This window comes from Arctopsyche grandis, chromosome 12 (assembly GCF_051622035.1).
Source record: "Arctopsyche grandis isolate Sample6627 chromosome 12, ASM5162203v2, whole genome shotgun sequence".
Classification (NCBI taxonomy): Eukaryota; Metazoa; Arthropoda; class Insecta; order Trichoptera; family Hydropsychidae; genus Arctopsyche; species Arctopsyche grandis.
In genome coordinates this window covers 802,557-924,452 of record NC_135366.1, presented here as the reverse complement: position 1 = coordinate 924,452, position 121,896 = coordinate 802,557, and the positions used below count along the sequence as shown (strand labels likewise).

General features: G+C 34.7%; 8 protein-coding genes and 1 long non-coding RNA gene across 14 annotated transcripts; 5 read left to right on the top strand and 4 right to left on the bottom strand.

Moving 5' to 3' along the window:
- Positions 1–3,157: 3,157 nt before the first annotated feature.
- Myo61F (unconventional myosin 61F) lies at positions 3,158–40,415 on the bottom strand. Of its 5 annotated transcripts, none has more exons than XM_077443528.1 (17): positions 40,210–40,415; positions 30,858–30,909; positions 11,761–11,902; positions 11,210–11,325; positions 9,690–9,760; positions 9,211–9,602; positions 8,742–8,954; positions 6,768–7,027; positions 6,527–6,696; positions 6,240–6,394; positions 5,884–6,166; positions 5,576–5,807; positions 4,985–5,496; positions 3,803–4,140; positions 3,638–3,738; positions 3,450–3,552; positions 3,158–3,371 (listed from the first exon to the last, which is right to left on the bottom strand). In XM_077443528.1, exons 2-17 carry the CDS (start codon positions 30,881–30,883, stop codon positions 3,354–3,356), a joined length of 3,132 nt encoding a protein of 1,043 aa, XP_077299654.1. In that variant the 5' UTR covers positions 30,884–30,909; positions 40,210–40,415; the 3' UTR covers positions 3,158–3,353. The 5 variants fall into 5 exon arrangements, with proteins under 5 accessions (XP_077299654.1, XP_077299657.1, XP_077299655.1 ...); XM_077443531.1 differs by having other exon boundaries at positions 30,858–30,906; XM_077443529.1 differs by lacking the exon at positions 40,210–40,415 and adding an exon at positions 37,393–37,472.
- Positions 12,313–16,260, top strand: LOC143920605 (uncharacterized). Its single transcript, XR_013261360.1, has 3 exons — positions 12,313–12,592; positions 12,646–12,846; positions 13,133–16,260. It is a non-coding gene; the product is annotated as an uncharacterized LOC143920605 (long non-coding RNA).
- An 11,503-nt stretch (positions 40,416–51,918) lies between the features above and the next one.
- LOC143920592 (kinesin-like protein KIF12) lies at positions 51,919–81,819 on the top strand. The gene is made up of 11 exons (XM_077443535.1): positions 51,919–53,252; positions 73,713–73,817; positions 78,088–78,367; positions 78,726–78,866; positions 80,056–80,197; positions 80,273–80,509; positions 80,579–80,697; positions 80,765–80,869; positions 80,942–81,077; positions 81,153–81,375; positions 81,572–81,819. The coding sequence occupies exons 1-11, from the start codon at positions 52,843–52,845 to the stop codon at positions 81,732–81,734; spliced, it is 2,061 nt and encodes a 686-aa protein (XP_077299661.1). The 5' UTR covers positions 51,919–52,842; the 3' UTR covers positions 81,735–81,819.
- On the bottom strand, positions 81,820–82,761 carry Phf5a (PHD finger protein 5a). The gene is made up of 3 exons (XM_077443545.1): positions 82,639–82,761; positions 82,195–82,385; positions 81,820–82,124 (listed from the first exon to the last, which is right to left on the bottom strand). The coding sequence occupies exons 1-3, from the start codon at positions 82,739–82,741 to the stop codon at positions 82,032–82,034; spliced, it is 387 nt and encodes a 128-aa protein (XP_077299671.1). The 5' UTR covers positions 82,742–82,761; the 3' UTR covers positions 81,820–82,031.
- A 1,507-nt stretch (positions 82,762–84,268) lies between these two features.
- On the top strand, positions 84,269–86,431 carry pths (probable ATP-dependent RNA helicase DDX47). The gene is made up of 7 exons (XM_077443520.1): positions 84,269–84,445; positions 84,513–84,771; positions 84,848–85,251; positions 85,323–85,546; positions 85,626–85,758; positions 85,832–85,960; positions 86,034–86,431. The coding sequence occupies exons 1-7, from the start codon at positions 84,341–84,343 to the stop codon at positions 86,193–86,195; spliced, it is 1,416 nt and encodes a 471-aa protein (XP_077299646.1). The 5' UTR covers positions 84,269–84,340; the 3' UTR covers positions 86,196–86,431.
- Positions 86,432–86,444: 13 nt separating this feature from the next.
- Not3 (CCR4-associated factor Not3) lies at positions 86,445–97,081 on the bottom strand. 2 transcript variants are annotated; one of them, XM_077443518.1, is made up of 11 exons: positions 96,916–97,081; positions 95,392–95,624; positions 95,154–95,309; positions 94,819–95,034; positions 93,874–94,072; positions 93,682–93,785; positions 93,303–93,582; positions 89,301–89,398; positions 87,887–88,339; positions 87,155–87,364; positions 86,445–87,079 (listed from the first exon to the last, which is right to left on the bottom strand). In XM_077443518.1, exons 1-11 carry the CDS (start codon positions 96,938–96,940, stop codon positions 86,981–86,983), a joined length of 2,073 nt encoding a protein of 690 aa, XP_077299644.1. In that variant the 5' UTR covers positions 96,941–97,081; the 3' UTR covers positions 86,445–86,980. The 2 variants fall into 2 exon arrangements, with proteins under 2 accessions (XP_077299644.1, XP_077299645.1); XM_077443519.1 differs by having other exon boundaries at positions 86,446–87,079; positions 94,855–95,034.
- Positions 97,082–100,830: 3,749 nt separating this feature from the next.
- Positions 100,831–111,005, bottom strand: Uba1 (ubiquitin-like activating enzyme 1). Its single transcript, XM_077443517.1, has 7 exons — positions 110,332–111,005; positions 108,078–110,235; positions 104,606–105,263; positions 102,839–103,236; positions 102,507–102,761; positions 102,076–102,381; positions 100,831–101,690 (listed from the first exon to the last, which is right to left on the bottom strand). Exons 2-7 carry the CDS (start codon positions 108,858–108,860, stop codon positions 100,917–100,919), a joined length of 3,174 nt encoding a protein of 1,057 aa, XP_077299643.1. The 5' UTR covers positions 108,861–110,235; positions 110,332–111,005; the 3' UTR covers positions 100,831–100,916.
- Positions 111,006–114,345: 3,340 nt separating this feature from the next.
- Positions 114,346–116,952, top strand: LOC143920580 (uncharacterized). The gene is made up of 2 exons (XM_077443516.1): positions 114,346–115,142; positions 116,155–116,952. Exons 1-2 carry the CDS (start codon positions 114,865–114,867, stop codon positions 116,711–116,713), a joined length of 837 nt encoding a protein of 278 aa, XP_077299642.1. The 5' UTR covers positions 114,346–114,864; the 3' UTR covers positions 116,714–116,952.
- A 1,263-nt stretch (positions 116,953–118,215) lies between these two features.
- On the top strand, positions 118,216–119,298 carry LOC143920150 (uncharacterized). The gene has a single exon (XM_077442868.1). It carries the CDS (start codon positions 118,303–118,305, stop codon positions 119,296–119,298), a length of 996 nt encoding a protein of 331 aa, XP_077298994.1. The 5' UTR covers positions 118,216–118,302.
- The last annotated feature ends 2,598 nt before the right edge of the window (positions 119,299–121,896 follow it).

Here is a 121,896-nt window from a genome sequence, read left to right as displayed (position 1 = left end):
TTCCACGAAGAACAAGGAACATGTGTCGTAATAATAAAATACGACGACGAGATTCGAGACTGACTAAGCCTGTCATTCCCCAAATATATTTTCTTGGATATAACCAAGTATTCATACATTTTATAATAGAGAAACCGTTAGAATTTTTTATGAACTTTTTCCAATAAACTAATATAATTTATTTTTTTTAGGTGACCAAATTATGCAGTTAAACTCCAAAATGGACCTCACAAAAGAATTGTAAAGACAAAAATTGAAATTAGACAACATATAAGATTGTCAGGCTACAAATGTTAATAATTAGTTAGACTTATTGACAACAAATGTCAAAAAGTACACCAAGATCACGAATCATATAAACTCGATTTAGAACAATCTCCTCCATTGAATATTGAAAACATGATAAGTTTCGCGATCTAGTGAAAGTGATTGTTCTGCATTTGCTTAAGGAAAAGGATATACTGTTGTTTGCTATTGTGATTTAAACCAACGTATACTGGTATACATACTATATTGCGAATCAATTAATAATGAACTAGAACACTATCGAGGGTACAAAAAGTTATCAGTAATCTAATGGTGCGTACGCACCAAGCCAACGAACGGCCCACAGGCCAACTTTTAAAACCAGTAGCGTACAAAATATCGAAATAAAAATTAAATTTAAAAATTGAAATTAAATATCAAAATTAAAACTATTATTATTATATTAAAATTAAATTCAAGTATCAAAATAAAATTATAATCATTATATTAAAATTAAAATTAAATATTGAAAGTTAAAACAGAACATGCACAATTTAAACAAATTTTCGAGATTGACCTAAAATTAGATCATCAACAATCACATACAGGTAATCCTCGACTTAAGATGTTTTGACTTACGAAGATACGCACTAAGATCGAAAAAAAATCAAAGAATTATTATTTTTACTTCCCCGTAAAGCACAGTTACTGAGAATATATCATGTATTAGTATGGGTGATCCAACGATTTTTGCTTACCCGGGGTGTTGTGGGTCACATCAAACGGATTTTTTTATTCTTCAATTGTTTCTCTCGTCGAAATAAATCAAGTAATTAAATCATTTCAGAGGTAAAATTTATCGGATAATGTGTGATTATTAATTTTATTTCGACGAAAGAAAAAAACCCTTTGGCAAATCGCCGACATCCGACACCGCGTTTTTTTATGAATTGTTTTTTTTTATCGATTATCGACGGTCGAAATATAGTAACATATCGTGACGACTTTTAAGAAATAATAACAAGATGAAATTATAATATTTCTCTGGTTTTAAATGCGTATCGTCGTAATTCAAAACATTGTTGTAATTCAAAACATCAACGATGATCTAATTTTAGCTCAATCTCGCTCTTTAGCTTAATTTTGATATTTAATTTCAATTTTTTAATTTAATTTTTATTTCAATATTTTGTACGCTACTGGTTTTATCCTGCTGGTTAAAAAGTTGGCCCAAAATCGTCGTTGGTTTAGTCCGTAAGCACCATAACAGGTATCTTATTGTTCATTGTTGTTAATAAAAAATTAAATATAATTTTATTTAGTTGACGAATGTAGGTATAGAATACAATTTTATATCCGGAAACGCAACGTACTTATACAACGTATTTATACAATGTACCCGAATCCTGCAAGTATCTTGCAAGTACGGACAGTATTCTTTAGTACATTCTATATGGACGCGCATGAATGCGTAAATGCGCATGCGCGAATGGAGTATGAATACGTCCATATAATGTACCTAAGAATACTATCCGCACTTGCAGGACACCTGCAGGATACGGGTCGTGCTGGATAGGTATGAACAGACCTTACAACGTATAGAATAAAAGTTATAAAAATTGTTTGAATAAACATTACCTTCCTCCACAGAAGACTTGAGAGACACCCATCGCTTCAATTCTGGATTCCAAACTTTTCCGATCTTTGTTAAATAACGACGCGCCGTTGTGCTGCCGATGCTGAAAATATCCGCTATATTTTCAGACGACAAATGTGGTTCGGTTTCTAACAATTCGCTCAAACGACGGAAATCGAATAATTTTAGTGTTTTTGTAGATGTTGTGATTGATAATTCGAAATTACCCGATCGAAATTTAATAAACCATTCTTTACACGTAAAATATGACACGGAATGTTTCCCATACAAGCAATTAACAAATTTAAACGCGAAGTAAGCAGTTCTATTATATTTAAATAAAAACAGTAAACAGCGACGAATGTTATAGTTTCTAGGCAAACACATTTTGGAGGACACACCAAGACATAAATGACACTCTCGATTAGTCGAAATTCTCACGAAATACTGAAAACTATAGCGTTCGGTAAGTAAATAAACACATTTACCGATGGATTTACAAACATTACAAATTGCAACAATACGAGATGAGAAAGTGAGCTTCAAAAATAATACATACATAAATCATATTATATAAATGTATTCTAAGTACATCCCACAAGCAGGGAATTAATTTCAGCTTTTTCTAAGGAGGGGGGGTGGGGGCGAAAGATGGGCAGTTTATGGTCATTTTTTAAAAAACTTTTTTTAGAAGAAGCTTCTGATTGACAAACTTAAACTTCACAATTTCTTCTGGTCCCAAAACTCCTAACTTTTAGTGAAGAGTAATTGATTTTATTAAGATTCATGACAGATTCAAGATTCATGACATGCATGTTTTTGGCGGTAAACAGACTATTTCGCACATTTTGAGTTCTCGTTAGTATGATAGTTCATGCGATTAACTCTCGATGGATGGCATTTTCGGTTGCCAAATGTTCCGTGATTGAGATTTTAGTGACGTGTGCGAGATCGCTTTGTGCGGAATAATCACTGAACCGTTTTTGGCCTGGTCAAATTGAGGGGGAGAAAAAAATCACCCCTCCCCAAATAATGACCCAGCACAAAACAGATTAGCTGAAGGCTGAAGCATATAAAGTAATACAAGACCCCGGATCATTTATCACTCAAAAATAGAAAATGGCAACTTAAAGATAAAGATCCATGATAATATTTTAAGATTTAAGCACAATAACAAAAAAAGTCTTAATTAAAAAGACATATTTTTCAAATTTCAGCAGATCTGGATGATGGATTAAAATTTTTTAAATGTTTATTAAATAATGACAAACATTTGTACTCAAGTCAATTGTTTATTTTTTTAATATAATAAATTATTAAGTATATTACATTTAAAAGTATAGTAAAAATGGAAGCATTTAACAAAAAAAAAAAGAATAATAACAATATAATAAAAATATATTAAAAGAAGTAATTTTTAAGTTAGCCTAATATGGCATTCATAGGATTTATTTTTTTCAATATGAAATCTTCAAGGCGTTGCTGCGACCTATAAATACAAAATTAATTATTGAATTAATTAGTATTAATATATAAATTGTTAATTTTACATTTAATATAAATTTACCACAAGCAAATGTCCATTTTTTGCTCGAGCTATGCTCGCAGGGTTTCCTGTTTTAACTTCAATCAAACCCACCTGTTTTCCATTGACTAGGCTATGGGTAATTCTAAAAATAAAAATAAAAAAAAAACATTTAGAATTAAAATTTTTCTAGTGTTCCCAATATAAATGAACAAAAGTATATTGCTTACGATCCAGTGTCGACGATAGACAAAGAACTAGTTTTCTTAGTGATGTCTAAGATTTTTATCACAGCTTCGATTAAATGCGGCACCGACAAAATCAAATCACCCTGTAAAATATTTATGAATACATTTCTACAGTATTAGTATTTATATTAAAGAATGTCAAATTACTTTGTCTTTTTTCAACGCTGGTGGAATTTTGACCATCAAAAGTCCGTCAGTCTCGTTCGTGACGACGTGTTCTAATACATCCAAAGGTAGTCTGTGCTTAAGCTTAAACTCTTTCTTTCCGTCTAAGAGGTACATGGCTTTGTTGGTGACCAGCAATACTCTATCTCTCGGCTTGTACTGTTTACGGTCGTACTTGATGACTTCAGTCGAGTATTGCAATGTTTCGTCTTTCGGCATAGAGCTGCCGGTGAATCCTTGAATGAGAGGCAGCTGTATCGATGACACTCTTTCGTTTTGGAACCAAGGTCCAAGGCTCTTTTGATAGCTCTTCTTTTTACCTGAATATAGTAAAAAAAATATTTATAATAAATACATATGTAAGAAATTGACTTATTTGTTATCATTAATCAATAGGCTTATTTTTCTTAGTTATTATATGGTTGGATTGAAGATCACGATGACATTGTAGGAATCTAGCACGACTTGTGCTATTACGAATCAAAACCAGTGATCTCATCATCGATCCTGTACAAACCTGCATAACTCAAGGGCAACGTCCCCTTCGACCATTCCAGAAGAAAGAGTTCATCGCTCGATCGTAAAACGAACGAAACCCAACAGTGATGTCATCAGGCAACCGTAACACATGTCTGAAAAGTCATTTACGCGTGGCACATGCCCGCATTCTCAAACGAACGACGTCCTGGCGCTGACCCCACAGCTATAAACCACACGTGTACCGAACACACGTGCCTCGAAAACAGGTCAACACGTGTCCCTAACACACGTATCATGTAAAAGAAGACAAAGCATCTGCACGCGGCACGCTTCAAGCCAGAACGTATATAAAGCGACGCACCAGCTCCCAACACCAGAGTGAACCTCTGGAGTTCAACCAGCTCACTTCTCCGAAGCTCAACCTCTTCGTATATACAATTACCATTGTAACAATTGAACAAAAATAAACGATCCTCTTACAAACTACACAACATGTGTTGGGCCGGGATACTGTCAACATACCTTCCCTGCCTTACAACATCAAATCAAAAAAGTAAATATTGGGAGTAAAAGTAGTCATATAGATATATTAGCCGATCGGTACTATCCGACCAAATAATACTTTCAAATAATAATAAATAATACGACCAAATAATAATAATATTACGTATATATTTCCTTTACCTTTGAATAGTGATTCGGCCATGACTTTCATTTCAAGTTGTTTCTTCTTCTTCGGATCTAAAGCTAGACGGTATTTGCGTGCTATATGATTGCAATGCATCCGATGCAAATGCTCGGAAGCCTCTTTACAAGCAAACGGACATGGCGGCCAAGATTTGTCAAGGACATGCTTAGGCAAGCTCGTAGCCAACTTTTTGAGCCAGTGGGATTTTGCAATTTCGATGAAGTTCTTGTTGTCTTCGTTTGGTGGACCATTGCGAGTGATGAAGCCTTTGATGAATCTCCTTATCGTTTCGGCGGCCTTTTTTCTCCTTTCTCGCTCGCGTTGAGCTAAAAAGCGTCTCACCCACTTTTGGATCACGATTGCTGATCGACGCATGATCAAAAATCGTCGTCGCTGCATCAATCCTTTCCAATGTGATTGAATGATAGCAGCAAGGTCGTTCTTCTTCGCTTGGAAAGCATCTTCGGTATTGAATAGGGTTTTAGGGAAACGAATGAATAATTTAGTACTGAAAAAAAGCAATGTTTAAATCTTTTAACTGCTCTTATTGACTGAAATCCAATGGATTTAAAGGGAAAAGCACATACTTTCCCATTCTATATTCATCTTCTCCATATTTGAGTGCCTTTATAAGTTCATTTACACCGTCTTTAGGCGATCCTCTGTAATTTGGCCACGTAGCCTTCGACAAACACTTGTATCGTTGCAGAAATAGTTCATAAGGTCTTCTGTACGCAAATCCAGCTCGTCTTACCCTCAAATTTTCCATTAAGCCCAAATATTTAACCTGATGTGTTACAACCTTATCGTCGAATTGACCTAAAATTAGCAATGTATTAAAATTCATGTAATCATTACGCTAAGGCTGTGTGCTAAATATATATTTCTAAATTACCTCCAACTTGTAAATTATTCGGTTTGATACATCTGACATAGGAAGGCTCTTTTCCCATCAAAATTTTCACTAAGTCGTTGAGCGAGTTCTTGAATTGAGTAACCGCAGTGTCAGGTCGCTTTTTATTCTGCCATTCCGTGTTCGAGAAGCATTTTGCTACAATGGAATTAGTGCTTTGAGACATCACCTCTCTCAAGTCTCTGAATAACAAGTCGTTGTTCTTCTCCAAGAAGCCCGTCACGTTGTAGGTCACGTCTCCGGCATAATGAACCAAGCAAAATTCCTATAAAATACGTTCAAATTTATTTATTTAAAAGAAGCTTTATGTTAAAATGTGTATAAAGAACAATGCATACATCTCTTCCCATGCTTTTTTGAGTTTTAAGATCGGCCTTCATGTGACCGATGAAATGATCGTGCGAAGCTAGATGTTTGTTCATTTTGGCAAGAAAACTTAAGTCAGTCGGAACTCCCGGACGCAAACATTCTTCATCCATGAAGGCTATGATTCCTGATATGACAATAATAATAATACAATAACATTTAATAAAAGCGTTAAAAGAATTGAAATTAATAAAAATTTATGTTTGTATACATTTTTTTGTCAAACAATTTGACAAAAAAAGTTTTTATTACATTTTACCTTTATGTTTTTCTTCTATTAAATCGCAAATAATCTGATTGTTGAAAAACTTAATTGGTTCCCAAACTATTCCTTCTCTCAAGTATTCCTCCTGCTCCGACTTGAGTGTCAGATGAATGAAAAGTTGTTGAAGCTTTTCGTTGCAAAAGTTAATGCAAAATTGTTCAAAACTAAAAACAATAATCATAAAATACACCATGTACAACATCTAAATCAAAAAATATTAATTAAAAATACAAACCTATTCTTCTTGAAGACTTCAAAACCGTAAATATCTAAAATTCCAATCACAGGATTGATATTTCTCTCAGTAGGTTGTAGAGAAGAGTTCAGCTTAGACACCAACCACGTGAATAAACGGTCGTAAATGGCTTTAGCGAGAGCGTTCCGGGCAAACTGAGCCAACTCCCCGCTTAGCGGGCTGGTGACAACATCTCCACGAGCATCGATAGTCCGATGCGTCAACGCATCCCGCAGTTGATTAAGATTACATCCCAACAGCTGTAAGATTGCAATGAAAATTATCATTATATACAAATATTAACAGATAAATAAGTATAAAGAAAAGTAGAAAAATAAGATTTTTAAAACAATAAAAAATCACAATCAATAGAAAAAACATCTGACTATTGATTCCAATACTCACTTTGAGCACAACAATACTAGATTTTGAGTTAAAGACCACAAAAGCCAAAAAAGTTGAATTTTTCGTGTTTTGGTGTTATCATAGCCCGCTATTTCGCTATCAAAGTTTATTTCATTCACTAATTTATATTCTATTGTTAATATGCTTAAATTTGATGATCGGTCTTGACCGCTGGTCAATTTTAAATAATTTTTGACAATTTACATACGTTGCTACGGCACTCTATTCATTCATGAAAATATAGTGTTTTTACCCCCAATCCCACATCTAGGACATTGTTCTTTCGATGACCAACCAATATTCAGCATCATTGAAGAAATACATCTGGCAGTCGCAAAGATAATAGAACATAAAAGACCTAGCTCTATGCGGACCGAAGCTATACCTGCTATCCCGTTATTTCCCCGAATTATGTATATTCAGGTGTGTTTGAAGTTGTAATTTGCAACAGCAATCCACAAGTATTTTTTAAGGAATATAATTTTTTCGACTCTCGTTTCATTCGGCCGCCTTTATATTTCGACCGCCTGTGTGCGTTGCACATATTTGTACATATGGTAGGCTTGGGCCTGTCTACGGCTTACAAAACATTTATATTGACTGTTGTAAGTGCAATGCTCCGTATCTCGGTTAAGAGTGTCAAATCATTCCTACTTCCGCCTGCCAGGGAAAATTTCTGACAGAGTTCTCTATAATATTCGATTAAGAAATCATCTGCTGACATGACGCCCGCCAGCTCTGACCGAAGACCATATTGCACCACATGACCCGACACAAACTGCAGAGAGGAAGCTACAACCTGATAATCGGTAGCTCTTTAGGGCAGAGCATCGTAACCTGTGCACCGCGGTAATATGTGTTCTCCGAACAGCACTTCGGCCTAATGCGTGCGAGTGAGATCGCGTGTGAGGGAGAAAACCGATGTTTTGTCCCTATGCATATACGAAATAACTAGCGACTGCCGATGAAGTACATATGTATGCACGTAGTTGACAAACTCGACGAGTCATAAACAATGTGTGCCGCGAATATCCAAAGGTTACGATGCTCTGCTTTAGGGAATGGAACGAATGAGACGACTGGCTTGTTAATGCACGTGTGTTTATCAGTAGCGGCTCGTGAAAATTCATAGTGGTGGGGCTGCAGAGATAAATCAGGCTGTAGTAGCTCGTTAACCAAACTGGCGATCGAATGAAAACAAAGATAGCATGCATATGTACTATACTGGGAGGTCTGCAGTCCGCAGCCTATGTAAACGACAAAAATAGCATGCATTTGTACTGTACTGGGGGGACTGCAGCCCATATGGACGAGCCGCCACTGGTGTTTATTCTGGCAACCGAAGAGGAAGTGATGGTAGCAACTCTGAACGCGGCCGAGTTGGTCCCAACTCGCAGGATGGTAACCGAAACTCGACCATGTCGTAGAGCCGCTACAGCTATTAAAAGGTCAGTCTACCTCCATTTATATGTATTACAATATTATTATTATTAAAATGGATCAAAATAGAAGCTGATTTTTGATGCCTAAGCAATGATCCACACAGTGTTTAAGCGTTAATTTATTTACCTTGGCAATATTTTCAGTATTAGCGTCATGGTTCAAAACTTCAGCGTTGCCATTTTCGTTGATCACAAACTTGATGTTGCCGATGTGAAGAATACTGGCGATTATATCAAATATTTCATCTTGATCTTTCTTGCCGATCTCAATCGTGTCCATGGCTTTTAAGACTGCTTTGAATTGAGTTCCATCTTTGGACTTTAATGTGTCATTCTTTCCCTGAAAATTCACAATTACAAACCTTTAATTCATTGAAATTAATATTATTTAAACTAAAAAACATCACATCGCCCACAGAAACGGATAGGTATGTTTTCTGAAATATTAAAATAAATACACTGATGCAATATCATAACCTTTCGACATATTTTAAATAAAAATAATCATAGTGAGGTACTCTTTGATATAATCAGACATCGAATACATGTTCTAAATTTATTTTTAAAGACTAGATATTATATAAATATATACTTACACAGTCTTTAGTATAATTGTACATTTCCGGATTGTTTTCAAGCTTCAAACGGTTTAAAGTGTTGGCATCACCACCAGCTAGCAGTTGATAGAATATGTGGAAGTTTCTCTCTCCCTGGACCTGACTGACAACCCTGGATTTCTCCAGGAGATAATTGATAATATTCCCTCCAACTGGACCTCCCTCGTAGTTGAATTGGATGTCCATATATTTTCCGAAACGACTGGAGTTTTCATTCTTGTTGGTCTTGGCGTTTCCGAAAGATTCCAATACTGGATTGCTCTGCAACAGTTTCTCTTTGACCACGTGCACGTTTCTTAAATGTTCTGTTCTGGCTGCGATGTATTCGATGATCTTCTTCGATGATTCGGTCTTACCAGAACCTGACTCACCTGTGAAGTCAAAATTTTATAAAATAACATGCATCATATATGTATGTACCTTCTGAAGTTTTACTTTGTTACAATATTAACAATTACCTGAAATCAATATACATTGCTCTCTATGTTCATCTTTCAATGAAAGGTAAGCATTATCAGCAATGGCATATCTAAAAATAAAAAAAAAACTAATAAAAACCTTGTAAATAAGAGGCTAGTAAAAATAAATATTTTCGAAATTGCTCATTAATAAAATCTGGGAATTTTATAGAAAATTTTGAATCCAAAGCTCAATATTCCGTCAACGATATAAATTTATGGTTGAAATGTTTCCATATTATTACATATGTTTGATTAATTTTTATATACACATACATATGTATACATATTAGAACGACATATCGATGGCTAGGTGCACAGATATTGTATGTCCATTTTTGAATTTGTATCGATTTTTTTAGTTTTTAGAAGGCTCTCTTTTGAATTTGTATCGAATTCCATGAAAGGAAAAATCTGAATTATTCCAGCATCTACAAACTTAAAATTCGATAAAATTCAACAATGGACATACAATATCTGTGCACCAAGTCATCGATATGTACATATGTATGTTTTTATCATATGTATGTTGTACATATGTATGTTTAATAATATCTGAAAAAAATCGTATAAATCTCATATTTAATTATTGTTTAAAATAAATCATTCGATCGTGTAAAAAAATCATAATAAAATAATATCAAATATAGAAAATTTTAACTGGTCTAAGATTAAAAGATTATTTGGCTTTCGAATATGTAAAAATATAGTATTTTTATGTACATACATAATACGTTATTATCAAATATTTAATTATAATTTAATAAATATAAAACGGAAATAAAATACAGTTCGCTTTCGCAACATTTAATCGAATTGTGCAATAAGTGCATTAAAGTACAGTTCGAGTCCCGTTTGTTGGACCGATCAGACGTTATCGCGATTTATTAAAATTTGCGGATTTGTTTACAATCGGTTCGCGTAAATAAAATCATTATTTTTTATCACAATGAGTGTGCACAGTTTAAATAAAAAAAAAAAAAATGTAAATTAAAATATTTAAATGAGCTTGTGTGTTCAATTGCAAATTAAGATGCCGGAATTAATTTGTCGAATCTTGGATCTACTGGCGATTTCCGGTATATACATTTTATTATAATTGCTATGTTGCGAAATAATTTATTGTCACAATCATTAAAAGTCAATCGGATATGTCAGTACATATACATATGTACATACATATCGTCGTTTTACGTAGTTGAATTTATAATTGATTTAATTAAAAGCTTAAATTCAAAGTAAAGATGAATTAAAGTATTTAGAACTATGAAATTGATCACAATTAACAATATCATTTGTAAATTCGTATTTTTTTTTCAAACGTATTGACCTCTTTATTTTTACTTTGCCTTTTTAAGTTTTATTATGAAATATTATATGTATTGATGAATGATCTATTTTTCAAAAATGAACTCGGATGGATGACGGAATATCATTTAGGCTCAGAAATCAAAGATAATTTCGGCTTCTATAATATAATAATAAAAATCTTAAAATAATAAAATAAATGAAATGTTTACATATGTGGGGGAGCTTCAAAGAAATGGCTTCTTGAATATTCTTTGACTTCCGCTGGTCCATATATTGGTAGGTTTTTGTAAGGATTTACAGCAACTAATACTTGTCCAATGTATGTCTATAATTACATTAAAAAATTACATTGATGTATATACATACATATGTATTCATAATTTATCTCAAAACAATTTTTTCTATTTTTATTTTAACATTTTAGCCCCACCCCAGTCGTTTTACTTTGCTTCCTCCATAAAATTGGCAAGATAATTAGTAATTGCAATAATATTCATAATACGTAATAAAGTAATTTAGTTTCGTAAGGATACGTGTAGACCTTGAAATGCTCAAAATTTGCGACTTTTTATTGTACAATATATTATATACGTAATAAAGTTCAATTAATGGTAAATTTACTTGAATTTTTAAAGGAAATGCATTAAAACTGCAAATGGTGTGATTCAGCATATCGTTTTTCGATTATTACATTGTTATTAAAAGCTGATATAAAAAATATTTAAATTTTCTTTATCTAATGGTGTAAAATCATACTTACGTATATTAAATTTTCTTTATATCGCCTCTTCAAATTGTCAACGAAAGCTTCTTCACTTTCGAAGTTTTCTAATAGGACGAAATCTTGCACGCCAACCACGTCACGATTGTGCAAGTTTTTCTCCATGGTGGGTTTTGGAACTCTGCAATAAAAATAAAAATAATTATTAATAAATATGTAATTGATTCGTTTCACATTAAAGTAATGTTGTAAGTGGTAGTGAATTCTCAATTAAAAACTATCAATTTAAATTAAAAATAAATATATTTAATTATAATAATTAGTTTTGGGTACTTAACGGTAGGTGCGATCTTCCGTCACCCATCCGAATAATATTAAAATATCAATTATTATTCATAAATATAACGTTATTACATAAACATTATGCAACTACGTATTTAAATTATCATAAATGTAACCAAATATTCTTAAAGTTTGATTAAAATTTATTTTCACATTTCAAAAATTTTATATATAATAACAACATTTTTATACTTCTATTATTATTTATCTGGTTATAAGCGTTTGGAAATTTTACTTTTTTCTTTTTTTATACGTTACATTGGAAGTGTATCTTCCAGTTGTAATATGTTTTGACTAGTTGTAATATATTGCATCTAACCTGGTACCAACTACCGTTATACTTGAAGTGTATTTTCAGTTGTAATATATTTAAGTAAGTGTATGTAAGTTAATTGGCGAATTACATTCCAACCGGAAAAAAATATATATTTCAACTGAAAATACAGTTCAACTGTAAGTTGATACCACATTAGATGGAGAGATTAGGTTTTTGTGAAAACGTCACTCTACTAGTAAATTTAATTGGAAAGTCACATTTTTGTTTTGAACTCATTACTCATTACTTTAATTCGTAATATCTAGCAAATATGAATGCATTATTGAATTCTAAGGCCTTCGTAAAAACATCAGAGCTTTCAAAACTCACCTGTTATATTCCAACTGGCGCACATTGTTGAAAGTCTATTTGCGCTTGAGATATAATTTACTAGTTGAATTGTATTCGAATATTAATGACCTAAACTGCCAGTTGGAATATATTACAACTGAAAATACACTTTGACTGTAACATATACACCCTCTATATACTATATATACCTACATATATATTTCACTACTGAAAATATATTTTCACTAATTCAAGCAGTGAAAATGTATCAAACAATGAATTTACAACGTTTAAAACTCTATAAATTTTACCCTAACAACCCAATCTTAAATGAATATAGCCAACCCTTACCTAACCTAACCTATCTTAACCCTTAAATAATACCAACCCTAACAATCTAATCTAAAATGAATAAAACCAACCCTGAAAATGTAACTGGTTATGATTTCACTGAAACGTCAGTGAAAATATATTTTCACTTGAAATATAATTTCACTGTGACATATACATATGTACATGTTTAATTTTTTAAAGTAGACCTTTTTGATAATTTTACGTGTATGTATCCACTATACATATGTACATATATCATCACTCGCACTTAATGCACTCTCTTAACCTCAACTAATACAGCAAATCGCACCACCTTTATTATTAGAAAAATTTCACACCTTTAATTTAGTATTAGAAATATTTTGTAAACGAAACTTTTCTTCAAAAATTTGACCGTTACTTAAACACTCCCTGAATTAAAAAAAAAATCAAAAGTTCCATCAAAGCCTTGCCCTTGTCCCAGTTATAGGCACAATGGGCAAGGGCGCAAAAGCTTTCAAGTCGATTATTTTATTTATACAAGTGATTGTAAAACGTACCTTTACTAATCGCGCTAAACGAAGCGTTACATCACCATCGCGAAAGTTCCATTTAGTCAATGCGGAAAGAAGTCATTGTTCTCAATGAAACGGCCAGTTCGTGTCGACCACGATTTCCAGATTAATATTCATTACGTTTAACCCTAGATCGACCTGATTATCTCAGGAGCGAAAACGAGACATCACATTCAAAGCTAGAAACCTGGTGCACGCATTCGTGCACTTGATATAAAGGGAACTTGATATAAAGTCGCATTCTTGCGACCGTTATAATTGGTTTTCGAGGATTATCTCCAGACTAAGTGCAAGTTGGCTAAACAATGGATGGACTTAGCGGTCAGTGACGGCACCTAGCCACTTCCCACTAGAATTCTTAAAACTGACAACGTGAAAGCGTGGGACTTCATATCCGGGTACGTGACTAAACAATGGGGAAGTAACCGGACGTCGAAGATGCAGGGAGTGACCTGTCTTTTATAAACGGGTATTTAGGCGATATCAAGACTTTCTGGACGGAGCATGGGATGTGCGTGGATCTCCTTAATCACCAATAAATGCTGTGAAGCGACTTTGGCCTTTTACTTGGATCCTCCACCCACCCCTACGCAACAGTATCAAGGGTTGGCATTAAACACATAATAAAATAATCAAATCGGTTCCTACAAACGCGTGACGATTAAGTGGTTAATACGATTTTTTTAAATTTGTTTAATTTTTTTTGCCATACCTGCATTCTCAGTATTTTTTGATCACACGTTTTGTGTAAGTACTGAAGTGAAAAAATTTAATTTGACGCTGTTTTTATGACTTATTCTTGTGCTAATGCTATTAATGTATTCCGCGTGAAGTCGTTTGTGTTATATATCTTGCGAACATTAAACTGTGGGACGTCGACCTTTCGAATTCTCCAGCGACAGAAAGACTCAACCAACTCAAGCACGGTAAGGGTATGTTAAAAGTTGAGAATAAAGCCACTCAAGTTGCCATGCAAGTCACTTCACTGATCTGATGTGTGTAATAAGACATGCACTTATAACTCGACAATGTAAGTTTTTTAATGCGATATTATCTTCATCTTAAACTTTCAAAACTACTTTCAGTGGCGGCTCGTGAGAATTCATAGGGGGGGGGGGGCAGAGATTAATCGGACTGTAGTAGCTCGTTGACCATACCGGTGATCAAATGCAGACAAAAATAGCATGCATATGTACTATATTGGGAGGTCTGCAGCCCTTATGGACGGCAAAAATAGCATGCATTTCTACTATACTGGGAGGGCTGTAGCCCCGCAGCCCATATAGACGAGCTTCCACTGACTACTTTACTGTGCTTGAATAGCAGCCTGTGTGGATTTATGTACGCATCTTACGTGAAATCTGGAAACACACCTTTACAATCAACTTTAAGTCAAAAAACAATTGCTACTTGCAACTTATATGAGCCCCTATATTTGAAAATGTCGAAAGTTCAATTTTCAGTTACAAAAACATCATTTCTGTTTGACTTAATTAAAAAATTGTTATAATTTCTTATAATTCCATATGTTCAGAATCTCTAAAGCAGAATCAACGTACATATAATGGGCCACCAGTATTTGACTAGTACATAGAGTTTGGATGTACACCAGTACATATCCAAACATATTGAAGCGTAGACGTGTAGAGGGGTTGAAAAATACAGTAGAGGTGGTTTATTGTTCTTGATCCGTCGACGAGCCAGCTCCGCATGAAGCACGGAAGAAAACCGCCGCTTATTTATACACAGCGTGTACTCTAAGCACAGAGAGGTCATTGGTCGATGGGTCGCGAGGCCTTATTGGCTGTTGTATACAACTTTTTCATTCGTCGAAGCCTTTTTGGCGCGAACGCGCAATCAGGCAATTAGTGATGGTAAAACAGCGGTCCACGAGCACCAATTACCCAATCTCTACGTTACATTATTGTAGCGTGAACGTGTAGATCGGAGTGAAATACGCAGTGGTAAAGGTAATTTATTGTACTTGATACGTCGGCCTACCAACTCTGAATGAAGCACGAACCAAAACCAACTCATCGGGTACTCTCTGCGCGAGAGATCATTGGTTGATGGGTCGCGAGACCTCATTGGTTGTTGTAAGATGGTCGTTTATACGCCGAGCTGAAACTGAATACATTTTTCGATTCCAGCTGGGATTTAAGCACAAGACCTTTCTACTGGTAACCAAATCTTATGCAGTGAGCTACACTCTTTTAACTTGGCATACAATCTAATTGCACCGAGTCCTTTAGATAAATATTAGATGAATGCCGCTTTTATTCATAACCGCCAATCTAGCGCATCTTCCTCTTGTTCCCCCCACGCCGCGCACAAGAGGAGATCGCAGTAAGTACGTAAGTGACCGATTTCACGGACGCACGTAAGGACGTGAATGGCGACCATTACATAATTGCGGTTGTATTTAGATAACGATGTGACGTTTTGTGTAAGAGGAGAGCCATATTATGCCACTCGTTAATTTGTCCGAGTAGGGTCACCACACGTCTATAAAAGCTCGCCATAATTCACCTCACGCACGGTCAATGTCAATCCTTGGGGTATTTCATTTTCGAACACGACTTTCAGTCGTGCCGTATATGGAAACAATGAACGACCGGATTCACCTCGTATTATATATATATGTATACGTATATATCCCACCCACATAAATATACTGCAATGTTTAAAAGCAAAACTAGTTTCTTCATCTTCGAACAAAAGGTATAAACGTCTACGACTCGGTGTCTAATTTCAGCTGCAGTTGGCTCTTTCCACTCTCGGTGAGCTAGTTTTTTAAGTGCATAGCGTCATCCAGGTTATACTTTCAAAAATTTAAATTTGAAATTAAGGTTGCAATGTATGGATTTCGAAAGAGACGGATTGGTCAAAGACATTTGTGATAGGTCAAATAATATTATTTTTTTAGATTCAAATAAATTTAATTAAAAAAACAAATGAAGATTTTTTTCATGGTTTTCATTTAATTTCCATTAACCGAGCGAAGCCGGGTAGCACCAGTAGTAATATATAAATTTTATTTTTTATTCTTAACCAATCATATTATTTAAAGTTTGAATCATAACTGAAACAACCGTCTGATCGCATTTATTACGATTTGGTTGGTCTGTGTTGCCAGTGAATTTATCAATTTGAAATTGCCACATTTAATACTGAAAATCAGAGAAATGTTATAATAATAGAAGTGGCTTTAGACGTTATATTATTGTCAAATGACGATTGTCCACAGACATTCCTAAATAATTTTAACATCAGTCGTATTTGATGCTTGATGGTCGACTTACAATGTCCGATAAAAACTTCTCTAGGCAAGGGTAATGGGCAAGTGCATCGTTAAAAATTGCACAATGCATTCAAAAACACACAATAAACAACATGGGATACATTTTTATAAGTAAATTAATGATTTAAGTAACATATTATTCAATTAATATCGCATATGAAAGTTTTATGAAAGGCGACAGCTAGCATACGCACACGCGTACAATATTGCGTAGTTATGGAAACGGTACGCGTGTATTGAAACAAGAAATGTATTCCAAAGGGTGCTTCTATTATTATAACAGTTCCCTACTGAGAATAAACAAATTCCAGACTACAATTCGCCATTTGCATCGATTTTTCACGTAATAATATGCCTGTATATGTACTTAATTTGCGACAAAATAGTTTCCAGTAATTACAGATGGCGAAATTTTGACGATTTACCGGTAAACCGGTATTAATATCCCTACCATATAGAATTTATCCAAGAATACTACTGTTTACGTGCAGTTTCCGGCCTGTGCTGTGCCAATATGAATAGACCTCTAGGTAGTTATTTTGCTTAATACATGCAATCGGCGATGGGTGAGTTTAATTAATGAATCAGGCAAAATTTTACGAAATTAGTGAATTCTGCAGAGTTCATGAATTATGCATGGTGTACGTACATTCATATATATATATACAGTGGCGGCTCGTGGATAAGATATCTGGGGGTGCTGCGGTTGATTAAAAATAAAAAAAATGTTTATTTGGATTATATTTTACTATTAACAACAAAATTATCAAAACTAAACATTATATGTATTTTATTTCATTAAAAAATTGATTCTTTTAACTTTTTTCCTTGAAAAAATATCACCTATAATAAAATATCACCTATAAAAATATCGCCTATCACCTTTTCGTTAAATTTTTCACTGTTCATAATCATTTTTTTTTTCAATTGACAGCATAGACAAAGTCGTCAATCTTTCTTGAACCATTGTGTTTCTTATATATGTATGTATATATTTATTCTATTTATTGATGATAAACACCGTTCTGGCTCAGAGGTAGTTTTTAACTTTTTAAGTTTTCTTTAATTGAAAATGCATCGATATTACTAGATTGCTGCTTCTCTTGATTTTGATACCATTTTAAATACTTAAAGTGACGTGTAGAAGGAAGTGAAGAAACGTAGAAAGTGTAAGAGGTGTAGAAGAAAAGACAAAAGGTGCAGAAGAAATGAAAAGTCAGGAGCGTGTCGAGCGCGCGGCGCGCACACGAACGCAAAAAGAAATGTGTACTGTTGGGAGTGCAGTACGGACCAAGCTTCTAGCTGCCCCCGCGCCCCTCCTTCGCCCACTCGGCATATTCCATCGAAAACCGTACTGCACAAAATCATAAATGATGCCTCACTTTCTGATATAAGTACCGCAATGTATGATCATTATTGGATGTATCGGTGTGCGGGCGAGCTTAATACACGCTTAAATAATATTGATATTTTCATATAATATACATACATTTATGTATATAATAATATTAAATTTTTCTCAATTTCCTTAGGGGTGCTGCAGTACCGCAGTGCGTATGGACGAGCCGCCACTGTATATATACCACTATTTAATTATTCAAATATAATCCTTAGCAACGTGTGACACATTATGATACATCTGACTTTAGTTTGTTTATTTACCGATACCATCTTAATGTATTGACCTGACCAGGACTCGTGATCGATCGAGGGGTTGGGGTGGGTGTTAGGAGGGGGTGGGGTCCTTGAAATTTGCACCACTCAAGCGTAATGAGATTTTTATATCATACATCACTTATTCGCGTATATTATAGATATGTGTGAGCTCACATATCGTTCGAGAAAAATCGATTGTGACCTAAAAATAGGACAGTGGGCGAGAACATGTCTCGATGCGCAATTTGTGTCTAAATTTCCGAATGTCGATAATGCCCATTATCTACTGTACATAATCAATTGTTTTGTAGAAGATGGAACGAGGTAGCGTACGCGACACGCCATTCGTGTGAAAATTTGAACGGGGATTACATGGAAGCATTGTAGAAAAGTGAACCGTTGACCTATTTTAGCACAAACGTTTTTGCATTAAGATTTTTGGGTCTTTTCAGTGAGAATCCTACTGATTGAAACCATATCTGCTGTTGGTTCTTGAAGTTTCTTTATTCTTGTCACTTGTGACCTTCTTTGCGTCCTTTTACAATCTCTTAAATACCATTCGAACACCAAATGTTATCGTCTAGTCTTCTAACCACAATGCAATTTCAATATCTGCACTCAATCCAATAAGTCAGCTACTTATGAATATATGTACATATATATTTCCCTTCCTGGCTTATCTCGTTATTTTTAATTAAACCCAATGCGCCTTCCTGGCTAATTACACTGTTCGACAAATGACGACTTTTTTTTGGTCCAGAGACGAGATATGACTTTTCTTATAGATCAATGCCCAGTAAACACGAATCTGGTAAAAAATGTTGATTGGCTCGAGATTCGGACATATACATATCTGTTTGTTAAATCGCGCGATTTTTCTATATCTTGGTGGGGTTTGGTGCAAACGATCGAAAAGCGCCAGACAGATTGAACCACAGATTAACTGGATGGCTGCTTTAAACGCAGTTCTCGACTTCACGAATGAAAAATTGCACATCAGATGACGAGTAATCTTTCGATGTGCACAGATGCAATTATTAAAATTGAGTTGGATCTTTCTGGCGAGTTTTTAATAAGGAAAAATTCGGAACTAAAGTATCAGAAGCACAGAACGTATACAGGGTAGGTATGTCGGGACTTCGGGTAGATTTCGCTTAGTTTAAGTGCGAGCAGTGCGCACGCATAAGGTACACGTACAGTTAATCTGTGGTTCAGTCTGTCTGGCGCTTGTCGATCGTTTGCACCGCATCGATCTTGGTGTTGTTCGGTCGATGTCTCAAAATCTGTCAATCTGTTCAATATCAATATTGGAATCTATAGTCGGGTATTTTATCTTTCATTTGTAGTACTTTTCAGCTTCCAAATCTCTCTAAGTAGTCGTCCAGTTCAAATCAAAAGTCAAAAGTACGTATTTTCCCTTGAGATTTTTATTATTACTATAGCAATCTCTTCACTTTCTCCACTATACCCACTTCCCTTTTCATACTTCATAGCCACATATTCCGACGCCTATTTCTCCTCGTTACGCTGAGAATCCAGCTTTCCATTCTTTTTTTAGTGCATTGGACTTTACAAAGGAATATACCAGTGGCATACCACGGAAATATCCCTGTTGTTATCTCGCAGCCTCACGTGTGTGTGAGCACGAAACTAGGGAACTATGTAGGTGACGTCATACCGAGTCCCCTTGTATCTTGCTCGCGCACATGTAAGTAAGACTGTGCGATTAAAACGGGGATATTTTTACGGCACGCAACTGTTATATAAATACATATTTAATAGAAAATATGAAACTTTAAACGAAGTGAATAAGGGTGGGAATTTATAGATAAATAATTAATTACTATCTACAGAGGTGTGTGCTTTTAATAGTAGCTCGTATGCTTCTGGCAAGTAGCTTGCATGTTTATGTGTACATTGCGGTAATACATACATACATACTTACACACATAAATATGTATGTAAGTATGTATATATCTACATAATTAAGATTTAAAATAATTTGATAACTGTTTGTAGTCAATCGACCATGGAAAAGTACTCGGCGTGCAATTTTATGTCACTTGGGTAGTTATTCTATTGAAATCTTTAATTATTATGATTTATGACTATCGAGGCGATAAAACTCCGGAGATTATATGAAAAAAAAAAATCAACGGTGAAATTACCCCACAGTTAATTCAACAATACACAATATAAAGTGGTTTTCTTTTGTGCGATCTGTGAACGTTTGTAAAAACACGATTAATTTTATTTCAAAGCATTGAATGCGTACGCTTTTTATTATGCGAATATAACGAGTACGTTGTACGCGAAATTTAATTGATTCGAGAGCGCCTCGTTACGTAAGCGAATTTGAATACGATTTAATTCAGCGAGTGTTTTCGCATTAGAAATGATTTATGAAATTTTCATACAATTAAAATCGAGTGGTGTAAAAACCTTCTTGAATCCTAACGAATGGGATTACACAATTTACACTGTATGGCAGCATATTTCCCGTTGAAAGTCAACACGTGGTTATAGAAAAAAGCTTAAATAACATGAATATTTTGGGTATTGCGAAGAAATTAACACAATCAACTTATGTACATATTTCAAGGGCTTTCCCATACAAACGCTGAGCTATGTACATATATAACGAGCTCGCTATCCGTACCTATGTATACATACATAGATACATACACCGTTAAGACTTTCGGACTTTTACTTGTCTTTTTACATATTATTCAAGAATGATATTCTAATTAAAAATTCAATTCTAAATGGGATAAATTGTTAAACTAGAGCACCGATATTCATAATAAAACCTTCTCGTAAACATATTGACAAATCAAATGCAAATTTTAATTCGAATATAGATGAATAGTCATAATCATGGACATAGAATATCCAACAAAGATAGAATTAAAAAAAAATCTGATTTCTTTTAGTGTTTTTAAATGATAATCAATTAGAATCGAAGCTTCTCGTTAAAAACACGTCAACTAACACAAGATTATCGATTCGCGAAAAAGTCGAAATTAATCATAAAATATTAAAATGCGTATCAGAAATTTACGTCAAATCAAAGTAATAAGTAATAGTATCACGTAATAGCCGATTTCAGTTGTATAACGACAATAATAATAATACAATATGTATAAAATGCAACAAAGGTAACAGTAGTCATGACATATGTAAATTAAAACATTACGTTATTATTTTATTAAAATAAAAAAATAGAAACATAATGAAAAATTCGCTTCCTATTACGAAAAATGTATATTTTATCAAAATTGCGAAATTGCAAACCGCAACCGATAACACACTTAATTTCTCAAGAATCTAAGAACGATAACTTGTCGCGAAATTAAACAAATACATATAATTGGAATTCTGAACTTTTAACTGTCGGAGATTTTATCTAAATTCTGAAACTGACATACATCAGAATTTATCCTTGTTATTCGACATTGTTCTACCGCACAAAATATTTTTTATGATACATACATACATATATCAGATGAATTATATGCTGTATCTGTTATATTATATTTATGATATGTTATCTATCTGTACCAGATATAAATATTCCCTGATAAATATAATCTTAATTATTTCATGACAATTGATCGACAGTAACGTAATGCATATTTTTGCAAATCGTATCATATGTACATACAATGTACATATGTTGAACCGTACATAATGACTGGCCCTTTAGCTTTTCTTGAGTGAATATGTGTATTTTGACTACGATGATGTCATAAGTGTGCCGTCATCTGGTGATGATTTATTTAAAGCTAACTGTAATTTTAAACGACAACGTTTTTTTTTTCAAATGTATTGGAAATTCACTTGATGTTCATAAAACGTGTAATCCTGAATAATGAAAAATGCAATAACTTTAAAATTAACTCGAATCATTGGAAAATATATTGATCTCCGTTCAATGACAGTTTTCCAACAAATTATAGTTTGAAAATTTGCCATGGAAAAAAATTGCTTTTTAATATAAATGGTATTCGATGGTGAACTTGATCCATATCTCACCCCTCATTCAGTGCGAAAGGGTTAACGTCATATTAATTAGGGGAAATTTCACGACAGTCATAACGTTGTCTATTAATATAATGTACATACATACGTATATGTACGTATGTAAGTATATGTGCATACATAATTTTTAATATTATTATATATCGTAGAGATTTAGTGATTGAGGCTCATCGACCACTGGTTTACTAACGCTGATCACCTGATCTTGACGTATGAAAAAGATGTATACTAGCCAATAAGGTCTCGCGACCTATCGACCAATGACCTCTCTGTGTTGAGAGTACCCGCTGAGTATAATTATTATCCATTCGGAGCTAGCAGGCCGACGGATCGAGATCAATAAAATAATCCGATCACGGAAAATCCTCTACATGTCGAAATGGGTTTAGCAATTTATTGTCATACTAAGTACTTAACTATGCGTATGACTAAGAATTGTAAATAGGTTTTTGAGCTCTTTTTCCTATTATACTGTACATTAACAATAGAATAATACATATATAATACTATGATTACTAACAAAATTAAATTAAAATTGTAAAATAGAAAATGATCAGTAGCTATTAAAATAGATATAAGATGTATTGTGAACATAATTTAGTAATAAAAAAAGCATTTAAAAATCAAAAATCAAAAAATGCGTATGACTAACTACACATGCATATGTATGTTATACTGGGCCTAATCATGAGTATTGCATAGTTTATATACATATGTGTGTACGTGTATATAAATTAAGTGTCATTTAAGTAGAATTTTTATTATTATTCCACAAGAATAGTCGAAATATGATTTTTCTAAGTGGAATTTTATTTGATTCTCATATAAAGACAATTTAATATATTATCCCTATTAATTCAATTAAGATTCGTGTAAATACGAGTAAATACTAGTACGAGCTTTTACCTTGCAATTTTAGCGATTTAAAGTTCAGCACACTTCCAATAAACCCTTTTAAACGAAAACAAAAAATAGTGTGGTCAGAATACTATCCCAATAAACATGTTTCAATAGAAAAAACCCAATATAAAATAGTATTAACAGTGGGAAAAAATTGTGAAATTGAAAATACGTACTTTTGTATATACTCAAGTGAAAATACATACATTTGACTTTTGATTTGAACTGGACGACTACTTAGAGAGATTTGAAAGCTGAAAAGTACTACAAATGAAAGATAAAATACCCGAATGTAGATTCCAATATTCATTTTGAACAGAAAATTAACAAATTTTGAGAAATCGACCGAACAACACCAAGATATAGAAAAATCGCAAGATTTAAAAAACACATATATCTCCGAATCTCGAGCCAATCAACACTTTTTACTACCAGATTCGTGTTTACTGGGCATAGATCTATAAGAAAAGTCATATCTCGTCTCTGAACCATTTTTCGACTTGTCGACTTGACGAATGGATAGAATTATGTAGTACATATATGTATATAGTAAAATGGTACCCAGAAAGATGTAGAAGAAAGCACATGTGTACGTGCGAATTTAATTAAGGAAAATTGAGCAAGTAGAACCGAAATGGAATTAGACTAGAATCAATTATAAGATTTGAAAGATTGATGAAGAGATATTTAAAGATGTTCGGCTTAATAATCAATTTTGCAGTATATCACTAGTGATAATTGAGCGACAATATTGAAGTGGATTTAAAAGAAAGGAAACACCACACTCAGATGAATTAAGTTTTATTGGGTAAGAACGGCAAACTTTTACAGTTGAAAGATTTATAATGATACTAAAAAATGCTTTTTCACAATCGATGTATAATTAATTTGCTTCGAAAAATCATACTTTGATTAAGTTGTCCAGTTAATGAATTCGTTCAAAGCAATCTATCTAATGGTAGCTAGAAAGATGTATGTAGAATAGCAATAAAACGAAATTTGAAACAGCTTTGATGATGAGCTTCTACAAAATCTTTTTGTTTCAATCACATTATGAATAGTCCGTTGTTGTAAGCAGTACCCAAAATGATGTAGAAGAAAGTAGCATCATTGAGTGAAGACAACTTAAGAAAGTTGAACAAGAAAGGAAGATTTATGATGCAATTAATATTATACCAGTTACATATAAGAATCTTATAGCAGAGATTTAGAATGAACTGTAAAGCCGGTGATTCAAAATACACTAAGAAAGATCAAATAGAATGTGTTAAAGGCATATTACAAATTTAAAGGAAAACAACAGATACATAGTCACATAGGATGTGGAAATGAAAGAGATGATGTATACAACTTAAGTAACTCTACAAGCATATATAGTAAGTACATACACGAGTCGTAAACCGAAGAAAGTTTTGGAACGAAAGAGGATAAGAGTTGAAAGGTCATTTGCCAAAATATGTAGGTAGGCAATATAAGTATACATTATATGAGAATATATGTAAATATGTATGAGTCATCGTCACGACCCAAAAATGAGCTCACCTCTAGAGGAGATATCCTTTTCAGTCAGGTGTGATGACCTAACCTATCCAGCCGGTCGACTTATCACCAATGACACATCACTGACAATATAATACCCATGGCAAAAAAAAACCCACACTTCGATATAACTTTTCATTTATCACACGCACGCACACATACACTGGCAAATTTATCACTCGAATCGATACCCATCGATAGATTGGGGAACCTCGTCTATCGCAGATTTCGATCCAAGGTATCGACAACTTCCTTAGTTGTTTCTGCTCGCTTCACAACGTCTGTGATTTATGTATGTAGGACTTTGGTCTTGGGAGAGTGAGACACGCCCGTTCGGCCCGACCGGTATCGTCAAATGAAGTTCCGTTCAAAAAAGTTGCCGGTTTGTTGGTGGGGGAGTTTCTCCAGACGGGTTTCAATGTCGGTGAAATTCCGAGCGATTTCGATGTCCTTTTGGGCTTGCGGAAAATATACATAATTGAATGCATGGCGCGCTGTGGGCGTATGTGTAAAATTGACGATCAAAAGTTTGATCGCACGCTGTAATTTGCCGCTTAGACATTAAAAATGCATAATACATGTGTAATTATTATTATTTTTAATTTATGGTATTTATGATTTTAAACCAGTGGCTCTCGATACATTTTTGGCACAGACCACTTTTGTAATTACGAGTTTTTTTTTTGGTTCAGAGACGAGATATGATTTTTCTTATAGATCTATGCCCAGTGAACACGAATCTGGTAATAAAAAATGTTGATTGGCTCGAGATTCGGAGATATATGTGTTTTGTAAATCGTGCGATTTTTCTATATCTTGGTGTTGTTCGGTCGATGTCTCAAAATATGTCAATTTTCTGTTCAAAATGAATATTGGAATCTATAGTCGGGTATTTTATCTTTCATTTGTAGTACTTTTCAGCTTTCAAATCTCTCTAAGTAGTCGTCCAGTTCAAATCAAAAGTCAAAAGTACGTATTTTCACTTGGGATTTTTTCCCAATGTTAATACTATTTTATATTGAGTATTTTCTATTGAAACATGTTTATTGGGATAATTTTCTGGCCACACTATTTTTTGTTTTCGTTTAAAAGGGTTAATTGGAAGTGTGCTGAATTTTAAATCGGTAAAATTGCGATCTAAAAGCTCGTACTATTGTTATTTTTTAATATTAAATTTTTTTTCTTATCTACATACATATATGCGAAAATTTTAAAATGGTTTATCTTTTAATAATTATATTTTATTATTATTTATAATATTTATAATACTGTAAATTTTCCAAAAATAAATAATCTATTATACATATCTCTACATAGCTTAAAAAAATCCCTTATCTATTATACATATCTCTACATAGCATAAAAAATATTTTTCTAGATTTCTTTAAATTGATCAATATATTACAATTGATATAAAAAAATACATATGTATGTACCGGTAGTCGTGGAGTCGTGGAGTCGTGGCTTTTTGGCTGGAGTCGAAGTCGACTCGACAATATCCAATGTATGTACATTTGAGACACAGTATTTATGTACTTGTTTTTATCAAATTTAGTAAGGGTCTGATATTTCACAAATTCGTTACGCTAAATGCATATATTTTATTATAAGTTTCATGTATGTATGTATTCATTAATAAAAAATCCAAAATATTGATTAAAAAACTTTCGTTAAATGTTAATGATTTATCTACGTCAGCTCACTATACGTACATACATATATAATCGCTTATTCTTTTTTAAAATTAAAATATTTACAATTGATTTTAAAGTTGGAGTTTGAATTGTATTGAGGAAAAATCTCGGGAATCGTTTTTCATTCATTTGCAATCATTTTTTAATGCAGTAAATTTTTATAATACGATTAAATTTTTTTACGATTAAATTAACGAAAAATTTTGATTTCTATCAGTGTTTTAATCAATTACATAAATATCTAAAAAAAATCATAAAATATTTTTGTTTCATTTTTAATATGATTGAAAAACACAAATATTTCATTTGTGCAATTGAACAATTACGACTTGCAAACAGTTAACAGCCTTTTGTATAGTAATACTTCAATTTACATAATTTCTACGAACGATTTGAGAAACAGTACCATAATTTGCCAAGTACATTTTGGCGTCGATTAGTAAATCGATGTAGAAATCAATAAGGAAAAGATTTTCGAACAAAATACAATAATAAAAAAATCTTACAAAACGATTAAAAATTCTCACGGTTTTTTACTCAATACGTGTTTGCACGTTGTTCAGTAAGATCGAAAGTAATGAATATTGTAATTTTATTGTGTTTGCACACTTACACACACTCGCACATCCACATCTTATGCAAATGGAGGTACAAGTCGAATTGAATCGCTATTAAATATAATATTACATTGAACAGATTCAAAATCGAAATTTAGCCTTGAGAACCGAATTCACATTTAAATAAATAAATAAATTCACTAATTCCCGATTTGAAAATCTACCCGTACCACTGTGCGTCGTGTTGATATTGTGTACCTTTATCTCTACACAAAAACGTATCAGTTGAGTCAATCCAGATAATGGCGTATGATCTATCAGATGATACCCAACATTAATTTATATTACATACATATATAATCTTATTTATATGTTCATTAAAACCTGTTTTATTGTTATATAACATATATCCATATATGTATGTACCTAAATATTAACACATGTCGCGCCTCTTAATTTTGCTATCCAGGTTTAGGATTTATAAATCCCCCGCATAGATAAAAAAAAATACAAACATATTGTAAGCTCGTTCTGTTTATCTCAATTTTTGCCGAAATAGAATTTTCATGGAGAATTTTGGTGTTTAAAAATTTCCAGGTGACTTACACTCGTTTCAAATCTAATGCCAGTCGACAATTCGTCACGGTGTAGTACTTGTTGTCGTCGTCGTACACAATTATAAATAAAAAAGGTAATAATTATGATTATGACCGCACTTACGACACATGCTTCGAAAGAGTCGTAATTATACACGGTGATTATTTATTTTGTCTATATCTTTAAAATGTCGACGAAATCTTTAAAATGAGTCAAATGTGTCAATGTTTTCTCTATGGAACTCACGATGAATATACATATGTATGTGTATATACATATATGTATATTTACAGTTTTGAATCAGTGGTTCTTAGTCTGTCAAAATACATGAATAACCTACGAGTGAAGTAAAAATATTTATGAGTGATAATGAGAACCTATAATGCAAATTTATATAAAAAAGATATACTGTGAAAAAGAAAAAGTTATAGGCGTTTAAACAATTAAAATCTGACAAAACGAGAGGGTCGCGGAAAGTCAAACATATAAGGTTACTGACCACTAAACGTCAATATGTCAAATTTAACTACCTATTTATCCAAACATAGCTGCGTACTTTACTACACGTGTATAAATGTATAAATTAATATTTTTGAAAAAAATCAAATGATTATACCGCACCCCGACAAAACCACGCACGACAGTGCGGCGCCAACAAAATCGCGCACGACAAAAAATTAAAACATACTTATAGACATTGGAGTCACGTAGGCGTAAAATTATCACACAAAAAGGTTTTTGCGAGAGCCTAAATAGGCTTCACCCTTTTTAAAAACATATAAAATAATTAGATAAATTAAATAACGTTTTGAAGAAAAATTCGGGATTTAATTTAATTTATTTTTTTATTTCAATTAATTTGGCAGATTGTTTAACAGATTAAGACTCGAGAAATTATATATTAAATACGTACATAACACTGTTCGACACGAAAAATGGTTCAGACGAGATATGACTTTTCTTATAGATCTATGCCCAGTAAACACGAATCTGGTAATTAAAAATGTTGATTGGCTCGAGATTCAGAGATATATGTGTTTTATAAATCGCGCGATTTTTCTATATCTTGGTGTTGTTCGGTCGATGTCTCAAAATCTTTCAATTTCCTGTTCAAAATGAATATTGGAATCTATAGTCGGGTATTTTATCTTCTATTTGTAGTACTTTTCAGCTTTCAAATCTCTCTAAGTAGTCGTCCAGTTCAAATCAAAAGTCAAAAGTACGCATTTTCACTTGGAATTTTTTCCCACTGTTAATACTATTTTATATTGAGTTTTTTCTATTGAAACATGTTTATTGAGATAGTGTTCTGACCACACTATTTTTTGTTTTCGTTTAAAAGGGTTAATTGGAAGTGTGCTGAACTTTAAATCGGTAAAATTGCGAGCAAAAAGCTCGTACTAGTGTTTACTCGTATTTACACGAATCTGAATTGAATTAATAGGGATAATATATTAAATTATCTTTATATGAGTATTAAATAAAATTCCACTTAGAAAAATCATATTTCGACTATTCTTGTAGATTAATAACAAAAATTCTATTGATAACTGGCTTAACTCGATAAAATAAACGTAGAATTTGACTATTTTTTGTAAGTTTTGAGTTCGTGTTTCATGTTTTGAAATATTTACATAAATAAAATTTTAATATAAAATACGTAAATTGTTGATATTATTAATTTATTTAAGGAATACGTATATATTTTATATTAGAGGAAATTTATATTTTTAGACGGTAAAAGTAATTGTCAACGTCATGTTATGGACAGCAAAACTTACATACAATAATATTATTAAAAACCTTGCACTTAATTATATTGTAATAATATTATATAGTTAAATAAGAAATAATTTAATTAAAATAAAGAAATAATTTCACGCCTTTACAATCTTACAACACATTGCACGAATGCGACAGCATGCTTGTCGGATGGACTCGTAAATTACTTAAATATGTATTTCCAAATGTAAGAATTTACGTTACAATCAACCGAATTACTGAATGTCTTGGATTGGACTTGGAATCAGAAATGAACCTACATAGAATATGAGGTTAAATTAAGACCAAAACCATTAAAAATATCATTGCGAATATACTTTTAACTAAATCAAGGTCATCATTTTCCAATCCGCCTATGGGCAATATAAATTCACATCGCTTTGGAAATTTATGCGAAAGTAAATAAACGGTACTTTTGCAGCATTAAATTAACGTATGATTAAAATTTTCCAGTACGTTAATTAGACCTAAAAATAAGTATGCGAATATTTTTTTCCACTCAAAAATTATATCATAGTAATTTTTTTTAAATCGATTTATCATTAAGATTAGAATCGTGACGTAAAACTGCAAATAATAATGAAATGAAACAGATGTAATTACATTTTACATTCTAAAAAAAATTGAATCAGCATAAAAAAGTGCTGTTTAACAAACTATCGCAGTTATGTCAGCACAATCTTAATTGAATGCTGTATTAATTAAATATATATATTGGGAAGCGTCATTATAAATACACACGTATATATTATTAAAATCATCGACGGCTCATTGCGATTGATGCGTGCTATAATAATTTGAAATTTCGCGTCTACAGAACAATCACTGCGCGAATTAATTACAAAGGTAATCCAATTATTTTTGTATTGTTTGCATTTTTATTACAAAATGAATTCTTACACATTCGTATCATTAATCGTCGTCATTATTTTCCCAGAAGTTTTAAAATCCGTCACACAAATTTTAGTATTAATTTATATTAATTGATTTATATTGGGTTGCGTTGCACAGATTATTGTGAAAACACTTTATCCAACGGTTAAAATTGATAAATGTGCCTAGATTGGGTTTTATCTTTGGAATTTATCGCACTAACTAATGACACTTAGATAATATTGTCATTGTTTACGTCAATGTATTTTTTTTTTTACATACCGACGTATATATGTCAGAGATGTGTTTATCTTATTTTGTAAGGAAAAAATAAATTAAAATTATATAAAATATACTCACGCCCTGTCCAATTGAAATTCCCCCATTTTGAAGGCTTTGAATCCACCTCCTTCTGAAAAAATATAAAAATAATAATTAATAAGCTAGTATAATATATTTAAATTCATAATAAAAGAGTTACTATGCGAATGGCTTTCGAATATACCGCATATGTATAAAGTTCGATGAAATTACATATAATTTGAAGTTTGTTTAAGTCAAATTTTAACACAAAATTCATATTAACCAGCAGAATAGATTAGTGGTTAGCATATCATGCGTTGAACAGAGTTGATTTCACTGGTTTCTGTTGGCCAGACCTTGGATTTATGATTCCAGGTCGATCGTTTCCCAGTGCCGGTTATAGTGGGGGGTAGGTCGGGCAGCGCCCAAGGGCGCCAAATAAGTTAGGGCGCCGAACGATGTGCCAAATGCGCTTTAAAATTTAAAATTAGAGCGCCAAAAGCCATTCAAAATTTTAGATTAGAGCGCCAAAGGCAAAAGTTCGTTCTATGGGTGTTTAGTAAAAAATGCTCGAGAGCACCATCAGGTGTAAAGCCAGCACTGTCGTTTCCTATCTAAGTTTGCCAATTTATCTGATTTTCATTAAAATGGTTCCAAAAAATTGGTAACCTAATCCAATATCTCGCAAAATCTCGAGTTTTCAGCAATCTCGAATTTCGCTGATTTATATAAAATGCTCTAAATTCACAAATTTGACCATAAATCGCTCTGTGGGTGTTAATTGATGTGTATTTATTGAATTTCGCTGAATTGTTTGACAAATTTGACCGTAGATGTCTCTGTGGATATTAATTGATATGTTTTTATGTACTTTGTATAAAACTAGTAATATGTATATTAAATGTACAATGTTTCTGACCAGGAAGGCGCATTGGGATTACCCGTTAGGCTTTCCTTGTACAAATTACACATAAAATAAAAATATAACTATAATTAAAACTATAAATGATGTTATAACATACAATTTTATATCTTTTTTTACATACCTCCTTTACGTTTCACTTATTTTAGAATCACTTTCTAAAGGACACGACTTTTTAAACGGACTAGTATCAGTAAACTGAATTGAAATTCAAAGAACTAATCGATCAAGCTATTGATCGTCTTATCTAGGATTTTAATCTTAAAATATTTTGCTTCTATCAGATAAATATTGATATGTAAAAAAATACCACATATTGCACATGATACCACATATACCACATATTCTGATAATCGCCCACTACACATATTTCTTAGTAGATATTCAATAATCAGGAATCTTAAAACTATAAAGTAATAAATATGCCACCAACGAACACTAAAATATTTTTACATATACATATGTAAAGCTATTCCAATGTACATATGGATATTAATGTCATTACTAGTCCTCGGACTTTGACCAGGGCAATGTCCTTTTGGGGCGGGGTAAGTTGCCAATGGGTCCGTATTGGTAAAACATTATAGAAATGAAATAATATCTAACAGCTAGCGGAAATATAAAAAACAACATTGTCTACTTTGGGAACGAAAACGAGAACAGGAACAAGAACGGGAACACAAAGGGAACGGGAACGGGAACAGGAATTGCATGTGTTATTGTGGCATTGCAACGCACGCCGGGTTCAGCTTGTTTGAAATAAAAAAGTTTTAGTTTGAAATGAAAAAGGGTCAATTTGGAATGAAAAATCTATATAAACAGCTTAAACATGGCTAATCTAATAATAAACATTTTATTAAATTTATTTGAATAGTTTTATTTTATTAAAATTTATTTGAATATTAATTTGTTTTTTTATTAAATTTAACGTCACGGATTCTACGAACCAAAGCTTACATACATACATACAAAGTCTCTTTCGAAATTACATATATATATTAAAGATAATAATTTAAATTTTATGAACTATAACAATTCCTTGAAAAATATAAAGCAATTGCCCAATTCAGCCTCTATAGTGATTTTTCATTAATGATTCGTGATCCAATATTGTCCTACAAAGCAAGAAAGAAAAAAAACAGTAGTAATTGGCAATAGTGAACCGTTTTTCAAATAACAATAGACCGCTCCATTAGTGTTCAAAGTAAGAGAATAAAAAAGTATGGTTTTACTTAAAAATTGACAATAGTGAACGATTTTTTGTGCGAACTTTTGTGAAACTCACAATAATCTTTCTTTTTTATATGTATAATAGTTGTTACTGATTTAAGTACTTCTATTCTAGTATATACATATGTATGTATGTAACACTAGAAACGCATATGTTACACCGAATCCGTGAAATTGTCTATTACACGCATTCGGCAAGAGAATTGCCGAATGCGTGAAAAATGCAAGCATGTTGCCCAGTTCACGGATTTGGCAAATTTTTTAGCGAATGCGTGTATTCGGCAAGAATTTGTCTGCTCAAAGCATGAAGTCGGCAAATAGACAGCAGCGCTCCGGTGTTGTTTTTTAGACCTGGACAGCGTGGACAAGTGTCAATGTGACAGCTGAATGAGGATGTTTAATTTAGTTTAATTTACATATTTTTATGTATAATATAACTAGAAACCTATATTTCGATCATCTCATATGACTTATACATAAATTAATGCCATTTTTATACATTTTGATCAATATTTTAACAGTGAAACATATGTATGTAGTCATATTATACATAATAATATGTAAATTAAACTAAATTAAACATCCTTATTCAGCTGTCACTTTGACACTTGGTTATAATATAACACGCTGTCCAGTTCACGCATTCGGCAAAGAATTTACGGAATCCGTGAACTGGGCAACGTGCTTGCATTTTTCACGCATTCGGCAATTCTCTTGCCGAATGCTTGTAATAGACAATTTCATGGATTCGGTGTAACACATATACAAAAATCATATGACCTTTATATAGTACATTGACATATTTATGTACATATACATACATACATAGATACATATGTAGTTCCGGTTCCGATTTTGTGTAGATATTTCATTTCAATGTTAGATTCTTTTAAAATCGTGTCACATCTTCATGAAGAAAATAAATAAGCGAAATGTCGCGTATTGCCGTTATTGAATGCAAATTTGTAAATATGTATGTATGTTTTGTATTACGGAAGAAATGTCGTCAAACCGGCAATCTTGTGCGGAAGTGAGACATGCCACATGAATGATGATGATTGTATTCAAATCATAATATTATAATAATATATGAACATAGTAACGTACATATAATATAATAGAATCCTAGATATGTCTAAAAATATATCAGATATTCAATTACACACATACATACATGCATATCTTCAGACTGATAATGTTAATACGATTATTTATATATTGACTTTTTTAATTCGACTCAAACTTGACATCGTTTGCATGCCACCACCCATAGTATATGTAAATATCATCACTTTTACTTACATATGTAATATATACATTTTTATGTATCTAACAAAGCGAATAAGCATGACGTTATCAAATAAAAATATCATATTTGTACTTGATGCATTTATCTTGCAATAAACTAAGCTTATAAATATCGATTGTTCGCGTTGATTGATAAGATAAGTGTGTGCATTAAAATTTTTTTTTTTTTTTTTTAATTAAATAAATTGTCATTCTGTTACATAAGTTATTGTATTATGCATACATATATTCAAAAAGAAAGCAGTTGCAATGGCTTATTATACCCGATCATAATTATATGTGCAAAAATGTTGATTTTGGATACGAGCCGAGATGCAAACACAGATGCAAAAAATAAATTACATATTATGTCTGTTTTCGAACACGGTAAATAAATGGATTTTTATCATCGTGTTTGCAGTCTTAACAGTCATCGAATCAATAACAGTGAAATTGTTATTATCGCTAGTGAATTTATAATTTCACTAATGATATTATAATTTCACTGACTCAAGCAGTGAGTCCGGATATAACAATAGAATAACAAATTCACTTCTCAATGTCAGTGAATTTGTAATTTGCATTACAACGTACTACGAGCCCTAACGACATAATCTGAAATAAATAAAACCAACCCTAACTTAACCTAACCTAACCTAACCTTAAATAAATAAGTGTTAGCTAATAATATATTATGATGTTTACTTCCACATCCAGTCCCACACATGCAGCATAAAAGAAAAACCAAAATTGAAACAGATATTGGACCATAAGGGCGAAAATACACAGCGATGCACGTGGCACGTGATTTTTTTTAAATACTTTTAAACATGCGAAAAAAATGGGTTGCACATATTCATGGAACGCCAGCACGCCCCGCCCCAAAATGAGTGTTTTCGGTAAAATTATATCCTTGCTTGACAATGATCGATAATGGTGTATCCCATATTTGAAGAAATGTAGGAGACCACCCGCAGCGGGGAGCCATGCACACGACGTGCCGTTCTTCCCTATGTGATTTCGCCCTAAGGAGAGTGGGGATGGAGAGGAGCGGAGTACGTGGGGTGGCGCGATTCGTATCGGCGACGCACTATCATCCATCTGTCAAAAATTATAATTTCACTAATAGGGGCCAGTGAAAATGTAATTAGATATGATTTCACTGAACTATACCCAATGAAAATGGAACTGGTTATGATTTCACTGCTGTTAGAATTTCACTGTGACATATACATATACATACAATATTGAGTATGACGCAACTATTACTTATATTATAAATTGAATGCTTGTTTCAATAAATATATTTCAATAACAATGTTACTTTTGCCTTAGCCTTATATGTGCGTATTTCAAAACTATATTATATAAAATCTATATTATCAATATAATGTCCCAATAAAATGTATTACATTCCATACAGATAAATCCAAGGATGAATCAAAATCTTTATCAAATTCACCGTACAAAGTATCAATTTTTATACAATTACAGATAACGTTCACTGAATTAAATTAAGACATTCACCTCCATGTTACATTATGAAAAGTTTCAGAAAGTAATTCTACATTAGTATACTATAGCCTTTAACTCAATTTCCCGTCTTAATAATATGCACTGAAATCGATATGAAATAAAAAAAAATTATTACAATTCACACTAAAACTAAATTATGTACAGTCCATTTTAATATTACACATACAATTGCAGGCTGCAATAATTTTTATAAGGATTTATTTATGTATCATAATGCTAATTAATCTTTTTACAACCTTACGATGTGTATTAGAAATCAATGTCGCATTCTAAATAACAGTCAATACATAAACCATATTGAATATATATTTTTATTGCCTATATTACAATATTGAACACGTATTTTATCCTACATTACATCAAATGACAATGTAATTAGGGTTTCTGGACTTGACCCGGCCGGGTAATGACTTAAAACCCGGATTTCAAATCATCAGGGTATTTAAAATTTCGAGTATCAATGTAAAAATTCAAAATGATTTTCAGTCGATACATTGAAAATATCCTAATATGTATGTGTTATTTATAGATTCATGTATGACCACATTTGTTCGAGAACTTGATCTTACGACTCGTGACTTCTGAGAAAACTGCGAACAATGGAACGGATTTTGCAAATATGTACTGAAAATAAATACCGAAAAAGATACGGCGTACTGATATTTGGCTAAATTTAGAATTTCACCCATATACAGTGTACATATTTTTAGAATTTTGCCATAGACTACTCAGTGAGCAAGACTTCAAAGTGTAAACATCGTTTCAACATTATCACCATCATCATCATACCTGATTTCGTTAACGGTAAGTACTTTATTTTAATTATTTATTGTAATTCTCTTAAAAAAACCAGTTTTATTCTTGACCGAATATACGTATAGTTTTCATTATATTTTTCGGAAAACTACAAAATTCTACAATAATAATGATAGTAATAAAGGGACACAAAATCACATATTTGCTAATGTGCTGATAATATTGTTTATATAAAATTGTTTTAAGAATATTAATATTGACCTGTATTTATTTGTTAATTAATTTTAAATTTAAGTTAATTAAAATATGTTATTAATTTTTATAACGTACAATATTTCATTCTGTTTTACTGCGATATTTCACATTACTTTACATAAAATGCATGTATTTAGTTATTGAAAAATGTCTCTCAATGCTGTAGTGTTTTTAAAGTATTATTCTGTTATAGTTCGGAAAACAAAATTTTAATTTATTGTTATTTTGCCTATTTATTTGCATTATGATATACTGTATTATATTTATATTTGTATTTGTTTATTATATGTTTTTTATCACTTTATATAACATTTTTCCAGAATTTTATAATGAAACAAAATAAAAAATAAATAAAATTTGAATTTAAAATCTGGAAGTTTTTGATTTTGATTTTGGACCCGGATCCATCGCGTTTTCAAAATATTGGACCCGGATCCGTCAGGTTTTGAAAACCGGGGTTTTCAGAAACCCTAAATGTAATCGATATTTTTTCGGCCAGTTTGCGCTGGATTACAGTCTACGTTGCAACCCATGTTACATCATATGTTACACTCGACTGCAACTAACTCAAAATACATAATTGTAATCAATATATTTGACACACACCTACACCTTTCTAGAATCAATCGGCAGAAACGATATCGTGTTCACGTTTGGCGCTCACAAATATAAAACAAACAATGCGTGCTATGTATATCAAGGTTTTGTGCATATTAATCGTTTACAATAGATTAGATAAAGTAAAAATCCATTTCCCAATACATGTACATACATATGTATGTACGTACGTACACCAAATAAATTCCTATTAGCATGACGTTATTAAAAAAAAACTGAAAATGCACTGAGAGGCCAACACTATAGGCGGCTTTTTGGGACTTCGCTCCGTCAAAATTATACATTCCACGTCTAATCAATGTCAAACGAATGACCGAATTTGAAAAGTTCGAACGCTAAATACGTGCCTGGTATTTGCAAAATGCTTACTCAAACATATACTATATGTATGTATAATAAATTAGCTTATGTCATATGTTTATCACTTAATTCAGCGCAAACGTAATGGTGTCAATATTATTATATATTTGCATTCGCCGTTCGTTTATTTATATATATGTACATATATTATTTTTTTGGTAAATATGGGACTCATCGTCGTGCTAGTTTTGATTATTATTATAGTTTGTTCAAATATCTTGGCTTATCGAAGTTTTATATGAATTTTCCGCACACTGCGTGGGTGAATTAATATCTATCGCGCAAACATCCGTTCGTTTCGCGTTAATTGACTATGTAAAAGGATATTTTTATACATAATTAGTCACACCTCTCCCGCGAGACTGCTTTTATTTAATGTTTAAATTAATAATATTTCATTTTAGTTTCTAAAAAACCATAACGGAAAACCTCTCGAGAGTATATATCCCTAGCATTGTTACAGTTAGCTCAGGTCAAGTATTAATTGTCCATTCTTATTTTGTTACACTGGATAACAAATACGCATCGACCGTAACTTTTTCAAATTGCAACTCGTGCCTTTATACGCTCGTCCGAGCAAATCGTGTAAGTGTATTACAAGCTAATTACATGTTGTAATTACACTCGTCAATGCACGATTTAAACGATAGGGTCGTAACGCAGAGGGTTAACTCTTTTTTGATCGAATGATTTGATTAGATTCTTTGATGCTTCTCAAATTTTCATAATATATAGCCTCAGTGCCGGCCTTACACCCAATGGCGCCTTCGGGCAATTTTTTTTAAACGCCCTTAGAAAAAACTTTCGCCTTTGGCGCTCTAATATAAAATTTTGTATGGCTTTTGGCGCTCTAATTTTAATTTTTAAAGCACCTTTGGCGCATCATACAGCGCCCTAACTTATTTGGCGCCCTTGGGCGCCGCCCGACCAACCCCCCCCCCCTAAAACTGGCACTGTATAGTCTATAGGTATATATGTACAAACATACCATATGTACCGGTCTCCGTGAAGAGCCAGAATGTTAAATTACAGAAAACACAAATATCGGAAGGCAAAGATCGAAAATCGAAAGATCTTAAGTCGAAAGATAAAAAAAGGGTGCATGGTAAACTTAAAAGCGCGAGCAGGATACAACAGGAACAAGAGGAACAGGCTTTTCCTCCCGTATTAATGTGCGCGTGCAGAATACGGGAGGAAAAGCCTGTTCCTCTTGTTCCTGTTGTACCCTGCTCGCGCAAATTAAATGAGTATGTATGTGAGTATGTACCGTTTACCATGCACCCCTTTTTTTTGATCTTTTGACTTAAGATCTTTCGATTTTCGATCTTTGCCTTCCGATATTTGTGTTTTCTGTAATTTAACATTCTGGCTCATCACGTAGACCCCAGTAGCATTTCAAATTGTTTGGCTAAAGGCAAAAAGCCTATATCAACCCCCTATATGTTTTAATAAATAAATAAATGCGCGGAAGATGACTTTTTTTTTCTAAAATTACAGAATTTCATCAATTTTCATTTTTTCATTATGAATAAATCAATACATACGAACTTAAATTGAGCTATATTTATAAATCTTTGATGGTTTTCAACCTTTTTTATTCGGGTCCAATTTTTGGGACACGAGCAGAAAAATTTCCAAGCAATTCAGATTGGGAATCATTTCTTATCTTAAATTCTAAATGCGCTGTAGATATTTTTTTATTATATTTAATAATATCTTATGGAAAATTAATAATTTCTTATACATATTTAATATAAAAGCTTATAAGAGTTCCTTAAATGGAACCAAAAATTGCCTCGGAAAAGTCATAAATAGCCTTGCAGATTGGTTACTACTGCTCTAAATAATTGTATATCTTCATATACATACATATATGAAAATCATTTAAAATTAATACGTGTTTGTATGTGTGTTTATTCATTATGCAAATCTCTTTTTTGAATTGTCAAATTTGGTATATAATGTTACAGTGGAATATTATTTCTATTTATTTGGTATATTTTTATACTTTAAATTTGACCTTACTCTAAATTTGGAAAATTGTTTTAAATAAGTTCTCCATTTAAATTAATTTTTCCAACTTTCAACTCTTTTTGACAAAAATAATTCAAATTTCTACTTAATTTTAATAAGTCATATAATTTGACAGCTCAAAATTCATTCAAAACAGCACATATGAACACACATTGAAACCAAAGCTTTTCATGAAAAATTCATTCAATTTAAATTTCACACTTTACAATCCACTAAACCAAACATCGCAGACATTTTCCCAATCTTCAGTTCAAACTTCCAAACGATTGAATACACCATAACATCCTCAAATCAATTAAACCAACACGACACTACTCTGAAAATAGCCGAGAGGGTACGAAAATAAAAAGTAAATCCGCGTTTACACCGGCCTTAACTAGACGAGATCCACATATAGATAGACATACGCACCGTTTAAAAGTTATTCATCGAATTCTGCGAGGAAACGACAGATCACAGATAAGTGCGTGAACATACTACGGTAATATTATTTTAGTAATATTTATTTTCAGCAATAAACAATTTTCACTGAGGTGTTCGAGTCAGATGAACACGAGAAGATATCGCAAGCGAGCAAGAGTCGCGTTTTCACTTTCACACAGTTGTTTTCACACTGCATCGAGAGAGGCACATGGTTATGTGTGTGTTTTTCCACGCGTTGGCAAAACGGTGGCTCGCGAGTGAGGGGGCACGCACCTGTCCCTCGATTTGCACGGTGTTTCGGTTTGCACAGGCTTGTTTGAGCGCGGTCAATAGCTAGTCGAGTTGCTTGTGAATTTTGAAATAGAGGTGTTTAAAACGGAAATTGTTCAGAAAACGATGTAGCCTACAGTCTAAACCAGAGTATTGTGAGATAGTATACCAAATTCTGTAGTAATTAATCATGCACACTGGCCTAACAGATTGCTCCAAAGCGGCGAGTGTGCCAAACAGATTAAGACTCGACAAATTATATCTTCTATATATATAAAAATGAATGTATGTGTGTGTGTCTCGAATAAGCTCCTAAGTCAATGAACCGATAACGATGGAAGTTTCAGGATTTGTTGTATGCATGTCCGGGAAGATTACTATGAAAAAAACGAGAATGAATGTCATTGCAACGCAATAATTTCAAATGTGTTCGCTGCCTGCGTTTTTCCGACAAATGGGAACGGGAACGGGAACAAGAGCGAGAACGGGAACAGGAACGGGAATCGCATGCGTTATTATGGCATTGCAACGCATGCCGGGTTCAGCTTGTATTACATATACATGTATGTTTACTTGAGGTGTGCGTGCATTCGCACGGCACATCTCAGGTTTTGTTTCCTACCGCATGCGCGCTTTATGTGTTCATGCGTTGTTGTTAATTTTGTACTTGGTTATGTACAGTGTGGTTTTTTTATTAGAACAGTGATGTGCGGTTGTTCTTGTGCGATATTCATGAACAACCGTCTCGTTCTCCGACGAAAGGGTCTCTTGGACTGTATTCGTCGGGGGGGTGGTGGCCTCATGTTGAGGGCTTTAAGGGTCAAATTCCGTGACCTTTAAAGCGGGCTTAGTATTACATATACATATTAAATACATAATTATGACATACATAGACATGTAAATTGAAACGACACCTGACATCTATGGTCAGCCATTACAAACATCGTAGAGTAATATGATTAATAACATTTTTCATGTAACAATACGAATTTTTACATTCAATAATCATCTACAGAGACATCTATCGAGTGAAGTCTGGCGAAACCTGAGATATAACAATAACTCAAGGTTTGCAATAGAAATTTGGTTAGGAAAAGCCAATTTTACAGGAACTGTATCAATGAAAATCAGAAAAATTGGCAAATTCTGATAAGAGACGATCGACCTCGACAAACCGAGGTCTGGCCAACAACGAGACTCGAACAAGTGGGAATCGAACCCGTGACACCTTGCACGAAAGAATACAACACTCACCACTAGACTGCTGGTTCTATATATATGTATATATGACAAGCCGGCGTTGCTCGGGAGGATGAAATTGAAAAAAATCTTAAGACTCATTCCAAACCCTGTATACAGTCTAAATACGTTGTTCATATGTGTACCAAATTTTGTAAAAAGGAATTAAATCATATGTATTTTTTATATTAATAATTATGTGCGTGTGTTCAACCGTCATCATTTGATGGTTGTACTTCCTGCCCGCACAGTTCTTTATCGAATGGCTCCTATTCCAAGAGCTATTCGACTTCTCAATGAAATCATTGCTGCTGAGCCTGAATATGATATTTTTCACCTCGGTGAGCGTAGGTTATTGGAGATTATTTTAACTTGTTTGCCTGGTAGCCTGCGCTCATCATTATTTTAGTAATTTAACGTGATGTATGAGTGGAATTTTGATCTTCTCTCTTCCATTTGGGCCTCGCAGGTTATGTTTTGTATTTGGTCGTGATTGTAGATGCAACATTCCGTACTTTGTATTTTATTATTTGATATATTTTTAATTTATCTGCTATTATTATAATTCTATTATTTTTAATGTATATATATTTTTTTCTCATCTCTCTCGTATTTTTTCGATAATTGTGGCGCATTAGGGACTCCGGTAATGTCACAATGGTCAAAACTTAAACTTACATAAATAAATATTATTAGTAGTACATGCATAGCGTAAAATTATTGTTCGTGAAGTTTTGCATATTTTTAGAAGCGCTGTCTAGCTTCTGTTTCCATTGTTGAACTCATAAAGATCAAAAATTAACTGAAATCCGTGATAAATATTCTAAATTAAAATATGGTCTTGACTTTTATGTTTTTTTTAACACCGTGACTGAATTTGAAAACCACTGGTTTCTAATCCTCATGAACAAATATTTACATCGTTAAACTGATAAAACCGATGAAGAAACTCCTTCAGTTGAACGGTAATAAAGATACGGAAGTTAAATTTGGTTTTAGTAAACTTCATTTCTTATTATAATATACTAATTACGTCAAATTGCTAAAATTGTTAATTATTTACGTTGAAAATAAATTGTAAAATATTAATTTATTTCTGGTTGCAATTACATTAGGAATAATTATATTTTTTTTAATAAAAACATTATCAATCGATTTTACACGAATATTTCTCAAAACCGTAAGTATACATATAAATGAAATAATTGAAGCATTCTGGTTTTAATCTACACGGTTTTTAGTTAACCAAAACCAAACAATTGTGCAAATCAAAAAATACGACACCCCGACATTTGCGCGCAATACTAATAAAGTACCCCGACAAAAGCGCGCTGTTATTTTTTCTACGTTATTAAATTTTTCGTTACTCAAATAGTATTTCACGTTATATATTCGTTTTAATATTAAACAAATATCTGAGTTTATAGCCATTTACGCTGAATTGAAATGGATGCAAGACAATTATTACGATAACGTCGATGTTAATGTTAACCTTAAAAAACTGGCTTTTTCTTCCTGAATGACCTTTTGTTTCCGATTTTTTGAGTCTGTTTCACTTTCAAAATACTTTTTTTTAAACAAAATAACTGGGAATAAATGTTAGTTTACTTCATATTAAATGTCTGGACACAAAAAATATATTGGTGTCTATTCGGCTTATCATCATTTGTAAAACCAGTCTACCGTGTAAATTGAGAATAGGCGTATGCTTCTAATAATGCACGTATGTTTCCTTCCATGAAAACATACATATGTAGATAAGAGTTGCCACTCACTAGTCCAAAGTAAACCAAGAATTAGTAATAGCTTTATATGCACACATATACGTACATATAAAATGGAAAGTAAAATAAATATTTACGTTTTTGCTTATTTGGCCCTTATTAAGTAACAAATTTGGCTCGGGTGACACTGATTATATTCATATCTGTCAGTTATACTACATGGAAAAATATTTAGTACAAACTTTTAGTTCAAATAAGATAAAAACTTCGAAAACCACTGTGGAAATAAAACCGTGCATCTTCATACATACATAAGTCTTAAAATACGTTTCGGAAGTTTCGGCCTTCCTCACATATGTTCATACATAATAAACATATTTTGAACTTAACCCAGTCACGTCTATCCATCTCGAGAAATTTACGACTTTGAGAATCGCTGACGTAACGTACGCCCGAATTAATAGGCCGGATACAAAAAAAATATGAAAGAGTAAAAATCGGGAAAGGTTACAAAAATATAAATGTCAGCTCATATTAGCATCCTTACGTTAGCGAGAGACATTTAAATTTTATAATATGATGACGTATGTATACATATGTGTAACTTATATATGAAATTATCCAAATAATAGCTAAATGCGTTAATATATTATGTACCTAAGTTTTATTGCCGCATTATGTATGTGCGAGTCTAGTAATATTCTACGGATGTACTTGCTTGTGATTGATGACTCTTTTTGGAATATGCTTTGACCATATATTGTAGTATTTATACAGTTATGTTTCCTGGATTTCTACTATACATTTATGTATATACATACCTAAATTAGGTGTGATCAAAAAGTTTTTGGGGTGGAAAACGTAAATACTCAACTTTCCAGTGTGTATATCGTTACCCTTAATTGCGCACCGTCTGTATATAATCACCCAAATATGTACCTGTATTTGACTTTTTTCAAATACACATTTTTCAGAAATTGACCTATATACATATGTATGTATGGTACTTATGTATATCATCACTCCCAATTTTAAATCAATATTTTATTAGTAGTCCATTTAACATTTCAATTTAACTTTTCTCAAAACTGAGCAAATTGTATGGATTTCAACTTGGATTTTTTCCTCTTAAAAGAAAGGTCAAAAATCTTAAGTGCATACGAATTTTTACACACTACTAAACGTTACGAGCTGAAAAATTATATTTATATTTTTTATGTACTAACTTAGAGTTGATAAGGTTTTGTATAGAATTCGTAAGCCGGAAGTATAATAGTAATTTTTTTTTTAATAATATTTCATTATTTTGTTTTGAGCTCTAAAATTATTTTTCGTGATATATTATGATTATAATGTACTAGTATTTTTACCCGACTTCGCTCGGTATTTGTAATATAAACCGCTTAAACATGGCCAATATAATAGTAAACATTTTATTAAATTTATTTGAATAGTTTTATTTTATTTAAATTTATTTAGATATTTATTTGATTTTTTATTAAATTTAACGTCACGGACTCTACGAACCTAACAAACAAACAAACATACATACAATGTGTTTTTCGAAAATATATATATTAGATATAGATATATTAAGTAACAAAATTTTTTGAAAAAAATCCGTAAACCGGAAGTAGAACTTTTGCCTTGCGAGAGTTTCCCTACATTATTGCTCAAACTTGTATCGAAAATGCTCTCATAACTACAGGTAGGACCGGAAGCGTGCCGTTCATTGTAAATTGTTCGCTCTGCTTTGTTCAATTTTATGAAGAACCTTTTTTTTGCACTCTATATTTGTAAATAGACCCAAAACGCCCTGATTCCTGGAAAAAGCACGCTTCCGGTCTACCTCATAACTCATAACTAGTCACCGGAGCCTGAGGGGGCCGTGTATTGTTCAAAGGTTGTAAATGCATTGTTAAAGGTTTGCCGAACAATAGATAGCACTGTGACTATCCTACCTCAACTCATAACTGGTATGTGTGCGTCATTATCGAATTATTTTTTCTATACTTCTTATATTCCTCAAATACATTTGTAGGTTAAGTCATCGGTTGGTCACATCCGATTTTTTTATCCCAAAATAATATCTTGAAATGATTCTTAGAAACGAAATTGAAAGATTTGTCCTTCGATATTTTTCTCGTCGAGTCTCTCGCTACGAATATTTCGTAGTTAGAAATTTATCGGCAGACTTATCTTCCGACAAATCTTTTCGTCAATGGTTGGCATAACTTTTTTTATCTAATTTTGTTTATCAATTTGCTATTAAATAAAGCAATAGTAACGCCAGCCAACGTAAACACAATCAATCAATAAAATAAAAAAAAACACACCACATATCATCACAAGTTGACCTTTCATCAAATGACTTACCAAAACCTATACAACAGGTCAAACATCATCGAACTCTTCCAATGAACATACACATGCACGTATAATAGACATGCGAGCTGCCTTTCAAATCGAGAAAAAGAAAGGAAATTATTATATTAGGTATATTATGTACGTTCAATTAATTCGTACAAAATATCGACCAGTTCGTCTTTCACTTTCCACAACAACACATCATCTTCTACCTGCCACTTTCACTGATTTTATAAACGTACATTTACGGCAGATGCATCTCGAGAGTGTTGACCACTGTGTCTAGGTCAGGTGGCTGACATTGATTAGAAAATGCGAGCAACACAATCGATTCTACATATACGTATATGCACTTTGCAAACAAGTCGATTTTATAATAATCGATACACACATTGTCATAAGTGACGTTTAATGATATCGTAATAAATAAAGGTGGTCCCACTACGTATACGTTGTACTATATGCAGCACACTAGGTGTATACAAATATGGTGTGAAAAAAGACACAATAGAGCTACCGGTGCCAACTACTATTATGCAGAATAACCAAACACTTAAGACACCGTGGTATAGTCACGTTGAACGAACTTTGATCAAAAATACACACGTTGTAATAAATTTTAATTTTCATTGTAGATCTATAGATCGGTCTGCTTGCTTGAGTCGCGCCCCCCACCACTGACGACAAAGCTAAGACGATTTCGCACACATACAGTCAAAAATATACCAAAAACTTATACACACATATGTATGTATATATACGATGCAAATAAAGAAGCATCCAAAGTGTCTCCATTGGTTATATAATATTAGTCACGCGAGATAAGCTAATGAATGCGCGCGCGGTCTACTCTTAACTTTGGGGCGCTTATTAAATGGACTTTAATATTGACCATTTTCACTTTGATAGTAATAATTTACACTTAATATGTGTATGAAAAACAAATTATTTTATTGTAATTAAAAACATTCAACAATAAATAAATGATTTCAATATTCAACAAATATATGTATATTAAAAAAAATATTTATTTGCACTTTAAAATTACTAAATCACACGTTGTTTTTTTTTACTGGCAACTTTATTTATTTGCACTTAAAAATTACTAGATCACACGTTATTTTTGTACTGGCAACGCTGACCAAATCACAAATAAACAAAGTAAGAAAAAAAATTATAATTGATTAATTCATATTTTATCATAGATTTATTTACTTACTTTACATATACGGCCGCAAGGACCATTGAACAATAATATTATAAATAGAACAATAAAACAAACAAAATAAAACACAATATTAATATAAGAAAAGAAAAGAAAAAATATGAGTTTTAAAACTAATTGAATAAATAACATGCATTTAGCATTTGTATAAATCAGAAAGATGATGGAAGATAGAAGATGAATATATCATATTTCTTCAAAATGATCTCGAACATTCAATTGCCAACTGAAAACTATTCAATTAAGAATTCATGATGGAATGGTATAGAATAACGTATCAGTATTGCAAATAAAATGAAGATAAAGTGTACCAAGTGAATAATATTTATTTTTAAGTTAATAGTATTTGAAATAAAATAAAGGTGTACCAAGTGAATAGTATTTATTGAATACTATTTAGTGAATAGTACTTAGTGATTACTATTAAAAGTAAAGTTCAATTATAAATTCTCCTAAATTATGCTCCCCCCCCCCTCCTCTACTTTCAACACTGGTCTGACGTAGACATCGAAAATATCGAAAGTTGAATTACGTCATAAGCTATATGTAGCCATAAACTCGATAAAGATCTCTAGATAAATTTGACAATACTAATTTGCTAATCCTCTTATAATACAATTTCAAATTTTCTTTTTCGGTATTTTGAGTTTTACTTTTGAGACCCATGTAAAGTAACCATCACATTTTTGAGTTGCGCCCCCCCCTCCCCTCATAAATGACATACATTAATGTCATACATTTCATTAATTGAAACATTTTTGCACACCATCGTTTATTTTCATGGACTTCACCTGGTATTCACCTTCGTCTTCAAATGTTCACTCTCTTGCATATCAATCTACATATGTATATGCAATTGCATCGTGCTTAAGCTTTTTATGTTCACATTTGACCCATTTGCATACACACTAACCAATAATATTTTTTTATTACTATTTTTCTTTTGTTTTATAGTATTTTTCTGCTTTTACCTTTTATTTCTTTTTATCTATAAATTTATTATTTTTTTTATTTTTCTCTCTTATTTTCTTATGGACGCCATTGTGACGCATTTGGTTTATCCGGATTTGCCACAATGGTCCAAACTAATGCTTAAATAAATATTGTACTCACTTTATATTAAATAAGAATCGGATTTGAGGATTTTATTTATTCTTTTATTTAATTTTTTCACCTTATCTTCATTTTTATGTATTGTTTTTCTTTTGTCTTTTATTATTTTTTTATCATGTTTTTCTGCTTTTGCTTTTTTATTTTATACATGTTATTGTATTTTATTTTAGTGTTCTTCTCTTTTTCAAATGTTGGCTATTATAGCGCAATAGGTTCTTCCTGTAATGCCACAATGGTCCAAAACTATAAACGAATAAAAGAATTATCATGATAACAATAAATTACTTGGACGAATAGATCGCGCGCAAAATTATCAGCTTTACTTAAAAAGGCATTGATTAACACGACCTGTTTATTTCTAAGTAGACGATTTACATTCTCTTCTTTTCTACTTACTAGTTGTACAGTCTAGAGCCTCCGAATATTTGTAATTTCAACTATTCGAATATCGAATAGCAAATAATAAAATCTTCGAATACGGACGAATATATTCGGTATTCGAATATTCGAATTGGAGGCTCTAGTGTACACACGCCTTAATTACGAAGTCTATACACCTTTCGTACAATATGAACGAACCGCAACTATCTATTGTCGATAGGAAAAACTTTGAATAACAAATTAAAATTTTGTATTATACGAATGTATGTAGTATACGCGTGCCAAGGAGGTCATCGTTCTTTGAATTCACTATACAAAAGAATTGTAGTCTTTTTCAGTTACGAAGAATGTAGATATGTTTCAATGTCAGTGGAGTATGTGAAAAGTGTATTAAAGTGAACAACGAAAGTGTTTCGATAAATTTCAGCTCAAATTCATATCGATATTATTTATACCATGTAGTGTCGAAATGTATTATTAGTTTTTCTGAGAACTCATGCATAATATATAATATGCTGGCGTTCCGACTGTGTATTTAGGGGTTTTGAATGATTAATCGGTCGAATTTTTGAATATCGAGAGTCTCGAACTTTAATCTATTATATTTTGTATTAAATCGATTGTATATAGTATTTTTGATGTGCGAAATTAAGGTTGAAAACCTCTGACTTATCCGAGTTGAATGTGATTTGATGTATTGTATGTATGTATGTAAGTATTACTTACAATGAACTTTTTTTTTATTTGTTTGCAAATATGTATGTATGCAGATTAAATATCAATTTTTAAACTTTTACCTATGTACATATGTACATATGTAGATATGTGTTTGTGTGATTTTCTGAATTTTTTTCAGTGAATCTCAATATGTTAGGGTGTGAGCATACATGAATATGTATGTTGGTATACTTTTATAAAATAAAAACATCATACAAGGTTTATGTATATTGTATTTTATTTTTTTTCATAAATGACATGACTTTTAACCCATTTGAACCCAGAGCTCGCGTGAAAACACATGTCCCATGTGCCCAGGACTATTTTTTCGTTTATTTTCCAAAATCTTTGAGTTATTTCATGGGAAATATTTTTTATAGGATAGGGATGGATAATTAATTGATTTTTCAACATTTTTAATTTTTTTCAAGGTGGTGTCGTGAACGACCTTTGGGGCTAATGAAACATGTTTTTTAAAATAAAACAAAAATCACAATGGAGTCACATAATCAGTTATAATACTTTCTCACTGGTTATTTGTAATTTTATTGTTAAGAAATTTATAAAATTAATTTTAAAAATAACAAACACGCATCTCTTCGATAAATGATATTTTCAAATCGCATAACATAACACACGTAGGTACATATATTGTGACATATACACATCGTCAACAAAAAAAAGGGTGCACCCTTTTAAAAGAAGAAATGTCATAAACGAGATTTTGGGTTCAAAAGTCGTAAAAACAAAATACATGAAGACAAAATAATTAATTATTATGATACGGTACAAAACATTTGTCATGCAATGGAATTTCACAGTTATCACAAGCGGAAAACGTTTTATTTTTACAGTGTCCACAATTTCTCCTTTTCTGTTTGACCAATATCAAATGTCTTCCAACTTCCTTTTGATTTTGATTAACTTTGCCGGGTCTGAATGGGACCAATTGTTTTCGTTTTTGACCATAACACTTGCACAACGTCTCTGTTACCTGTCTGATAAATCCTAATTTATCAAATTTACAACCAAAACTTTTGCTTAGAATCCAAGCGTTATTCACAGCTACATCGATGTTCCAAAACAGAATAGGCATGTACCATTTTTTCCCTCTAATACTTATGTTATAGTTAGAAATATGGTTATCCATTTGATCAGCCCCACCCATATATTTATTATACATATTTATACTAAATGGTTGATTGATTTCCACCCTACTTTTTTCTTTAACCGAATATCAGTTTCCAGGGGTGGTAATATGTATGTATGTGGAATCCGGAAGTTGAGACTCGTCCCAATTATCAATTTCTTCCCGTATCTCTGCAGTAGTAAAATTGCATTCTCTGGAAAAAAATATGTGTCATTATCCCAAGGAGTCATATACGACTCCGTCGACTTTTGATTTTTTTTTTTCAGGAATATGAGATATATAAACGCAATTTCTCTTATGCATATTATACAATAAGTCCTACTGTATTAGAAACATAAAGATAAATAAAAAATATGTAAAAATAAAAAACTTACGTATGTTTTCTCTTCGACATATCTGCAAGTCGAAAAGCGCTCGATGTTATTCCCTCAAAACTCCAAAAGGAACTGATTTAATTTCGTGTGACTTTCTTAAAATTCATCACCAACATCTAACCAAGCGTAACGAAAGGTTTTACGGCCGGCCTGAGTGATCCCTTTATTTTACGACGCAAAATTGTAAAATGCCGTGAATGACCGCGCTGGCATACATCGAGTAAGTTCATAACTGACCGCGTGGGTTCAAATGTATATACAGGATGTACCAGTATATACAAATGTATATACAGGATGTGCATCCTGTATATCCAGGATGCACATCCTGGATATACAGGATGTGCACATATATATACATACATATATTTTATTTTTATTTTAATAAACATATGCTACCTCAATATGACACTGTGGCCAGGTAATACATATATAATACACATAATAGACGAGAATAATACACATTTATATAATCATATATACATACATATGTACATATAAGAACGGCCAACCACCGAGCCAGCAGCATGGCTCGGTGGTTGGACTTTTGCCTAGCACCGAGAAGCACCGGGTTCGATCCCGTGAGTTGACCTCGATTGAAAAGAATTTATTCTGAGTATATCTGCAATGCTGCTGGTCAGACTTGGATATTTATGACTCCAGGTCGATCGTTTCCTATCAGAGTTTGCCAATTTTTCTGATTTCATTGTTGAAACGGATCCTAGATTAAAACCTTCCTATCTACTATGTCACCACTATTTGAGTATGATTAATGTACAATAAAATTTGTCTACAAGTTAAAATTCATAGATGCCTCGTTAATTTCAAGTTTTCATTGTTTCGTAATTCAGCGACTTGGCCAGGAAGGCGCATTTGGATTCACCTGTTATGTATATAATAATTTTAATATAAAATATATTAAAAACACATTTCATTATATTTAAAAAACATTCACATACTATCCAAAATATTTAAAAGCGATGAAATGTTTGAACATCAACCGTCGTACAACGGGTTGACTACCTAGTAATATTCGCATATAAAAGTAAAGTTTGTCTATTCATATACATACTAGCTGAACCCGGCATTGCAATGCCATAATAAGGCATGCAATTCCCGTTTCCGTTTTTAGTGATAGATGGAGCTAACTAATAACGTCTCTTCAACTCATAAATGACATAAAAATGGTTTATGTCGTCATAAACCAACTGGTAACGTGGTTACCAACAAACACATTTCCTTGACTACACAATGGCGCTTCATACTTTCGCATCGGTAAAATCGTAATTACGAACATTGTTATTAAGAGGTTTTTTCCCGTTTTTTTTTCACAGTAAGTTTACCGGACGTGCATACAACAAATCCTGAAAGTTGCATGTAATCGGTTGAGTGGTTTAGGAACCTATACGAGACAGACAGACAGAAATTCAATTTTATATATGTATATAGATTTATAAATGTTTTATGTACATATGTATGTACAAGTATAAACAAAAAATCCGTCCAACGAATCTTCTTTAAGCTTCTCGTACATGCTTTTCTACATATCTGATTATATTTAACACGAACTAGACTTAATTTGGAAATCAATAATCTACTTTACATCTTGAAGAATGTGCCATTATGTAATTTTAAGTTTTCAAATCAGAATGACGCACTTTCAATTTGAACATCATACTAATTGAAAACTTTTGTTCTAGAACCTGGGCCCAGATGTTTCACAGTCGAGACCTTCAATCAATCAACTTCCGAGCGGATATGACCCAAACAATACCCAAGTTTTGGATACGCACTCCTTTTACATTATTAAATTTTGGCTCAGTCCATCGTTGTGCCTTCAAGGTCTGCGAATGCACATCGCATCAACACTTTTCGGTGGTTTTGTCAACCCGCGAAAGGTTGAGGACTTGGCCCTTGTTATGGGGTGTTTCCGTAGCCATGACTACAACCCACCTGACAACCCCAAAGCCCACTAATGGCACACACGTTCAACAGTCGTCGAGGGGTGAGCGTGCCGGCACACTTCACTCCAACAGAATCTAACTTTTAAATGCCTCCATCGTCATGGCATTGAAAAGTCTCCAACTTTTGAGGTCCTTGAGTCCGGATCGGAACCAGCGTTTGAAAAAATCCTTCAGAGGACCGGTGAAAGCTTCCCACGCTGTTATTGGAACTAGGGAAATTAACGGAAACTTGCCAAGCAGCGGTAGTGGCAAAACTTCTATGATATACGCTAAAAGGACACCCTCGCCGAAGACCATGTCTAGGTCTGTGGAGAATCTGTCGAACGTCAAGAGGAAGCAAGTTTCTAGAGAAGGTTCGCGGGAGATGAAGAATCCTGTCGAGGAGTTGGAGAGGAAAAGGTCTGGCTCTATGGTGAGAGGCTCCAGCTGGCAGACGCTGGCCTCCAGCTCCAGAAGTAGCAGTCCTGTAAGGAGCTCCAACAGCTATACGAGACGATCAGCTGGAGGATGGTAACGTATAATACTCCTTATTTAGTATTAAAGACAATCTGTATTTTGAAAGTACACATTTAATATTTTTTGTACAATAAACTTCTCGTTTCTAATGATTCTGTCCTACCCAAAACTTTCGACAAATTTAAAATTTGCCATGTCTATTCTGAAACTTTGATATTAAATATTTCAGAATTCTGAAACTTGGATCGTAACGGATTGAACAGATCTGTTTAATTTATATTTTATTTTTGATTTCTTCTTCTTTTGTTGAATACAAATTTCTGTATTTTAAAACACCACAACAGTTACATATGTAGTCAGTCTTTTCGATTGTCATTTATATTGAATTATAATACTTAATCCACAAATCAAATTTGGAGTAGTCATTTGGAGAGGGTATTGAATTTATTTTATAGTGCAAAAAATGCGCCACAGCCACATTTTTTATTAGAAAGGGTACGGCAAAATACGACTTCAAATTCACAGTTTTTAATTGAAAATTGTAATTTTTACAATGTTGTCATGTTTATTCAATCTTCAATGCAATAATCTCATGTATGTATGTAACTGCAAATGTACGTACATATTTTTCAAATGATTCGTAATCATTCCACAACAATCTTATCTATCGACTTTGGTATTCACTTCAAAGCATCATCCATCAACATCGTTTACTTTTATCTTATATAATTCTCGGGTAACCAACACATTCATATATGTATGTATGTAATTTATTTTATATGAATCAAAAGTGACAGTATATGTATATGTATATTAAATCATTCGTCATTCCCTTTTTTTTATAATTGTACCGTATTTTTTACACTTACTGCAAAATCTAATAACTGCATAGCTTCATATTTGTCATCTCAATAAGTTTTTAATATTTAAATAATATATGTTAAATATATTTATATTAAATTAGCTGACGATTTCTTAAGCTTGCTATTTAAATAACCGATTTTAAAATTCTAATCTTTCGTTCGAAATTCTGTAATATTTTCTATGAATATGCAATTTCTTTTTTTGTATTTATTTATTATCTGTCTGATTTGCATATTTTTTTGCTAATTTTCAATCGATATTATAAAGTTCATACTGTTTTCGACACTTAAGTTTATATAAGACGGTGAATGTTAATGTTATACGAAAACAAAATAGTTTTATTCAAATTAATACACTTGATGCAACGGCCCTGTCTCTTTGAGATGCGTTTCGGTGTCAATTAGGAAAGTACATCAAAAAATATATTTAATAAGCGACTGACACTTAATTAATTTATTTCAGTGCTTCGCAACTTTTTTCTTGATTTACACTTCAGCACATAAAGTCGTTTTGTGATGTGCATTTCCGTTTCTCAATTTATTTAATTAATCCAGCAGTATAACTTATAAAGTGGTTGCGTTAATGCTAACCACGGAGAGGTTCCCGATTTGGATTCACCTCTATTGAAAATAAATTATTTGGAGTATTTCTGCAGTATTACTAGTCAGATTTGGATATTGTGACTATAAGTCAATCGTTTCCTATCAGAGTTTTCCAATTTATCTGATTTCATTGTTAAAATCAAACCATTCGCATTCATCAAATTCCTCATCAAAATTAGAAAAACCATCCTACCTACTATTTGTCACCACTATTTGAATATGATTGCAAAATTTATAATCTCTAAATATGTACAAATTTAATACCATGGGTGTCACTCATCAGCAACCCGTAATGTATCATGGAAAAATATATTTTTTTGTAAAATATTTTGATTTTTTTTGATTTTTAAATGCTTTTTATTATTACGAAATTATGTTCACAATACATCTTATATCTATTTTAATAGCTACTGATCTACTGATCATTTTCTATTTTACAATTTTAATTTAATTTGGTTAGTAATCACAGTATTATATTATTCTAATGTTAATCTAAAGCATAATAGGAAAAAGAGCTCAAAAACCTATTTACAATCCTTATAAATGTTCATAATACATCTAATACATAATATTAATTAAAGACTATCTAAAGTCGATGACCTAAAGCAGATTGTGTTTAGGTAGTCTGTGTTTATACCTGAAGGGTATAGACATTTTATTGTAATCACCGAGACTCTTCACAAGTGTGTTAGTATGGTTATTAGTGATTCTTTCATAGAATCTACTGGTTAGTTTGTTAGTAATGTCTGTAACAAACGGAATATTATGTATAGCATGCAGTTTTTTCAGGTTAGTATATATGGGTGTATTATAAATTATTTTAAGGGATTTATTTTGTATTACTTGGAGCTTGGAAAGGTTAGTATTCGAGGCGTTATTCCATACAGGTGAAGCATAGGTTAATAATGGTAATATGAGCGCGCGATATAATTTTATTTTATTTAGCGTTGATAAAGAACTATGGCGATTAAATATTGGATATATTGAGGATATACCCCGCATCGCCTTGCATTTCGCTGCCTCAATGTGAGGTGCCCATCTCATTCTTTTATCAAACGTTACTCCTAAATATTTTATTACTGACTGCCATTTCAGACTTTCTCCAGAGGGTTGTAAAATATACATTTGAATCAATCTTTTAAAATTTTTACAAACTTACATATTTTTAAAATTAAAAAAAACGAATTGTAAGTATTTTCATATTAATTGAGAACTATATCTAATTTTTAGCAAAACAAACATCGACACACAATTTTTAGGATAATTTTAAACAAAGCAACATAGAGACATACGTACGTATATGGATAAATATTTTGACAAATTTTTGATAAACTTACATTTTCGGAGTATTTTTTTATATAAATCGTAAAATTTTGAGATGCTGATAAACTCGAAATGGCGGGAAATGAGTAAAGTTTGCCAATTTGTTGGAAACTTTTCAATTAAAATCAGATAAATTGGAAAACTCTGATAGGAAACGATCATAAACCAAGGTCTGTGATAGATAGGCAAACCAGTGAGATTCGAACCTGTGACCACTATGTTTGAAAGCATTTGTATATACTAACCACTAGTCCATGCTGCTGGTTAAATATTTCCTGTTGCAAAATTTTGACCTTTGCACTGGTCACATTTAAATTTTTCATGCTGATAAATGAGACGAAAAAGATCTACATATGTACATATGAGCCGTCATATTTGAAAATAGCATAAGTCCACTTTTCTTCATTTCGAGAAATATATCGCAGAACATTAAATACATATATGTAATGATTTGCGTTTAACAATATTTAAAAACTAGTGTTGTGCCCGATGAAATATCATCGCATGGATTTTGGCATATTAAGTTATTAAATAAAAAAAAAATTAAAAGAAATGTGCCGGTCATGTGTTCGATCCGCACGCGGTCGTATTTTTTCAAATACTTTTTAAATATATTTAATTTAATATTTATATTTAATTGTTTAATATGAAAAAAAAATGGTAAAAATACCTACCTACCTACATATAAACAATATAAAAAACCAATAGAAAAATTAATTAATTAAATAAATTTTCAGTAATTTCTCCGAGACTTATTTACCTAGAGGAAACATTGGTAGCAAACAGTATATATAGAAGTTTTTTCTTTTGATATATTCGCACATTTTGTTGGCAGTGTTTTAGCTGTGACGTACATATGTATGTCGAATTGAGACGCACAGACACACAGACACCCAAAATAACGCTATTATATATATGATGCTTTTGTCCTGTTTATTCTGCTTTTCCGAGATTCTGGACATATCGAATTAAAAAAAGTGATCACAATTTCTAAATTAAGTCAAATTGAACTTCCGCCACTTTCAAATATACTTTTATATATTCATATGTATGTATGTACTTTTTAGTTTCGTAATGTGTTGTTTAGTGCGTGCAATCGCCATATTTTTCAATGACACCTGTACACTTTGCACGTATGGATTTTGAATATACTCATTAATTATTCCTAGTCGATACCCTTGTTTATTATATACCGATATACCACCCCTATCTACTTGTACATAATAATACAATGACAATTATTTCATGAGGGCGATGTTCGCACTACACGAAAAGGTTATTGACCGCATTAGTTTTCCTTGTCATTACACTTTTTTTGCAACGAATTGCGCAAGAATGAGAACGTGTCGTCTAATGCGGAAAATATTACGTGTGTGAAAAGTCTTTGTATTTTCATATAAACATATGTACATATATTTTGAGTAATAAATATATATATGTATATTTGTACCTTCAGACTAAGTGACCCAAAACCGGAACGTTCAATGGACACACTACTTTTTTATTGATTTGTGTGAAAATTGGTCTTTTCAAGGTGAACCCAGAGTCATTTCATGAATTTCGTATCATTGATAATTTACATAGATTCGTACTTATTATGGGAAAACTGAAATTATAATATTATATACACTAACAGGTACACTAGCCGTCATTTGTATAATATATAGGCCTGGCCATTATATTTAATATAATATTTCAATGTCAACGATATGTATCGCATTATTACATAATCAGTAGGTATTTAAAGTATGTATTTAAATTAAATAACAGCTAAATTATATGTCAACACGTGTTAGCACATGTTGGCAAACTTTGAATTTGAGCTTTCACAAATTTGGCTAGTTCTTACGTTTTAAAACATAAAACCAACAAAATCCATGTCTATATAAAAAAAAATAATGTCTATGATCGTATTAATATTTAATGTATTTGAAAACAGAAATACGTTTATATACTTAATACTAAAGAATATTTGTAAGTACAATAAATTGCATTGAAGTGCTAAAACGTTAAGTACACGCAACAGGTCGCATAATAAAGTGTCGTATTGAGTATTTTTATAACTTTAATTTAAGATTTCAAAACTGATAAAACTATTAAAATGTTGAATGCTTTGCGTACAATTATGTACATTTAAAAGATTCAAATGCGTTTAAATTTGATCATTTATATCTGCTTTTACCGAATTTGAGCTGTAACTAGGGATTGCAATACCGGTAAACTGACAAAATATCGCCATCGGTAAATACCGCTAAATTTTACCGTCAACTATTTTATCGCGAATTAAGTACATATACAGGCATATTATTGCAATAAAAATCGATGCAAATGGCGTATTGTGAATTAGGTTATCTGTGATTTGTTTATTTTTAATTTGAATTCAAAATGATAATTTCACTGACCACTCAGACTAAACAAATCATAATAAATACGATCAGACGGTTGCTTCAAATAGTCCGAACTTAAATTAAATAAATATGTTTGGTTAAAAATAAAAAATAAAATTTAATTATTTTTATACGATTTACTAATGCATTTATTATGTGACATTATTCACTTGAGATTTATTTAAATTCTTTTATGATTCAATATAGGTTATCGTTTTTAGGAAACTTAACTTTATACAGTTATCTTATCCACGATTTTTCCCATTTACCGGTATATGCCGGTATACCGGTAGTAGGAATAATAACACTGTTCCACAAATGACGACTTTTTTTTTGGTTCAGAGACAAGATATGACTTTTCTTATAGATCTATGCCCAGTGAACACGAATCTGGTAATAAAAAAAATATATAGATTAATAACAAAAATTATATCGATAACTTGCTTACCTCGATAAAATAAAGAATTCACAAAAATAGTCGAAATATGATTTTTCTAAGTGGAATTTTATTTAATTCTCATATAAAGACAATTTAATATATTATCCCTATTAATTCAATTCAGATTCATGTAAATACGAGTAAGTGCGAGCTTTTAGCTCGCAATTTTACCGATTTAAAATTAAGCACACTTCCAATTAACTCTTTTAAACGAAAACAAAAAAAAAAAAAAAAAAAAAAAAATAGTTCGGCCAGAACACTATCTCAACAAACATGTTTCAATAGAAAATACTCAACATAAAATAGTATTAACAGTGAGGAAAAATCCCAAGAGAAAATACGTACTTTTGACTTTTGATTTGAACTGGACTACTACTTAAAGAGATTTGAAAGCTCAAAAGTACTACAAATGAAAGATAACATACTCAACTATAGATTCCAAAATTCATTTTGAACAGGAAATTGACAGATTTTGAGACATCGACCTAACAACACGAAGATATAGAAAAATTGCGTGATTTAAAAAACACATCTCCGAATCTCGAGCCAGTCAACATTTTTTATTACCAGATTCGTGTTTACTGGGCATAGATCTATAAGAAAAGTCATATCTCGTCTCTGAACCATTTTTCGTGTCGAACAGTGCAATCCCTAATGAAAAACTTTCCAAAGCATCTTAAACATCATCCGTTCACCAAAATCCAATTCGTATTATTTTGTAACATGTTATGTCTAAGATAAATCAGTCAACACGTGTTATTAAAGCCACGTATTTTTCAACAAATTATGTGTATAATAATATTCATACATATGTACAAAGCTTGTAATTAAACACTAATAACTGTCACGGCAAACAATCACACGCGTTAACACGCATCTTTGAAACGTCATGCAGCGTTACACAACCGTTCAATATGAAAGTTTAGACTTTAACTTTGTTTCAATGTGTATAATTAGATATATGCAAAGTGCAATATGTGTTGAAACGTTTTGTCGATGCAACTTTTACCATGTTTTGAATTTTTAACGACGTGCTTTGCATTATAATAATGTGTGTGTCAACAGTGAGACGTGAAAGCCTCGTCGTTTGAATAAATTATTATTAAAGGATTATATGCACGGCACAAAAAGGCCAAGTTCGCCTGCATGTCAGTCAATGGGCACGATTAGCCTTTTAAATTTTAAATTTCAATCGTTTTTTCGATTAAAACGGGCCATGTATCACCTATCTGCTAAAACCTCTAACTAGATTCGAAAATGTATTAAAATTTTATTAACGAAAGTTCTCAGCTCCGTTTAAGCTAAAATGCGCATGTAAATAGTATATATTGAGGTTAGGACTGAAGCATGATACCGATATGTCGATAATGATTTTTTAAATGTGCATTTATTCTTTAAATCTAATCTCATCCTATATGTACATGCATACATATTATATATACATATATATGAAGCAAACATTAGCCAATGTTTTTGAAATTCGAATTAAAAGATTATAAATGTATCTATCTTTATCCCACAAATATATGTTTGCTTGTAAATAAAATATAATAAATATTATATTTATGTAAAGTTTTAAATATAAATATATTATATTTTTTAATTAATACCAGGAATGTCTAACAGGTAACCCTAATGCACCTTCCTGACCAGAAATATTGTACATTTGATACAAATATTATTAGTATTGTTGCGTAGGGGTGGGTGGAGGATCCAAGTAAAAGGCCAAAGTCGTTTCACAGCATTTATTGATGATTAAGGAGATACACGCACTGGCAGTGCTCAGTCCAGAATGACATGATATCGCCCAAGTATCGCCTTATAAGGGATATATCTCTCAGGACATCTTCGACGTCTAATTTGTTTACCTATTGTTATGATCACGTACGGATATGTCTTCCCACGGAACAGGTCAATTCTGGGAAGTGCAATCATTGTTTAGCTTTCATGCACTTAGCTTGTCGCTAATCCTTAAAACCACTTACACCGGTCACACGGTCTCTCAGGACGCTACCCGGCCTAATCCGATCGCAATTACTCGGCGGCTCTTTTTAGTATACGTAACAGTATTATACAAAGTACATAAATATGTACATATCAATTAATATCCACAGAGACATCTATGGTCAAATTTGTAAATTTGCAGCATTTCATACAACGCAGCGAAATTCGAGGTTGCTGAAAACTCGAGATTTTGCGAGATCATGGGTAAGGTTGCCAATTTTTTGGAACAATTTAAATGAAAATCAGATAAATTGGCAAACTCTGATAGGAAACGATCGTCCTGGAGTCACAAATCCAAGGTCTGGTCAGCAGAAATAAGTGGGATTTGAACCGGTGACCAATCTTTTCAAAGCATTATATGCTAACCACTAGTCTATTATGCTAGTTTATTTATTGTATTACAACAGCAACATAGCTCAGTAGTCAGAGTGTAATGCTTTCAGCTGAGTGGTCATAGGTTCATTCTCTGGGCCGGTGCTGCTGGCCAAATTGCCAATTTATCTCATTTCATTGAAACGGTTCCAATAATTTGTCAACATTTCGTATCTCTCGAAAAAATACGAGTTTATAGCATCTCGAATTCGCTGATATATGGATTACTGTCACGGGTTGCATTACTTATCGAACGTTTTCTACCACAATTTTTACCAATCAAGTTTTATTTTGTATTTTGCGTACGGTATTATAATTTCATTGTCACGGTCGAGGTGTATTTTTTTTCCCTTTCTACCCCCAAATGGATTTTATGTTGAATCATACATAGAGTTCACCCGCATTGACCTCTGAGGTCAACGAAATCGAAACACTTTACCAGTCGCAATTCTTTCCACGAAGGTATGACGTACATACAAGTTGCGAATCATTACCGAGAATGGCGGTTCTTATTTTTGTTATTGCTATTAATATGTAAAAAAAAAGTCGGTTCTGAAAACACAAAGGAGTTCTTCAAAAGAGGTATCGTGAGACTTTGATTAATCGTTCGGCCATTACTGTTCCACATCCACTTGAATATGTTTGGCCATGAAAGTGCTTTTTCAGGGAAGTTGTTGAACTTTTAATTGCTTTCTATGAATTTTCCGATGTAACTAACTACATACTGTTAATTCTGTCGAAATGTCACACTAACGTTGTCCCTTTTTATTGTATGATGAATTTAATTGAATGAAACTGAAATTTTTCAATATTAGATATGTATTTATGTAGTTGATAACAATTGCATCCAGCTCTGCTAGGGCTTAGATTCGTAGTACATACATAGAATTGGCCGCAATTTGCAAGAACTATTGCTGCCAATTGTATAGTAAACTAGTGTTTTTACCCGGCTTCTCTCGGTATTTGTAATATAAACAGCTTAAACATGGCCAATCTAATAGTAAACATTTTATTAAATTTATTTCATTCGTTCGATGACGTCACAGATTTACGAACCAACAATACATTGTTATGTGGTAGGATCTTACAACCTATGTATATACTTATGTATAATACCCTTTAACCTTAAGTTTGAACATCTGTTTCATTTTTAACTACTTATGATGTAATCTCTTAAAGCTATCCCTCATTAATTATGAGACTTTCAATATCTCTATTGCTTCCATCCTGTACAATCAACTATTCTGTTCAATCCTATCTACTTAACTTTTATCTATTATAATTTATGCGAGTTTCTAACACGATTGCTATATAAGACGACACAGTTAATGACCTGTTGAAATACAAAGTATTACTTTTAATAATCTTTATTGCTATAGCTGCATTTTGTCCCACGATACGTGTAAACCCTAAAATATTATTATCTCTATTTATCTCTATGATAAATTGTGTTTCTACTCAAAAATGTCTCGATACTCTCAAAGGATACATAAATCAAATATTAAAACTGTCTTACACACGGATGTTGCTCTGTATCTTAATCACTTTGTTATTTACCAAAATTCTGTGATTGGTTAAAGCTTATCATTCTTTTGTGTATAAATGCTCATGTTAGATCTATTGAACCTCACTTGTGATTAAACTGCCTTACTAGTAACTTGTGGTAGGACATCGAGACTAGTAACTTGTAATACAAACTTGTATATTAGTCTTGTTTATATTTACTGCTAATTAAAGAATATACTCATTTGACAAAATCTGTGACTATAATATTCTACACCATCTCCTACTTGTCCCCGTAACAATATATTTTCTTACATACTTACAAAGGCTCTTTCGAAATTATATATATTGGATATATTGTTTATCTTAGGCTTGGTGGAGAGATGTTTCAGCACAAATCTACTGTAGATTTATCGTAGCTATAAACGTACTGAGCAATTAGATTCTTCTTGTTATGTCTCAATGGTACAAAGCAGCGGCGTGCGATGAAAATCTCCCTATTTTTGACGCGCACACGTAAGTTAGGCTATGCGGAAAAAACATGTAGAATTTTACGGCATGCCACTGGTCCGAAGCAATATATAAAATATTGCTTTGGAAAATACAAAATAAATAGTAAAAGCAAATATTACTAATTAATGTAAAAATTTGAATGTTTATATGTAAATCTATAGCAGAGTATCGTAACCTCTGGTTATGTACTTCATCGGCAGTCGCTAGTTATTCCGTATATGCATAGGGACAAAACACTAACTAAAATCGGTTTTCTCCCTCACACGCGATCTCACTCGCACGCATTAGGCCGAAGTGCTGTTCGGAGAACACATATTACCGCGGGGCACAGGTTACGATGCTCTGATCTATAGTATTCAAATCATCAACATATATTTCAAATCCATTATAAAATTTGGTGATATTTATGTATGTAAATTTTTCATGTAAAATTTTTGAATCAAATATTTTTTAACTTTCAACTATTCGGCTAGTTAAACCTAAGTACATATGTATATTTAAAAAATCATTAAGCTCACTGTTAAAAAAGTATTGTATTTATAATATACGATCCTTTTCTTAATATTGAGTCTTTGAAAGGCATCAACCATTACAAATAGGATCACTGGATTGATTGCTTTTTGTTGTAAACAAAAAACTCATACACACATACATATACATATGTTGGCCGAAAAATTATTACAATTTAATTTTCAAAAACACATTTACGACAGTATCTGTATATGTATCTACGTATATATCACCTACTTGTTCAGGGATTTTCATTATAAACTTTCACGTTAATGACCAAGTTTGATTTTTGGTGAATTTTCGAAACTCGGACGACCTTTTCGAATTGAAACCATAAATTGGTTTAACTCGATCGCTGATTGCCGATCGAAGCCCACTTTATTTGCTTTCTGGGCGAACGTTAGTGCAATCAAATCAATTTTAATGAAATTCGACCGGATGTACCCAATCAAGATAATGGTGTTTCACACTATATGACCTTATTTTTCCACTTTTCGTGTCTGTTCGTTGGCCATTTTCCCTTTGGACTTTGATGAAGTTAAACGGCTGGCAGTCTGCATCACTCAAGTATAGCTTTTCATCGATACTATTTAAATTTCACTCTTATTTATTTGTATTGTATGTGATATGTATATATGTATGTATGTACATACATATATACATATCACATAACTATAAAATTATGTCACTTATCAATATGTGTAGAGTAGGCCGATTTTGTATGAAATTGTCTCAACAAATTAAGTCAAATAAAATGTGTGTGAATATGAATTGGCAAAATTACATTTTTTTGTTTATTTATTATATATCCATGTAAACTGTTTATATTGTATGCATATAAACTGACATATAAATATGTATGTGTATCAGCATATATGTATGTATTTAAACGATTGTCATTTTTACGACACATTAAAAGTTTATGGATACCATTCTCGTAAAAGTGTGTTTAAACGGGAATAAATTATCTACTATACATACATGCATATAAAATGGCGTATGAAAAACAGTTTCCGGTATAATTTCATATTATACATACATATGTTGTGTGTATCTCCGTCAAATATGCCAACCTCGCATTGACCAAGCGATAATCGATAACTTTTAAATTGTCAACACATTAAAAACCGACCGCAATTTGGTATTAAACGCGAGTGTCTGTTTGTATTTTGACTGTGTCACCTTGGTTGATCAACATTGAAGTAGAATGGGTAGAAGCGCTCTTAGCTTACAAAAATGTTGCTACAAAAACTCCGTTCAAACGGAGATTTCGGCTGTTTTGCTCAGTTGATTGTTAATCTCTGTAGCAGTAGGATCTATTTGAAATAGGCTCTACTAGTGAAATTGTGTGGTAGTATTAGTTCGACAAAGTCCGAACATCTGTATGTGCCCGTGCGTCCCTGAACGTCAAGGGACGATCACTTCCACGAATTTTTTTTCCTCACTCTTTTGTCTCACTTCTGACTTTCCGTCTCTCTCATCGATGGCTCGCTTTTAAGCGATACTTTTGTTAGGAATGACTATTCTATACATTATACTTCAATGTTGATCAAAGCTTAGACGCCATTTGCTTTTTTCCGGGGTCAGTTGGTGCGCCTGTGAGTCATAAAATGGCGGATTTGTTACATTTCAATCAAATAAACTTAACAAGAATACGTTTTTTTGCATAAAAAGATCGATACAAACTACTGTAACTATTTAACACTGCAAGACCAATTCATTTTAGAATTAAATTTAAATATCAAATCCTAGAATAAACCTAAAATCAACTGAATTTGATACGTTTGTCTCTTTTTAGGTATTTTTTTCTCGCAAAAGCGTATTTTAGCATTTCACTGGGCAGTTTTAAAATATATTATACAATAACATATATAATATAATAACTTTTTCAAAGTGGAGGAGGGCAAAACTCCTCTTTTACAAGTACGAATTGTAAGATAGTAACGTTGTCATGAGTAGACTACGGATGCAGAACGTGCTTTTTCCAGGAATCGGGGCGGTTTGGCTCTATTTACAAAGCTAGAGTACAAAAAAAGGAGGTACGGCGAACCTTTAACAAAGCATTTACAACAATTGAACAATAAACAGCGCGCTGTGGGTCCGGCCACTAGTCATGAGTAGTCACCGGAGCCTGAGGGGGCCGTGTATTGTTCAAAGGTTGTAAATGCATTGTTAAAGGTTTGCCGAACAATAGATAGCACTGTGACTATCCTACCTCTAGTCATGAGATACTGTACATTTATTTTTTTAAGTTTAAGTTTGGACCATTGTGGCATTACAGGAGTCCCTAATGCGCCACAATGTTCGAAAAAATACAAAGAGTTGAGAAAAATAAAAATTTGACATTCATCACTCATATTTTTTTAATTTTTAAATGCTTTTTATCATTACTAAATTATGTTCACAACACATCTTATATCTATTTTAATAGCTACTGATCTACTGATCATCTTCTATTTTACAATTTTAATTTAATTTTGTTAGTAATCATAGTATTATATTATTCTAATGTTAATGTACAGCATCATAGGAAAAATAGCTCAAAAACCTATTTACAATTCTTATAAATGCTCTTAATACATCTAATACATAATATTAATTAAAGACTCTCTAAAGTCGATGATCTAAAGCAGATTGTGTTTAGGTAATCTGCATTCTGCATCACTCATATAGCATTCTTGAATTATATGGAGTCCTACTCATATGACTCATTCATTGAAGATTGAAACAATCCAAAAATGGTTACTCAGATATTTTTATATGAAATCGTATGGTTATTATCCTTGGCTAAATCCTAGTGCTTTTTTATACGGGGCTTTAGGCTTCAACTCATTGGAGTCTTATGTTTCTGGGAAAGCATTTTTTAAAGCTATTAAATGGGTTAGTACACAATTCTCAGGCTCTAAATGAATTTAAGTTTTATACACCTGGTAAGTTCAGGGACCTGAATAAGCGTGTTTTGTTTTCTCCTCCTGTAGCTCGCACAAATATGTTGGCAACGTCTCCAATATCTAGAGCGATATATCTGTTTCATACAAGCTGCGCTGAACTGGTTGAGTGGTTGCGAAGCAACCCCCTTGGTTGATTTTATATACCTTTATTTGTGTTATGATTGTGTGACTTGCCACAGTGACACGTTAGAGTACTTTGTAATGTCACTATTTTTTATGCTAATATACTAAACATAAAATAAAATAAAAATATACTCATCTTCCGATTTATTTATATGCAATTTCATCATTTACAATCAGCTGGAGGATTGAATATGATTCACCTGATGAGCAAACCTAAATTTTTAAAATAAATGATCAAAAAAATACAAAAATAGATTTTATTTTTTGATATAGGATATCAATGACAGGATATCGATACCGATGGTCGCGATAAGTTGTTTGATTTTACTTTTGCTTGAGGTCACCGTGTCGTGTGAATTATAAATCATCATTTATGCGGTCACGCACGCCACTGGCGCTTAGATTATAATGCAACTGAAAGGCTCGTGCTGCAACGGCATTCATTTTAAATGAATTTGAAAACGATCGAATGATATCCTAGCTATAATATTGGCGAAAATTTTCAGCTCCACTCGGGTTAAAAAATTATACCGATATGTCATTAATGTGATATGTTAAAAAAAAACAGTAAATCTATCCGGCGTCTCCCAAGATAAAATAATTTTTGTATTTTATTTATTTATTTATTTATATAGAAAACTGCTACTACATATAACACAAAATAACAACAAAAAATTATAAATCATCTTCCACAAAGGTATCCATTAACACCCTTCAAGAAAGCATCAATGTTATTAGAACTTCTAATGCTCTCAGGAAGGGCATTATATATTTGAACACCTGTATGGTCAAACTTTTTCTATTTATTAGCTTTTTTTATATGTAAAATAATACTGCCATTTGGCATGGTTTAGTTGTTGGCCCCTTAAAGTACTACATTAACCCCAGTTGACGGAATTTGATAAAAAAAATCTCACGCCATTTGCTTCTTAGCTTCTTAGCTTGGTCAATAACTATATAAACTGACCAACAATTAGTGTATTTGACCAAATAGATAATAAAAAAATGCATTAAAATGTGATATTTTCCACCTTGGGGAGCGTAGATTATCGGATGTTATTTTAACATATTTATCTGGTAACCTGCGCTCATCATTACTTTCTTAATTTGAATGTGATGAATGAGTGGAATCGTAATCTACTCTCTTCCATTTGGGCCTCGCTGTGATTTTATTTTTTATTCATATTTGGTTGATTTATTTTACTTTTTCTTTATATATATACATATATATTGTCTTCTCGCTTGCTTTTCAACTCGCTTGTTAGAAGTAAGCTAGAGTATAATGCAATTGTGTGGAATCCGCATGAAGCAAACTACTCTCTTATTATAGAAAAAGTGCAAAAAGCATTTCTTCGTTTTCTTTATAAGAAAGAGTATGGGTACTACCCATATCTCTATCCTACTCCTTTCCTTTTGGGCATGCTTGGGTATAATTCCCTTGAACTTCGGAGAAACTTCTCGTTAATTCGTTTCGTTCTCCAGCTATTGCGTGGTAATACGTCATGCCCGTTGTTGCTGGAACAGTTGGGACTTTATGTCCCTAATAATTATGTGCGTGGTAGACATCATCATTTGATGGTTGTACCTACTGCTCGCACAGTTCTTTTTCGAATGGCTCCTATTCCAAGATCTATTCGACTTCTCAATGAAATCGTTGCTGCTGTCCCTGAATGTGATATTTTCCACCTTGGGGAGCGTAGATTATCGGATATTATTTTAACATATTTATCTGGTAACCTGCGCTCATTATTACTTTCTTAATTTGAATGTGATGAATGAGTGGAATCTTAATCTACTCTCTTCCATTTGGGCCTCGCTGTGATTTTATTTTTATTTATATTTTGTTTTATTTTATTTTACTTTTTCTTTCTCCTTTGTATATTTTTATATACTATTTTAATTTTGTTCAGTGTAAACAAAGAATGGGATTTATGGATTTTATTTTTAATTTTTACACTTTTGTTTTTTTTTTCTCTCTGAATGATGTATTATTTTCCTTTTGTTACTCTTTTTTTTAATATTTTATTTTACCATGTTTTCTGCTTTTGCTTTTTTCCTTTATTTACAGTTTACTTGTTTTTATATCATGTTTTTATATCTTTTTCAAATGTAGGCCATTGTGGCGCATTAGGTTCTTCCTGTAATGCCACAATGGTCCAAAACTATTAAATAAATAAATATATAGATATATATCGATGTATTATATGTATGTTAGATAATGGAATTTCATTGTACATTTTATCGATAATATGCAATATAATCTATGTAACCTTGGAAGCGGGCTACTCGGGCAACGCCGGGCATAGGTACACATAACACCTACATGTGCTAGCTTTAAATAAATTAAAACAAATCAACTTCAGAGTTGCCACACTCGAACATGAAAGATACAAATTTGATTGTAGGTCTCAATTGAAATGTCAATTTTTCAGCGAACAAAATGGCCGTCGTTTTAGTGCTTTTTTGTCATTCCTCATTTGTCAATACACGAAATTGAACACCAACATTGAAATTGATTGATAGACGAGATTATGGGGTTTGCATGTTGTGTATGTGTGTGACCCAATTGGTCGACACCATTGATTCGCAGATAGAAATATGTTAAATACGTGACAGTAGTTTTTTAACTGTCACGTGCGCGACAGCAACGCAAACCTTGGCTTTCATTGGCTTTAAAACCGATGCAAAGTTCAAAGTCAACGATGCAGACTGCATGCTGCATGCTAATTCCAACCCTAAAGCGTGCATTTGTTACAAAATGTGCCTAATTAGGTGTTCAATATGAGCAAGTAATGTATAAATTCGTGTGTGTGACTACTCTCGCCCTAACTAGTCTTGATGTTCATTTGATTTTTTCCATGTCTTATTGTGTCGCTCCAGTATGCACATTAGATGAATTTAAAGATCACACCAAACCATGTTTTAGTGCTAAGCAATATATGTACATATTTAAGCTTGAACATTGTCTTATTGTCTTGAGGTTAGGTTGAATTTTTATGTTCAGATTTCCAACAGAATGAAGCATATAAAAACGGAAAAAAGTACATGTAGGATTCAATTCGTAAAGGGACACGTGGTACAGGTAGTCAATAGACTCGTTCGGCGTTTTATACCATGTTTATTCCAGCATACCAACTTAACCCTTTGAGTGCTGACTTCTTTGCTGTTGAAAGCCCGCCACGCTGAAAATTTCGCCAACATTTCCAACTAGAATTATTTAGAAAACCAAGGTATAAAAATTGTAGCTAATCCAAACAAACCCAAGATCGCTACCCTAGTCAACTAGCCCCGAGGATTTCGAGTTTTGTAAAGGTGTGTTTATACTCTGTAATATACATATTTTGCAACAATATAAAATAAACCAAATAAATCTATTAATGAATGAATTTTTCCAAAACTAGTTCCATCTTCTTCATTGTTGTTTAAATGTAATGCTCACAATCTAAATGCCAAGCCACAATCTAAAATACTCAGCAGTTAGGGATTTCCATTGGTAAATTCTGCTATGGTTAAATTCGGAAATTCTGGTGTAAACCAGTCTTTATAAAAGTTGACAAATGAATGACATGGATTACACGACCCATGTTCAATGCATTTTTTTTCAATGCTATCTGGAAAGGCTTAGCGGGTAGTATTCTTGCTTATTTTGTACATGCTCAAAATACAACGCCTATCGGCGTTTTTCAGGTCCATGGACTTGTTGGCAAAACTCCGATCAGCATTCAAAGAGTTAAGTATACAAGAGTTAACTGGTAAATTATATCTCTACGAGCGCAAATACACTTTGAACAATGTGCGCCAGTTGTATAATATACCAGTTGAGTTTTGGTAGCTCTGATATTTTTACGAATGCTTTAAAATTCAATTATGCGTTAATATTTGCTGGGTATTACGAATAGAGGTAATGAGTACCGTATTACGATAACTCTAAGAATGTGTTCAAAACAAAAATGTGACTTTTCAACTCAATTCACCAGTTGAGTGACGTTTAACCTAACCTAACCTAACCTAACCTAACCTAACCTAACCTAACCTAACCTAACCTAACCTAACGTTACTCTTCATCTTACCTAGTACCAACTTATAGTTGAGCTGTATTTTCAGTTGTAATATATTTTGACAAGTTGGAATGTAATTCGCCAAATGAATCAACTTACGTGTACAAATATACAAAATATATTACAACTGCAAATACACTTCAACTATAACGGTAGTTGGTACCAGGTCAGTTGAAACATATTTCAACTAGTCAAAATATATTAAAACTGTAAAATACACTTCAACTGTAACATATGCATATACATACATATACATATGACTAAATAAGTGCAAGCGTATTTTGAAAATTTGTATATATGTATGTAATATTTGTAAATTTGTTTTTAATTATTTTTATTTTTATTTGTTTTCAATTATTATTATCTTCTTTATATACTTACATATATTAAAATGAGTCATATAAAAAGTATTTTGTTATCAATCATTTATCATATCTATGTATTTAAGATTGTCAATGTCGATTTCAATCTATTTAGTTACAAATGAATCGACCACAACAATGCAAATGTGACATTATAGTTAAACTAAAGCCATCGCAATTATATGACAATTTGTATGGTTATAATAATAAACTACATATTCAAAAGCTGCATCATTTCTGAATAATTTCGCTCTCTAATTTATTCACCACATCATAACCATAACCATAAAAGTATCAAATGCAATTGAGTGACAGTTTATATCCAATACAAGGCCCAATATTATACTAAAACGTCACTCAAAACTATCGAATCTGAATTACCACATTTTCACCTTCTCTAAATTAAGAGCATAGTGGCGCGATGCGACGCGACACAATTAACTTAACCCATTGAATGCTGATCAACGCCGATCGGCGTTTTGCTGACAAGTCCATGGGTCTGTAAAACGCTGATATAGGCTTTGTATATTGAGCATGTATGTACAAAGTAAACAAGAATACTATCCACCAAGCCTTTCCAGGTAGCATTGAAAAAAAATGGATTGAACATGGGCCGTGTAATCCGTGTCAATTTTTATAAAGACTGGTTTACACCGGATTTTCTGAATTTATAACCATAGCAGAATTTCCCGATGGAAATCCCTAACTGCTGATTATTTTAGAATGTGGCTTGGCATTTAGATTGTGAGCATTATATTTTAACAACAGTGAAGAAAATGGAGCTAGTTTTGGAAAAATACATTCATTAATAGACTTCTTTTGTTTATTTTATATTGTTACAACATATAACTTGAAATCCTCGGCGGTAGTTATCTAGGGTAGTGGTCTAGGGTTTGTTCTGATTAGCTACAATTTTTATACCCGCTTTCTATTGGATTTCAAAATAATTCTAGTTGTAAATTAAAACAAAAATTGTATTGATAACTGGCTTACCTCGATAAAATAAACGAATTTTTGTTATTAATACACAAGAATAGTCGAAATATGATTTTTCTAAGTGGAATTTTATTTAATTATCATATAAAGATAATTTAATATATTATCCCTATTAATTCAATTCAGATTCGTGTAAAGTCGAGTAAATACTAGTACGAGCTTTTAGCTCGCAATTTTACCGATTCAGCACACTTTAAGCGAAAACAAAAAATAGTGTAGCCAGAACATTATCCCAATAAACAAGTTTCAATAGAAAAAACTCAATATAAAATAGTATTAACAGTGGAAAAAAATCCCAAGTGAAAATATCTAAAAACCAGAATCTGGTAATAAAAAATGTTGATTGGTGGTTTTTAAATCGCGCGATTTTTCTATATCTCGGTGTTGTTCGGTCGATGTCTCAAAATCTGTCTATTTCCTGTTCAAAATGAATATTGGAATCTATAGTCGGGTATTTTATCTTTCATTTGTAGTACTTTTCAGCTTTCAAATCTCTCTACTTAGAGAAAAATTAGCTTTCAAATCTTACTACTAAGTCGTCCAGTTCAAATCAAAAGTCAAAAGTACATATTTTCATTTGAGATTTTTTCCCACTGTTAATACTATTTAATATTGATTATTTTCTATTGAAAGATGTTTAGTGGGATAGTATTCTGGCCACACTGTTTTTTGTTTTCGTTTAAAAGGATTAATTGGAAGTGTGCTGAATTTTAAATCGGTGAAATTGCGAGCTAAAAGCTCGTACTAGTATTTACTCGTTTTTTCACGAATCTGAATTGAATTAATAGGGATAATATATTAAATTGTCTTTATATGAGAATTAAATAAAATTCCACTTAGAAAAATCATATTTCGACTATTCTTTTGGATTAATAACAACAATTCTATTGATAACTGGCTTACCTCGATAAAATAAACGTTAAAACAAAGCGTACACTACTTATCTATTTATAAGAATTCAAAGAAATTGGCGATCGAAAAGAGTTATTAATGATTGATTTATTTTTTTAATACAAATTTGACCCTATATGTACATACATTTATAGATACAAACGACATGTGTACTTACGTACGCTTTCTCTTTACATTATCTAAATTGTATTTTATACATATTATATACATACATATATTTCTATGAGATACTAATCAGGCCGCTTATTTTTTCGGGTAGGTATATTACTCGCGATATGGTAATACAATTTTATTGACAGTGTTTACACGATGTGCTTATGTTAGCGATGGTTCAATAGATACTCCCCCGACACTCTATTATCATTATTTTCTGTTTTCACAATCGATTCTCAAAAAATAATAAAGAAAGGAAAATAAAAAATACTAGCCCTTTTGTGCCCATTAGGTCGCTTGCCGTCAACGAAAGTGCACTGGTTTTGAATTGAAACTATAATAAAAATCAACATGCAAACGATCATTCATTTGTAAAGATATGCACTTTTCCGTGGAACATTAACGTTTTCAATTTTTTAATTTATTAATGATTTTTTTATAGTTCGACAGGAAGCGGGATGAGCAGTTCTGACGGATTGGATAGAAGTCTAGGTTCCAGAGGAAATTCTAGCTTGATCGGAGAAGATAATATCAATGTAGTTGTAAGGTATGAAATAAGGAATATATATTTCTAATACACTTCTTATGAAATTTTGATTTTATATATAAGAAAAAATTGTCTTATAAGGTGAATTTTCATCGAGTGGTTTCCGGTTGAAGTTGTCAATGATAAATATGAATGGAATTTTATCAATATTTAAAAATAAATCCACAAATATTTGCTAAAAAACTAATCTGCGGCGCATTCTAAATGTGACTCATTGGAAAAGCGTTTAAAAATGTAAAGATATCTAGTAAAAAATGACTATTGGTTTATTGACTATTGGTTTATTGACTTATTGACTATTGGTTTATTGACTATTGGTTTTTTATTGAAAAAAAACTATTGGTTTAGAAGCGAATCTTTTTAATTTATGTCAGAAAGGCCTAACAGGTAAAGGCCCAATGCGCCTTCCTGGCCAAAAACATTGAAAATTTGATACAAATACTATTAGTATTGTTGCGTAGGGGTGGGTGGAGGATCCAAGTAAAAGGCCAAAGTCGTTTCACAGCATTTATTGTTGATTAAGGAGATACACGCACTGGCAGTGCTCCGTCCAGAATGTCTTGATATAGTTTAAGTACCTCCTTATAAAGGAACAGGTCGCTCAGAGTATCTTCGACGTCCGGTTACTTCCCTATTGTTTAGGCATGTACTCGGATATGTATTCCCACGACACCCAGTCCCACGCTATCGGTCACTTCTGAGAACTCCACGGGAATGCGACCGAGTGCCGCTACTACGCCAATTCGGTGGCCATTGTTTAGCCTACTTGCACTTAGTCTGCAGATAATCCTCGAAACCAATTATAACGGTCGCACAGTGTCGGGGATGCGCCTCGGCCTAATCCGATTGCACTTAACCGGCGGCTCTTTTTAGTATACGCTTCAGTATTATATAAATACAAATCAATTAATATCCACAGAAACATCTATGGTCAAATTTCAAAATTTGCAGCATTTAATACAATTCAGCGAAACTCTGATAGGAAATGATCGACCTGCAGTCACAAATCCAAGGTCTAGCCAGCAGAAACCAGTGTGATTCGAACCCGTGACCACTCTGTTCAAAGCATTTTATGCTAACCACTAGTCTAATCTGCTGGTTAAAGATGAGACTGTGTACTTATTATATTACATATATACATACATATAATGACTCTTTTGAAATTAAGCTGCATATACGTATTTGATATATATGTATTTGATACTATGTATTGTGCAATATTTTACGCGATCGAGGGTTGGAATGTTCCATTTAAACACATCAATATCAATATATACAAAGCGATACAACATGCAATGTCATGCTTTGCGTTTTTGACTCAATGACTCAACTAACTAGAGATAGCAAATCTTTTATGAAAAAAATATGAATATATGTATGTATGTATGTAGGTTTATATGATACGCTATCACTTGCATACCATTTTCCGTGTTGCATTTTTAAAATTAGTCCCAAGTTGCGGCAAAAAATTAATACGAACCGACCGCAAAAAAATGAGGGATTGGTTTGAGTGAAAATGTTCTGTTATTTAAATTGAATTAATTGCGTTATGAATTATTTTAAAATTGAACTTTGAAAGCACTGTACCGTTTTATTTTGCCTTTTAAACATTTTCAACCTGGGATTATAATGGAAAAAGTTGAAATTAAATTTATTTCGACTTCTTGTTTCAGTGTTGTCATATAGAAAAACATAGATATAGTAAAAATGGCAATTATTTTGTTTTAAAATTTAAAAAATATTATCGGAATAGTATTTATAATCTAATCTATAATTTGGAAAGAGACTTTGTATGTATGTAAATATCCTTGGTCGTCGTCGTCGTCTTCGTCCGTAGATCGGTGACGTCATCGAACACGTGATTCGATTTTTTTTTTTTTCGATCCATGGGCGCCGATTTGTTTTTTTCGATTCAATGGATTCACCCCCGCGGGGGCGCAAAGCGAGTAGTTTCATGGGGCCCCGCCAGGGGCGCCACAAGGGGCGCAGCCCCGTGGGGCTCAAAAGGGGGCGCCACAAGGGGCGCAGCCCCGTGGGGCCCCGAAGGGGGCCCGGGGGGCCCAGCCTCATGGGGCGCAGCCCCATGGGGCTCAAAAGGGGGTGCCACAAGGGGCGCAGCCCCGTGAAGCCCCGAAGGGGGCGCGGGGGGCCCAGCCTCATGGGGCGCAGCCCCATGGGGCTCAAAAGGGGGCGCCACAAGGGGCGCAGCCCCATGGGGCTCAAAAGGGGGTGCCACAAGGGGCGCAGCCCCGTGAAGCCCCGAAGGGGGCGCGGGGGGCCCAGCCTCATGGGGCGCAGCCCCATGGGGCTCAAAAGGGGGCGCCACAAGGGGCGCAGCCCCGTGGGGCCCCGAAGGGGGCCCGGGGGGCCCAGCCTCATGGGGCGCAGCCCCATGGGGCTCAAAAGGGGGCGCCACAAGGGGCGCAGCCCCGTGGGGCCCCGGGGGGGCCCAGCCTCATGGGGCGCAGCCCCATGGGGCTCAAAAGGGGGCGCCACATGGGGCGCAGCCCCGTGGGGCCCCGAAGGGGGCCCGGGGGGCCCAGCCTCATGGGGCGCAGCCCCATGGGGCTCGAAGGGGGCGCCACAAGGGGCGCAGCCCCGTGGGGCCCCGAATGGGGGCCCGGGGGGCCCAGCCTCATGGGGCGCAGCCCCATGGGGCTCAAAAGGGGGCGCCACAAGGGGCGCAGCCCCGTGGGGCCCCGAAGGGGGCCCGGGGGGCCCAGCCTCATGGGGCGCAAGCCCTAATAGGCATTAACTAAGGGGGGCGAAGCCCTAGACGGCAATTAATCATGGGGGCGCGGAGGGGCGAAGCCCTAAAAGGCAACTGATCATGGGGGCGAAGCCTTAGACGGCATTTAATCATGGGGGCGCGGAGGGGCGAAGCCCTAAAAGGCATTAACTAAGGGGGGCGAAGCCCTAAACGGCAATTAATCTTGGGGGCGCGGGGGGCGAAGCCCTAAAAGGCATTAACTAGGGGGGGCGAAGCCCTAAAAGGCATTAACTAGGGGGGGCGAAGCCCTAGACGGCAATTAATCTTGGGGGCGCGGGGGGCGAAGCCCTAAAAGGCAACTGATCATGGGGGCGAAGCCTTAGACGGCATTTAATCATGGGGGCGCGGAGGGGCGAAGCCCTAAAAGGCATTAACTAAGGGGGGCGAAGCCCTAAACGGCAATTGCTCATGGGGCGTGGAGGGGCGAAGCCCTAGAAGGCAAAGGCTCAGGGGGGCGCCGAGGGCGAAGCCCTAGAAGGCAAAAAAAAAATTTGATTTTTTTTTTTTGATTTTTTAAAAATTTTTTTTTTAATTTTTTTTTTATTTTTTTTTTAATTTTTTTTTTTGATTTTTTTTTTTATTTTTTTTTATTTTTTTTTTTATTTTTTTTTTTAATTTTTAAATTTTTTTTTAATTTTTTTTTTTTTTAATTAAATTAGCTTAGTCATGTTTAAGCGGTTTATATTATAAACACTGAGCGAAGCCGGGTAATACAGCTAGTCTAATATATAATTTCGAAAGAGCCTTTTATGTATGTATGTAAGTTTTGGTTCGTAGAATCCGTGACGAAAAAATCAAATTTACTGTGACGATGATATCGATATCGATTTCGATTCCGTTTTCACTTCAGATTTCGATTCAGGATTCGATTTAGAAATTTCCAAATTAGATATAGTTCCGAATCTCGGTTCTGACTTCAATTCCGATTCCGGATTTCTTTTTCAGTTCCGATTCCGGATTCTTTTTTTATTTCCGAATCCTGATTCCTTTTTAATTTTAGTTTCAGAATGTTTACTATTAGATTAGCCATGTTTAAGTGGTTTATAATACAAATACCGAGCGAAGCCGGGTAAAACGACTAGTATATAGTAATAAAATTGGTTTTACACTACGTACAAAAATCGTCCATTTACAATAGGTAAATATTGACTTAGTGTGTCCTAAATTTTGAATAGCTCTTGTGTGAGTTTGATATTTCCAACCTGGCAACCCCTGATGAAAACAAAAGAAAATTCTACCATATATTTGAACGTTTGTTTACAAAAAACTCGAAAGCCGCTTCACGCACGCAAACTAAAATTTTATTATGAAATTCTATGTACCTCTATAGAAAGACAAATGATCAACTTTATAATAAAAGAAAAATCTCATTTAAGGTTATAATCGATATGATTATTTAAAAAATCAAAATGGCCGCCACATATCAGAATTGTGGCAAGTGTACTTTTGGCCATAAACTGAATTAATGACTGTATGAAATAACTTTTATTTATTTTGTAGAGTGAGGCCTTTGAACTCGAAAGAAAAGAAAAATGGAGACAAAGGCGTCGTAGAATTTCCCGGCAATGGTCAAATATTATGCGATAGCTCAGTAATAGGCCAAAAATCTAAATTATTCAGTTACAATGTAGTATTTGAACCGGGGGCCACACAACAAGATGTCCTTGAACATTCGGGCATACAAAGATTGTTAGAAATGGCCGTCGAAGGTTTTTCGTGCACCGCTTTCTGCTACGGACAAACCGGAAGTGGAAAAACTCTAACCGGGCCTCCAAAATTGGTTAGTATTAATTTTACATATTTACTCATTTACATACAATAGATACATATGGATTGAGTCCTATTAATAACAGGCCCGATCCCAACAGAACTCGATTTACCTTTTTTTCGAAACTAAATATATGACTATAGACATGCGTCAATATCGTTGTAGGTCAAATTTAGCGCCATTTAAATATCAAATTTTCAACATTTTGAACGTGTAAATAATAAATGTCCCACAGGCCATTATCGCATATTGACGCTCGTCGCTAATGTACGAATTCATCGACGACACTTTACAAATTACATGAAATTTTGTGAGAGCTTTTTTTTACATGTGTACTAATAAATAATAAATAAATTATTAATGATTCTAGTTTGAAAATCGGTCCCATGCATCATCGGACGAACATGGATTAGTAATCAGATCGTTCATTTATCTGTTCAAATTGCTACAAATGAGACAAGACTTCCACTTTGTAGTGAAAGCTTCTTTTTTGGAAATTTATAATGAAAAGGTACTCATATGCACATATACCTTTTTACTTTATCTATGTATGTATGTAGTAACAATAGAAGAAGTTTTGTGATCATGTGAAAATTCGAACTCAAGATTTTGAACTCAGAATCGATCACTGATCACGTTTTCATGATCTAGAAAAAATGTGTCTGTGTGATTGTGTGTGTGTTTTTGTGTATTTTTTGAACACCGTTAGTCCTATCGAACTAAAACTTAGTATCGGTTACTGAAATTATTTTCGATACGACGTAAATTTTATTCAAATTTTTACATTGACCGGAAATGGTACCTCCCCTTATAGGTGGCCTCTTTTTTTAAGTTTTTGAATTAATTATCTCCTTAACCGCTAGCCGAATCAGACTGATTTTTTTTTAGAAATAATGAATTTTATACCCTTATATTTTTTTAATATTTTTACCTGAACTGGAAGTAGTACTTTTACTCTATAGAATCAAGGTTTTTTATGTTTTCCTCAGAAACCCTTCGGTTTATTGGACTGAAATTTCATATCTAGAAGTTTAAGCTTAATACTAAGCTATGTATAAAATTTGGTAAGCATCCGTCAACCCGAAGTGGCAGTTTACTCTTGTTCGATTTTTCTTCCACTATTTTTTTCGACCCCTTAAACATGTGTGCTCTTGATGAAAAAATACTTGTATAATTCTTGTATCAATTTGATGAAAATAAAAAAAAATCATTAAATTTAATAAACCGGAAGTGGGATTTTTTCCTCTTAGAAAAATCAAAAATGTTGTGACCACGGTTCTTTCCACACCCCTGAACGTATCAAGCTGAAAACTTATATTTGTATTATTTATCTACTAACTTAGAGCAGATAAGGCTTTGGTCAAAATTCGTAAACCGGAAGTAGTATTTTTTTTTTAAACCATATTTCATTATTTTATTTTGACCTTTTAAATTAGTTTTATTTTCTTGATATTTACTGAGTATAATAATTATTGATTTTAAGTAGAACTTTTGTCTTGTGTAAGTTTCCCTACATTTGCGCTCAATTTGCATCGGAAATGTTCTCATAACCGGCATGTGTGAACATGTATGTATGTTTAATTACCTTCTTATATTCCTCAAATACATAGATAAAGTAATGGGTTGGTCACATCCGAATTTTTTATATATAAAATCGAATTTTATACACTTAATGAAATGTTAATGTTTGTATGAAACAGGTAATAGATTTATTAAATCCTGGTAGTGCTCGTAAGCCTTTAGCCGTAAGGTGGTCTAAAAAAGCGAGAGGATTCTTCGTTGAAAATCTCTTCACCGTTGATTGCGAAGAGCTCGATGATCTGTTCGCCGTCTTGGAAGAAGGTACCCACAACGATATAACTTAATTCACATACAAATAACTATTGAGTAACTGATTATGCAATTGTTGTTCCCAAGGCATGAGAAATCGTAAAGTAGGATCTCACAGCATGAACGACTATTCGTCTCGCAGCCATACCATTCTCACGGTCTACATTACGTCCGAGCAGCAGGCCGAAGGCGGGGTATTCCTCAGTAAGCAGGGCAAAATGAATTTCGTAGATTTGGCTGGCAGCGAGATGACAAAAAAGACTCAAAGCGAAGGAAAAACCCTCGAAGAAGCCAACAACATCAACAAAAGTTTAATGGTTTTAGGTAAACGATGAAATCAACAGCATAAACTTTGCCATGTGTAAATTTTTATTAACTAATCGAATCATACAGGTTATTGTATTGCATCATTGAGCGATTCTAAAAAAAAGAGCGGCCACATTCCTTATCGGGATAGCAAGCTGACTAAACTCTTAGCCGATAGTCTAGCTGGAAATGGAGTCACGCTAATGGTAAGCAAGTCATGAATTGAAATAAAGGACTTAGATGTAACTCTAATTGTGTATATTCTTTGTTTAGATTGCTTGTATCTCACCGTCGCATTCAAATGCTTGTGAAACTGTAAATACATTAAGATATGCAGCTAGAGCTAAAAAAATAAGAACGAAGCCTATCATTAGAATGGTTAGTATATAAAGTTCATTTGATGATTTTATATGTACCTGGAATTGTGTGAGTAATTAAATTTTATGACAGGATCCAAGAGAAGCGTTGATTTTACGTTTAAAAAGAGAAGTTGATGCATTGTTGAGTGAGAATGAACATCTTAGATCAGCTCTACGATATCACGGAGAGCCGACAACCCAAGGATCTTTAATCAGCAGTGCTATAGGTGTCGTAGATCGTCCGATTCTTATCAGAATATAATTTAAAGATTGCTGAACTGAAATGTTGTTGATATATTTAGGTCAAAGAATAATCTCTACTCCGCCTCAAGTCGACATGGAAAAGCTCACCGAGCTGGACGGGCATGAATTGGCAGAATTGGTGAAGTTGTACATGACGGAGAACCAAGCGTTGCGTAGCGAGAATTCAGAACTGTTCTCGACAAGAGAAGTCGTGATGAGAGATCAAGAATTAGTGTGCAGAGAAAACGAACGGCTGCTGAAAAAGCTAGAAGATGTCAACTCGTAAGTAGCATCACTGAATCTACATCGGAATTTGTTACTATTAAAGAATATTTTATATTGTCTTTAATAGTTTGAAAGTAAATGAACAATTTATTAGCGATTTGTTGTATTTATTTCACTTACCGTTGTATTGAATTATTACATTCCCGTGACAAACATCCACAGTACATTCAGGTACATAAAAAATACGTTGCAGGGTTTGCTGCCGGTCACCGATTATACCTGCACGTCCGACTTACTCGTCGGAAATGTTAAACATTTCCTATAACGGAGACCTAGACGCATCGACAAACATATGGACGAACCCGCACAGTTCAAGCACAAGTAGTTACGTTAGCAATTCTAGCAACGTTGGTTGAACGTTTGTATGACATAATATCTATATACATAAAATAATTTAATTCCGTTGATCCTTAACATGTAGAAATAAAATTTCACTTTTTTAAACTGGCATTTTTAATTTAATTAAAACACATCTAATAAATCATTCGTCCATTCATTTTATTTATAAATAAATCAAACCATGTAACAATAAGCAGTCATTTAAACCAAAACTATTTCGATAATAAAAAGGAGGTTAATATTTACGATACAAAAATTTTCAATATAAGATTGTGAATGATGGTTAAATAAAATACATATATATAAAAATCCCGTTAATAGAGTCTTTTGAAGCCGTATTTTTTTCTTTCGTAGAATAGATCTGTCTTTGAACTTCCTAGGTTTACAATTTTGGGGCAGCCGTCTCTCTGTAAACATTTTAAAAGTTTAATACAAATTTTTCCACAATACAAATAAAATGATGAATATGAATCGTACATCTTTCTCTTGAATGGTGCATTCCTTGCAATAATAAGCATCGGACACTCCCGGTCCGCCACAGATGACGCATCGTCCCTGATACGAGCCGTAGTTGCATTCGTCGCAGATTCTGACCAGGGTGCACGGCCTCACATACGAATCACATATGACACATTTGCCGTCGCATTTTTCACACAGGCGACCGATGGCTGAAACGAATCGACAAAACATAAGTTAGATTACAAAGATTTCGATGGCAGCTTTAGTAGACAAACCAGAAATTTAAGGTGGTTAGTATACATTGTTATAACGTTTGTATGAAGATTTAGGTTAGCAACGCATAACCTATTTTAACAAAAAAAAACTTTTGTAGCAAAGAGCTTTCGAAACAATACGAGATGATGAATTAATATGTAATAGTAATATTATGTATTATAAGATTTAAAATGAATAAAAACTCACCAACTCCTGGTTGTTTTCGACAAAATATCAAATCTGGATGATGCTTAGCCATTGCGCTGTCACCGGTATACAAGCAGTGCTGCCAACTCACTTCTGACAACATTTGACATATATCGAATGGTCTAAGTTCTGAAATTTATTTTTTTATTTAATCTTTATTATATACATATATACCAGGAAGGACTAACAGGTAAACCCCAATGCGCCTTCCTGGCCAATTACAAATAATGCAGCATTTTTATTACATATGTAAATCACTGGCGCTGTCCACACACACGGTATCTATTACCGATATTTCCATATCCAGTTCCTTAATAGCAACTACAAGTTTCAATATGGGAACTGGATATGAAAATATTGGTAGTAGATATCGTGGGTGTGGGCAGTCAATCTAAATAAATAAAACTCTAAATTTATTTATTTAGATTGGCACACATACAGAATAAAATATTTATTTTTATTTTTACATATATATTTTCACATACATATATACAAATATACAAGGAAGGCTTAACAGGTAAACCCCAAATGCGTCTTCCTGGTCCACATAATTATTACATAGATACATGTAAATCTAAATATCTGACGTCTATGGTCAGTATACATATATTACAAACATCGTATTAATACGATAAATAACGATGAAGAACTTTCATGTAACAACACGAATTTTATATTCGATAAACAACCACAGAGACATCTATGGTGAGCAATATGGCGAAACCTAAGATATAACAATAACTAAAGGTTCGCAACAGAAAATTGGGAAAGAAACGCCAATTTTACAGGAATCGTTTCAATGAAAATCAGAAAAATTGGCAATTTCTGATAAGAAACGATCGACCTAGACAAATCAAGGTCTGGCCAACGGCGAGACTTAGCGGGGAATCGAACTCGTAACATCAAGTACGAAATAATTCAACATTCACCACTAGACAACGCCGCTGGTTAAAAAAGAAAGCAATATAGTGAGACAAAAAAATAATAAATACAAATAAAAATATAATATTCCATGTACAGTGAGCACCACATGGTAAACGAGACATCTATGAATTTTAACTAGTACATAAATTTTATTGTAAATTAATCATACTCAAATAGTGGTGACATTGTACATAGGAAGTTTTAAGCCAATTTTATCGAGGAACCGTTTCAACAATGATATCAGAAAATTGGCAAATTCTGATAGGAAACAATCGACCTGAAGTCACAAATATCCAAATTTGACCAGTAGCATTACGGTTCGGTGATTATTGGTCACAAAGTACTCGTCACAAAAATCCCTATAACGAAACATCTGGCAGTCGAAAAGTCCATCATACTAACGATAACTATCATACTAACAAGAACTTGAGTACCAAATATTATGTATTCGCGATTTTCACGGCAAAAATTGTCTTTGTGACCACCACGATGTGACGAATAGTCCAATTACCAGTATTACAGATATACTCAGAATAAATTCATTTGAATCAAGGTCAACTCACGGGATTGAACCAGGCGCCTCTCGGTGTTAGGCAAGAGCGCAACCACCGAGCCATGCTGCTGGCTATATAAAACTAACATACTTAATTTTGGTTCTATTGGTGCTCAATTTAATAATAAAATAAAATAGAATATTAGTTTTGGTGGTGAAATAAATTGTTACGGCCTGCGCTTGGGCATTTGACGTTTATGTTTGTACGCTAAAGCACGTGGTGAGATGACAGGCAACAGCGAACACTCTAAATCGGAGTCGGAACCAGAAAATGAAGTCGAAGAAGAGCAGGCAGAGGTTCAGGAGCCAACTCCCACCTGGTCTGAACTGGTACGTATCTTACTATCATCCTTTCCACACACTTTACATGAACTTTTCATCCAAAGTAAATTTGCAGGGAGTAGTCGACGTATTGTGTGAAGCATGCAACAGTCTAAAATGGAGCGTACCTTCGAAAATTCAAAAGGAAGCTATACCTCTCGCCCTGCAAGGGAAAGACATCATCGGACTTGCAGAGACGGGCTCCGGTAAAACAGGAGCGTTCGCTCTACCCATCCTCCAAGCGTTGCTTCAGAACCCTCAAAGATATTTCGCATTAATACTAACGCCTACCAGAGAGTTGGCTTTTCAAATATCGGAACAGTTTGAAGCTCTAGGTATGTCGACTTCATCTCATAATCATGTAAATTCAACAATACAAGTCGTTTTACACATCTTATACGTTTTTAACAGGTGCTAGTATCGGTGTTAAGTGTGTTGTAATCGTCGGTGGCATGGACATGGTAGCTCAAGCTCTAATGCTCTCGAAGAAACCACATATCATAATAGCGACTCCCGGTCGGCTGGTCGACCATTTAGAAAACACTAAAGGCTTCAACCTGAAGTCGATCAAGTACTTAGTCATGGACGAGGCCGACAGAATTCTCAACATGGACTTTGAAGTCGAAGTCGACAAGATTTTAAGAGTCATTCCGAAAGAACGGCGCACTTACTTATTCTCGGCAACGATGACTAAAAAAGTACAAAAGCTGCAGAGAGCGTCTCTTCAGGATCCGGTGAAAGTCGAAGTCTCAAACAAGTACCAAACCGTAGATAAGCTTCAACAGCACTATGTATTCATTCCAGTCAAATTCAAGGTATAAATAATTCCCGGAATTCATTGAATGAATCTAATTTACATGTGTTGATATCCAAATGTACCTTCTAGGACGTGTATCTTGTTCACATCTTGAACGAAATGGCCGGCAACTCGTTCATCATCTTCTGCTCGACATGCAGCAACACATTACGCACTGCCCTACTCCTGAGGAACTTGGGTCTCTCGGCAGTACCACTTCACGGACAGATGTCGCAGAACAAACGCTTAGCAGCCCTGAACAAATTCAAATCGAAGAACAGATCCATTCTTATATCGACAGACGTTGCGTCAAGGTACAACTGTAATTTAATCATGTAGCACAAAATCAATGACAAATTTGCATCATAAATACTCAATAATTTTATTTTTCAGAGGCTTAGATATTCCCCACGTAGACGTAGTGCTGAACTTTGACATACCAATGCACAGTAAAGATTACATTCACCGAGTCGGAAGAACAGCGAGAGCTGGTAGAGCTGGAAAATCAGTCACCTTCGTAACACAGGTAAGATAAGTACCAAAAAATCTTTCAACGATGTGTGACGTATTATGATTTAACATGATCGTGATGTTTTCAGTACGACGTAGAGTTGTATCAACGCATAGAACAGTTGATCGGAAAGCAGTTGCCTCTATACAAGACTGAAGAAGCCGAAGTCATGGTTTTGCAGGAAAGAGTAGCCGAAGCTCAAAGACTGACCAAGATTGTAAGTGATCCTTATACTGAATATACATTTTTGATGAGTTTGCGATCGTAATGATAATTTTTATGCATTTTAGGAATTGAAAGAGCTCTCCGACAAAAAAGGCAAAAGAAAGCATGATATGGAATCAGACGACGATACCGAAGAAGCTAGTGGTTTCCGAAAACGTATTAAGAATAACAGCAACAAGAAGAACAATAGCAATAAAAATAATCATCATAATAATAAAAGACGATAATCTCATTAATTGATCGGATAATACTTGCATATAAGAAAGGCCTGCTCTTAAAAAATCAGTTTATAATAAATTGAGCAGGCTTTACTTATTCCTAACTGTTATACTCCGATCGAATTTATGTCTCGTCTGATCGAAATTGCTGATGATTTGACTTAAAAATTAGGATGCGATATGATGTATGATTGATTTTTATAATATATTATATAAATGTATATATATATATATATATAGGAGGTAATAAAAACAAAACGTAAATTCTTATTTTTATTCCTATACGAATTGAACTGTACAGACATATTTTTAAATTAATGTTAACACCATTTTTCTCCATAATCTTTTTACAAAAGTGAAAACTATCAACAATTATTAAAGCAGAACAAATTCATTTCACTGCTATTTCGAAAAGCTAATGAAAGTTTGTACTGTGGATTCGGTCACAAAGTACCGAGATTATAAATTCATGCACTCTTGCCTGGCAACGCGATATGCCACAATTATATTTCACTTACATAAAAAAGAAATAATAAAACGAAAAAATAAAAACAGAATCGATCACTTAGCGAATAAAAAAAGTCGAATCAACTGCTGAAACTACACATTCTGAACAGTACTTTTTTATTCATACGACCAGCATATAATCATTTAACATATTAAAATTATTCACACTATCACTTGTAGGTTATCTCGCCCACATGGAAAAAATGGAAATTTCGGCTGTCGACGACGAGGTCCTCGGGATCCGGCGAACGGACCCCTCCCACGTCGATGTTGTATATATATATATATTAATTCAGGTCTCTGTCTTCCAGATACTTATATTCAAACGTGAAGCCTTCTTTCTTTCGTTGACCCCATTTCTCATAGTCAAAATATATGTAAGTGCCCTGAAAATTAAGACAAAATCAATCAAAACCACTACTACACAGCCACCACACACATACATCGTGCGACATTATTACTTGTTCGTATTCTTCGTTTATTATCTTTGGCTCTTCGTGTCGCTGAAACCACATCATATATTTTGTGTGAAACCGCCAACTTTGTTTTTTCAGGGCTTTGGCGGCTAAATATTGAGCTTTAGTACCTTCCATGTAATAGAAGACGAAAAATAGCGTCTCCGTCGATAACCTTTGGTAAAAGTCTACTGTATCGGAATGCGGAAGTAATACCTAAAAATAAAACCGACAAATTACTCTTCACATTGCAAATGCTAGAAACAAATCACAAAGAAAAATATCAACCAATTTTATATGCAGTATTATTTACAATATATATATATATCATCTTTATAGCGAAAAGATAACAATTTGACTAATCTTTTCAGAACGTTTTGACTTTTTTTGACAATCAATCTTCAAACTTTTATTTCTAATCAATCGCATAGTAAATATAGAACCCAAAAGAACTTACAAACGTAAGACAATTATAAAAAATTACCATTTTTTTACATTCAGCCAGCCTGATGTATTGCAATCTTTTAATCATTGCCTTGTGAAATTATCACCTTTGTGCGCTTTTGAACTGAAAACGTAGTCTAGAAAGATCACTTAGCGGCAATTACTCATCAGACTGATGAAGACCGTTAGTTAGTAACAGGGTTGAAAAACCTAATCTAAGCCGCTTCACTATTGAGTGTGCATACGAAAAAAATTGGTCGAAATTCTCCCGTCGTAGAATTTCGTATCCCGCACCTGATTATAATACAAAGGCGTTGGACACATATTTCTAGGTAAATAATTTCTGGCACGTTCAGCGTCTGACGGATGAGGCAGGTGGTAGAACGTCGCCTCGGTCATCTGCAGCTGCAGTTGGTGGTCTTTCTGGAGGGGTTCGGGGCCGAGGGGCGCCACACCGAGCAGGGGGGGCACCATGGCCGTGGCCAGCGTCTCGGGGGCATGCGTCGCCGTCCGCTCGAGACCGGCCTTCTCCACCGCCTCGGCGGCTATGCTCTTCAGGGAGTGAAGGGCCGGCGCATGCGTCGACGGCGGAGACGCCGGCGGAGGAGGAGGCGACACGATCGGCCCGTTCAGCCGCGACGACTGTCGGTGTTGTATCGCTGAAGGGGAGGCGGCACGCGGGGGCGAAGCGGGGCTGGTGACCACCGGCAGTTCCTCCGCGCCCGCCCCCATATTCATAGATACTACCTGCACATCAAAATCACATCAGAAATATACTTTTCAAAGTGCACGAGACTAATATCCACAAGTAAACATTTCCCTTTCATACTCCTCCGAGTACGGTCACACTTGACAGCATTCTTCAATTACATACTTCCATATTAACCCTTTGAATGCTGACCAACGCCAATCGGCGTCATGCCAACAAGTTCATGGACTTGAAAAAAGTAAACAAGAAAACTACCCGCTAAGCCTTTCCAGGTAGCATTGAACATGGGTTGTGTATAATCCGTGTCAACGTTTATAGAGACTCATTACACGGGAATTTCTGAATTTATAACCATAGCAGAATCTCCCGATGGAAATCCCTAACTGCAGAGTATTATAGATTGTAGCTTGGCATTTAGATTGTGAGCATTACATTTTAACAACAATGAAGAAGATGGAACTAGTTTTGGAAAAATACATTCATTAATAGACTTCTTTTGATTATTTTATATTGTTGCAAGATATATTAGAGAGTCTAAAATACACCTTTACAAAACTCGAAATCCTTGGCAGTAGTTATCTAGGGTTTGTTTCGATTAGCTACAGTTTTTATACCTGCTTTCTATTGGTTTTCTAAATAATACTATTTGGACATTTTCAGCATAGCGGGCTTTCAACAGAAAAAACGTCAGCACTCAAACGGTTAATACCGGAATAATATCAAATATTCCACCTGATGAATTGAACCTCCGACAAAACATTTGTTCTTTAAACCGACAACTAAAGGAACGAATATATTTCAGTCTTCAACCACATTCACTGTTCAATCAGCTTTAACCATCATCATCAACAAACACATCAACATACAGACAAAACCTCAACGTGAAGGAATCATATTTCCCAACTGACACCACACCGAACTTCACATTCCAATCGCAAAATTTCAATATAACCCAGCAATACAAACAATATACACATATACATATAAATAATACAATACCTGAACACTCGAGCTTATTTGTGGTAAACAATGCGTCTGATGATTCTGTGAGTTTTGCAAATGATGCTGTTGAGACACGGGACCGTTCTCCACTACATCTAAAAACAGAAACGAGAAAAATATTTAGGTTACATACGCAACGACGCAAATGCAAATAGACTATGCAAAAAAAAAAAAATTCGCGCGCACACACACACACACACATTCAAATTGCACAACTGAACAGACGAAAGCAGGAAATAGCTCCAATTGGACTTGGCAAACGATGTCACTGTGTGTATATAAAACACATTCCCCACAGTCTGACCTGATCGGGACGACTGCTTATGACACGATCGGAATCCTCGGATGGTAGTTTCATCGGTCGTCCACCACGAAGATCGCGCCGGAGAAGACCATAATCTCAACACAAAAGGAGCACGGCCGCACAATGACAGTTGCTTTGTCAAATGATGTATTTGGAATATGTCCAACGAGACTTGTTGACTGAATCACTTGGCCGATGGCCAGACAACGACGACGGTGACTTCTCTATTCGCACAACGTGTTAAATCGAAAACGAAACGGTCGTCCATTTAAAAAAAAAACCGGAAAAAAAAATTAAAACCGACCATACTAAGACTTATGTCGACGACGACGACGTAATGTGTTATTATTTCTACCTACGTCGTTGTGTATAATCGGAGAAAAAAAATTAAAACATACACACGCACCCATATATATGTATATATATATATGAGTAAACAAACATACCGACGGCTGCGTAAATTTAACCGTTTTATTAATTCAACACTGTCGATATATGTTTTATATATGTAGTAAAATAACCTGCATACGAGTGTTTCTTCATCGCAGACGGCATTAACGGCGAGCACTAATAAATACGCTAAATTCACATTACGAATGTTATATATACGATAATAATTATCGAATTGTCAATTCCTTGGAGAAAACCGACCGATCCAAATTCGCCGAATTACGATCGATTTAACAATTTGCTCAAAACGTCAATTGACAGCTTGCCAAATATTACAATATCTACGCTCATCGGAAGATAAAAACGGGAAGTGCACTGAAAGTAATCGTCGACCAGTCGGCACAGCATATCTACATACAATCATCCAGGGCAAAAATTACAATGATCTCATGGCAGACCTTCGACCTGATCAGAACAGCATGAGGATATAGGAGACAATGTAGAAGATCTGGTTGAGACGTCGAGACTCTAACCCAACTTTGGAGTGTCATTATACTAAATGGAAACTGATATGTTGGTAAAAGGTCTGTTCGAAGACGACCGATGAAAACTGAAGACGGCTGTTAGCCAATTAAAGACGATGGAAAATGTCGTGTGGTAAAGAAGAAGCTTAAAATCCAAGATATTATCATAGGAAAATTACAATGTATGATCTCGAGGCATACCTTCGACCTGATCAGAACAGCATGAAGATGTAGGAGACGAAATCCAAGACGGTGTGAAAGATCTGGTTGAGACGTCGACACTAACCCAACTTTGGATTGTCATTATGGTATTGTTCACTAAATGGAGACTGATATGTTGGTAAAAGGTCTGTTCGAAGACGACCGATGAAAACTGAAGATGGCTGATAGCCAATTAATGACGATAGAAAAAGTCGTGTGGTAAAGAAGATATATGATCATAGGAAAATTACAATGTATGATCTCGTGGCAGACCTTCGACCTGATCAGAACAGCATGAGGATGTAGGAGACATAATCTGAGACAATGTGGAAGACCTGATCGAGACGTTGGAACTCTAAACCAACTTTGGAGTGTCGCTATAGTATTGTACACTAAATGGCGTTGGTAAAAGATGATCGACGAGAACTGAAGATGGCTGTCAGCCAATTAATGACGATAGAAAAAGTGGTGTGGTAAAGAAGCTTAATATCCTACGATGACCTATAGTGGTAGTTTTGAATATCGAACCGAAGTTGTCCAATACCGCCGGAGATGATGGCTGTAGAGTTTTTGGTTTCCTTGACGAGAGTATACATATATATACTCTGACTCAATGTTGAGAAATACATTTACCACATACTACCATTGGAAGAGCAATAGTAAGTAGTCTGTTAACTTTCAGTACAAAAAGGAAAGTTAGTATATAGCAGTTTGAATACATCACAAAACGAACTCGGCGATACTAAGCTAGAATTATAGAAATATATACACGCCGTTACCTTAACCTGTTCAAAAACAATATTTCAGTGTTATTTTTATGACCAATCCACGTACAATTTCAAAATATAACTTTAAAATAAGATTTAAAAAAAAAAAAGCGCGATAAAAGTGATACGACGATATGGTCGGTAAAACAGTTTCCATTTTTATCCTGAACAAAATCTAAGGACATGACAAATATAAAAGCATTTTTATAAAAATAAAGTACAAATTTCTACAAACAAACAAGATCCGACTCGCACAAACAACACAAAAAACATTATAACCAGCAGAACAGACTAGTGGTTTGAACAGAGTGGTCACGGATTTAGATCCCACTGGTTTCTGCTGGCCAGACCTTGGATTTGTGACTCTAGGTCGATCGTTTCCCATCAGAGTTTGCCAATCTATCTGAGTTTCATTGAAACAGTTCCAACAAATCGGCAACCTTACCCATTTTCTCGCAAAATCTCGAGTTGTAAGCAATCTCGAATTTCGCTAAATTGTATATAAAATGCTGCAAAATTACAAATTTGACCATAAATGTCTCTGTGGATGTTACTTGATATAGATATTTACTGAATTGCATTGAATTGTTTAAAATGTTTCAAATTTACAAATTTTACCATAGATGTCTCAGTGGATATTAATTGATAATATATATTAATGGATATCAATTGCAAAACTTTGCAGCACAATTCATGAAATACATACAATTCAAAGCTAACATAACAAAAAAAAAAAATAACAACTAGGAGTTAATTGATTTTTGATACCACTTTGGTATGCGCGGTCTACCTTCACATATCTACGTTAGTATGCGATCTACCTTCACGTTTTTACTTTAATATGCAGTCTCACTGTCTCAATTCTCGCGTGTGACAGTGAGACTGAATAATACCGACCCTAACAGCCTAATCTTAAATGAATAGGGCCAACCCTAAATTAACCTAACCTAACCCATAAAAAAATAGCTATTGGCTGCTAAGACATGTTTTTTTTGTCAAAATATTGACGAAATAAAACATATCTTAGCAGCCAACGCCTATTTATTTAATACTATGGTGGCCGCTGACTCATATTTGTATCATGTCGGTTACTGGCCGCTGATACGTATATGATTCACAACTGCGAGAATATATTTTTCAGTCCGCTGATAAATATTCGTATCACGTTTTCGTCGTAAACGAAATTTGTACCATCGGCCACAAACGATTGCCCAACATGATACAAATATGAGTCAGCAGCCACCAGTGAGGTTAGGGCAAGTCAGGTTTGGCCCTATTCATTTAACATTAGGTTGTTAGGGTCGGTATTTTCTTCGCTGCTGACGATATTTTGATAGAAATGCTTCGACAACATTATCAGGCAGCAGGAAAAAACAAAAATTATAATAAACAGGTCATTGCTACGATACAAATAAAAAGAAATAGATTCAACTGCGATTCAAAGGTAGATCGCGTACTAAAGTAGCACCTGATTTTTAATGTTTACTTATGTAGACATATTTGTTCTCTTCTCCTGTTGCAAGTACCGACATGGTGCTCTCGTCACATGTGACTAGCAGTATTGAGCTGTTCAGCAAGTTTTTTTTATACATTTGTCTGACGCATTGAATCACTCCTTGATGTTTTATTAATAAATTTAAAAGCATAACACATCAAACAAATACCAGCATCTCCCAAGACGAAAAAATTAAACATTATTCCAGTATTTATATACAATTTAGCAATACGGCTGTGCTTAAAAAAAAAATTAACGTGGATCGGTTCTTCTCATCATACATACAGAGCATTTCCACATTTCATTCGGTCAACTCACCGTTGTTGAATGGATGAAGAAGCAAACCGGCCGGGCTGACGTTGTTGATGGACAGACTGTTCTGTTGCGTTTTGCTCGGCGTCGAAGACACCAGCGTGGGTTTGCTATTGTTCGTGGTCGGCGTGGTCTGATTCGGCGGCAGCGAATTCGTTACGCTATTGATCAACGAAACGGAACTGTTCAAAATCGAACTGTTATTCGACGTAGAATTGCTGACGGAGCTGACGTTGCTCGTATTATTGCTGCTACTAATCGCTCTCACCGCCATCGGCTTCACCGGCTACAAAAAAACCACACAAACACACGTATTTATTATTGTCGATAATCAAACACGGCTATCTTAATCTACGATAGATAAAAGTTCGTATCGTGTCGTCACCTTAGAAATAATTTCGTCTATTTTCTTCTTCTTTTCCAAATTCTCCATCGAATCCGTCGAATGGTTGTGGAGACCTAATCCTGGCGACGCTATCGGACTCGTGCCTAAAAGAATCACAGACCGAAATCAAAGATAAACTCACCGTGACGTGATTGTGTCCATTGTTTTATATGTAAAATGTGTAAAATTTACCAGAGGTGATACTCGTTGGCGATACTCCGGTATCGTTGCTGTTATTGCTGTCGGTGGTCGCCGAGGACGGTAAGCCGACGCCCGACAATTCTATATCGTCCAAGCCGATAATGTCGTCGTAAATGTACTCATTCTCATTAAAGTCGGGGTCTTGTGATGAGTCCACATAATATTCGACATCGTCTTTTATCCTCCTTATCTAAAACGTACACAACACATTAAATGTTATATTGTATCGCATGTTATTTATAACTAGCGTATAGTAGATTTCACCGTATCGATATTAACTCAGTGTTTCATAATCTTATTTTTTTTCTTTTCGGTATTTTTTTTTCTTTACTTGAAACCGGACACGTTTTTTTATTACATTATACTCAAATGACAACTTTGCTTAAAAAATTAATTTAATTATTTCCTGCAAAAAAAAAATAAAATAAAAAAACCAAAAGATATATATTAAAATTTAATCTTATTTTTTTTACTTTTAAAAGATTTTAATCAATAGACATTGGCAATAAAATACGATTTAAAAAAAACTTAATTCACAACTTAGTTCTAAATAAAAGGATCATATTCAGATTTCTACAAAGCATCAGCCACAAAGTTCGTCTATCAAAGGATGCTTCAAATGATTAATTGAATATATATAAATAATTTTAAATTTAAATAAATCTTCTCATAAGGCTAATGAAGAAGCACGTATTTACTAAAAATTCGAACAACTTTTAATGAAATATATCATAAAATCTACTCTAGACAGATCCTGTTTAGAACAAAGCTGCAAACATTAATGTAATGCGAGAGAAAGTTTCCCATTACGCGACGACCGCATAAAACACTGAATTAATCGATGATCCATTCGCTCCAGTCGTATCATCATACATTTATTCGATCACCGTTCGCACACGTATTCGAAAAATTCAGTAACATCAGTATAAATAATACGCTATAAGTAAGTGTGTCAAAATTTCTTGGACGGACTTGATTGACTTCCACCGACATATTGTCCAGCATTCTTAAGAGTGTCTCCAATTTCTTAATGTGAAACCTATGTTTTTCAAGTTTATTTTTAAGCTCCTCCATTCGATCTTGTTTTTCTTTGTCTAACTTTTTCTTTTTACTCACAAGCAACGATTCTATTTCAGATTCGAATTGGTCTAACTGAAATTACGAAAATGCAAACACAATCCAATATAATTTATTAATATATTTCACTACGCCGTGTATATATATATATATATACGCCGTGTATATGTATATATGTATGTAAATAAGAAAACCTGTATATTGAGAGCGTCGATGGAGGCGACAAGCCAACAAGATATATCTTCCCGCTCTTTTTGAGCGGGGTCTAGTTTTTGGGCGGCTCCGAGGCCTTCTTTCGAATAAGCCTTTGTTTTCGTCTCTCTCTCTACAACTTTAAACCGTTCCATTTGCTAAAAACACACAACATGAAATGAAATAAAACTGCGCCACCCATCCAATTGTACGATTAATTGTAGAGATAAATTAAATTACAGTTTCTATGAGTTTTCTATAATCGTACAAGGTACTCTTGTCCTTGATCTCCGCGGAGGCGATCCACGATTTTATTTGATCACGTAGCCTTTGCAACTTTTTAATTTCTTTTTTGAGATCCGCCTCATATTTCTCTTTTTGATTATTATTTGTAGCATTGTGAACTTTTTGCCAGATGTCTTCGAATGTGTCAACGCCCTCCGTCACTTTCTTCAAACATCGATCAATCTCACCTGAAACACCACAAAACAGGCACACATTAAAATTTCAAATATACTAACAAAGAAACAGCAACAATTTATCAATAACTCTAAACAACAGTGTCTCAAAAATGCATTTTATTAATAACATTATTGATAGCTGCCTAGTTTCTGATCAATAACATTATGGAAAATATTCTAAACTTTTTCTCTAACAAAATTGCACTAGTTTCCCTTTTTGGGTTTTTAAAAACATTACCCGGGTACTTAAGCTGGTTAAATACATTTATAGAATTACTTCAAAGACAATTTTTTCGAAGATGTATACAAATAAAACTTTATTATATATATTATAACCAAAAATTGAACAAATTTGGAACTGATTGCTTAGTATGAAATTTGATACCATTGAATTGGAACGAAAATAACCGGTCTCATTCTAGAATAAATCATTCAGATATAAATATATAGGGAGTCGTCGAATTTCATACTAGATTTTATCATAAAGTATTCGATCTAACGAGTGAATTTATTCGAATTTCACTCGGAAATGAAATTGATTTTTAATCGTTGCGATTTGACATTCGAATAAAAGAATGAAACTTTCAAACATCTCGAAAGAGTGTGTTTTTTACACACTTTTTTGTTCTATCCATATGATATTTTGAGAACAAATTTGATGTCTCTTTACAGTAGACGAAGTTCTTGAAGATCGCAACATATAAACGATGCGAAATTTGAAACCTTCATATTGTAACGGAAATAACCTATCTCATAAACTAGCCGCAAATAGTCCGAGTCGTATCTTTTTTATTTTCAATACAAACATATAAAACATATTCAAAGAAAAACAAAAAGCATCAATATATAAAAAAAAAAAACAAATGCATCGTGTTGTGGATGCGTTTGAAAAAGCAGAGTGGCAAGTGGAAAAAAAGTTCGCACGTAAATAGTTGAAACAATAGATATTTTGAAGTGTGTAAACATCGAAAATTTGAAACGAAATAAAAGAAGGGCGAACAGTAGGCGGAGGCCGTTGACACGAGCGGCTCGAAGGCGCTTGTCAAACGTCAAACGCCAAACGGCCGACGAGGGGATGGAGACGAGAACGTCAAATGCCGAAACGCCGAAATGCCGAAATGCCGACATGCACAAATGCACAAATGCCCAAATGCCAAGATAGCGGAGCGCGACGGGGGCGCGGGCGGGGGGAGGCGGGGTGAGGGGAGGGGAGGGGTGGAGGGTGCGAGCGCGTGGAGCGCGGGCGGAGGGGCGAGGGGCGGAGGGGGGCGGCGGGGGCGCGCGGGGCGGGGGCGGCGCGTACCCTGAAGTTTCCTGGTGGCGGCCATGTCCGGCGGCGTGGCGGGCGCTCGCGGTCCCACCACTCGGCCACCCGCAGCCGCAGCCGCATTCGCGCACAACACGCATCCAAGATGGCCGCCAGCCGGCCAACGCCGACACCACCACCACCACCACCAACCGACACTCCACGCCACGCCTCACCCAGCACACGCTCGCGCCCTCACGCCATACACAATTGCACAATTTCAAGCTCCGTTCCCTTGTTTCCAGGTCTGGACACTCGCAGATTCGGTGCCGTGGCTTCACTAGCTTGCATCCTCTGTTTTCTATCTCTCCGCAATTTTCAAATGCCCCGTTTAAGTCAAAATTTCTTAAATATTTTTTTAAGACAGCTTTTCACGGCGCCAATAATCAAATGTAAAGAGATAAAGTCATCATGATAAATTAGTAAAAACCTTCAATCTTAAAAAATATATATAAATATTACTGGGCTGTGTCAAAATTGTAGTTTTTTGGCTGAAATTCAGTCTTTAATTTCACGTTTATTTTTACTCAATAATATACATGAATGCCTACACTTAATATCTTTTTCTTAGGTTTAAACAGAGGAATGTTATAATAATAGAAGGGCCCTTACGAATAAATAATTGTTGTCAATATTACGCGGTACGTCTCTATAGATACATAAACGATATGTATCCCATGTTGTTTATTGTTTGTTTTTGAATGTATTGTGCAATTTTTACCGATGCTTGCCCATCTTGCGAGTAATATAAACAAACAGAGAAGTTTTTATCGGGCATACGTCGAGCACCAAGCATCCAATACGACTGATTGCCTGTGGACAATCGTCACTTGACAACAATATGACGCCTAAAACCACTTCTATTATTATAACATTTCTCTGGGTTTAAAAATTAAATTGAAGAAAAACCATTACGTATATTTTATAAGTTTCAGGTATAAATAAATAAAATTAATACTTAAATTTATGATTTACAAGAACTCATTATAAATGTTATTTGAAAAAATTCAATTTGAAATTTTAAGTCAAATTTTTTTAGCTACTCCATTTCTGTGCCTTATTTCGCTTTTGAATGTATTTCAAAGGTTTTTTGTTCATTTAAGCAGGGTTAAATTATGTTCGTAGGACTAATTTTTTAAATGTATCTTGTATCTATCTAATATATATGTATAATATATCTAATATATAATTTCGAAAGAGAATTTGTATTGTTTTGATGATAGAATCAAGAAAAAATCTGTATATATATATTATTTGTATCGACATTTCCTCTTAGAAAATAAACTAGCATTTAGCGCCGTCTATTGAAAATTAATTACTAATTACACGTGTACTGTTGTGTGTTGTTCTGAAGAGCCATCTACATATGTACGTAGTAACAATAAATGAAGTTTTGTAATCATGCGAAAATTCGAACTCGAGATTTTGACTGATTTGAACTCAGAATCGATCACTGATCACGTTTTCATGATCTAGAAAAAAATGTGTGTCTGTGTATTTTTTTTTATTGTTTATATGTGGGTAGGTAGGTAGTTTTTACTTAAAATACACCCGATGAAATTTTCATCAGGTGTATCGCTAGTCGCTAGTCATTTCAGACTTATCGTAAACGTAAATTTTGGATGGTAGAATCAAGAAAAAACCTGCATATATATTGTTTGAAAATACACAAGCATTTAGCGCAATCTATGGGAAATTATTTTAATTTAAATTAATTAATTTTTCTATTGCTGTTTTATATTGTTTATATGTAGGTAGGTAGATAATTTTTATTTATAATACACTCGATGAAATTTTCATCTATCTTTTATATATGCCTAATACTGTTTCGAAATGTTTGACACTTCGCATACGCCACGATATAATTAAAGGGACTGTAGAAGACTAGGCGCCTAAAATATTTCGAAAAATTTTTCAATGACCAAACACAAAAATTCTCAATGACGATTTAATAGAAGTCGAATCCATTTTACCAAAAGTCAATAACCTTTGTATTTTTCAATTTTCTTTAATTTTTAAAATTAAAAAAAAAATTTGTTAGTTCTCTATTTAAGGTCTCACGACTAGAGAAATGTTATATTAATAAAAATGGTTTTAGGCATCATATTGTTGTCAAGTGACGATTGTTCACAGACAATCCTAAATAATTTTAGCATCAGTCGTATTCGATGTTTGGTGCTCGACGTTTGTCCGATAAAAACTTCTCTGTTTGTTTATATTACTCGCAAGATGGGCAAGTGCATCGCTAAAAATTGCACAATACTTTCAAAAACACACAATAAACAACATGGGATACATTTTTGTAAGTAAATTGATCAGATTGTATTCCTTGCGTAGTAGCGTATTTATAGAGACGTACCGCGTAATATTAACACCAATTATTTATTCGTAAGGGTCCTTCTATTATTATTACATTTCTCTGCTCGCGACCCATCAACCAATGATATCTCTGTGCGGAGAGTACCCGATGAGTATAAATATTAGATGGTTTTGATCCGTGCTTCATTCGGAGCTGGCAGGGCGACGGATCGAGAACAATAAATTACCTCTATCACTACTACTGCGTCTTTCACTATGATCTCGGAAACGCTACAATATTATGCCACCTGAAGAATTATTTAAAATACAAATTAAAAATTCTTCAGTTACTTTACTCAAACGAAGTACGTTGGCAAACTATTGCCAGTATAAATATGAAAACTTCCTATATTTTTTTTCTCTATTTAGAATCGACAAGTAATGCCAATTCACAAAAATTGACTGCAGATTTTCTTTACGTATAGCAAACTTATGTAAATGGTTAACGGAATATTTCGCACATTGCTATCACGCACACGACAATCGTTGCCATGAGAATGCGGAATAAACCCGAGTTTTCGTGACGTGTGCAGATTAATCACCGAACTTTGTCCAGTTAGAGCATTCAGATGCTTATTCAAATTAGAACATCAACTTATTAGAAGAATTACTTTTTGAAAAGGACGTCTATGCTGAATTGCCCTCAAAAAAAAAAAATTACAATACAAAATCATGTTTATAATGATAAATGATTGCACTCAATCGTCTCTTCGTTTTATATACCTACAACTGGTGAAGCTGTTATGCTAACTCTCAGTTTTCAACTTCACAACTAGCCGATACAATCTAATAATTGAAATTCTAGGCGTGAAATCCACACACGAGGTCATTAACACCCAAAATCGTATGCATTTATATGTTCAGCACATTTTGGTCAAAAGGAAACCAAACCAACCAGATGGTGATTCGAGTCCAACCAACAAATGTTTTAGCGTTGATAGTCGATGAGCATTTTAATATCTAGTCAGATCAGTCAGCTCTAGGCACAATGTGCACTTCTACAAGTCATGTTAAAAAAAAAAGAGCAAACGGCACAAGATCAAATCGTGATGTCACGAAGTGTAGCTATGGTACAAAAAAAACCAATATAGTCGATCCACCACTATATATGTAGACCTATAACATCTCTTCGAGCAACTCCATAAATACAAACAACAGTAAAATTATTAAGGATTTATTTTTAAATACAAACACATAAAATTTTACGAAATAATTTTAACCAACCATACTTAAATTGTGATTACCAAACACGTAGTTTGTTTAATTTTTTTGTTTTTTTTCCAGGATCCTGTCAACAGCGAGTGCCACTCCAACGAAAGCAAGTGTTAATAAATTGTGTTGCGCGTCATCGACTACTATCCACAATCCTGTTAATCGCAGTTTAACGATACATGTATACACATATATATGTATATATATACTTCAGAAATGCAAAATACACGCTCAAAAAAATGCACAAAGAAAACAGTAATTAATAAGTTCATAGTAAAAATATTAATTTCTTTGTAAAGTAAAAAAGTTTCAACTCAATACAAAATATTAAGGCAATCGCTATTTTTTGATTTTTTTTATTTATTTATTCTTTTTAATTATTGATATTGATAAAAATGAAGTGCAAATCGCCGACAAAGCTGAACATTCTAAGGCAGCGTGTATCTTACGTAAGGAACCTCCACATCGTTTCCATCAATGTCGTTGCAACACAATTCAAACACGAGCGCTTTCACATGCGGCTCCAGCTTGCGCTTCGACACCTTGACCACCACCTCGGACATGGGCAGACCCAGCCTCTCTTCACACTTGGATTTTGGCATGAAAAACGAATACAGCATACAGATGCCCTGCGACAGCATCGTAATCTCCAACCTGTGTTCGTTTTTGAAATAATCTAAGAATTGCTGCAGAGTCAGCTCACCGGCCACCTCGAACCGATCCCAGAGTGTCCACTCGTTGTCGTAGAAGGTCAACTTGGGCGCGGCGATCGGATCGGAGAATCCGAAGAAGGGGAGTGCGAGGTTGACAAAGCCGTTCTTGAAGCCGTCCAGGGTACGGAAGCCTTGGGCAAGCTTGTACAGCTCCAGGCAGACTAAGCCGGCGACAACAGACGTGGTTGTGGCTATCGCCGGTATGATCTTTCCAGCAATGAGTTTCGACTGGTGCCGGTCTACGGGTGTGATTTTATAGTTGGTGGCGCGCAAGTTCGAAGCGGCGACAATGAAGTCCATGTGGAAATTGCTGTCGTCGTCTTTCTCAAACTCCAACGGCGTGATCGTGAGGCCGCCCGAACAATCCAGAGTGGCAAGCTCGGAAATAATATCACTAATACGGTCTTGATCTAAATCGTCGCTGTTTTGCATCAACTGTGCGTCAGTTATGGCTATTTTAATACCGCTAACTGGCGAGAATTTTGGCACCTGAAACATTTTTATAAAAGTTATATTTCATTTTTATAACACAAACATACATTCTGAAGTTACTTTCTGATTTGAAATCAATCCTAACTTGCAATTGAATTCCATTCCTATTGAAATTCACCTTGTGATTTTGAAAAAATCAGATTGATTAGTTTGAAAAGATTCAAGTAAAATTCTGAGCTTACAGAGCTGATCACTAAAATTTACTAGCCAATTCAGTTCAGAGTACTTTTATAGTGTGAACTCTTCCACTCTAATCCGTAATGATTTAATCAAATAAGTAATTGTGCAATAAAGATTCAACCAAATCATATATTCCGGTAATTAGGAATGTTCAAATCAGAAAGTAGATTCCACCAAAACCGTCGTTACAAATAGATCAAACCTCAATAGCGGTAATCAATCTTGCAACGTATTTCCTATCCCTCGATCCAGGTATGGCGTACACTTGAGCTAGTAGATTGGCTCCGGCCACGACGTAGTCCATGTGCATCTCCTCTTCAACGTCGAACTCCAACGGCGTCGGACACCTCTTCGGACCAGACCAGAAAGGTTGGCCGCTCGTCGTGTCTTTGTCGGGCGGGAAGTTGTACAGCAGTTGCTTAATCTGGTTGCTGTACTGGCCCTCCCAATGTTGACGTGCCCAGACCACACAGTCTTCGAACGAGTGAGGCCTCTGAATGAGAGCTTTCTGCAAAAATAGAAGTCGGACGATTAATACAAGAAATAATCTTCAATCTCATACATATATATATATATATATATATATATATATATATATATATATATATTATAGTATTTAGGTGCAAAAATTACTTTGACGCTGTCCAAAGCTTCCAACGGTTGGCTTCCCGACGAATTTGACACTCGGCTCAAAAATCCAGACGGATCAGCGAGATACATGGCAGCGTGCTCGGCAGCTTGTTTGAACAGACCTTCAAATTCGTCACGAGCCCATTGTAAAGTGTGTTCTATTGCATTGGGGAAATTCTTCAGAGTGCATATTGGAATACTCTTTTCCGGTGGATCTTGCGAAGAGCTGTAGGATTCCGTTAGAAAAGGTACTACGACCTAAAACAAAAAAAAAAATTAAGCCACTGCAAACATTTTTACTCTAGTATGCTTATGACCTCATAAGTGATTTTCACCTGTGTATTTCCCTTAGTTCCTAAAGTTCCGGACTCCAGCAGTGGTTTCCTATAATAAACACAACGTCTATCCATATAAATACGAGCATCTATGTTATCTAACGCGTTTGCAACGCCATCCAGCTCCTCGAAGAATGCGTCGTTGTAGAAATTTTCCGTTTCGGGGCCTACTCTGTTGTTCTGAGATACGATGTTGATTTCAGGATTCATTTGCTTTATGACTGCAGCGGCGGTGGCCGATTTCGGTTTTTGAACGTCGTGAGGTCGGAAGAGAAATTGTCGATTCAAATTGGACTTTTCGATCAGATCCATGTCGGTGACGGTGACTTGACCACCTCTGGCGCCAACGCCCATCATCGCGAAGTTCTTCAAGAGTTCACATCCTATAGCGCCAGCTCCTGCAACCAAAATTAAAAATTCATTAATATACATACATACATACACAACTAGCATAGCATAGTGATTGAGTTAGAATTTCTTAATTTTAATTTAATTTCAGCACTTTAGTCTCAAAAGACCAATCTGTAGTTTTTCAGACCTACCAGAACTGTAAGTAATACTGAGCAACAAGTTTTTTTTATTTATCAAAGTGGAGACTAATCAATGATTTTTATTGGTTTCCTCTCGTTTATGGGATATCAGTGTTCTAAAAAATGCGCAATTTTTAAAGATTTTGAATTTTTTAGTTAAGAACTAGTATTGTTGTGTCAAAAGTGAGTATTGGAATCAATAGTCAGATGTATTTTCTATTGATTGTAATTTTTTATTGCTTTAAAATACGTATAATTAATTATCTAGCGAATTTTAAGTCACAAATATATATTTTTATCTCTTTGCTATTAAAAAAATTGTCTTAAAATATGATTTTGTATCTATTATTTACTTCCTATCTAGTTCTTACTTTATTTTATAACATTATTTCATTCAGATCTTTTATATTTTTACTATTTTACAATTTACTATGCTTCTTTTCCATTCTATGTATTTTTCTGTAGTAAATTATGGCCTTGTAAGTAAATTATCATTTATTGTCCCTACATTTTACACCAAATGTAATATTTTTAGTGCAAAAAAGACCACAAGTGTTAAAATAAAAAATATGTTTTTTTTCAATAAGAAATATTTAAAACACCCTTTCTTTTCCCTATTACAAAAAAAAAATTGCACACTCCAGTTATTAAATTTTTAATAGATGTATGTAAACTATCGATTTTCTTAATACAACAAAATTGCACTTGTGGTTGTCTTTTGCACTACATGATCGATATTTACGCACTACGTTTGGACTAAAGTCAAATTTCGTGGTAATCACAGACCAAAATCAGTTTTCTCAAGGTAGAAACGAGTTACATTCGAAATTTTAGGTCAAAAATAGGAGAAATGAAAAGTTTTGCCAAAAGTAATATGATTATACAAGATATGTAAGCTCGTTTGATAATAAAAGAATCCCCCCCAACATTCTAAATCCTGTTGATCAAGCTTTGGAGTCTATTTTGTAAGTGTCCTTACAAAAAAACTTACGAAGTTCAGTATCAGAAGTAACAGAAAAATCACTAATATGCAAAAAAAAAAAAGCCCCTCTCAGTTCAAAAACCTGAACAGTTCTGTCAAGTAAATAAAATCCACGGCAACTATTAAGTTGCCGTGTTCAACGCATTCTATTTGAGGACCGGTAAAGTTGCTCGGGATAATTACTAATGCTCTAAAATTAGACGTAAAAAACCCATACGTTCATATAAATAAAAATAAATACGATATTCAACTTACCGACTACGAAATAACGAAGAGCACCGAGTTTATTCTGAATGTCGTTTCCGAAGACGGCCACCTGGGCATCGTAGCGATTTCCCCGGGGCGCACAATCGCTCTCGACGGTGGTCCTATCCTTGGGCAGGCATTCGATAGCGTCGAAGTACAACCATTGGTAGATCGGCGTGAACTTTCCGGAGCACGCCTTCATGACTTCCTGGGCGACGACGCCGCCGATTATGGCGTTCATCGGAGACAAATCCCCGGCGGAGACCTTCGAAAACGTGTCGAAGAGCTCCTCGTTGATTTCGACGTCGATCTGACTGTTCTTCACGTGGTCCTTGGCGAGGTTTATGAACTCGTGAGCGTCCTCCTGGTTGGACGGCCTCGGTGACCTGCCGTACATCTCTTCGAATTTGTGCAGCGTCAAGAACGCGACGTGCAACTGTTGCGGATAGTCCATCTTGCCAAAGTCGGTTATGATGAACTCGGGCGCCTTGATCGAATCCTTCATCGACCTGAACGTCATCTTCTTCGGCATCTTCACCTGACTCACGATTCCGCCTCCGGGTATGTAGTCGGACAGACCGGACGTGTCTCCGATGCTGAACGTATACGGACCGAGGACTTTGATCTTCCTCGGCTCGCAGCCGTTCAACTCCACCATTCCTTTGATCTGAAACGACAACCGACGCAAACATGAGACACCTCGAATTCGACCACCGATTGAGGACTTAATTCATAGTCAAACACTTAAAGCTATTTTTACGCTCAAAGTCGTATGTGATCAATAGTTGCTTCGTACGTGTTGAATAATCGATCAGCAGTCGAGTAATAAATTTTGTATTATAGAAACGTATTCAAAACTATTGAAACACAAACGGAATATGTATATAATTTAGTTATTCACTTGTATGATGTTTATATTAAAATAAATCAAATCAAACGGGTCATATATATAAAAGATTAAACTTCATGGAGCTATATTGATACATTTTAATATGTAAATGTTTATTATTTTTATATATTGTGCAAAAAAGATTTATGAAATTGTTGAATATTATTATTCAAATGGTTTAGTTTTGTAGATAAAACTGTCTATAATATCAGGTGATATTATAATATTAATTTATGTATTTATATCTAAGCTCTTTTCTGTGAATTTATTGCAATCGTCATAAAATTTATGTGTCATCATAAAATTTTATCAATTCGATTTCTTATCGGTTTTTAATTAGATCTTGGAAGTATATGAAATAGTAAAGGAAAGCGTCTTAATTGATAATAAAAAAAAAGTAGATACGGTTACACGTTTCTCTTCTTTTTATTAAATTATTAACGATTTAGAAAAAAATGCTTGTGAAGATAATACAAACGGTATATCGATTAATGGTTATTAACCAAAAAAAATATTAGATTCCGACGTTTTTGTCTTAGCCAATTACATTACAATATTCAACGATTAAATAATTTCCTTTACTTTGTGATCGTCTGTCTAATGAATGCAAATCAAAGGATACATTATTAGTCGGATGAGAAAAATTTGGCACACATGAGACAATACAGCAATTAGACGAGAAAATTGACAATCGTCAGTCCATTTGGAACTATACTTACAATATATGAGCCGTTATAATTGAAAGTGGCAAAAGTTCACTTTTTATCTTCGTTTCGGGAAATACCTCACAAAACATGCTTTAAAATTCCGGTGACCTGTAATTAGAGAATCTGAGTACTCGACATTTAGATATACTCGACCTTTTTCAGGCTACTCGATGGCCAGATATTTCAACCAAACGCTCGAAAATAAAATTTTGATGAAATATTTTCACATTTTGAAATTATCTCAAAATAACTATTCACTCTTTCACATTTTAATATTTCTATCCGATACTGTTACTAAAATTGTAAGTTAAACTGGACCATTAACCATGTTTTTCTCAACACATAAGGAATAATTTCGCCTGTACTATTCATTATATATTTTTCATAAACATATAGTGGTTTTACCCGGCTTTGCTCAGTATTTGTAATATAAACGGCATAAACATGGCTCATCTAATAGTAAACATTTTATTAAATAGTTTTATTTTATATAAATTTATTTAAATACTCATTTTTTTTTATTTTATTAAATCGACTGTCACGAACAAACAAACGTATATTTTCTTTCGAAATTATATGTATACCAGAATCCTGCGGGCCCCCCAGTACTTCGAATCGAAAAAAATACCGAGAGAAGCCGGGTAAAACCACTAATGTGTAATACAAACAGCTTAAACATAGCGAATTTAATAGTAAATATTCATTTGGTTTTTTTTATTAAATTTATTTGACTCGAAAAAATGTTAACTTGAAGTGTGCGTGCATTCGCACGGCACATTTCAGACATTGTTTCCTAACGCATGCGCGCTTTATGTGTTCATGCGTTGTTGTTTATTTTGTACTTGGTTGTGTACAGTGTGGTTTTTTTTTTAATAGAACAGTGATGTGCGGTTGTTCTTGTGCGATATTCATGAACAACCGTCTCGTTCTCCGACGAAAGAGTCTTTTAGACTGTATTCGTTGGGGGGGTGGTGGCCTCATGTTGAGGGCTTTAAGGGTCAAATTCCTTGACCTTTATAGCGGGCTTAGTATTACTTTTTACTAACCCCTTAGCGCCAGTGGCTACGTCCATACTACCGATATCTACACCCGATATTTTCGAAATTTTCCATATCCAGTTCCCATATTGCAACCTGTGGTTGCTATTTAGGAACTGGTTATAGCAAATTTCGTAAATAATTTTTTCGCAAATTTCGGCAAATAAATTGATCTATGGATCGAAAATGACGGCTGTGCCCCCTGTGGGGACTCAAATTCCTCGACCTTTAAAGCGGGGCTTAGACTCGAAAAAAAAAAAAATCGATTCATCGACATAGAAATTTTAACTTGTTTACGAAGTTCCCAACCAATGTTACTTACATGTAGTCTCTTTCGAAATTATATATTAGATTGTTGCAAGATATATTAGACAGTCTAAAAACACACCTTTACAAATCTCGAAATCCTCGGCGGTAGTTATCTAGGGTTTGTTTGGATTAGCTACAATTTTTACACTGCCTGTTTCTATTGGATTTCTATAAAATAATTCTAGTTGGAAATGTTGGCGAAATTTTAAGGGTTAAAAAAGAAGTGATATAACAATTTGTGAATCAAGTCAAACAGAAAGTGTTTTTGAAGTGAAAATTTGCACAACAGACACTTTCAAATATAATGGCTCATATATGTATATATATATATATATACACATTGTGCAATAGTGGAATGAATCACCGTGGAAAGAGCTAGATCGACGACACTGAAATCGTTCAACCTGAACGAGTGTCGATTTGTACAATGACCTGATCCTTTCAGGGTTGTTCCGTCATTACTACAATTACTTGTGTAGAGTTGGCTGGAATCTGAAAGTAGAAGAAGAGGAAGAGAAAATTGGTGGGTGGGCGTGTACCTCGGTGAAGGTGACGTGGTCGCCGTCTTCGAATCCGTGGCGGGTGTCGTCGAGGCAGGTGACGACCCCGTCGGTGTCCCTGGAGACGCCGGCGATCATCACGGAGAGGGGGGGCTCCCCGTTGGGGTCGAGCACGACGAACTCGTCCCCAAAGTCGGTGAAGACCTGGGAGAAGAGGCCGCGGGTGTCTGCGGCGACGAACTCGAGGCCGCAGTCGCGCGCCACGGCCGCCAGCCTCAGCTGCTCGGCGAGCGGCTGCCCGGCGAGCACCAGCACGCGGAAGTGGCGCAACTGAGCCTCCGAGACGGGCCCCTCGGCCACGCGCACCTCCACGTACCGGTTCAGCTGGGAGAGGTGGGGGGCGCACGCCGCGGCCCGCCCCTTGCCCACGTCGCCCGCCGACAGGTAGAACTGCGAGGAGAGGTCGCCGATGGAGACGGGCGTGTCGTCCACCAGCGTGACGGAGCGGACGCCCGCCAGCGCCACGTTCTTCGCCACCTCCAGGCCGAGCCCCGACAGCCCCACCAGCAGCACGTCGGCGCGCGCCATCCGCCTCATGGCCTCGTGCCCCAGCACGTACAGCTGCCGCGAGTACAGACCCTCGTCGATGTCCGCCACTGCTGCTGCGGGGGCGGGGGCGGAGGCACTGCCGTTGTTGGCCATCTCAGCTGCGGGCCGGCTGTTCGCGGGGGGTTGCGTGGGGAGGGGGGGGTGAGGGTGGGGGGAGGCGAGGCGTCGCCTCTTGGCCGGGAAGTCGGGGCGCGCGCCGTCAGCGCCAGACATGGGCGCGCCGCCCCCACGAGTGCCCTACGAGTGCTGCGAGTGCGCGAGACGCTCACTCGACCGTGCACTCGACCGTTCCAGCTACTGGCTACGCCGTTCCAGCTAGCGGACCTGTCTCGACACTGGCACTGGCGCTGGCGCTCGATCCTGACGATGGCGAGTGGCGAGTGGGCTTGCGAGCGACGCTAGCGCCGCGCACGCGCCGCGAACGGCCTTTCTGCAAATCACCGCAGGCCGCCAACCGTCGCCCCTTTTAATTAAAACGTCCCTCTCCGTTCGAAAGGGGGGTGTGTGTGTGTGTGTGCGCCAAAGGGCCGGGCCGCACCGCTCGACTCGCGGACAACTTGGTTCTGAAATTGCAAAATGACCGATCCCATAGGGCCGGATCGCACCGCTCGACTCGCCAACAACTTTGTTGGCGAGTTTTGTTGCTGGAAAATCTGTGGGTGCGGTCTTCCTTTCAGCTCGGGGACGGCCTGAGACGGCCGCACGTGCTACTAGTTTTTTCATTATAGAGACTGTAGGCGGGGTACATGTGTGTAGACCGTATCCCGGCCTAACGAAACACTGTTGTGCTAGTTTTATAAAGTTTTATTGTTTGCCTATGGTTGTACAAAGGTATGGTATTTGTGGGCAAAAGTATGTCGTTCAGCGGTCTCTGGATATGGTAGAGTGTCGCTGGCTCGGCATTCAGCTATGTTCAGAAGGTCTCTGGATGCGGCAGTGTGTTGCTGGCTCGTTGTTCGGCTATGTTCGGAAGGTCTCTGGATACGGCAGTGTGTTGCTGGCTCGTCCGGCTGGTTGATCTTCCAAGTCCGCGTAGTGTAGTGGTGGCTGGTCAGGAGCTGTATGTCGACGCTTGCTGCTGTGGGTCGACTGGCGTTGTCTTCTTTGTGGCTGCGTTTTAACGATAGTTTATAGGGAGTGCCACTCCCTTAACCTATCCATCGAACGTGTTGTATGGGATCGGACTCTCGGTGATGTTTGTGGTGCGGGCTGGCGGCTGCTCGCTTGTGGGGTGTTTGTCGATCTGGAACACTAAGCAAAATTAGTGCAACATCTGTGGGATACTGTCGGGGTTAGTGTGTTAGTGGGTGGTTAACGGGTATGGACCGTTTGGAGGTGGTTGAGTCTGGTTAATTAAATTGGGTGCTATTTTAGCCTATACCCATCTTCAGAATGTCGATGGGTCTTTGATTGGACGTGAGTTTGGTCACACTGAGGGAATTGATCAGGGGATTGTCTATTTTGCCGAGAGACTTGAAGTAGTTCACGGCAAGTGACTGGCGTTGTTTGGGTTGTACCTCCGTATATAGTGTTTCTGGAATCGCCTGACCGATGGTGGTGGTTTGTTGATGCGTAAGAAAGGAATGCACTTTTGTCGAGGCGTAGAATTTTCTGGAACGATTGATGGAAGTGGTTGTTGATGCGTAAGCGCATGTGGTTGTTGATGCGTGAACGAGGAATGCACTTTTGTCGAGGCGTAGAATTTTCTGGAATGATCGGCGCCGTTCCGCTCGATGTGGTTTAATGGTGGCGGCGTGTTTCGACCGTTTTGGTTCCACTCGACTGGTAGGGGCGTTCCGCTTGAGTTTAATATAATGACTGCAGGTGTACGACGTCTGGTTTTCGGGAATGTAGTTTGTTGTTGCGGAATATTCTCGAATGTTTCGATGACGATGACGACGACGAGATTCCTACAAGACTATAATACAATACAGACGTACAATACGCATTTAACGTGTAGGCATATAGTACAATGATCTCATCAGGTCACTGCGACACATATCCAGGAAAGTCATTAACGCATGGCACACGCTCGCCTCGTAAAAAGGTCGACACGTGTTTCTATACACGTGTCTTGGAAACAAAGGAAGAACACACTGAACCCATAACAACCACGAACTACGTCCAGGCGTATGAACCCATAAAACCACGCTCGCAGCATAACTAGGGCAGCGCGAGTACCAAGAACAAAAGATGTGCACACGACACACTTCAACCCAAAACGTTTATAAAGCAACGCAGCAACCTCCACCGGCAGAGTGAGCCTCTGGAGTTCATACAGATCACTTCTCCGAAGAAACCTCTTCGTACATACAATAACCATTGTACCAAATTGAACGAAAATAAATATCCTCTTTCAAACTCAACTGAATTTCCATAGGCCGGGAAACGGTCGAAACCTTTCACTCGACCACCTGTCCTATAAACGCATTTATTGTAATTTATTAGGATTTTCAACATGTCTATTATTTCAATTGTTAATTTTACACGACACACCCACACACCCTGTCCATTTGAAATAATATACATACTCATGCTTTATTGTCGTCGTAAGCAAGTCGAAAAAGTCTTACTTACCGTTCAGTATTATCTATTGTAATTTATTAGGGTGTTTTACATCTCTATTATTTCAAATATTAATTTTACACGACACAGGCACATCCTGTTCATTTAAAATTATATGTTTATATTAGAGATTTCAATATGATACAATGTGTAAAGATGATACAGTACACGACCCGTTAAGAAATCATTGTTCAGAAGATTTATTACAGCAGCTCTATGCAAGTGTTACACATGTCGAAAGAAACCGCTGTCTATTGTTAAATACACAAGGACACTGTTATTTACATTATCCACATAATTTTTAGACCACATTTTTTTTTTAATTTTCTCTAACTAATTGTATTTCGTCTCTTCTTCCTCGATCTTCGGCAAATTCCATTATTATGTTGTTGTTATTTCAAATTAATGTTTATTGTACTCGATAGATTTAACAAACTTATTACGTGCAATAAATGATATCTGCATCAAATTTTAGTTCAATTACCTCATATTGAGCAATTAATTGAGAAATTATCTCATAGATTGATCATTCATACAATAGAGGCTTGTCGTAGATTGCTCGTGCGGTTGTTGGTGTTTTTTTTGTATGGAGTTTTTTTGATGGGTCCGGCATGTCGATCGTTCAGGTCATTAAATCCATGCGACCAGACCCAACGTTGTCAACTGATATCAACCGTCATCGGGCTTTATTACCCGAGAGACCGGTTGCAGGGTCCGGTCCGATGAAATGTGACCCCATACAATGTGTAAAGGATCGGTCATTTTGCATTTTCAGAACGACACGTCGCGCCAACCGAGTTGTTCGCGAGTCGAGCGGTGCGACCCGGCCCATACACATTAGCCCCCTTTACACAGTCGTTCTATCGCGCGCGAAAAAGTGCGCGTGTAAAGATCTTGGACCGGGAAGGGATAAACCGCGCGATAAACTCAGCAGTAAATCATAGAGATGTAAAACACCCTAATAAATTACAATAGATAATACTGAACGGTAAGTAAGACTTTTTCGACTTGCTTACGACGGCAATAAAGCATGAGTATGTATATTATTTTAAATGGACAGGGTGTGTGGCTGTGTGGTATAAAATTAACAATTGAAATAATAGAGATGTTGAAAATCCTAACAAATTACAATAGATCCGTTAAATGCGTATTGTACGTCTCAAAATTCAACGTTCTCAAAACTCGTCAACAAAGTTGTTCGCGAGTCGAGCGGTGCGGCCCGGCCCAAAGTCTCGATCGCGGAACGTTGGGCGCCCGAAATCTCCGTCAATCGAAAGCTGCGCGAAATACATATCGAGTTACAAAAACCCACACGAAATATTGTACCGTACGAATCAGATAAAGGTCTGTTCATACCTAGTCGGCACGTACCGACTTCAGCAGGTATCCGGCCGTACGAAAAGTATTCTTTGGTACATTTTGTATGGGTATGTTCCAGTGGCGGCTCGTCTATATGGGTTGCGGGGCTACAGCCCTCCCAGTATAGTACAAATGCATGCTATTTTTGCCGTCCATATAGGCTGCAGGGCTGCAGACCTCCCAGTATAGTACATATGCATGCTATTTTTGTCTGCATTTGATCACCGGTATGGTCAACGAGCTATTACCTTCGTTTAGTTTGAAGTCCGGGATCATGTCAGGACCACAAGAGCGCAAGGGTTTCACCACAAGAGCGCAAAGTCAGGGAAACAGTCGTGATTAGGAACGGCATTATTCTCCTGTACAAACTGTGAGCTAAAATAGCCAGTGAAAGCCTCGGAAATCTCATCCTGACCAAAAATATTAAAATTATTGTCATAATGCATATTAGAAAGGGCAGATATAGTCTTGCGCTTGGAGTTAATCAACCTCCAAAAATTTTTGGGGCAAGACTTTATGTATGTATGTAGACTCTGTATGTTGGCGAATGTGTGACACACATTCGCCAACATACTGAGAATGGGCATCAACAATCAGAGATTTCAACTGGGTTCGCAAAAGTTTGAAAGAATTCAGATCACTATCACGGCCGAATATCTTCGAGAGCTTATGACAACGGTGTTTTTTTCTGATGAGTCTGATAATCGCAGAGTTGAACCAAGGTGGATACTTTCTAATAGAAGACTCATTACGTCGAAGCAATACTCTATTAATAAAACAAGAGTCAAAACTGTCATAAAGTATACGATAAAAGGTTTAAAGTGCATCATCAACCTGATTACAATTATAAAGCGCACTCCATTCAGTAGATGACAACATTTTGTTGAGATCATTAAAACAGACATCTCTGAAAACCCAACCGGCATTCACATCCATATTAACAACTGGAGATAATTCATATACACAAGAGGAAAAAGTAACGTCACAAATAATGTCAAAGTTTAACGGAGGATGATAGGGGTCAGGTACCACCAACTCGACAAGATTAGTGACCGGGGAAGCATCAACATGCTGAGATACCAAGATACAATCGAGTAAATGACCAGAATTGTTAAATAAAGAGTTTATCTGGGTTAGCTTATAAAAATTAACAAGTAACTCAATATCAATTTTTATATTAGGATGACAGTTGGGATTGAAGTCTCCCCTGATAATTAGATTTTTATTAAATAGATAGGGGGAATTGTTCATGATGTTATCAAAAAATAAATTAATGTTAATGTTCGACAGATCAGGCGGAAAATAAACTATACAAAATACAAAATGGGAACGCCTAATAACAACTTCGACCCAGATATCCTCAACAGCAGTTTCAAGGAAGTGCAAGCGCTTGGAATTATAGGAGAATTTATTGCTAATGGCGAACAGGACACCACCACCACGAGAGGCACGGTCACGTCTAAAAACAGAATAATTATAATTGAATAATTCATCATCTTTAATAGAAGGGTGAAGCCAAGTCTCAGTGAGGGCAATGAAATTAAAATCATTGATGGCAACGGCATTAGAAAATGTAGAGGTTTTGGTAGATAACCCTCTGACATTTTGATAATAAAAGGATAAATTTAATTTCCGCCGCCTATGGGCAGCCCCCCAGAAACCACTAATTAAGGATAGACTGGGTCGAGCGAAAAAACCACCGCCTAACACCGACCCCAGCCGGCCAGAATGAGGGGTCAATAATGGCAGCGTTAACACTAGAGGTATCTACCGCAGTATTTGATAGATCTATCAAATACCGCGTGTTCGAACGCTATTTCTTGTTTTCCAAGGCCGGATAGATCTATCAAATACCGCGGTAGATACCTCTAGTGTTAACGCTGCCAATGCGGTTGAAAACCTCATTCGAAGTTACACTAATAATGTAGGAAGTATTCCTCAAGGGTATAGGCGAATCAGATATAGTGCACTCAAAATCACTGATTCTGGACGAGACGAATGAGCGGAGAGAGTCTTGAGTGGTGCCAGTTTTCAAGTAAAGAACTTGGAGGTGATATTTCTTCATAGCTGTCATAATATGTGACAGCCCCCGAGGGGTACTGGCCGTAAACCGAGGTGTGTAAATAACCTGACTCGTGCGTATAATACGATATATTATACGTCGTGTTATACGATCTGCGGTATTTTATAGATCTATCAAATACCGGCGTAGATACCGCTACCATTGAAAGTTCAAAACCCACCGTCGATATCTGAAGTAATACATACTGTTGATACGAGAACTGTAATTCGTATGGAGTGTGTAAGAAGCGCCAAACCCGGTACGTGCTTGACAGCCGTGGATGACACCGATGATGTTTCAGAGACCATATCGGAATCGAATTTACAAAGATTCATTCGTTGTTACGAGACTTGCGAGGCATTATGGGACCCGTGTGACAAGAATTACCTTAATAAATCTAAAAAAGATGAATACTTAAATAAGCTTTTAAAAATATATAAGTCAATGAAGTCGAACGCGACAACACAAGACGTGAGGAATAAATTAAACTGTCTTCGCAGCAACTACAGGTGGGTTTTTAATTTAAACTTATTAAATAAGTTGTATTAATTTATTTTATATTAAAAATTTATTACCGTGATAGATAATAGTAAAATCCGCGATACCAGAATTACAATCCGTATTACGTTATACGTGTCCATGACCTCCTTTTTTTATTTTAAACTTAATTTGTTTTTATTGACCGTTATTGTTTTTATTACAGAGTTCTCTCGATTATCCGAGCTTATTTTGGGGAATAATTGAAAAACACGGATAATTTTTGATATTTTTCATTAATCTGTATATTTCATATATATCACCTGCCTAGATCTCTTCACAATCTGATAAATTTATTTTTACATTAGGAAGAATCTTTCTCCATGTTCGAATTAGCGTTATTCGGATGAGAAGCATTATTCATTAACAATACTGCTTTCTGTGGCAAGTTTTTAAAATGTCTTTCACTTTAGGAACCCACTTAGTCTTGAACCAATCTTCGAAGATCTCTATCCATCCAGGCTTCTTTTTGGATATAATAATCAACAGGAAGATTTTTTTTTCAGTCCCCTTAACGGATCTAGTTTTTTTTTTGTTTTCCAATTAACAATAGTTTAATTTTATCAATTGCTGATGCATTTCCACAGAACATGATTGTAATACGCTCTACAAATGATCTAAATTCGTCCGGTAAGGGACTAATCTTTTAACGAAGCAAACTTTTTATTTGGAAAACACTTCCAATATAATCCAGTCTTAACTGCATTATACAATTTGATTGTAAATTGAATTTATTTCGAGCAATGATAATCTGCAAACCCGATAAACCGCATCTAGATAATCGAGAGTACACTGTATACATACAATACACTTACACATATATAGATTAATTGATTAGTTCATATTGTACAATTTACAGAAGATAAAAAATCAAATATATGGGACTGAATTATACAATTTACAAATATCAAAATGTCGCTATTGAAGTACCTACCTAGTTTTTTGTGTGACCCTAAATTATTTATTGAACAATGTTGCTTTCAGGAAAGAGTTGAAAAAAATTGACGACGCAAATAGGTTGGGTGAAGTTTACATCCCGACATCCACAACATTTCACGCACTCGGGTTTTTATCCACAGTAAATAGAGGTGATGAAAATCCTGAGCCGGTGGCAAAACACAATGAGCCCACAACTTCTTCCCAATCTCCCCAAAAACCTGTTGATCTAATTGTTCTGGTATGGTCTGAGAAATTGAAAGAACTCAGTCCTACCCAGAGACTATACGCTGAAAAAGCTATCAACAACGTATTATTTGAAGCCCAACTTAATGACTTAAATAGAAACTCTGGACAAGTTAATTCTTTTTCACCATCATCAGCCCCATTTACGTCTTACTTGTGCACGCCGCCACCCATAATTCACATACCAGAAAACTTCAATAACAATTCCAACTCCAATCCAACAGGCATAAAAATCAAAAAGGGGCTGCCTTCTCCAATTATTATAAAACGTCCACGAAATAACGTAGCCACGATAAACGCATTAAAATTTATTTCTAAGCAATGCTCAGTAAAAAATCTTTTTGAACAGTTCAAACCATAACTACTGTTTTCTTTATTTTTAAAACTACTTAGTCTTTAAGAACATTGAAATAAAAAAGTATTTTTAAGTTATTATATTACTATGGATTTTATTTCTTACCTTTATATACCCTTTAACCCTTTGCCCGCGGCAATAAATATAGCGAACAAGCCCTGTACGCGGCACTTTTTTCGCGAATTTGGCAATCGAGTTTTCGACCTTAAATGCAGGTTTTAATATTTACTCAAGTAACCAGATATGTTAATTAACACAAAGTATTATTTTAAACAATAAAATACATAATATATCTCGTAGTTTTGAATTAATTGTCAAATAATCATTCTTCATAATTGTATGAAGACGTGACGTCACATAAACGAGGTTTCAGTATGGTTCCACAAAAAAATTATTTTTGACTGGTATATATTAATTTTAAGCAAATTGAATAGATAGAATTCAACTCAGTAATATATTTAACAAATTTTGAACCTTAAAACAATTGAAATAGGCGCATATAAGCCTCAAAATCCCGTGCAAAGTTCAGAAAGACAGCCGCGCTACAGACTTGTCGCCCAAAACTTCCATAGAAGACGACCGCGGGCAAACGGTTAAGAATATGAATCAATGCTTTGCATGTGGAAATAATGGCTTCACTTATAGTAGCAGTAGAAATAATACTCGAGTATCTTAAGCACTTGAAGCTTCTGCCAGTTGCAACGTATAGCAGTGTTACAGCAAGTTTTTCTCTCGGCGATATAGTTTGTCTCAAGTGTGTCTTGTTTAGTAATATAAGGCGAAACCTAGGTTAGAAGTTTCTCGAACAAATCCTCACTCATTCTAAAGTCATCGCCCAGGAGCATTTCTTGCGTGGTATTCAAATAGTTTCGTTTAAGAATCCAAATTTTTACCCAACGCCTTTTTTGGCGTTTACTTTTTAGCGCAATCGGATGTCATTTTTAGGATTCCGCAATCGGATGTCAAAGCGGATGTCATTTTTATGGAAAATAGTGTGAATAAAGAATACCGATCGATTGAATAGTTAAAAAGACAAATACTTGAAACGTATAGTTGAGTTTCACCACTCTATAGTCGCCTAGAGTTCGTTCAACGAGAGAGCGACCAGTTTAACAATATTGGTGACTGCAATACAGGCTGACTGCAAAGTATGCTTTACGCATATATACATAAAATTTTCAAAGTTTTTCTCTAAAATGAAACAAAAGTTTGAAACCGATGATTGCTGGGTTTTTTAGATCCTTTTCTGGCTTGAGCGGTAGGATATATCTAATTGTTAGAAAATTATTATCATATTCAACGTATAATATCCACATACAAGTACAAGCCGCGAAGTAGCTAAATGATATAAATCTATTATAATAACGTGCGAAATTTATTTGCCTCATGTATAATGAACGATTGATTAAACAAGTCTAGCATACATTATATGTAAGAAATTATAATCGGATTATAAGCTTTGCGCCTGACGCAGATATAGTACCTGCTGCCGATAATCAGTTTGAATCGATTATCGGCAGCAATCGCACGTGTGTCGACTTATCGTGCCGAATCTTGCGCCAATATTTTTATTTTTTCAAATTGTAACAATTATAATGAAGAAATTAAACGAAGCTATAAAACAACAAACTATAATCCTGGAGATACTAGCAAGTGGTAACATGCTTACCACTGCCAAATCCAAATGTATCAAAGAATCCGTACAAAGATTGTTGGATATTTTAACTGATGAGATCTCCGACAAACGAACACCACTCGCATCTCAAACTCAGCTGTTCTCCGAAGTAGCGGCTTCAAGCTCCGGATCCAGACACTTGAAGGTGGCGAACACGGGGATCGCAGCTAAATCTCCATCTCCCGCTGTAATCATATACCCCTGCAAGGATTCTGGAATTTCCAGTTCTGAAGCAACACAAGCCACTCTCCAAGCAGCAATTAACCCCACTAAAATAGGTGCTAAAGTAATAGGTTTAAAAAAGGTCAGTAACAATGGTTTGGTGATTTTTACAAACTCTATCATAGACTGCGAATTAATTGCAAAGTGTAATGAAATTAATTTGGCTAAGCTAAATGTAGTATTCCCGAAAAAGCGTTGGCCAAAAATTATTGTTAAATACGTTCCTAGAGATGTACCCGACGACAGAATTATGAAAATTTTGATAGAAGACTTCGGAACTGACGTCTCTAATAACATTAAATTCAGTCACCTAGCGGGTTCTCGGGAAGGGCCCACCTGCCACAGAGTGTATTCCACTTCGCCAGCACTCCGAAAAAAACTTGTAAACCAAGGAAGATGCTTCATAGACTGGAATTCGTGCAGGATCGATGACTACATTAGCGTGCTTAAATGCTCACGCTGCTGCAACTTCGGGCACTCTATAAAATATTGCAAAGAGGAAAAACCAAATTGTTCTCACTGTGCTTCTTCTGGTCATCTAGTTTCAAATTGTCCATCTACATCGAACCCGCCCAAATGCTTCAATTGTACTATAACTAACAAACCCAGCAATCATATGACAAGAATCAACCAGTGCCCTGAACTTAAAAACCAGCTCACCATTATGATCAATAAAACGGATTATGGCTACTAACATCAATAGAAATAACTTCTACATTAATGCTTATCTTGAAATTAAAATTATGTATACGAATATCTCCTCAATAATTCCCAAATTCAGTGAGTTTCAACTTTACATAATTAATAACAATCCCGATATAATATTAATAAGTGAATCGTGGCTAAATAATAACATACCTGACAGTGTCGTAGAAATTCCTAATTTTGCTATTTATAGATCCGATAGGGAAGATAGAAGAGGAGGAGGTGTTTGCATTTATGTAAAAATTTCTTCTAATAATCCATGTATTGTGGTTGAAAGATTTTTACCATCCAATATCTCAATATCAGGCATTGAACACTTGTGGTTAAAGGTTTGTTTTAACTGCTGCGAATTTATCTTAGCGTGTATTTATAGACCTCCCACTTCCACATTTGAGGAAGACATCAAACTTTTCAACGTCATCGCCAATGAAGGATGTAAAAGCTGTCCAACGCTGATTTTTGGAGACTTCAACTTTCCTACCATTAACTGGAAGTTTCTCAGCCCAGTTGGTCTTTCCGGCTCTGCAGCTGAGTTTCTTGATTGCATCGCAAATTCAGGACTAAATCAACTGGTAGACTTCCCTACTCGTTTTCGAGGATGTAATCGACCATCGACATTGGACCTAGTTTTCTCAAACTCCCACAATTTCTTATCATCGATTCTCTCTGACTCCCCAATTGGTCTAAGTGATCATATTATAATTAACTCTCTGATTCAATGGTGTGATCGATCCCAATGTAAACCTCAAACTGATCCTTTCTTAAAGCGTAACTTTAAATTAGCCGACTATGAGAAATTGAATGATTTTTTTATAGACAGCGATTGGTCATTTTTAGAACTCGAAATTAATATTCATTCTAAGTGGGATTCTTTTTATCATATTATAAATGCTGGCATACAAAAATTTGTTCCTTTCCTTAAACCATTCAAATCCAAATGTAAACCGTGGATCAATAAACCTATATTGATTCTGATTAAAGAAAAACGGAAACTTTGGAACATTTATGCTAAACATAAAACCCATGAGGGTTATGCTAATTATAGAAAACTTAATAATGAAGTCACTAAACAAATAAGAAACTCAAAGCGTGACTTTGAACTTTCAATCGCTTCTGGCGATTGCAAAGTTTTCTTTAAATACTTAAACTCTAACCTAAAATCTAAAATTGTAGTTTCCACAATCATGAATGAAAAAAAGGAGCTTATTACGGATCCCCTCTTAATAGCCAACACTTTTGCTAAGGCCTTTAGCAACTCATTCATCAAAGAAGACTCTACAAATCTGCCGATGCTTCCTAACTTGTCCCGAAATTCAACAGTAATTAATAACATAATGTTTTCCGAAAAAGTCGTTTCAGAGGTTTTACACAACCTGGGAGACAACTCCGCCCCTGGTAATGATAACTTACCTTCACTTTTTTTTAAAAAAACTGCTCTATCCATATCTCGTCCCCTCTTTAAACTCTTCAATCATTCCTTTATATCTTCCTTTATACCCAACGAATGGAAAACTTCTAACATTATTCCTATCTACAAAAAGGGAAACAAATTAGAAGCCACTAATTATCGTCCTATCAGTCTTTCACCCATTTTGCTAAAATGTTTTGAAAAAATCATCGCCTCTCAACTGACTAAATTTCTTGAGTCTTGTAACCTTTTATCTAAATACCAGCATGGTTTTATAAAAGGCCGATCAGTACTGAGTAACCTTTTAACCGTGCACAATGATTGGTCTCTCCTTCTTAATAATAATATACCCGTAGATGTCGTCTATCTTGACTTCGAAAAAGCCTTTGATAGAGTTCCTATCGATCGGCTTTTACTAAAAATCGAGCATATAGGTGTGAGAGGAAGGCTACTTGACTGGATCAGAGTGTTTTTAAAGTCTAGATACTTCTCGGTGAGGATTGGATCCTGCTCTTCAGAATCTCATCCCGTCCTTAGTGGTGTTCCCCAAGGCTCTGTTTTAGGGCCAATTCTTTTTTTAATTTTTATTAATGATATAGCAAATGACCTCACTTGTAAATATTCTATTTTCGCTGACGACATTAAACTTTATTGTCCTGCCAACTCAGATGGCAGAAATTCCCTTCAAAGCGATTTGGACACAATTGTCACGTGGTCTAAAACTTGGCTTTTAACTTTAAATGTTAAGAAATGCTCTGTTCTCCACCTAGGAAATAATAACCCAAATCTTTCCTACAAAATAAACAGCCTTTTCCTGAATTGCGTCCAATACCAATTAGACCTAGGTATCATCACCACTTGCGACCTAAAATGGTCCGCTCATATAAATCATATTGTCAACAAAACTTACTCATTTTTGTATGTTATAAAGCGGGTATTCAATTTTCTAAATTTAACTATTTTAACAAAAATATATAAAACTTTCATCAGACCTAGACTTGAATACGCTTTTTGCATATGGAATCCTCATTTTAAAAAGGATATTACATGTATTGAAAGGGTTCAAAGGAGAATTTCAAAGATTCCTTCTGAACTCAAATCACTTTCTTATAACGAAAGATTGAAAATAATGAATCTCACTACATTGGAGACGAGAAGATCTAGAGGTGACTTAATCGA

Coding starts and splice junctions, on each gene's coding strand:
- LOC143920150 (XM_077442868.1), top strand. CDS start 118,303: ATGAAGAAATTAAACGAAGCTATAAAACAACAAACTATAATCCTGGAG.
- pths (XM_077443520.1), top strand. CDS start 84,341: ATGACAGGCAACAGCGAACACTCTAAATCGGAGTCGGAACCAGAAAAT. Junction 85,252..85,322: donor TCATTCCAGTCAAATTCAAG/GTATAAATAATT, acceptor TGTACCTTCTAG/GACGTGTATCTTGTTCACAT. Junction 85,961..86,033: donor CTCAAAGACTGACCAAGATT/GTAAGTGATCCT, acceptor TATGCATTTTAG/GAATTGAAAGAGCTCTCCGA.
- Myo61F (XM_077443528.1), bottom strand. CDS start 30,883: ATGGGGGAATTTCAATTGGACAGGGC. Junction 8,955..9,210: donor ACAATTATACTAAAGACTGT/GTAAGTATATAT, acceptor GTGAATTTTCAG/GGAAAGAATGACACATTAAA. Junction 5,808..5,883: donor GAATAATTTACAAGTTGGAG/GTAATTTAGAAA, acceptor TGCTAATTTTAG/GTCAATTCGACGATAAGGTT.
- Not3 (XM_077443518.1), bottom strand. CDS start 96,940: ATGGCCGCCACCAGGAAACTTCAGG. Junction 95,310..95,391: donor ATAGAAAACTCATAGAAACT/GTAATTTAATTT, acceptor GTGTGTTTTTAG/CAAATGGAACGGTTTAAAGT. Junction 87,365..87,886: donor CGCCTTTGTATTATAATCAG/GTGCGGGATACG, acceptor TTTTATTTTTAG/GTATTACTTCCGCATTCCGA.
- LOC143920592 (XM_077443535.1), top strand. CDS start 52,843: ATGGCATTGAAAAGTCTCCAACTTTTGAGGTCCTTGAGTCCGGATCGG. Junction 53,253..73,712: donor AGACGATCAGCTGGAGGATG/GTAACGTATAAT, acceptor ATTTTTTTATAG/TTCGACAGGAAGCGGGATGA. Junction 80,698..80,764: donor GAAATGGAGTCACGCTAATG/GTAAGCAAGTCA, acceptor TTCTTTGTTTAG/ATTGCTTGTATCTCACCGTC.
- Uba1 (XM_077443517.1), bottom strand. CDS start 108,860: ATGTCTGGCGCTGACGGCGCGCGCCCCGACTTCCCGGCCAAGAGGCGA. Junction 105,264..108,077: donor ACCACGTCACCTTCACCGAG/GTACACGCCCAC, acceptor TTGTCGTTTCAG/ATCAAAGGAATGGTGGAGTT. Junction 103,237..104,605: donor TCTTCGTTATTTCGTAGTCG/GTAAGTTGAATA, acceptor TTTTGGTTGCAG/GAGCTGGCGCTATAGGATGT.
- Phf5a (XM_077443545.1), bottom strand. CDS start 82,741: ATGTTGTCAGAAGTGAGTTGGCAGCACTGCTTGTATACCGGTGACAGC. Junction 82,386..82,638: donor TCGAAAACAACCAGGAGTTG/GTGAGTTTTTAT, acceptor GATTCGTTTCAG/CCATCGGTCGCCTGTGTGAA. Junction 82,125..82,194: donor GCACCATTCAAGAGAAAGAT/GTACGATTCATA, acceptor AAATGTTTACAG/AGAGACGGCTGCCCCAAAAT.
- LOC143920580 (XM_077443516.1), top strand. CDS start 114,865: ATGGAGTGTGTAAGAAGCGCCAAACCCGGTACGTGCTTGACAGCCGTG. Junction 115,143..116,154: donor TGTCTTCGCAGCAACTACAG/GTGGGTTTTTAA, acceptor TGTTGCTTTCAG/GAAAGAGTTGAAAAAAATTG.